This window comes from Oncorhynchus masou, chromosome 22 (genome assembly GCF_036934945.1).
Source record: "Oncorhynchus masou masou isolate Uvic2021 chromosome 22, UVic_Omas_1.1, whole genome shotgun sequence".
In the NCBI taxonomy this organism is placed as follows: domain Eukaryota; kingdom Metazoa; phylum Chordata; class Actinopteri; order Salmoniformes; family Salmonidae; genus Oncorhynchus; species Oncorhynchus masou.
The window spans coordinates 27,184,143-27,328,321 of NC_088233.1; the positions used below are offsets into that span (position 1 = coordinate 27,184,143).

General features: G+C 43.1%; 2 protein-coding genes and 1 long non-coding RNA gene across 3 annotated transcripts in view; 2 read left to right on the top strand and 1 right to left on the bottom strand.

The window, feature by feature from the left end:
- Nucleotides 1–17,211: 17,211 nt before the first annotated feature.
- Nucleotides 17,212–91,327, top strand: LOC135509260 (serine/threonine-protein kinase WNK1-like). Its single transcript, XM_064929764.1, is given in 29 exon segments — nucleotides 17,212–17,453; nucleotides 20,150–21,391; nucleotides 65,530–65,702; nucleotides 65,842–66,062; nucleotides 67,699–67,856; nucleotides 69,667–69,755; nucleotides 73,269–73,488; nucleotides 73,689–73,790; nucleotides 73,899–74,033; nucleotides 74,036–74,318; nucleotides 74,445–74,605; nucleotides 74,752–74,829; nucleotides 75,164–75,199; nucleotides 75,594–75,731; nucleotides 76,019–76,117; nucleotides 80,181–80,260; nucleotides 81,385–81,544; nucleotides 83,247–83,363; nucleotides 83,548–83,673; nucleotides 83,780–83,831; nucleotides 83,933–84,076; nucleotides 84,305–84,753; nucleotides 84,789–85,349; nucleotides 85,503–85,577; nucleotides 85,781–86,418; nucleotides 86,898–87,085; nucleotides 87,250–87,345; nucleotides 87,517–87,725; nucleotides 87,909–91,327. Coding segments are annotated over 28 exon segments (5,922 nt in total). The 5' UTR covers nucleotides 17,212–17,453; nucleotides 20,150–20,611; the 3' UTR covers nucleotides 88,263–91,327.
- A 1,360-nt stretch (nucleotides 91,328–92,687) lies between these two features.
- On the bottom strand, nucleotides 92,688–93,757 carry LOC135508686 (uncharacterized). The gene is made up of 2 exons (XR_010450843.1): nucleotides 93,098–93,757; nucleotides 92,688–92,866 (listed from the first exon to the last, which is right to left on the bottom strand). It is a non-coding gene; the product is annotated as an uncharacterized LOC135508686 (long non-coding RNA).
- A 45,708-nt stretch (nucleotides 93,758–139,465) lies between these two features.
- LOC135509261 (proline-rich protein 5-like) overlaps nucleotides 139,466–144,179 on the top strand; it is a 23,584-nt gene continuing 18,870 nt past the window's right edge. The window contains exons 1-2 of the mRNA XM_064929765.1: nucleotides 139,466–139,811; nucleotides 139,928–140,008. Coding sequence (XP_064785837.1) covers nucleotides 139,495–139,811; nucleotides 139,928–140,008 — 398 coding nt within the window. The 5' untranslated portion in view covers nucleotides 139,466–139,494. The remainder of the gene's footprint in view (nucleotides 139,812–139,927; nucleotides 140,009–144,179) is intronic.

Sequence of the window (144,179 nt, forward strand, 5' to 3'; positions counted from 1 at the left end):
AGGTTCATTCTATATAACTACTGCTGTACACACCTTGTCTATTCATACACTGCCCATAATGTCTATACACACCATCATCTACATATATATTTATAGTCTGGACTCTGACATTGCTCACTACACCCGAGACAACATCTGCAAAATCTGTCTACCTGACCAATACATTAAGATTTGTTTAAATGTGAAATTTTGATTTAAACATTTGATTTTAAATCTTCTCCACATTATAATATTCTTTATCTTATTGTAAGTAGTAATTCTCATTAGTTTTATAATTTCTTACATTATGCGCTATGACTATGCAAAGATGCAAAAAAATATTGATTGCAAATAAAATAATGTTATTTGTCACATGCGCCAAATACAACAGGTACCTTTCTGTGAAATGCTTACTTACAAGCCCTTAACCAACAACACAGTTCAAGAAATAGAGTTAAGAAAATATTTAAATCAAATCTAATTGTATTAGTCACATGCAGTTTAAAAAAAATACAGACAAGAAAAAGAGATACAAGTAACAAGTAATTAAAGAGCAGCAGTAAAACAACAATAATGAGGCTATATACATGGGGTACCAGTACCGAGCCAATGTGTGGGGGTACAGGTTAGTTGAGGTAATTTGAACATGTAGGTCGGGGTAAAGTGACTATGCATAGATAATAAACAGTGAGTAGGAGCAGTGTAAAGACAAAGAGGGTGCGGGGGGGGGGGGGTAAAGATGGCAGGAAGCTTGGCCCCAGTGTGATGTACCCAGTGATGCATTATACACATAGCGTTTATTCGCAGACTTTTATTTTGAAGGCAAAATCGTTAAACTGGAGGTTTTAAAGAAAGTTTTACCAATGTTGAATGTTATATTGTTTTTGTGCATCTCTGAGTGACGTTCTGTCGATTCTCTGGGTCATTTGATGTTTTCATGAGTTGTCTAGCACATTTTTCCTATTTGTCTGCCTCTTTAGTCCAGGGTGCATTGCATCAAATATGTATATAATTTACCCGCTGTGCAGTTGTCAGATATATTACAAAAAGGAGATAGGAATCCAATGAATTAAGAACGTCAAACACCCCACCAGCAGACTGTCGACTAATCGCGTTCAGGTTGTCCTGCAGTGTCACGCGGTTGCTAAACTAATCGTCACGTAATCCCGTCGAAAGTACGTAATATCACGATTCCAAAGCAATACAATAACACAGATAGCAAGTTAATTATCTCACATCTTGGAAAAGATTTGTAATGTTGTACTTTTTTGACGACATTCGTGCTAATGTTGGGGTTTTGAGCTAGCATTCAATAGACTAACCATTCACTCCTTGTCCCAGAATTGCCCAGAATGCACCCCGCAACCCAAAGACGTAAAATGCTACACTTTTTCAATCTCCCTCGAAAGTATATCTGCCGTTGCGAATGTTAAACTGTCGTCTGATTTTGAGTCACATTAATCTGCAGGGCCCTGTTTCAGAAAGTAGGCATAACAAACTCTTTAAACCTGAACTCTGGGTTGACTAACTCTGAGCTGTCAAACTCAAGAGTTTTCAGTTTCAGAACAGGTGATAACAATTAATTTAATCAACTCTGAGTTAAATGAATCCTGAGTAAAGCAGAGTATGACCACTGGTGGGGATAAAATGGCGGAGTGAGTGGTCGCATTAAACTGAGTTCCTGAACTTTAAATTGAATTCAAGCCCTAATTTGAGTTTGACGACGAACACAGTTAAAATTACGTTTTTTGCTGTTTAAAAAAAATATGTGTTTGATGGTTTACCGAAAATCACTTTGTTATACTGCATGCAAGTGTAACGGATGTGAAATAGCTAGCTAGTTAGCGGTGGTGCGCGCTAAATAGCGGTTCAATCGGTGACGTCACTTGCTCTGAGCCCTTGAAGTAGTGGTTCCCCTTGCTCTGCAAGGGCCGCGGCTTTTGTGGAGCGATGGGTAACGATGCTTCGTGGGTGACTGTTGTCGCCCGGGTATGGGCGAGGGGACGGTCTAAAGTTATACTGTAACACAAGTTCAGCCAAGACTAGCTAGCTAGTAACATTAGCTGAGTTGGAATCTAGCAAAAACGGAGCTGTCATAACCGAGGTAGATACTGCCAACCATATGGAAGATTCTGACACCTCCCCAGAAGTAACGGTACCGAAGTCGGAGGAATTCGTCTTCGGTACAGGTGTCCAAATAAACCCTTCGACCCCCCCCCCCCTACCTGAAGAGACTACGAGAAAGTGACGCCGGGCAGACTCAACCACCCCAGCCTTTCACCATGAGGCCAGCCAGGGTTTAAACAATACATTTGACGATTAGCTGAATGGCTTTGATGAGAGGATTCATGAAAATACCCTCTCGATTGCAAACGTTTCCAGAACTAGAGTTTCACTCATTAAGAATATTACCACTGATGTGACTGTTGAAAAGTCGATGCCCTGACAAAAGAGAACGAGGAGCTGGACAAGACCGATACAAGCGCCGATGGGGTTAGGATCTGAACGGGCTACCTGAAACTGATAGGGAGAATTATCAAAGGGATTGTGATTGACATTTCCCCCTGCTACCCTGAACATTGCTGAAGATGTTGTACACGGTATCGGAGATAAGAGAAAGGAGATGAACAGACAGGTCATCGTGATGTTTTCGTTGAGTTACGTGATAGATGAGGTGTGGAGAGCTGCCAAACTTGCGCCGATCTGCAGGGAGAAAGGCATTTGCTTTGCAGAAGATTTGAGCAAGCGCGACAAGGATGCCCGTGCGAAGCTGTGGCACTAGTCGAGGCAAGACGCAGGGGGGAAAGGCTTCTGCAAGACGCAGAGGGGTTTGCTGTCATTGACGGCCGCAGGGTGGAGCTACGTGACTGACTGATTTATGCTTTATGAGTTCGCCTGATTTAAGTAAATCTCCATTAAAAATGTGGCTTGATTAGCTTTCAGAGATTTATTTTACATTTTAGAGTTCAATTTAAGTAATAAACTTTTAATATAACGTGTTATTACACGGTCTATCCATTTATTTTCCTTTTTATGGTGGTTACTGTTTGTCAAGTACATTTTTGAAGGGCTTATGCTAACTTTATATTATTCAAGGTCCCTGTTTATTCTAGACAACTCTTTATCTCGTATACTCTAATCCAACATTAATCTTTCCTTTTATCCGTGAACACCAGGGGTTTAACATAAGTTAAAACGCAAGGAATTTTTAGTATTTGTAAAGATTCATTAAAGTCAAATTGTCTTTTCAAGAGACACATTCCTCAGATGCTGAAGTTGGACTTCACAATGGGGTGACCAGATCATGTTTAGCCATGGCTCATCTCATCCTGCTGGTGTGGCAATACTTTTCAGACGGTTTCCAGGCATTCAGCCCATTGTTTTAATAACTTAAGTCTACATTTCTGCTCTAACTTTTAACTTTGACATTTAGCATTCACAGAATCCAACTTTTTAAAGCACATTTCTTGGTTCAACTCTACAAATGGGGACAGACAATTAAAATCAAGAATTGATTATTGGTTGGTATCTTCAAATCTTATGAATCTTGTCAGTGAATGTAGTATTTCCTCAGCTCCTCTGACAGACCATGGTTCCATTGTTCTTTCCTTGTTGTTTTGATAATGATGAGATTTTCTAAAGCATACTGTAAATGTAACTCTTCTTTTAAATAATGAGTCATTTTGTTTACAGTCTAAAACTCTAATCAGAGAGACCTTTCTCGATTCTGCTCATCTACTAATAAATGGGAAATTATTAAATTCAGAATTCGATGTCTTGCCATCACTACTGGTAAAATGCTAGCTCAGAAAATATCCTCCAAGCAGATGGATATTATTGTTGATAGTAACAGGTTGAGCAATAAACTTGAGGTGGCAGGTAACAAGGTTAACCCACTGTTCCTAGACTGTCATTGAAAATACGAATTTGTTCTTAACTGACTTGCCTAGTTAAATAAAGATAAAATTTAAATGAAGATGAAAAAGCAGAGCTTGCAAAATGCCGATGTGATCTGGACTACATATACAACAATAAGGCACAGGGTGCCTTCGTCTGCCCAAAGGCCAAATGGATTGAAAAAGGTGGGTGGAAAAAAACCATTTCTTTAATTTGGAGAAGAGTAGGCAGACTATGAATAGGTAATTTACATAAATTAATGTAATACTATCTGATCTTGAAGTGATTTAACTGAGGAAATATACGAGTCTGCTGTTAATGATAATGCAGAGGATTATCACAAGGTTGCTGTTGACGTACAGTGGGGAGAACAAGTATTTGATAACCTGCAAAATCGGCAGTGTTTCCTACTTACAAAGCATGAAGAGTTCTGTAATTTTTAAATCAAAGATACACTTCAACTGTGAGAGATGGAATCTAAAACAAAAATCCAGAAAATCACATTGTATTATTTTTAAGTAATTCATTTGCATTTTATTGCATGACATAAGTATTTGATCACCTACCAACCAGTAAGAATTCCGGCTCTCACAGACCTGTTAGGTTTTCTTTAAGAAGCCCTCCTGTTCTCCACTCATTACCTCATTAACTGCACCTGTTTGAACTCGTTACCTGTATAAAAGACACCTGTCCACACACTCAATCAAACAGACTCCAACATCTCCACAATGGCCAAGACCATAGAGCTGTGTAAGGACATCAGGGATAAAATTGTAGACCTGCACAAGGCTGGGATGGGCTACAGGACAATAGGCAAGCAGCTTGGTGAGAAGGCAACAACTTTTGGCACAATTATTAGAAAATGGAAGAAGGTCAAGATGACGGTCAATCACCCTCGGTCTGGGGCTCCATGCAAGATCTCACCTCGTGGGGCATCAATGATCATGAGGAAGGTGAGGGGATCAGCCCAGAACTACACGGCAGGACCTGGTCAATGACCCGAAGAGGGCTGGGACCACAGTCTCAAAGAGAACTATTAGTAACACAGTACGCCTTCATGGATTAAAATCCTGCAACGCACGCAAGGTCCCCCTGCTCAAACCAGCGCATGTCCAGGCCCGTCTGAAGTTTGCCAATGACCATCTGGATGATCCAGAGGAGGAATGGGAGAAGGTTGTGTGGTCTGATGAGACAAAAATAGAGCTTTTTGGTCTAAACTCCACTCGCTGTGTTTGGAGGAAGAAAAAGGATGAGTTACAACTCCAAGAACACCATTCCAACCGTGAAGCATGGAGGTGGAAATATCATTCTTTGGGGATGCTTTTCTGCAAAGGGGACAGGACGACTGAACCGCTTTGAGGGGAGGATGGATGGGGCCATGTATCGCGAGATCTTGGCCAACAATCTCCTTCCCTCAGTAAGAGCATTGAAGATGGGTCATGGCTGGGTCTTACAGCATGACAACGACCCGAAACACACAGCCAGGCCAACTAAGGAGTGGCTCCGTAAGAAGCATCTCAAGGTCCTGGAGTGGCCTAGCCAGTCTCCAGACCTGAACCCAATAGAAAATCTTTGGAGGGAGCTAAAAGTCCATATTGCCCAGCGACAGCCCCGAAACCTGAAGGATCTGGAGAAGGTCTGTATGGAGGAGTGGGCCAAAATCCCTGCTGCAGTGTGTGCAAACCTGGTCAAGAACTACAGGAAACGTATGATTTCTGTAATTGCAAACAAAGGTTTCTGTATCAAATATTAAGTTCTGCTTTTCTGATGTATCAAATACTTGTGTCATACAATAAAATGCAAATTAATTACTTAAATCATACAATGTGATTTTCTGGATTTTTGTTTTAGATTCCTTTTCTCACAGTTGAAGTGTAGCTATGATAAAAATAACAGACCTCTCTCTACATGCTTTGTAAGTAGGAAACACTGCCGATTTTGCGGGTTATCAAATACTTGTTCTCCCCACGGTAGTTTTTGGGGTCAAATTTGTCTCCACTTTTGTGGATTGGAATTGCTCAGTCCTTGGTTCCAAATATTGGAGAAGATGCCAGAGCTGAGGATGATGTTTAAGTATACCCAATTGAAATTTGTGGTCTGTATATTTTATAATTTCATTTAGGATACCATCAACCCCACAAGCCTTTTTGGGTGGAAGGTTTGTATTTTGTCCTGTAGTTCATTCAATGTAGTTGGAGAATCCAGTGGGTTTTGGTAGTCTTTAATAGCTGATTCTAAAATTTCTAATTGATCATGTATATGTTTTTGCTGTTCTTTGTTATAGAGCCAACACGATTGGAGAAGTGGTTTATCCATACATCTCTGTTTTGGATAGATAACTGTTCATGTTTGTTTAGTGTGTTCCAATTTTCCCAGAAGTGGTTAGCCTCTGTGCCATCTTCAATTACATTGAGCTGATTTCTGCCGTGTTCCTTATTTTTCCATCGTGTATTTCTGTATTGTTTTAGTGATTCACCACAGTGAAGGCTCAGGTTTTCTGGGTCTCTATGTTTTTGGTTGGACAGGTTTCTCAATTTCTTTCTTAAGTTTTTGCATTCATCAAATCATTTTTTCATTTTCTTAGGTTGTCTGCTTGACATTTTTAGATTTGATAAGGAAGCTAAAAGGTCTTTCTACTGCCAAGTTTACACCTACTGCCAATTTTTGTCAAGGAAGTTGTCTTAAAAGGATTGAATTTGTTGTAGCCTAATTGTTTTTTTTGGTAGGTTTCTACACTACTTCCTTGCCATCTATACCATTTCTTAATATAATGCAGTTCCTTTGGATTTGATGCCCCATGACTGAGTATTGTTCTGTTCAAGTTGACTGTGATTTTGCTGTGATCTGATAGGGGTGACAGTGGGCTGACTGTGAACGCTCTGAGAGACTCTGGGTTGAGGTCAGTGATAAGTAGTCTACAGTACTACTTCCAAGAGATGACCTATAGGTGTACCTACCATAGGAGTCCCCTCGAAGCCTACCATTGACTATGTACATACCCAGCGTAGGACAGAACTGTAGGAGTTGAGGCCTGTTTTTGTTGGTTGTTTTTTCTTGCGGGGCATATTTGGGAGGGAATGCTGTCACCTCCAGGTAGGTGTTTTCCTCCCTGTGTGCTGAGTGTCAGGTTCTTGTCCAGTTCTGGTGTTTAGGTCACCACAGACTAAATGTCCCTGGGCCTTGAAATTATTGAACTCCCCCTCGAGGATGGAGAAGCTGTCGTCGATAAAGTATGGGGATTCTATTCGGGGGATATAGGTGGCACACATGAGGAATTGTTTCTCTGTTCATTTTTAAACAAGGAAGAAGAGTAGGCCGCCGGTATGTTGCAATAAACTTTAGTGAACTAATAACATAATATATTTACAAAATAAATATGGGAGGAGTCAGCCTAGTACATCAGGATGCACAACTGCAACTACTTATTTATTTTTCATATTTGTCATGTCTTTATACACTGTGATAATGTTGTTGTGTTTTGTATATAGTTATTTACCTTCATGTGACATTTACCTGTCCCCACCTCTATTTTTAGACACGTCAGCTTCCGTCAACAATGCTGCCTAAGGAAGACTCTAGTAGTCAAAACACGTTGCAGTTGTGAGGCCTTGATTTACTAGGCCAACTGCTCCCATATATGTATTCTTTTGTAAATATACAGTGCCTTCAGAAAGTATTCACACCCCTCATTTTTTTCCACGCTGTTGTGTTACAGCCTGAATTTAAAATGTATTAAATTGAGATTTTTGGTCACTCGCCTACAAACAATATCCCATAATGTCAAAGTGGAATTATGTTTTCCCCCAAACAAATTCAGATGAATTAAAAGCGAAAAGCTTGAATCTCTTTTGTCAATAAGTATTCAACCACTTTGTTATGGCAAGTCTAAAAAAGTTCAGGAGTAAAAATGTGCTTTACAAGTCACGCAAGTTGCATGGACTCCCTCTGTGTGCAATAATAGTGTTTAACACAACATTTTTATGATTACCTCATCTCTGTACACCACACATACAATTACAGTGCATTCGGAAAGTATTCAGATCCCTTGACTTTTTCCACATTTTGTTACGTTTACAGCCTTATTCTAAAATTGATTAAATTAATTTGTTCCCTCAATCTACACACAGTACCCCATAATGACAAAGCAAAAACAGGTTTTTAGACATTTTTGCAAATGTATTAAAAATAAAAAACACCTTATTTACTTAAGTATTCAGACCCTTTGCTATGAGACTCAACATTTAGATCAGGTGCATCCTGTTTCCATTCACAATACTTGAGATGTTTATACAACTTCATTTGAGTCCACATGTGGTAAATTCAATTGATTGGACATGATTTGGAAAGGCACAGACCTGTCTATAAGGTACCACAGTTGACAGTGCATGTCAGAACAAAAACCAAGCCATGAGGTTGAAGGAATTTTACGTTGAGCTCCGAGACAGGATTGTGTCGAGGCACAGATCTGGGGAAGGGTACAAAAACATTTCTGCAGCATTGAAGGTCCCCAAGAACACAGTGGCCTCCATCATTATTAAATGTAAGAATGGAAGTTTGGAACCACCAAGACTCTTCCTAGAGCTGGCCGCCTGGCCAAACTGAGCAATCGGGAGAGAAGGGCCTTGTTCAGTGAGATGACCAAGAACCCGATGGTCGCTCTGATAGGGCTCCAGAGATCCTATGTGTATATGGGAGAACCATCTCTGCAGCACTACACTGATCAGGCCTTTATGTTAGAGTGGCCAGATGGAAGTCACTTCTCAGTAAAAGGCACATGACAGCCCCGTAGGAGTTTGCCAAAGAGCACCTAAAGACTCTCAGACCAGGAGAAACAGGATTCTCTGGTCTGATGAAACCAAGATTGAACTCTTTGGCCTGAATGTCAAGCTTCACGTCTCAAGGAAACCTTGCGCCATCCCTACAGTGAAGCATGGTGGTGGAAGCATCATGCTGTGGGGATGTTTTTCAGCATCAGGGACTGGGAAACTAGTCAGGATCGAGAGAAAGATGAACGGAGGAAAGTACAGGGAGATCCTTGATGAAAACCTGTTCCAGAGTGCTCAGGACCTCAGACTGGGGCGAAGGTTCACCTTCCAACAGGGCAACGACCCTAAACACACAGCCAAGGCAACGCAGGAGTGGCTTTGTGACAAGTCTCTGAATGTCCTTGAGTGGGCCAGCCAGAGCCTGGACTTCAACCCGATCAAACATCTTGGGAGAGACCTGAAAAAAGCTGTGCAGCGATGCTCCCCATTCAACCTGACAGAGCTTGAGAGGATCGGCAGAGAAGAATGGGAGAAACTCCCCAAATACAAGTGTGCCAAGCTTGTAGTGTCATACCCAAGAAGACTTGAGGCTGTAAATTAGCAAACATTTAGAAAAACCTGTTTTTGCTTTGTCATTATGGGGTTGATGAGTGGAAAAAAACAATTTAATCAATTTAATTTTTATTTCACCTTTATTTAACCAGGTAGGCTAGTTGAGAACAAGTTCTCATTTGCAACTGCGACCTGGCCAAGATAAAGCGTAGCAATTCGACACATACAACAACACAGAGTTACACATGGAATAAACAAAACATACAGTCAATAATACAGTAGAACAAAAGAAAACAAAAAGTCTATATACAGTGAGTGCAAATGAGGTAAGTTAAGGAAATAAATAGGCCATGGTGGCGAAGTAACTACAATATAGCAATTAAACACTGGAATGGTAGATCGGCAGAAGATGAATATGCAGGTAGAGATACTGGGGTGCAAAGGAGCAAAATAAATAAATACCAGTATAGGGATAAGGTAGGTAGATAGATGGGCTGTTTACAGATAGGCTAAGTACAGGTGTAGTAATCTGTAAACTGCTCTGACAGCTGGTGCTTAAAGCTAGTGAGGGAGATGTGAGTCTCCAGCTTCAGAGATTTTTGCAATTTGTTCCAGTCATGGGCGAGCAGAGAACTGGAAGGAAAGACGACCAAAGGAGGAATTGGCTTTGGGGGTGACCAGTGAGATATACCTGCTAGAGCGTGTGCTACGGGTGGGTGCTGCTATGGTGACCAGTGAGCTGAGATAAGGCGGGGCTTTACCTTGCAATTTTAGAATAAGGCTGTAACCTAACGAAATGTGGAAAAAGTCAAAGGGTCTGAATACTTTCCGAATGCACTGTATCTGTAAGGTCCCTGAGTTGAGCATTGAATTTTACAGATTAAACCACAAACACATATTGGTAAAAAAACAAAACAGACATTGAATATTCCTTTGAGCACGGTAAAGTTATTAATTATACTTTGGATGGTGTATGAATACACCGAGTCACTACAAAATATATAGGCGTCCTTCCTAACCCTGTTTCCGGAGAGGAAGGAAACCGCTCAGGGATTTCACCATGAGGCCAATGGTGACTTTAAAACAGTTGCAGAGTTGAATGGCTGTGATATGAGAACATTAAGGATGGATCAACAACATTGTAGTTACTCCACAATACTGACCTAATTGACAAAGGGAAAAGAACAAAACTATTTTTTTATATCCATAACATGTATCTTGTGGGGCTTGGGCAGCTGTATTATTGGGGTGGGGGCCGAAGGGGCATGTCTGATCTAGGAGGGCCTATATAGGGTGTGGCCAAGGTTTGTTTGGGGGCGTCTCGGCTGGGCATGTGGGTTCGCTTGGTGCAAGTTCTTCGGGAGGGTGTCTCAGGTCTGGGTGGGGTGTCTTGCTCCAGTGTGAGGTGCTGGGGCTGCGGATGATATCCTTCAGGGTCCTGGCAAAAGTTGGGATTGCTGCCTTGTAGAGGTGGACCTGGTCGTAAAGGCTGTTCAAGTCCAGGGTGGAGTGGTGGGCCAGGTAGACATTAGGTTTTGAGGCACAGTCCTGGGAAATGCTTGCATTCACCAGTATGGTGGCAGGGTGAACATATTTTTGTGGTAGCAGGATGGAGATGACCACTTGTGTTTTTATTTTTAAATGTAACCTTAATTTAACTGTGTTAGAGGAAGAGGAATAGCTAGCTAGCTAGCTGCTATCCGTGTGACTATCGGCTTTCGACAATTCCGGAGCAAACATAAATTATTCCGGAGCTAGCCAGCTGAAGAGTTCCATCAATCACTCCTGGGCTGCAGTCACCTATCCGGACCCATTTTACTGCCTACGCGGAGACCCACCGGGCCTTCATAACGGGACTGCCGACGTTATCTACCCGAAGGAGTTATCCGGCTGGCTCCTCCGTCGCGACGTTACCTGAACGCCCATCTGCGGCCTGATAACCGTTAGCTGTCTTATCGGCTGCTGTCTGAATAGACAATCGGACAATTTATTTATTTATTTATATTATTATTATTATTATTTTTTCTTGGGCCTCTAACTATATCTATTGTTTTTATTTTTGCTGTTGTTGTGTGATTCGGATTAGATTAATCCCCTCTACCACACGGAACCCCACTAATCTACTGACGGAACGCAAGAGGTGGCTAATAACAGACGTCCATCCTATGCTAGCTTGCTACCGATGGCCTGGCTTGCTGTCTAAATCGCCGTGACCCCCAACCAACCTCTCCACTCACCGGACCCTTTTGATCACTCGACTAAGCATGCCTCTCCTTAATGTCAATATGCCTTGTCCATTGCTGTTTTGGTTAGTGTTTATTGGCTTATTTCACTGTAGAGCCTCTAGTCCTGCTCACTATACCTTATCCAACCTATTAGTTCCACCACCCACACATGCAATGCCATCTCCTGGTTTCAATAATGTTTCTAGAGACAATATCTCTCTCTTCATCACTCAATACCTAGGTTTACCTCCACTGTATTCACATCCTACCATACCTTTGTCTGTACATTATACCTTGATTCTATTTTATCGCCACCAGAAACCTTTTACTCTCTGTTCCAGACGTTCTAGACGACCAATTCTTATTGCTTTTAGCCGCACCCTTATTCTACTCCTCCTCTGTTCCTCTGGCGATGTAGAGGTGAATCCAGGCCCTGCAGTGCCTAGCTCCACTCCTATTCCCTAGGCGCTCTCTTTTGACGACTTCTGTAACCATAATAGCCTTGGTTTCATGCATGTTAACATTAGAAGCCTCCTCTCTAAGTTTGTTCTATTCACTGCCTTAGCACACTCTGCCAACCCGGATGTTCTAGCTGTGTCTGAATCCTGGCTTAGGAAGACTACCAAAAATTCTGAAATTTTAATTCCAAACTACAACATTTTCAGACAAGATAGAACTGCCAAAGGGGGCGGTGTTGCAATCTACTGCAAAGATAGCCTGCAGAGTTCTGTCCTACTATCCAGGTCTGTACCCAAACAATTTGAACTTCTACTTTTAAAAATCCACTTCTCTAAAAACAAGTCTCTCACCGTTGCCGCCTGCTATAGACCACCCTCTGCCCCCAGCTGTGCTCTGGACACCATATGTGAACTGATTGCCCCCCATCTATCTTCAGAGCTCGTGCTGCTAGGCGACCTAAACTGGAACATGCTTAACACCCCAGCTATCCTACAATCTAAACTTGATGCCCTCAATCTCACACAAATTATCAATGAACCTACCAGGTACCTCCCCAAAGCCTTAAACACGGGCACCCTCATAGATATCATCCTAACCAACTTGCCCTCTAAATACACCTCTGCTGTCTTCAAACAAGAACTCAGTGATCACTGTCTCATTGCCTGCATCCGTAATGGGTCAGCGGTCAAACGACCTCCACTCATCACTGTAAAATCCTCCCTGAAACACTTCAGCGAGCAGGCCTTTCTAATCAACCTGGCCGGGGTATCCTGGAAGGATATTGATCTCATTCCGTCAGTAGAGGATGCCTGGATATTTTTTTTAAATGCCTGCCTAACCATCTTAAATAAACATGCCCATTTCAAGAAATTAAGAACCAGGAACAGATATAGCCCTTGGTTCTCCCCAGACCTGACTGCCCTTAACCAACACAAAAACATCCTATGGCGTTCTGCATTAGCATCGAACAGCCCCTGTGATATGCAGCTGTTCAGGGAAGCTAGAAACCATTATACACAGGCAGTTAGAAAAGCCAAGGCTAGCTTTTTCAAGCAGAAATTTGCTTCCTGCAACACTAACTCAAAAAGGTTCTGGGACACTGTAAAGTCCATGGAGAATAAGAACACCTCCTCCCAGATGCCCACTGCACTGAAGATAGGAAACACTGTCACCACTGATAAATCCACCATAATTGAGAATTTCAATAAGCATTTTTCTACGGCTGGCCATGCTTTCCACCTGGCTACTCCTACCCCGGTCAACAGCACTGCACCCACCACAGCAACTCGCCCAAGCCCTCCCCATTTCTCCTTCTCCCAAATCCGTTCAGCTGATGTTCTGAAAGAGCTGCAAATTCTGGACCCCTACAAATCAGCCGGGCTAGACAATCTGGACCCTTTCTTTCTAAAATTATCTGCCAAAATTGTTGCCACCCCTATTACTAGCCTGTTCAACCTCTCTTTCGTGTCGTCTGAGATTCCCAAAGATTGGAAAGCAGCTGCGGTCATCCCCCTCTTCAAAGGGGGGGACACTCTTCACCCAAACTGCTACAGACCTATATCTATCCTACCATGCCTTTCTAAGGTCTTCGAAAGCCAAGTCAACAAACAGATTACCGACCATTTCGAATCTCACCATACCTTCTCTGCTATGCAATCTGGTTTCAGAGCTGGTCATGGGTGCACCTCAGCCACGCTCAAGGTCCTAAACGATATCTTAACTGCCATCGATAAGAAACATTACTGTGCAGCCGTGTTCATTGATCTGGCCAAGGCTTTTGACTCTGTCAATCACCACATCCTCATCTGCAGACTCGACAGCCTTGGTTTCTCAAATGATTGCCTCGCCTGGTTCACCAACTACTTCTCTGATAGAGTTCAGTGTGTCAAATTGGAGGGTCTGCTGTCCGGACCTCTGGCAGTCTCTATGGGGGTGCCACAAAAAGTTCAATTCTTGGACCGACTCTCTTCTCTGTATACATCAATGAGGTCGCTCTTGCTGCTGGTGAGTCTCTGATCCACCTCTACGCAGATGACACCATTCTGTATACTTCTGGCCCTTCTTTGGACACTGTGTTAACAACCCTCCAGGCAAGCTTCAATGCCATACAACTCTCCTTCCGTGGCCTCCAATTGCTCTTAAATACAAGTAAAACTAAATGCATGCTCTTCAACCGATCGCTACCCGCACCTGCCCGCCTGTCCAACATTACTACTCTGGACGGCTCTGACTTAGAATACGTGGACAACTACAAATACTTAGGTGTCTGGTTAGACTGTAAACTCTCCTTCCAGACCCATATCGAACATCTCCAATCCAAAGTTAAATCTAGAATTGGATTCCTATTTCGCAACAAAGCATCCTTCACTCATGCTGCCAAACATACCCTTGTAAAACTGACCATCCTACCAATCCTCGACTTTGGCGATGTCATTTACAAAATAGCCTCCAATACCCTACTCAACAAATTGGATACAGTGTATCACAGTGCAATCCGTTTTGTCACCAAAGCCCCATATACTACCCACCATTGCGACCTGTACGCTCTCGTTGGCTGGCCCTCGCTTCATACTCGTCGCCAAACCCACTGGCTCCATGTCATCTACAAGACCCTGTAGGGAAAGTCCCCCCTTATCTCAGCTCGCTGGTCACCATAGCATCTCCCACTCGTAGCACACACTCCAGCAGGTATATCTCTCTAGTCACCCCCAAAACCAATTCTTTCTTTGGCCGCCTCTCCTTCCGGTTCTCTGCTGCCAATGACTGGAACGAACTACAAAAATCTCTGAAACTGGAAACACTTATCTCCCTCACTAGCTTTAAGCACCAACTGTCAGAGCAGCTCACAGATTACTGCACCTGTACATAGCCCACCTATATTTTAGCCCAAACAACTACCTCTTTCCCTACTGTATTTAATTTTATTTATTTATTTTGCTTCTTTGCACCCCATTATTTTTATTTCTACTTTGCACATTCTTCCATTGCAAATCTACCATTCCAGTGTTTTACTTGCTATATTGTATTTACTTTGCCACCATGGCCTTTTTTTGCCTTTACCTCCCTTATCTCACCTCATTTGTTCACATCGTATATAGACTTGTTGATACTGTATTATTGACTGTATGTTTGTTTTACTCCATGTGCAACTCTGTGTCGTTGTATGTGTCGAACTGCTTTGCTTTATCTTGGCCAGGTCGCAATTGTAAATGAGAATTTGTTCTCAACTTGCCTACCTGGTTAAATAAAGGTGAAATAAAAAAAAATAAAAAAAGGAATAAGCTTTTTCAATCTCACTCACACATACAATCTGTATTCTTTGTCTAATCAACAGAGGGCAGTGTTCACCTCTGGCCTGGCTTTCTAACCTGTATTATGATAACGGTGAGGCCTCAAGCCCCCTATCCCTTGAACTGGAGTCAAATCAAATCAAAATCAAATCTTTCTGTCCAAAAATGAGGCAGAAAAATTAATCCATGCTTTTGTCACTTCTAGGTTAGACTACTGCAATGCTCTACTTTCCGGCTACCCGGATAAAGCACTAAATATACTTCAGTTAGTGCTAAACACGGCTGCTAGAATCCTGACTAGAACCAAACAATTTGATCATATTACTCCAGTGCGAGCCTCCCTATACTGGCTTCCTGTCAAAGCAAGGGCTGATTTCAAGGTTTTACTGCTAACCTACAAAGCATTACATGGGCTTGCTCCTACCTATCTCTCTGATTTGGTCCTGCCGTACATACCTACACGTACGCTACGGTCACAAGACGCAGGCCTCCTAATTGTCCCTAGAATTTCTAAGCAAACAGCTGGAGGCAGGGCTTTCTCCTATAGAGCTCCATTTTTATGGAACGGTCTGCCTACCCATGTCAGAGACGCAAACTCGGTCTCAACCTTTAAGTCTTTACTGAAGACTCATCTCTTCAGTGGGTCATATGATTGAGTGTAGTCTGGCCCAGGAGTGGGAAGGTGAACGGAAAGGCTCTGGAGCAACGAACCGCCCTTGCTGTCTCTGCCTGGCCGGTTCCCCTCTTTCCACTGGGATTATCTGCCTCTAACCCTATTACAGGGGCTGAGTCACTGGCTTACTGGGGCTCTCTCATGACGTCCCTGGAAGGGGTACGTCACCTGAGTGGGTTGATTCACTGATGTGGTCATCCTGTCTGGGTTGGCGCCCCCCCTTGGGTTGTGCCATGGCGGAGATCTTTGTGGGCTATACTCAGCTTTGTCTCAGGATGGTAAGTTGGTGGTTGAAGATATCCCTCTAGTGGTGTGGGGGCTGTGCTTTGGCAAAGTGGGTGGGGTTATATCCTTCCTGTTTGGCGCTGTCCGGGGGTGTCCTCGGATGGGGCCACAGTGTCTCCTGACCCCTCCTGTCTCAGCCTCCAGTATTTATACTGCAGTAGTTTATGTGTCGGGGGGCTGGGGTCAGTTTGTTATATCTGGAGTACTTCTCCTGTCCAATTCGGTGTCCTGTGTGAATCTAAGTGTGCGTTCTCTAATTCTCTCCTTCTCTCTCTCTTTCTCTCTCTCGGTGGACCTGAGCCCTAGGACCATGCCCCAGGACTACCTGACATGATGACTCCTTGCAGTCCCCAGTCCACCTGACCGTGCTGTTGCTCCAGTTTCAACTGTTCTGCCTTATTATTATTCGACCATGCTGGTCATTTATGAACATTTGAACATCTTGGCCATGTTGTTATAATCTCTACCTGGCACAGCCAGAAGAGGACTGGCCACCCCACATAGCCTGGTTCCTCTCTAGGTTTCTTCCTAGGTTTTGGCCTTTCTAGGGAGTTTTTCCTAACCACCGTGCTTCTACACCTGCATTGCATGCTGTTTGGGGTTTTAGGCTGGGTTTCTGTACAGCACTTTGAGATATCAGCTGATGTATGAAGGGCTATATAAATAAATTTGATTTGAGTCGATTTACGATACCTGTTCAATTGCAACAAACATGCATGGTATGTTTTGTCATTACTCTTCTTCTACATGATCTCGAACGAGTCATGATGCTATAGTTAATGGGAAATTATGCTTTCTAAAACTCGGCCTACATTTCATTTTTGAGTGCTCTTGTTTACATTTTCATAATCGGTTTACATGTTATTGTCTCCGAAGCTGCAGCACTTTTGCACAGCGCCATACAGATAGGATCCATCATAGAATACGATTCTATTTCTAAGGACAACACCAAAGATGTTATATTTGTGACAACACTGAGGTGAGTGTTCTTGTGAGGTCGCCATATTCAGTTACGCTTGCGGTGGGGTCTATTGACCACCCACAACGTAGCAGTAGCTATCTTGCCGCTAGTTGCCGAATGAATTTGGGGGAGTGCCTGGTTTGAAGCTTGCAAACTGCCGTCGTTAGTGGGAAGGAGGCGGTTCTAGTCCCCCGCTAGCACGAGAGAAAGACCCGCCTCATCTGTAGAATGAACGCTGCCAGTCTGGGAACGTTCCTACAGTAATTATTATATCTCAGTAATTCCAACCGGCTCCTTTGCTTTGGTAAACGTGTTAGTTCTCACAGCTTGAAGACTACTTATGGATGGAAACTTGACCACACGACGGTAAATGACACTACAAATCAACGTATTTATATGAGTTGTAGCCTACTATGGCGGGGAGTGAATCGCAGTTATGGCAACGCGGAACTTTCATGCGATGTTCTATGCTGAGATAACGTTAACAAAGAACCCTCGCTCCAGCTAGCCAAAGCTAACGTTTATGAGACAGATTTAAAACGGTCAAGGGGAAAATGTAATGTTCGTCTTTGTATTGATTTGTGTTATTGTTTCGATTTCTCGATTATGTATTTTGACAAACGACGTTATTCAATTGCTCTTTTACTAGTTACGCTGGGGTAGTTAGCTAGCTGCTAACTAGCCGCCATCAAGCAGGAGAGTGTAGCTATCACTAACGTTAGCTAGATCGCTACCAAACTGCTGGCTTGCCGCCATCATCAGGCATAAGAGTGTAGCTATCAGTAACGTTAGCTAGATCGCTAGCTAAATGCGCAATCCAACATGGAACGATGATGCCTGTGAGCAAGTTAACGCTAACGTTTGTCCAGGCAAAATATATATTCTTCAGCTTTAAATATATTAACTACGTTAGTGTGAAATGTTGTTTACTGTTTTCAATGTCAACTAGTTTACATTGATTGATTGACATAACTAGCTAACGGTATATACCAGCAATGGCTAGTTAACGTCAGCTTCGTGTTCTATAATATTGTTTCTCGTAGCTAAGGCCGTTGTGCTAAGCTAAAAGCCTTGTTATCTACAGTCAGTCGCCAGTCAAGTGTCGGCTATGGCTGTGCTCAAATGTAACACGTGATTTTTTTTCTGCAAAAACTTCGAAATTAATCCAAGCAGTGACGATGAATATGACCGGTCTCATCTCTCGCCCAGTTAGCTACCATTCGTTTTCCTTTCAACCGCTCTGCAAGCGTTATATTGTCAAAATACGTTAGTTACTCCCCACGCGTAGAGTTTTTGTGTAACATTAACTATTGTAATTTACTGCTGTCACGCACGGTAGATACTTCCGAAAAATGTCTGAATAAAAATTTGTCTGCGCCAAATCCACATATTCATTAATATAGGTGACGTTTTACAGTAATCTACTTAATCTGTTTACATGAAATATTATTGCATTTCGTGAAGCAACCGGTTGATAGGGCATTCATACTGTTGTAGGTGATAAAATCAATGATCTTTCGGGATACTGTACTGCTGCGGTAATTAGACACTAATTATTCAGATTATTAGTGATTTTATTGGAAGTACTGAAGAGGTGGAAGCAAGTGCACACTTGGTAAAAAAATATACATATTCTTTCTTGACAATACAATTTTTTTTATCTGCTTATGTTTTAAGACCATTCTGGAAGTACACACCGGGCGTGAAAACAGTAAATGACGATAGTTGCTCATCGAAACTCCATACTTGCTGACAAAGGAACGTATTTTGACTCAACACAGCGCAGCTGTCTAATAAGAAAATTAATGGTAGCTAACTGGGCTAGAGAGGAGACTCATCATATTAATCATCTCCTCTTTGCCCAGATACTGATTCAGACTACACCTAGCTAGCAGATTGTAATGGGCTAATGTGTTTCTCCGTCAGCAGTTACAGGGTAGGTACTGTTTGGCCGAACACAGCAACTTTTCAACCAACCTTAACTTGGCGTTGGGAAGACAGCCAAAGTCTAGTTGCAGAGGGTTTGTTTAAGCAATAAAGCACGAGGCTCTGTGGTATATGGCCAATATACCAAGGCTAAGGGATGTTCTTAGGCACAACGCAACGCGTCCTGGTTACAGTCCTGAGCCGTGGTATGTTGGCCATATACCACAAACCCCAATGTGCATTATTGCTATTATAAACTGGTTATCAACGTAATTAGAGCAGTAAAAATACATGTTTTGTCATACCTGTTGTACCACGGCTGTCAGGGATCGAGCCACCCAGTTTATAATTGAATTTAGAAGATGCCCTGTTATTAAATCAAATAAATGAAGTTCTGTCTTTTCTATTTGAAATCTTCTTTCATTTATTGAGACAGGTGAGTGTCACTTTGGGATGGCCACCCACTTGTTCCAATCAGTGAGAGATTTAAAATAGACAAGAAGGCAGCATACACATTGTTGGATTACTTAATGGTGCGAAAAATAGAAAAGTTTAATAACAGAGCATTTTCTAAATTCAAAAGAACCCCCTGCAACTCTAGACATGGACGTTCAGAAGACCGTCTGTCTTCCAAATCGGGAATTGAGGATGTATCGACAAGTTATGGTCGGTTGTAGGCACTTTGCCGTAGCACACAGAATTTATCAGCCAGCTGGAATAAATTGGCAATATTTTTAATAGCTTGACTGCACCACAAGCTAGTGAAGCTATTGTAGTATTATGTGTATGTTCTCTGTGTCATGATATTTAGTTTTTTAGTAGTACACTTGTTTTGCTGTGTATTGTAAAGCATGAGATAACTGTCTGCACCTGACCACCATAACAGGGACACATCTTGTTTATATATAAATACTGAAAATTCACTCTGTAGTTTGTACTGCTTCTTAAAAACGATTTTAATCAGACACTCTTCTCCAACCTCTCTTTGCAGTCAGTTATGTAATTTTATCTTTTAAGTCAGGAATTCCAGATTTGCGGACCCCCCCACACACTCACAGTTAAACCAGTTTGCCTCTTTCCCCCTAAATTTCATTGCTATACTGATCCCGTCTGTCCCTGTTTCCTTCCCCCTGCAGTGACATTGGATCTCTGCTGGGAGTGTGTGGCCTGTCCGTTGCCTGCACAGAGAGGCTTGGTGCCTGGAGCTGAGTCTTGCTCTTTCCCCCTACCTTCTGGTGGCTCCTTATGCTGGATTGCAGCTGTACCCTGTGTCTTGCAGGATGGATGGTGTGGATCTAAAGGGTCTCGTGTGTTGGCAGCGCTCCCTGTTCTGTGATAGTGTTCTCTTCTTTTCTATTTACAAAAGAACACCCCCCATCCTCCACCCAGACTCTGAGCCTTGTATACCTACTAACTGTATTTAAGCAGCAGTCACACAGGTAGGAATAGGAGAGGGAGGTTTGCAAAACAAGCTCCTGTTTTAATTGGTCAGTCTGACCACATAGATTTCCATTTCTTTCCAAAGCCTTTATGGAGGAAGTTTGAGTTTTCTTTTCTCTGTTGAATCATATCCGCTCACTATCGTTGGGGGTGGTGGGATGTCGGAAAAGCCCAACAACAAGATGGTTAAGTTCCTGACTCCCCTTCCCAAGAGTGGTAACGGAAACAACGGGTCCGGCTCAGACTCGCTTGTTGGTGAACGGATGGCAGCGGAGGTGAGGCGGCGCCACCACACCATGGAGCGCGACCGTTGCGCTGCAGAACATCGAACATTCTTCCGTCGCAGCGTCATCAGCGACTCCAACGCCACAGCCCTTGACCTCCCCTTACCGAGTAAAATCCCTGTCCTTGCACCTCTGGTACCCCGCGTGCGAGATGTCGCGCCCCGGCACTCTGGTGCACTGCCCACCCCAAGACCTGCACCCCGTGTGACTGTGAGGGAGGAGTTGGCTGAGTGTGAAGGTGGATTGAAGGTGGATGTGGTGTCTGTAGAGCAGAAGGCTTCTGTACTACAGGATATCTGTGATGGGGAAGCAGTGGTGGCTCAGCAAGCAAACAGTCTAGCTGCCCAACCTCTGAGCCAAACAACAGAACCTGAACCTGAGAGTGAGGTGAAGGAGAGTGGAGAGAGTGAAGAAGGAGAGGGGAGGGAAGCAGATAAGGAAGAGAAGGAGAAAGCCCGGGTAGAGGCTGAACTGAGAGAGGCGGAGAAGAAGGTGCAAGATGACATTGAGGAAGCCGAGACGAAAGCGGTGGGAACGTCGCCGGATGGGCGTTTCCTCAAGTTTGACATTGAGATTGGACGTGGTTCCTTCAAGACGGTCTACAAGGGCCTGGACACAGAGACCACAGTGGAGGTGGCATGGTGCGAGCTGCAGGTAAGACTGGGCTACATCTCAATACTATCTATGTAGCTTAAACTTGCATCCTCATTTCCCTCCATGAAAACTGATATGAAAGCACACCACTGATAAGCCCAGTGATTACAAAATTGGCTCTTTACAGGTTACCGGTTGATCCATAATCAGACCCATACAAAACCTGTTGAGTCACTCATAACCTACAAAATCTGTGAGAAGAATATGCTAGTCTCATCTCAACCTGGTCTCAGAGCATTTTGTATTATTTTGTACGTAAATCATTCGTATGATAATGTATGTTGAGTTTGGTATGGTATGTATTAATTTGTGGATGTTCCTCCATTTCATGTGATATGTTACAATTTGCAATTTGTGCAATATGTTCCGAATTTGAAAAAAGTACAGTATGTTATGAATTCCAATTTGTGACTATTGGTTAGGTGGCTACCGCTGATGTTAGCTAGCTGGTTAATGTTAGCTTGGAGTTAAGTCTAGGGGTAGGGTTAACTAAAATGGTTAGGGGAAGGGTTGGCTAACATCCTAAGTAGTTGCAAGGTAGCTAAACGGTAGTAACTAGTTGCTCCCAGGTTGCGCAGCGGTATAAGGCACTGCATCTTAGTGCAAGAGGCATCACAACAGTCCCTGGTTCAAATCCAGGCTGTATCACATCTGTCCGTGATTGGGACAATCACAATTGGCCCAGTGTCGGCCTTCCCCGGTCAAAAACGGACGTCATTGTAAAATAAGACTTTGTTCTTAATTGACTTGCCTAGTTAAATAAAGATTAAATTAAGTTTGAAGGTTGTCCTTGATGAGATTTGAATACGTGACCTTTGGGTTGCTAAACGTTCGCCTTATATGCCCACCCATCCATGCCGACCAACCACCCTACTTATGTTTTTCCTTAAGTAACCATCTGCCTTATGTAGCCATACCAAACATTTGACTTTCCCGATTTTCATTTACTATGTCATGTCTAGTCTATGAGACCAGGCTGCTCATATTGCCAAGTCAGGCTAGAGCCAAAAGTCTGCCTTTTCTTCTGCAGTGATTACGGACCTTTATGCTGTCTTTGAGTCACATTCGCGGCATTTGGACATTGTAACTGTCACCGGTTAAACACCTAAGGGTCTGTCAATCAGTCATAGTTATCCCTTCAGTTGTGGTGTTGCAAATCCATTTGAAGCCATTGGCTCAAAGTAGGGATGCACAATATATTGATGAACATATTGGATTTGGCCGATATTAGCTAAAAATGCCAACATCGGTATAATATTAGCTAAAAATGCCAACATCTGTATCGGCCCGATGTCTAGTTTAACGCCGATGTGCAAAACCGATGTCAAAGCTGACGTGCATACCTATATAACATAGCTACGTGACGTATTGAGCTACGCGTGCAACACAGCATTCCTAACCAAGCCCACAAGGTCTCCTGTGTGGATCGAGCAGCCATCTGAAAGAGTCCAATTTTTTTTGCTGGACATCTCAAAGGCGAAATCCATTAACGGCAAGATAATGGAATTCACTGCCCTTGACAATCAACCGTTCTCTCTCGTGGATGATGCTGGCTTTTGCGACTGGTTGAGCACCTGTACACACTACAAAGTGTGCAATTGTTCAGATGTTGCTCTACCGGAGTTACACAGTAATTGTGTCAAGTGTCACTGCTATTAGCTTCACGACATACTATGGAACGACGTTTGCGTCTTTTGCGTGTCAAAGATATATGTTAAATAATACTATTTGACAATGACACGTTAAATAAGCTTTTAATTTGATACGTCAAATAACAGTTCTATTATAGAATGTTGTGTGTTCTGAATTTGCACGTGCAAGCCAACTGCCACCACTACCATCAGTAGCACTGTCAAAGCTGTACAAAAAAGTCTGCAAACACCAGCCATTTGTTCGACCGCAACGTCTGGGGTAGCTAGCTGGGGTAGCTAGCATCAATAAAACCAACCTGAAAACAATGACCAGTAGAAACTGCAGTCATTTTCATTATTCTTAACAATGATTTAGGAATCCTTGTAAATATTAGCTAGATAGCCACTTGTTGTTTGCCTATTGAAATTGAACTTCGATTAATGAAAATAAATATCAAGCCAGCTACATAACCCTGTTGCCCAAAGCTAACGTTATAAGCAGCCAGCTAGCTTCATCTGGCTTGTGAGGCTCGACCTGTCCGGGTTATTTGTTGTGAAGCTAGCCACAAGAAGGATTAGGCACAGTAGTGGAATTTGAGGTTTGCCTTCAAAATAAAAGTACCTCTTTGAAAGTGACGCAGAAGGTTACAACTGGTGGAATCATACCATATTAGAGTTCATGCAAATATTAGCGTTGTAGCTCTTATTGCGGGACTGTGACTGTGAAATCACCTCCCCTGTCAGCCTATTGTGTTTTTTCCCCACCTTTTATTTTAACAGGTAGACTAGTTGAGAACAAGTTCTTATTTTCAACTGCAACCTGGCCAAGATAAAGCGATGCAGTGCGACACAAACAACAACACAGAGTTACACATGGAATAAACAAACGTAGAGTCAATAACGCAATAGAAAAGTCTATATACAGTGTGTACAAATGGTGTAAGGAGGTAAGGCAATAAATAGGCCATAGTAGCGAAGTAATGACAATTTAACAAATTAACACTGGAGTGATCGATGTGCAGATGATGATGAGTAAGTAGAAATACTGGTGTGCAAAAAGTAAATAAAAACAATGTGGGGTTGAGGTTGGTAGATTGGATGGGCTATTTACAGATGGGCTTTGTACAGCTGCAGCGAACGGTAAGCTGCTCAGGTATCTGATGTTTAAAGTTAGTGATGGCGATATAAGTCTCCAACTTCAGCGTTTTTTTTTTTTTTTTTACTTCATTTTTTCCCCTCAATTCGTACCAGTCATTGGCAGCAGTATTGACATTCATATTGCACTGTACAGCTTTACTTAAGGGTTGGGGATCAATGAAATGGGGTATCAGTCAAATCAAATCAAATTTTATTTGTCACATACACATGGTTAGCAGATGTTAATGCGAGTGTAGCGAAATGCTTGTGCTTCTAGTTCCGACAATGCAGTAATAACCAACAAGTAATCTAACTAACAATTCCAAAACTACTGTCTTATACACACAAGTGTAAGGGGATAAAGAATATGTACATAAAGATATATGAATGAGTGATGGTACAGAGCAGCATAGGCAAGATACAGTAGATGGTATCGAGTACAGTATATACATATGAGATGAGTATGTAAACAAAGTGGCATAGTTAAAGTGGCTAGTGATACATGTATTACATAAAGATGCAGTAGATGATATAGAGTACAGTATATACGTATACATATGAGATGAATAATGTAGGGTATGTAAACATTATATTAGGTAGCATTGTTTAAAGTGGCTAGTGATATATTCTCATTTCCCATCAAAAATGTAGGTGTCCTGGAGGGCAGGTAGTTTGCCCCCGGTGATGCGTTGTGCAGACCTCACTACCCTCTGGGTAGCCTTACGGTTGTGGGCAGAGCAGTTGCCGTACCAGGCGGTGATACAGCCCGCCAGGATGCTCTCGATTGTGCATCTGTAGAAGTTTATGAGTGCTTTTGGTGACAAGCCGAATTTCTTCAGCCTCCTGAGGTTGAAGAGGCACTGCTGTGCCTTCACGATGCTGTGCCTTCACGATGCTGTCTGTGTGGGTGGACCAATTCAGTTTGTCTGTGATGTGTATGCCGAGGAACTTAAAACTTACGACCTTCTCCACTACTGTTCTATCGATGTGGATAGGGGGGTGTTCCCTCTGCTGTTTCCTGAAGTCCACAATCATCTCCTTAGTTTTGTTGACGTTGAGTGTGAGGTTATTTTCCTGACACCACACTCCGAGGGCCCTCACCTCCTCCCTGTAGGCCGTCTCGTCGTTGTTGGTAATCAAGCCTACCACTGTTGTGTCGTCCGCAAACTTGATGATTGAGTTGGAGGCGTGCGTGGCCACGCAATCGTGGGTGAACAGGGAGTACAGGAGAGGGCTCAGAACGCACCCTTGTGAACAGCATTCTCACATAGGTATTCCTCTTGTCCAGATGGGTTAGGGCAGTGTGGTTGAGATTGCATCGTCTGTGGACCTATTTGGGTGTTAAGCAAATTGGAGTGGGTCTAGGGTGTCAGGTAGAGTAGAGGTGTTATGGTCCTTGACTAGTCTCTCAAAGCACTTCATGATGACGGAAGTGAGTGCTACGGGGCGGTAGTCGTTTAGCTCAGTTACCTTAGCTTTCTTGGGAACAGGAACAATGTTGGCCCTCTTGAAGCATGTGGGAACAGCAGACTGAGATAGGGATTGATTGAATATGTCCGTAAACACACCAGCCAGCTGGTCTGCGCATGCTTTGAGGGTGCGGCTGGGGATGCCGTCTGGGCCTGCAGCCTTGCGAGGGTTTACACGTTTAAATGTTTTACTCACCTCGGCTGCAGTGAAGGAGAGTCCGCATGTTTTCGTTGCAGGCCGTGTCAGTGGCACTGTATTGTCCTCAAAGCGGGCAAAACAGTTATTTAGTCTGCCTGGGAGCAAGACATCCTGGTCCGCGACTGGGCTGGTTTTCTTTTTGTAATCTGTGATTGACTGTAGACCCTGCCACATACCTCTTGTCTGAGCCGTTGAATTGAGATTCTACTTTGTCTCTATACTGACGCTTAGCTTGTTTGATTGCCTTGCGGAGGGAATAGCTGCACTGTTTGTATTCGGTCATGTTTCCAGTCACCTTGCCCTGATTAAAAGCAGTGGTTCGCTTTCAGTTTCACGCGAATGCTGCCATCAATCCACGGTTTCTGGTTTGGGAATGTTTTAATTGTTGCTATGGGAACGACATCTTCAACGCACGTTCTAATGAACTCGCACACCGAATCAGCGTATTCGTCAATGTTGTTGCCTGACGCAATACGAAACATGTCCCAGTCCATGTGATGGAAGCAGTCTTGGAGTGTGGAATCAGCTTGGTCGGACCAGCGTTGGACAGACCTCAGCGTGGGAGCTTCTTGTTTTAGTGTCTGTCTCTAGGCAGGGATCAACAAAATGGAGTCGTGGTCAGCTTTTCCGAAAGGAGGGCGGGGCAGGGCCTTATATGCGTCGCGGAAGTTAGAATAACAATGATCCAAGGTTTTGCCAGCCCTGGTTGCGCAATCGATATGCTGATACAATTTAGGGAGTCTTGTTTTCAGATTAGCCTTGTTAAAATCCCCAGCTACAATGAATGCAGCCTCAGGATGTATGGATTCCAGTTTGCAAAGAGTCAAATAAAGTTTGTTCAGAGCCATCGATGTGTCTTCTTGGGGGGGAATATATATGGCTGTGATTATAATCGAAGAGAATTCCCTTGGTAGATAATGCGGTCGACATTTGATTGTGAGGAATTCTAAATCAGGTGAACAGAAGGATTTGAGTTCCTGTATGTTTCTGTGATCACACCACGTCTCGTTAGCCATAAGGCATACCCCCCGCCCCTCTTCTTACCAGAAAGCTGTTTGTTTCTGTCGGCGCGATGTGTGGAGAAACCCGCTGGCTGCACCGACTCCGATAGCGTCTCTCCAGTGAGCCATGTTTCCGTGAAGCAAAGAACGTTACAGTCTCTGATGTCCCTCTGGAATGCTACCCTTGCTCGGATTTCATCAACCTTGTTGTCAAGAGACTGGACATTGGCGAGAAGAATGCTAGGGAGTGGTGCACGATGTACCCAAGCTATTTTTCCCCAACATCATCCACAGAGTTATCAGACTCCAAAACATCCACGCAGTAATGTTTTTCCTCCAGAATAGTGTTCAATACATACAAGTTGGCAATAAATATGGTTACATTTACAGTTGTTTCATGGTCCCGCAATAAGAGCTAAGACGCTAATGTTCTCTGGGTGTCACTGAGTAGACTGATACCTATGGATTGTGGATCAATGACATGGGGTAAGGCTGTACAGTGAAATAACTATGCCCCCAATGCAATTATAAAGTATATAACATCCAGTGTAATTTCAACAGATTTGTCAAATGAACAAATTGTCTTTTGATTTTATATAACATTCCAACCTCGTTTAGCATGATCTATTCAATTATGGCATAATTCTACTATTTGTATTCATTTGCATCACTGTCAATGACATGGACAGAATTATGGCCCCTGCTTAAGCCAGTACACGTCCAGGCCTGTCTGAAGTTTGCTAGAGAGCATTTGGATGATCCAGAAAAAGATTGGGAGAATGTCATATGGTCAGATGAAACCAAAATATAACTTTTTGGCAAAAACTCAACTCGTGTTTGGAGGACAAAGAATGCTTAGTTGCATCCAAAGAACACCATACATACTGTGAAGCATGGGGGTGGAAACATCATGCTTTGGGGCTGTTTTTCTGCAAAGGGACCGGGACAACTGATCCGTGTAAAGGAAAGAATGAATGGGGCCATGTATCATGAGATTTTGAGTGAAAACCTCCTTCCATCAACAAGGGCATTGAAGATGAAGCGTGGCTGGGTCTTTCAGCATGACAATGATCCCAAACACACCGCCCGGGCAACGAAGGAGTGGCTTCGTAAGAAGTATTTCAAGGTCCTGGAGTGGCCGACCCAGTCTCCAGATCTCAACCCCATAGAAAATCTTTGGAGGGAGTTGAAAGCCTGTGTTGCCCAGCAACAGCCCCAAAACATCACTGCTCTAGAGGAGATCTGCATGGAGGAATGGGCCAAAATACCAGCAACAGTGTGTGAAAACCTTGTGAAGACTTACAGAAAACTTTGGACCTCTGTCATTGCCAACAAAGGGTATATAACAAAGTATTGAGAGTTATTGAGAGTTGAAAGTTATTGACCAAATACTTATTTTCCACCATAATTTGCAAATAAATTCATAAAAAAATCCTACAATGTGATTTTATGGATTTTTTTTTTCCTTCTCATTTTGTCTGTCATAGTTGAAGTGTACTGATGATGAAAATTACAGGCCTCTCACCTTTTTAAGTGGGAGAACTTGCACAATTGGTGGCTGACTAAATACTTTTTTGCCCCACTGTAGCTAGCTAGCTAACTATATAGCTACTGAAACAGATTGTTTTGCTATGTTTTTGTGGAAGAGCATTGTTTGCATCCATGAACTCGTTAGGTTTTTTTTATGACCAGCACTATAGGTGCGCGAGACAACTTTACCAGCATCATAGCATACAGTTGAAGTCGGAAGTTCACATGCACCTTAGCCAAATACATTTAAACTCAGTTTTTCACAATTCCTGACATTTAATCCTCGTTATAATTCCCTGTCTTTGGTCAGTTAGGATCACCACTTTATTTTAAGAATGTGTAATGTCAGAATAATAGTTGTGATTTATTTCAGCTTTTATTTCTTTCATCACATTCCCAGTGGGTCAGACGTTTACATACACTAATTAGAATTTGCTAGCATTGTATATGAATTGTTTAACTTGGGTCAAATGTTTCGTGTTGCCTTCCACAAGCTTCCCACAATAAGTTGGGTGAATTTTGGCCCATTCCTCCTGACAGAGCTGGTGTAACTGAGTCAGGTTTGTAGGCCTCCTTGCTCGCACACGCTTTATAAGTTCTGCCTACTCATTTTCTATAGGATTGAAGTCAGGGCTTTGTGGTGGCCACTCCAATACCTTGCCTTTGTTGTCCTTACGCCATTTTGCCACAACTTTGGAAGTATGCTTGGGGTCATTGTCCATTTGGAAGACCCATTAACTTCCTGACTGATGTCTTGAAATGTTGTTTCAATATATCCACATCATTTTCCTGCCTCATGACGCCATCTATTTGTGAAGTGCACCAGTCTCTCCTGCAGCAAAGCACCCCCAAAACATGATGCTGCCACCCCGTGCTTCACGGTTGGGATGGTTTTCTTCAGCTTGCAAGCCTCCCCCTTTTTCCTCCAAACATAACGATGGTCATTATGGCCTAACAGTTCTATTTTTGTTTCATCAGACCAGAGGACATTTCTCCAAAAAGTACGATCTTTGTCCCCATGTGCAGTTGCAGACCATAGTCTGGCTTTTTTATGGCGGTTTTGGAGCAGTGGCTTCTTCCTTGCTGAGCGGCCTTTCAGGTTTTGTCAGTATCGGGCTTGTTTTACTGTGGGTATGGATACATTTGTACCTGTTTCCTCCAGCATCTTCACAAGGTCCTTTGCTGTTGTTCAGGGATTGATTTGCACTTTTCGCACCAAACTACGTTCATCTCTAGGAGACCGAACACGTCTCCTTCCTGATCGATATGATGGCTGCGTGGTCCCATTGTGTTTATACTTGCGTGCTATTGTTTGTACAGATGAACGTGGTACCTTCAGGCGTTTGGAAATTTCTCCCAAGGATAAGCCAGACTTGGGGATGTCTACAATTTGTTTTCTGAGGTCTTGGCTGATTTCTTTTGATTTTTCAATGATGTCACCTCCAATTGACTCAAATGATGTCAATTAGCCTATCAGAAGCTTCTAAAGCCACAACATCATTTTCTGGAATTTTCCAATCTGTTTTTAGGCACAGTCAACTTAGTGTATGTAAACTTCTGACCCACTGGAATTGTGATACAGTGAAATAATCTGTCTGTAAACAACTGTTGGAAAAATAACTTGTCATGCACAAAGTAGATGTCCTATCCGACTTGCCAAAACAATAGTTTAAATGAATAAGAAATGTGTGGTGTGGTTGAAAACGAGTTTTAATGACTCCAACCTAAGTGTATGCAAACTCCATCTTCAACTGTACGTATCAATGAATCGTTGTGACATATGAAATACGAGTGATACGATCTAATAACTACGTAAAAAATTAATGAATGTGTTAAATTATTTTGTGATGTGGAGTCCTGATTGGTCAACAAGCTTAGTTTACGTGTATCTTTTTTGATATGCAACGACCCAAACGGTGTTCCATAGAAATCGTGGTTGAGAATGAAACAACTGAACAACGAAACAGCAAGTAAGTGAAAGAAATAGGTTTTGATTATTTTACTGGTAATGGGGACATGCATAAATGCCAGCAATTTTTGGGGGGTTTCTGTGTGTGTGTGTAACCTTTTATTTAACTAGGCTAGTCATTTAACAACATATTCTTTTTTTTTATCTTGATGGTCTACCCCGGCCAAACCCAGATGACGCTGGGCCAGTTGTGTGCTGCCCTATGGGACTTCCAATCACTCCAGATGTGATACAGGCTGGATTTGAACCAGGGACAGTAGTGACGCCTCTTGCACTGAGATGCAGTGCCTTAGACCGCTGCGTCTATGTGTGTGTGTGTCAACTATTTAACTGTACTAGAATGCCTCTTAGAGATCGGGCTACTTTTTTCAACATTCTGTTAAAAATCGTGCAACATTTCAACGTCCTGCTACTCATGCCAGGAATATAGTATATGCATATGATTAGTATGTGTGCATAGAAAACACTCTGAAGTTTCTAGAACTGGTTCAATGGTGTCTGTGACTATAACAGAACGAGTTCCGTGGTCAAAATCGCCAGAAAACCTGGTCACTAAATCGACGGAGAAAAAATCAATCCGCCAGTCTATGTATTGTCTATTGGAAGGAAAAATACTTAAGGCTGAGAATACAGTTCCTATAGCTTCCACACGATGTCGCCAGTGTTGTGATTTCGATTCAACTAAATCCTTGGTCATCTGAGTAATAGCCACATCCGGTTGTCAGGTCCACAGCTGTAAACAATGGAACTGGAAAAGTTGGCTACGTTTCCCAAACTTGTGCCTATTGAATACAGATCGCTCCGTGATCAATTTCATTGTTTATTAACGTTTAGTAATACCTAAAGTTGGATTACAGAAGTAGTTTGAAGTGTTTTGTCAAAGTTTATAGGCAACTTTTTTAATTTTAAAAAATAACGTCGCGTTTAAAAAATGTGTTTTTCCTGGATCTGACGGTCTTCATAAATGGACATTTTGGGTACACAAGGACCGATTTTAATCGGGGGAAAAAAAGACCCAATTGTGATGTTTATGGGACATATAGGTGTGCCAACAAAGAATCTCGTCAAAGGTAATGAATTTTTTATATTTTATTTCTGCGTTTTGTGTAGCGCTGGCTACGCTAATTCCTTTGTTTACGTCCCCTTCTGGTATTTCGGGGGGTGTTGCCTGCTATCAGATAATAACTTCTCATGCTTTCGCCGAAAAGCATTTTACAAATCTGACTCGTTGGCTAGATTCACAACGAGTGTAGCTTGAATTGAGTACCCTGCATGTGAATTTTAATGAACGTTTGAGTTTTAACGAGTGCTATTAGCATTTGGCGTAGTGCATTTGCATTTATTGTTGGCAGGGGGTGCAGTTGCGTCCCGGGTGGGCCAGAGAGGTTAAGGCAGCTAAAATTTTACATATTTGTATCGCTTTTAATGCGAGCTGTAGACTCCATATAAATTACATCCATCAAAGTAAGGATCTGTTGATGGATAGAGTGGTCCATTGTAATCGTATAACTCATTCTTAAAAGGGAAATGGACAGTCCAATAACAATGTTTCCCTTATAAAAGAAAATCAGCAGCCTTTGCAAAATTAGCATGGGGTGTGGGCGTGGCCAATTGCATGCATGGTCTGACCAAAGATTTGAATGTCCTCATCTTGGTTACGGAGACACAATTTTGCGGGTTTAAAGCAGATTTCATGAAATTCTACACATTTTGCCATCATGCCATGTTCTTATGCTATCTGTAACTCAAACATTCTAACAAAATCAATGGGTCCCCCATACATGACACTTTTCTTAGGCTGTCTAGTTTTCATTGGTGATTGTTAGTTCTCAAAGACTCTTATTTAAAATATATAGCTCCTTTTATCTTTTCTTCATTCTTTACATCCAGATTAAGTTTACACTGACAATGTTTTACCATCTCAAATTATAAAAAATAAAAAAATGTATTCTAAAACATTTTTGCATCATATTTCTTGGAGTAGCGGCAACGATTTTGCAGCTGCGGCCTTCCACTGTTAAATGACAGGGGAAACAGAATAATTCTCCTGACATTTGCTGCTTACGCTATTGCAATCTCACTTTGTATTTATGATGGGCCTTATCTCCTTAGTCATGAGTTGCTGGCATTTCCTCTTTGAGATCTATCCCGTTGCCAATAGAATATAATGTTACAGAGCTGAAAATATATTTTCTTTCAGGATGGACCTACCCCTTCCTGAATTTTTTTTTTGTGTGTGTTTGTGTAACCTTTTATTTAACTAGGCTAGTCATTTAACAACATTATTTTTTTTAACTTGATGGCCTACCCCGGCCAAACCCGGATGACGCGGAGCCAGTTGTGCGCCGCCCTATGGGACTTCCAATCATTAGTGCAAAAGCAGCAAAGCTTTTTGAATTGGAATATGACAATCTTTGTTCTTGTTGATTTGTTTCTAAATCGTTTCATGTCTACTGGACCCAGTCCTGTTCCTTAGGTCCACGCGACCACACAACACCGGTGACTGGTTTGTCTTTGCATTCCAGTAGACTTTGTTCTCGTGGCCCACAGCCAGAGTGATTTCCTCGCTGATTCAGTCTCCTGAGTCACAGCCACGGATGTTTCCCCTTTAAGAGGCTGGGCTGCCATTAGCATTCATATATTGATTTCTTTTAAAAGTGTTATTTATTTATTAGGTGTTGACCTGGCTTCGGGCCTTAGTTAAATAGAACACCTGAATACAGTCAATAACACTTTTATTTCCCCCTAGATTTTGTTTTTTGACTCTGCATCTTCTTAGCAAAGGGTGATTCTGGCCAAGCCAAAGGCCCAGCGATGGCACAGGCTCAGATGGGCTGTCTGCTTTTCCAGGGAAAAGGACAAGACGCACAGCAGAGGTTAACCCCATTCAGTACATGTATATTTATGTTGACTCGCTTTCAGCCTGTCAGAACCAGCACAGACCCCACACATCACACACTGACAACACAGCCTGTGGAGATACTGCTGACACAGACCAGGCCCCTCCCCTGTCGCTCAGTGCAGAGAGACAATCATGCACATGCTCAGTGTGCTCCTGAACTCAATGCTTGTTTGAATGTAAAATGGGTCAGATTCTTGAGAGGCTTTTCTTATCTTCTGTGTGAAGTACAACCGGTTTCTACCCATCCAGTCCCCCTTCAGCCCTCTATGCACCCACCCTCTCACCCATTCCTCCTTCTCTCCTCAGCCCCCTCCATTCTTCAGAGATGATGTTGACAGTGGCATGTGACTGACTTAGGGAGGCATATCTCCACTATCTCCCCAGGATTCAGACCTAAAGCATATAACCAAATCAAACTGCTCGTAAATGTTTTTGTTGCTTTGACTTTCAATATATTCTTGCCATTTCGCTTTCATTTATGCTCCCTCTAACTTTCCATCTCAAACCTTTATTGTCGTTATTTTTTTATTTAACTAGGCAAGTCGGTTAATAAGAACACATTCTTATTTACCATAACGGTCTACCAAAAGCTCTGTAGAGAATGGATAAATGTTTGGTTTGGTGAAGAGCACGTTGTCATCTCATATGAACATTCCCCACGAGTTTACTCATATTAATGCAACTATCACTCAGTCATTGTTGCGCATATCAGTGTTGAATGTGCATTGTTTATCTGTATAACAGGGGTCGCTGTAATGCAGAATTCTGAATTTTCACGCATAAAAAGAAAATAACACAGAAAGCTCTTGCTGCGTTTTGTAAACTCAGATCTAAAATGCTTCTTATTGTAATTTCTGCTCGGCTTCTGACTAATTTTGTACTTCCACTCGGATGAGAGATCTTTGCTCTTGTCTGTAGACCAATTCAATTCCCACATTCACGAACAGGCATTCGATCAGCGATAGGGTTGCACATTTTGGGGAATATTCAGAGGTGGGAACTTACCGTGGGAATTGATGGGAATATATGCAAATTTAATATACCATTTTAAATGTAGATGTTTTTTTTGCATTGGATATTTTTACCATATCATATGGAGACATAAACATTTGACCTAATCATAGGTAGACATTATTGCAAATGATTAAATCCTTCAAATATAAAAAAAACACAATTTAGTTACGAATTGAACTTTTAATTAAAGGAGTAGACTCTTCACATGGGCTGATTTCACTGAACAACTAAAGGGAATATTGAATGATCCCCAATGATCTATCGCATTTCCCAAAAACGTTTTCAACATGCATCTGTAAAATGATAGTCTAGAAACTAAAGCTTTGGTTATCTTCCTCTCAGGCTTCCATGTCTTCTCCCTGGACCTCCTCAATGTCCACCTCTTGAACATCAGAGTCTGAGGCCTTATCTTCACTGTCACTTTTCAACCTAGTTGATGTCTCGTTGTCAGGCTCAAAAAGCCTCATTTGCCCAGATGGCCACCCATTTTTCAACCCTTGTATTGGTCAGCCTGTTGCGTGCTTTTTTTTGTGCGTAAGTTCCCCAACAAGGACCAGTTGCGCTCTGAGGTGGCTGATGTTGGTGGGATTTGGAGGATGATGGAGGCAATAGGGGAAAGAGCCTCAGATCCACAAAGTCCCTTGAACCCGGTGGCTGATGAGATATGTTGACACGACTGCCATATTGCATCTCCATCCCAAAGCTCTTGCTTGGAAGTGTATTTTGCCAGACTGCCAAGAACCTTGTCCTCATCCAGGCCAAGATAGCGAGACATGGCAGTGATGACACCACCTTGTTGATCTCTGCACCAGACAGGATGCTCTTGCCAGCATGCTTGGGGTCCAACATGTACGCTGCGGCGTGTATGGGCTTCAAGCAGAAGTCTTCATGCTTTTTGATGTATTTCAGAACTGCAGTTTCCTCCGCTTGGAGCAACGGTGAAGTGGGCAGGGCAGTACGGATTTCTTCTCTTACATCTGCAAGAAGAGTCTGAACATCAGACAGGATGACATTGTCTCCCACAATCCGTGCAATGACTACTGCTATAGGTTTTGGGCTGCTTACCACAAAATACATCATCCAGGAGGATCCTCTTGATGGGGCTGTCCATATCGGCAGACTGTGATTTGGCCATTTCTTGGAGATACTCCTTCCCCTCCAGGAGACTGTCAAACATGACAACACCACCCCAACAGGTGTTGCTGGGCAGCTTAAATGTGGTGCTCTTATTCTTCTCTCACTTTGCTTGGTGAGGTAGATTGCTGCTATAACTTGATGACCCTTCACATACCTAACCATTTCCTTGGCTCTCTTGTAAGAGTGTATCCATTGTTTTCAGTGCCATGATGTCATTGAGGAGCAGATTCAATTCATGAGCAGCACAGCCAATGGGTGTGATGTGAGGGTAGGACTCCTCCACTTTAGACCAAGCAGTCTTCATGTTCGCAGCATTGTCTGTCATCAGTGTAAACACATTCTGTGGTCCAAGGTCATTGATAACTGCCTTCAGCTCATCTGCAATGTAGAGACCGTTGTCTGTTGTCCCTTGTGCTTTTGTAGAATACTGGTTGAGGGGTAGATATGATTAAGTTAATTGTTCCTTGCCCACAAACATTTGACCACACATCAGAGATGATTGCAATACAGTCTGCTTTCTCTATGATTTGCTTGACTTTCACTTGAACTTTGTTGAACTCTGCATCCAGCAAATGATTAGATAAAGCATGTCTGGCTGGAGGGGTGTATGCTGGGCGAAGAACATTCAGAAATGTCTTCCAATACACATTGCCTGTGAGCATCAGAGGTGAACCGGTTGCATTCACCGCTCGAGCAAGACATTCATTAGCATTTCTCTGACTACGTTCCTCCATTGAGTCCAAAAAACTTCTGATTCCACGAGGACCATGAGCTGTTGCTATCGATAAGGTGTCTGATTCATCATTTTCACCTCAAATTGAAGTAGAGGGACTTTAGTCAGAGGTCGCTTGTTGTGAGCATTGGAGGGAACTTTATGCACTTGGCCAGATGATTCTGCATCTTTGTTGCATTCTTCACATATGATTTGGCACAGTATTTGCAAATGTACACAGCTTTTCCTTCATTAGCTGCAGTGAAATGTCTCCACATATCAGATGGTGCCCGTGACATTTTCCTGTAAAGATTAGGGGGAAATTAGTTTAAAAAAAAACAACAAATACAATTCCATGTACAGATAAATACTTAAGCAGTTAGATTAAACTCCTTTTGTAAGATAAATGTTTTAAAATTAAACATGTATGGAAACAGGTGAATTAACACCTCAGTTAGCAGGCTCAAGCAAGCTAAAACACACATGGGAGCAAAAACTAACTAGCAGAAATTGTTAAAAAGTTCACTTTGCTGTAGGCTACTATTTACTAGTTAACAAAACAATGTGTTTTATATAAAATATATTCACCCCACCCAGTATTGTAATCAAAACTTACCAGAAAGCATGTAGTCCTTGGCTCAGACAGTGTAGTAGAATGGGCTCATTAGTGTGCAAGATCTTGAGAATCAGCTGTACATGTGATGGAAGAATACACAGTGCATGCAGAGAGTTGAAATTTCATTGAATTTGGTTGAACTATCACCAATTATCACACAAGACCTAGAATTGCCTTGTGTATCCCACAAAAAAGGTTCACTGTTTATAAGAACTTTTTTTGTTGAATTTAAGCAGAATTCCAGTGCTTTACATTCGGACCCTTTGCAATCCTAATCGACAGACAGTGCTCTGATTGCAGAGAGGAAGAGGCAATAGTTACTTTTAGATGGTCGTTTTGGTAGATTCATGTCACGCCTATGGACTGAGAGAGATCATGAGCAGATGGGCTTCCACATTTTCAGCATGTTTTTTCCAAAAATATATATTTAGAGTTAGATAGGACACAAGTTCAAAACTCCAAACCTACAACCTGATTTTGGACAAAATTACCTGAAAGGATTCTTACCACCAAAGATTCTTATACAGCAAATGCTCTGACAAACCAAGGACTAGCAAAAGAAGCACAAGAAACCTGAAAACAACATCCAACCTGGAACTGAGTGAGTAATGTTTAGTCTGCAGCTACTTTTTAAAGCCAAGAAGAAAAATACATTTTAATGTTATATTTTACTTTATACGGACTTAATGTTAAGTTAAGGACAGATCAGATCAATTAGCACTAAGGTGTGAAGTGAGGGGTGTCACTTCACACCTTGAGCCCAACAATGTCAGGAGAGTTTCACAGCCTCCCCCACACAAATGCAAAGGCCTTTAAAGCCCCCTCCATCTGTGCAGAGGTTATTACAAAACAGTACCCCTAGATTCATCTATATTTTGAACTGATATGCAGCCAGGACACTTCAATTGTAAATTACCTCAATAAGAAACAATATTGTTGCTTTGATCACATCAGATGATATCCTCACAATCTCCAAAATACAACAGGCACAGGACAACTTTATTTGGATGTCGTAAAGGACCATTTGCCAAAACTGAAGAGAGAGCTAGCTAACGATCTCCTTTTCCACCAGGAATAAAAATCGGTAGACATAGGTTTGCTAAGTTAGCTAGCTCGCTGGGATTTTCTACAAGGAATCTGCCTCCTGAAAAAAGCTTCTCCCAAGTGGGTGTGACACCTACTCCTGTTGCCTGCTGCACTTCTGCTTGGATTCTATCTGGAGATCTGTATACCATCTGCCCTGGCCTGTCTCCCCCTGTCTGGTACAGGCACCCCCACCACACTCCCATCTCTCTCCCGAGTGTTTGCTTGCCTCCAGCACACAAGCACTGTTGGGGTGAGTGACTCTGAACTTAAAATAGCTAGCCCCAAGTCAGATTTTTTTTCTTTTACTTTATTTGCCTCATGACTCCTGCATAGCTAGCAGAAGTACTATGAACTTGCTTGTTTAACCAACCGTGGGACAGACTGTTTGCTCGCACACTTGGGACTCTGACTCTCTTTTGGTTACACGGACTCTTGACCTCACATCCTAACTTTGGCAATCCGGATAACCGGAGTGCACTTATTTCTCATTTGCCTGAACTAGAGCCAGTCAGCCTGAGTATGCGTCGCCAAATGCAATTTTTTAGATGGAGTAACTCTGCAATATCATGGTCGAACCAGCAGCTGAACCTGTTTTTAAATTCTCATTTTTGGAAAAATAACGTTCCCAAAGTAAACGGAATATTTTGTCAGGACAAGATGCTAGAATATGCACATAATTGACAGCTTAGGATAGAAAACACTCTAAAGTTTCCAAAACTGTAAAAATATTGTTTGAGTATAACAGAACTGATATTGCAGGTGAAAGCCTGAGAAAAATCCACTCCGGAAGTGACTCATGTTTTGAATGCTCTGCGTTCCGATTGCGTCCCTATTGAGCAGTGAATGGGCGATCAACCAGATTACTTTTTCTACGTATTCCCCAAGGTGTCTACAGCATTGTGACGTAGTTTTACGCCTTTATGTTGAAGAATACCCGTAAGTGGCTACATTGCGCAAGTGGTCACCTGATGTCTCTGTGATTCTTGCATAAAATACAGAGGTAGCATTTTTCCTCTCGCTCCTACTGAAAAACCAATTGTCCCGGTGGATATATTATCGAATAGATATTTGAAAAACACCTTGAGGATGGATTATAAACGTCTGCCATGTTTCTGTCGATATTATGGAGTTAATTTTGAATATTTTTCTGTGTTGTCGTGACCGCGATTTCCGGTCGATTTCTCAGCCAAACGTGAAGAACAAACGGAGCTATTTCGCCTACAAAAATAATATTTTTGGGAAAAAAGGAACATTTGCTATCTAACTGGGAGCCTAGTGAGTGAAAACATCCAAAGCTCATCAAAGGTAAACGATTTAATTTGATTGCTTTTCTGATTTTTGTGACCAAGTTACCTGCTGCTAGCTGGACATAATGCTATGCTAGGCTATCGATAAACTTACACATGCTTGTCTTGCTTTGGCTGTAAAGCATATTTTGAAAATCTGAGATGACCGGGTGATTAACAAAAGGCTAAGCTGTGTTTCAATATATTTCACTTGTGATTTTAATGAATAGTAATATTTGTCCGTTGTGTTATGCTAATTAGTGTCAGATGATGACAACGATCCCGTTCACGGGATGGGAGTTACAACAAGTTAACAATACCACTGAAAATATCAAAAAAGGTCCAACCACCCCTTCGACAGAGGAGTATCAAGCTGATTCTATACCAATCTACAGAGGCCAGGTCATGAAGGAAGGCTTGCTCATTAAAGTTTTTTTTTAGCAAGTGTATGACAAATCAGGACATGTCGTTTCTCTGAGCAGCCATTATGAACACGGGCTGTTAAACAGTGATCACTATGGTCATAACAGAAAACACCAGACTAACACCTATCTGGATTATTTGGGAGGATACCGTCGAAGAGTATCCTTTTCTGGGTGTTTGGAGTCATACCTTGTGGGATTGGTGATAATCTGAGAGATTTAGGTAGTCCCATTGCTTTAGGACTCGGTCAGGTGGTTTAAGCATGTCCCAGTTTAGGTCACCTAGCAGGACAAATTCAGACTTAGTGTAAGGGGCCAGGAGAGAGCTTAGGGCAGGTAAGGTACAGGTCGGTGCTGATGGAGAACAATAGCACCCAGCAACAGTCAACAAAGTGTTATTTGAAAGTTTAATACTTAAAACCTGCAAATAAAATTGTTTGGGGATAGACTTGGTTGAGACAACCAAGCACTGAAGGTGTCCTTGGTAAAGAATGGCACTCCTGCACCTTTGGAAGATCTGTCTTGACGAAAAAGGTTATAACCAATTTCATCAGGTAACATGAATACAAAGCCAGCCAGAGGTGGTTAGCCTCTACAGGATCGGTGCCCCCTCCTCCAGGACATAGACATATCTGATATGGGCAGAAAGCTTACATTCTTGTAAATCTAAGTGCACTGTCCAATTTACAGTAGCTATTAGTGAAAGAATACCATGCTACTGTTTGAAGAGATTGCACAATTATGCATTTGAAAATGTATTAATAAACCAATTAGCCACATTTAGACAGTCTTGATTACAATATTTTGAACAGATATGCAATGGTTCATTGGATCAGTCTAAAACGGTGCACATACACTGCCATCTAGTGGCTAAAATCTAAATTGCGCCTGGGCTAGAATAATACATTGTGGCCTTACTCTTGCATTTCAAAGATGATGGTACAAAAAACATGTTTTTTTCCTTTTGTATTATCTTTTTTTAATGTAATTTTTAGATGTAAATTTTAAAAAAAGGGGGCACATCCCTAAAGAGCAGTTCTCTCTCTCTGTGGGTCTAACCCCAACAAGTTCTGGAGTATGGTTAAAGACCAGGAGAATAAAACCTCCTCACAGCTGCCCATGTCCCTTAACGTTGATGTGGTTGTTACTCACAAGAAGCACATGGCTGAGCTCTTGAATCACCACTTCATTAAGTCAGGATTCCTATTTGACTCAGCCATGCCTCCTTGTCCATCCAACATTTCCTCACCTCCCACTATTTCTAATGTGACTAGCCCCAATGCTCCTCCCTCTTTTTCACCTGCCCCGTTACAAAGTTTCTCCATGCAGGCAGTCACTGAGTCTGAGGTGTTAGAGGAGTTCCTTAAACTTGACCCCAAAAAAACATCTGGGTCAGATGGTTTAGACCCCTGTTTTTATTTGTTCTGGTGGTCGGTGATCCTCACATTGGGTCAGATAGTTTAGACTGTTTCTTCTTTAAGGTTGCTGCCCCTCTGACCTTTTTTAACCTGTCTCTCCTCTCCGGGGAGGTTCCCATTGCTTGGAAGGCAGACACAGTACAGCCTTTATTTAAAACCTCTTACATTTACATTTACATTTAAGTCATTTAGCAGACGCTCTTATCCAGAGCGACTTACAAATTGGTGAATTCACCTTCTGACATCCAGTGGAACAGCCACTTTACAATAGTGCATCTAAATCATTTAAGGGGGGGGGGGGGTGAGAAGGATTTGAAGCTATGAGGGCGCAATTTCATTATTGGATAAAAAAACGTGCCCGTTTTAAGCGTAATATTTTGTCACTTGAAAATGTGCTAGCTCTCAAGCTTAGCCTTTACTTAACAACACTGTCATCTCAGATTTTCAAAATATGCTTTTGAACCATAGCAAATCACTAATTTGTGTAAGAGTATTGCAAGCTAGCTTAGCATTTTGAGTAGCATTTAGCACGCAACATTTTCACAAAAACCAGATAACCAAATAAATAAAATCATTTACCTTTGAAGAGCTTCGGATGTTTTCAATGAGGAGACTCTCAGTTACATAGCAAATGTTCAGTTTTTCCTGAAAGAATCTTTGTGTAGGAGAAATTGCTCCGTTTTGTACATCACATTTGGCTACCGAAACAAACCGAAAATTCAGTCACCAAAACGTCAAACTTTTTCCGAATTAACTCCATAATATCGACCGAAACATGGCAAACGTTGTTTAGAATCAATCCTCAAGGTGTTTTTTCACATATCTCTTCATTGATATGCAGTTCGTGGAAGCCTGCTTTCCCCTCAGAATCGCATGGAAAACTACCAGCAGCTGAAAAAGACGCACCAATTTCGACGGAGGACACCGGGCGGACACCTGGAAAATGTAGTCTCTTATGGTCAATCTTCCAATGATATGCCTACAAATACGTCACAATGCTGCAGACACCTTGGGGAAACGACAGAAATGGCAGGCTCATTCCTCTCGCATTCACAGCCATATAAGGAGACAATGGAAAACGGAGCCTCAAAAATCCTGCTGGTTTCCTGGTTGCCGTTTCATCTTGGTTTTGCCTGTAGCTCCCGTTCTAGGGCACCCACAGACAATATCTTTGCAGTTCTGGAAAATTCAGAGTGTTTTCTTTCCAAAGCTATCAATTATATGCATAGTCGAGCATCTTTTTGTGACAAAATATCTTGTTTAAAACGGGAACGTTTTTCATCCAAAAATGAAATAGCGCCCCCAGAGTTTCAAGAGGTTAAAGGTCCCCAAAGCACACACATCCCTGGGTCGCTCGTCGTTTCAGTTCGCAGGAGCTAACGACTGGAACGAGCTGCAACGAACACTCAAACTGGATGGTTTTATCTCAATCTCTTCATTCAAAGACTCAATCATGGACACTCTTACTGACAGTTGTGGTTTCTTTGTGTAATGTATTGTGGTCTAACTTCTTGTGCTTTGCTTTTGTCTGTGCCCAATAATGTTTACCCTGTTTCTTGCTGCTGCCATTCTGTTGTTTTAGGTCTTCCTTTATGTAGTGCTGTGGTGTGTGTGTTGTCCTATATTTTTAATCCCTGTCCCCGCAGGAGGCCTTTTGGTAGGCCATCACAGTAAATAAGATGTTCTTAACCAACTTACTAGTTAAATAAAAAAATTAAATAAACATCATTGGGAAATGTAGCTTGTTACTTTCTTTCTATGGTAAACATCATGGCCATGCATAGTCTTTGCAAAAAATACTTTTGTCTTTCATGATATAGTCTAGTAATGAAACGCTGCTCATTTACTCCTGTGTTGCTGCTAGCCAAATAGCCTTGCGGTAACTTGCGCTTCTGTTGTCATCTAATGAAAACAAAGCTATTGTTTTGCATTCATTTATTTTGTGTGATAAATTAGTTATACATGTCCCTCTTGAAGCGCAAAACCATTGTTGCCGTACAATATGGAACCCAGGTCAAATGGTTTAAAATGCAGATTTTTGATTGACTGTTTTTGAAAATGCATTTGTATTTTTTGTAATACCTAAAGCTTTTCAAGTGTTCTTTTGGCCTTTCAGATTAACAAACCATTGCCGAGTTCAATCGTTCATGACCAGGTAATGATTGGCCACAGTCCACCGCCTGGCCCACCGCTGGGCAAACACTATCATAAGAAAGCAGAACGTTGGCTTTCATTCAAGCCTTCAGGTGTGTGGGACCTCTCGCCAACCCTGATTTAGTCAATTTGTCAAGTCTGATGGGGACACAAGCTGACTTCCATAAACAAAGTTGTGTGTGTAACCTGATCTGGGCTCCCCATGGCTGTATGCCTGCAGGCTAATATGCGTTTATAGGGATGGAATGCCTCAATGAATCTTTCATCTGTCTAGCAGCTTTTCATTACTTGACTCAGCTGTAGGCACTACGCTGGGAGGACCTGAAATCCCCTCACCCATTTATTAAAGCTGTCCCATGATCAGGTAAACTGAAGCACTCTGCTTTATTCCTCAGACATAACCTAAGAAGGCTACACACCAACCACCCTAACCCCATGTACACTGAGGCCCATCTCCTCCCTTCTAGACTAGACCTTTCCAGCCTCCCAGCCCCAGACAGAGCCTATGTGTGAAGACAGGTCATAGAGAGGCCAATCAGTTGTTTAACATGTCTTTACGAGCCATCTTAAAAGGGCTTCATGAAAGACTAAAGTGGTGGTAATTGAGTGGACACGTAACAATTACCATCTACAGTGACTATATACTATGTCTGTCATAGTTGAAGTGTACCTATGATGAAAATTACAGGCCTCATCTTTTTAAGTGGGAGAATATGCACAATTGGTGGCTGACTAAATACTTTTTTGCCCCACTGTACTTTTAGAACTGCTTTCTTTGTAAAACCATACGGTTAACTTGTAGCCTACTCTCATAACTGCCCTCTCATAAACCTCCGTGCAGACTTTAACCCATAAGTCTAAGACCTTTCTAAGCAGGAGGGGGGGGGGGTTCTACTAAGCAAAATGTAATTGTTTTAAAAGGTCATACCAAGGATCGTTTTGCTATTTGATTTAGAATTTTAAGACCACAACATGACCAAAAGTATGTGGACATTTGGTCGTTGAGCATCTTGTTCCAAAATCATGGACATTAATATGGTTGCTCCCCCCTTTGCTGCAAAAACAAGGTGATTGTGCATGGTGAGGTTAGGCTTGATCCCTTTCATGAAGCTCCTGACAACCAGTTCTTGTGCTGACGTTGCATCCATAGGCAGTTTGGAATTTGGTTGTGAGTGTTAAAACTAGAGGTCGACCGATTAATCGGAATGGCCAATTAATTAGGGCCGATTTCAAGTTTTCATAACAATCGGAAATTGGTATTTTTGGACAACGATTTAATCTTTATTTAACTAGGCAAGTCAGTTAAGAACACATTCTTATTTTCAATGACGGCCTAGGAACTAACTGCCTCGTTCAGGGGCAGAACGACAGATTTTCACTTTGTCAGCTCAGGGGATCCAATCTTACAGTTAACTAGTCCAATGCAATAGCGACCTGCCTCTCTCTCGTTGCACTCCACGAGGAGACTGCCTGTTACGCGAATGCAGTTAGTCAAGGTAAGTTGCTAGCTAGCATTAAACGTATCTTTATAAAACACAATCATAATCACTAGTTAACTACACATGGTTGATGATATTACTAGATATTATCTAGCGTGTCCTGCATTGCATAGAATCTGACTGAGCATACAAGTATCTGACTGAGCGGTGGTTGGCAGAAGCAGGCGCGTAACATTAATTCAAACAGCACTTTCGGGTGTTTTTGCCAGCAGCACTTCGTTGTGCGTCAAGTATTGCGCTGTTTATGACTTCAGGCATATCAATCCCCGAGATGAGGCTGGTGTAACCAAAGTGAAATGGCTAGCTAGTTAGCACTCGCTAATAGCGTTTCAAACGTCACTCTCTCTGAGCCTGTGGTTATTTCCCTTGCTCTGCATGGGTATTGCTGCTTTGAGGGTTGCTGTTGTCGTTGTGTTCCTGGTTCGAGCCCAGGAAGGGTCGTGGAGAGGGACGGAAGCTATACTGTTACACTGGCAATACTAAAGTGCCTATAAGAACATTCAATAGTCAAAGCTTTATGAAATACAAATGGTATAGAGGGAAATAGTTCTATAATTCCAATAATAACTACAACTTAACTTCTTACCTGGGAATATTGAAGACTCGTTAAAAGGAACCACCAGCTTTCTCATGTTCTGAGCAAGGAACCGAAACGTTAGCTTTCTTACATAGCACATATTGCACTTTTACGTTCTTCTCCAACACTTTGTTTTTGCAATATTTAAAACAAATTGAATATGTTTCCTTATTTATTTGAGGTTAAATTGATTTTATTGATGTATTATATTAACTTAAAATAAGTGTTCATTCAGTATTGTTGTAATTGTCATTATTACAAATTTAAAAAAATATATTTAATCGGTATCTGCTTTTTTGGTTCTCCAATAATCGGTATCGGTGTTGAAAAATCATAATCGGTCGACCTCTAGTTCAAACCGAGGACAGATGATTTAACGTGCTTCGGCATTCGGTGTCTGTTAGTGTCTTAGCGGTCGTTCCACAGGCGGATGTTCATCAATTGTTTATGGTTCATTGAACAAGCATGGGAAACACTGTTTAAACCCTTTACAATGATCTGTGAAGTTCTTGGATTTATCTTATTTATATTTATAGTTATTTATATATATTTACATACATACAGTTGAAGTCGGAAGTTTATATGCACCTTAACCAAGTACATTTATCAGTTTTTCACAATTCCTGACATTTAATCTAGTAATAATTCCCTGTCTTATGTCAGCTAGGATCAAAACTTCATTTTAAGAATGTCAAATGTCAGAATACTAGTTGAGAGTGATTTATTTCAGATTTTATTTCTTTCATCACATTCCCAGTGGGTCAGAAGTTTACATACACTAGTATTTGGTAGCATTGCCTTTTACATTGTTTAACTTGGGTCATACATTTTGGGTAGCATTCCACAAGCTTCCCACAATAAGTGGGGTGAATTTTGGCCCATTCCTCATGACAGCAAGTGTAACTGAGTCCGGTTTGTAGGCCTCCTTGCTCGCACACGCTTTTTTCAGTTTTGCCCGCAAATTGTCTGTAGGATTGAGGTCAGGGCTTTGTGATGGCCACTCCAATACCTTGACTTTGTTGTCCTTACGCCAATTTGCCACAACTTCGGAAGTATGCTTGGGGTCATTGTCCATTTGGAAGACCCATTTGCGACCAAGCTTTAACTTCCTAACTGTCTTGAGATGTTGCTTCAATATATCCACATAATTTTTCTGCCTCATGATGCCATCTCTTTTGTGAAGTGCACCAGTCTCTCCTGCAGCAAAGCACCCCCAAAACATGACGCTGCCACCCCTGTGCTTCACGGTTGGGATGGTGTTCTTCGGCTTGCAAGCCTCCCCCTTATTCCTCCAAACATAACGATGGTCATTATGGCCAAACAGTTCTAATTTTGTTTCATCAGACCAGAGGACATTTCTCCAAAAAGTACGATCTTTGTCCCCATGTGCAGTTGCAAATCGTAGTGTCTTAATGGCGGTTTTTGAGCAGTGGCTTCTGCCTTGCTGGGCGATATAGAACTTGTTTTACTGTGGATATAGATACTTTTGTTCCTGTTTCTTCCATTTTCACAATGTCATTCTGTTCTGGGATTGATTTGCACTTTTCGCCACAAAGTACTTTCATCTAAAGGAGACTGAACGCGTCTCCTTCCTCAATATGATGGCTGCGTGGTCCCGTGGTGTTTATACTTGCATACTATTGTTTGTACAGACCAATGTGGTACCTTCAGGCGTTTGGAAATTGCTCCCAAGAATGAACCAGACTTGTGGAGGTCTACAATTTTTTTTCTGAGGTCTTGGCTGATTTCTTTTGATTTTTCCCATTATGTCAAGCAAAGAGGCACTGAGTTTGTACTTGTGTCATGCACAAAGTAGATGTCCGAACCAACTTGCCAAAACTCTAGTTTGTTAACAAGAAATTTGTGGAGTGGCTGAAAAACTTAGGTTGGAGTCATTAAAACTAGTTTATGTGAACTTGCTACTTCAAATGTGTATATATAGCTTATTTTCAGATCTGCTTTCCATTTATCAACCCACAGGCTTTCGAGTGTGTAGTCATCCAATGTTTGCAACAACAACAAAAAATTCATCTGCGCGGCAATTTGAAAGTTTTGAAAATTCTGTTCAACCTCTGGTGCGCGTTTACTGTGAACACGGAGGCTGTACCCGCTTAAAGTTAGTTTTAACAGTGGCCCAGTAGGCTACTGTGGCTGTTTGATCATAATGTAGGCCTACCAGAGTCGCCTATAATCAAAAACAATGGAGGAAAATGCATCCCATGACATTTTAACATGGAAATAGCTGTTCTGTCATTCAGCCTACAGTAGCAGCCAATGTGTGGTGTTCAATATCTACATTCCATGAGACTTGCAGGCCTTGACAAACCTGTTTATCCACTTGTCTTTCAGACAAGGTGACTGAAAATGTTGATTGATGCTAGAAACCACTTCACGTAATAAGTCGTTGTTCTCATACCATTGTGACAGAGAATGAGACAAATTATGCTACTCTCTGTCTATTGGGTACTTAGCTTTTTCAAAGCTTTCTCAAAATGCAACACTACCCCTTTAAGACACCAAAAATCCCTTATACCTGATTCGCTTTTCAAAGATCGCTAGAAATGCTCACATCTTGTGCTCCTGTTGGAAGCAACCATTCCCCCATTGACTACAAATTAGCTGTAATTGGGCCGATAACTCACTAACTCGGAAAGAATATGAATAAATGTGCACAGGTGGCTACATGGAGCTCTCACTTTATCAAACCGTGCGGATCTACTCGCGACCGCACATACTGTCGCCTCAACACAGTCCAGTTCAAACTGAATTGCACAGATCCGTGTATGACACTGGCTATTTGCATATAGGCCTACTGCAGCTCTGATTGGTTATGGTGGACCGGTCTGTGTAGAGTGAGTCGTGCCTGTCAATGCAATAGAATCCTATTCCAAGAACATTTCTAGCTCGGTTTTACATATTAAATCTTGCATAGCTTGTTTTGTTTCAGTATATTACATTGGATGTGGCTAATGTGTTGATTTGATCACAATTTCCATGGTAGAGCGAACCATTGATAATGTTAACTAAATGGGAAAACTGTAGAAAGTTGAGAAGTTGAATCTCGCACTTCTCTGCCCGGGCTTATATTTCTTCTTTGTGGAAGTCCGAGGGGAGCATTGTGGTCAACCACAATCATTCTAATTCCATGATACCCTAGACCCACTCTAATTTGCTTACCGCCCCAATAAGTCCACTGACGATGCAATCGTCATCACACTGGCCTAACCCATCTGAACAAGAGGAATATCTTTGAAAGAATGCTGTCCATTGACTACAGCTCAGCATTTAACACCATGGTACCCTCCAAACTTGTCATTAAGCTTGAGACCCTGGGTCTCGACCCCGCCCTGTGTAACTGGGTCCTGGACTTTCTGACGGATCACCCCCAGGTGGTGAGGGTAGGAAACATCTCCACCCTGCTGATACTCAACACTGGGGCCCCACAAGGGTGCGTCTCAGCCCCCTCCTGTACTCCCTGTTCACCCACGACTGCGTGGCCATGCACACTTCCAACTCAATCAAGTTTGCAGACAACACTATAGTAGTAGGCTTGATTACCAACAACGACAAGACAGGCTACAGGGAGGAGGTGAGGGCTCTGGGAGTTTAGTGCCAGGAAAATAACCTCACACTCAATGTCAACTCAATAAAGGAGATGATCGTGGACTTCAGGAAACAGCAGAGGTAGCACCCCCCTATCCACATCGACGGGACAGTAGTGGAGAAGGTGGGAAGTTTTAAGTTCCTCGGCATACACATCACAGACAAACTGAAATGGTCCACCCACACAGACAGCGTGGTGAAGAAGGCGCAACAGCGCCTCTTCAACCTCAGAAGGCTGAAGGATTTTGGCTTGTCACTTAAAACCCTGACAGACTTTTACAGATGAACAATCAAGAGCATCCTGTCGGGCTGTATCACCGTCTGGTACGGCAACTGCACCGCCCTCAACCGCAAGGCTCTCCACATGGTAGTGAGGTCAGCATAACGCGTCACCGGGGGCAAACTACCTGCCCTCCATGACACCTACAGCACCCAATGTCACAGGAAGGCCACCTGAGCCACTGCCTGTTCACACCGCTACCACCCAATAGGTGAGGTCAGTACAGGTGCATCAAAGCTGGGACAGGGGGACTGAAAATCCACTTCCTATCTCAAGGCCATCAAACTGCTAAACAGCAACCACTAACAGAGAGGCTGCTGCCAACATAGACTCAAATCTCTGGCCACTTAAATAAATGGACTTAATAAAGGTATCACTAGTCACTTTAAATAACGCCACTTTAATGTTTACATATCTCATATGTATATACTGTATACTACACCATCTGCATCTTTCCTATGCCGCACGGCCATTGATCATCCATATATTTGTGTACATATTCTTATTCATTCCTTTACATTTGTGTATATTACGTAGTTGTTGTGAATTTGTTAGATTACTTGTTAGATATTACTGCATTGTCGGAACTAGAAGCACAAGCACTAAGCTACACTCGCGTTATCTGCTAACCATGTGTATGTGACCAATAAAATTTGATATGATTTGAATGTAAAATCCCAAGAAAGGTGTCTACGAAACATTCCATTGACCCATGCAAAACTACGTGCTGCTTTTCTCTCCCTCCCTCCCTACCTGTAACCCAGTCCACCCATGTCTCTGTGGACCAAAGTCATTACAGTATTAAATACACAGCTCTTCACTGGCATGGGACCAGTCAGGTTTCAACTGATTGTTTTACTGCATGTTAGTGCCAAGAGCCTCTTGAGGCCTATCTGATCTGGCTGGGCCACGGTACCTTGGGTATTGAAGCAAAGTTGTTGCTACTCCATGTGTATTGATTTCTCTGTTGTCTATCTTAAGCATGTGTGGCCAGACAGACATGAAAGGGACAGTGCGTTTTAGTATTTGACTGACAGCACAATTCTTGTGGATTTAACTATTGTACACACACACACACACAAACACAACAGTGTAATGCTGATTAAAAAAGCCATGGCAAAAAATTGTGCCCAACTGTTATTGTAGTAAATGTACATTGTGTACAAGTTATGTCTCGGGTTGTCAGGATACCAGTATCCCGATACTACGAAACTTGATTTTCATTGGCAAAAAGGAAAATGCAAAGCAGACTGAACCTACTGGATGTAAAATATGTGTGCTATAGCTTGGAGAATAAATGTGATTCTGGGTGACAACATAAGGCTGCTAGTTTCCAACATTAGGGCTGTTTTCCTCAGGAAATTCAGTCTGCTTCATGTTTTGTTACCATGGCACAATACCTCTGAGTATTGCGATACTGGTACCGTGACAACCCTAGTTATGAAAGTGATCATGTTGAAATGCGTTCCCTGATCTATCTGTAGGTTGTTTAGGATATTGATAAATTAATCAGACTCAGGCAGGAACCTGTCTTAGTGGGAAGAGCCTGTTGATCTGTGTTCATCAGCACATATGTTAATCAGACTTGCTATTGCTTGCTCTATGGAAGTGTGAGATGAAGCTGGAAGCATTTGAATGCAACAGCACAACTCCAGCCACAACACATTTGACAAGTTTCTACACATAAAGCTCTTAAATCTTGTTTTAGTGTTAAAACAACAAACAATGTTAATGGAATGGCCCCTTGATACTTTCAATCTGGAAGCCATATGTCCATACTGGTCTGGTAAAAACGTTGAATCTTCCACCCACCCGTGCGCACACACCCTCTGTCTCATTCGGATCTCACATTGCAGGCATGTTTGAACAATAAGTAGGTCACCGCACAGGAGGGGGGAGGAAGAGACGAATACATTTAAGAGACTCCTCTCTCACCCGGCCTCAATGAAGCATGTCATTCCCCCCCTCCCGTCCTCATTTGGCTGAGCCCCAGCATAGAAAGCTGAGCAGGAGAACTGTGAGGCAGGCATCCTTCAGAAGGCCTGGTGCAGAAGGTTGCCAGCCTGGCTCAGAGCTGGTATAATCTAGGGACTGCCACGATGCCAGCTGGTCAGGCTATGTTCCACATATAATTCTAGTGGTCTCTCCTTGTCTCTCCTCCTGACTGCTCTTCAATGGCATTCCAGAGCTATGTTGGAGCAACTGTTCTGCCATTCTGGACCATATGGGTTCGATGGCCTGTAATATGATCCTCTGAAATTCCCTTCAGTCAATCACTATGTGGAGATGAGTGACCCCCTCCCATAGACTTGTGCATCCATAGCTGTTAACCCATATATGGGTTTAAAACGTTATGGAGGGGTCATCTTTCATTGGATGACTATATTCGATTTTGGTTTGGCCAATGAAGGCTTCACATCCCATCCATTCACGTGGCAAAACCAATGTGTTTCTTCCATTGCGGCCAGTGACACACAAAGTAGCCATTTTGTGCCAGAACACTCGTTAGATGCCAACTAGTTATTGTATTAGTAAGCTGACCACTGTGGAATTAGGAAACCATTCTGTGCCAGAATTTAATGGTTATTTTCCAACCCGCAATGTTGTTGTAACGAGATTAGCCATTTCCGAGGTTCGTACAAGCAGGATTTCTGGCTGGCTTCTGGCTAACTCTGTTAGTGTGATCTGATGTGATTTAGACTAGAGATTTCTAGAGGCTTCTCTGTACAAAGACAGTCCTTGTTTTTTAAATCTTACTCTAATGGATAACAAGGGGAAGACTGAAGCTTTGCTGTAGCTCTCTTATGTTTTGTGTGAACCAAAGAAAACTCTCAATCTAATGTGATCAGGAGGATAAACCGATCTGTATGAGCTTGTTGCTCCTCACCTAGCTGGTTAGCTGGCTTGTACTGTTGCTCTGAGCTCAAACCGCCTCACCAAGCTGGCTTGTACTGTTGCGCTGAGCTCAAACAGTCTCACCTAGCTGGTTAGCTGGCCTGTACTGTTGCGCTGAGCTCAAACAGCCTCACCTAGCTGGTAAGCTGGCCTGTACTGTTGCGCTGAGCTCAGCCTCACCTAGCTGGTTAGCTGGCCTGTACTGTTGCGCTGAGCTCAGCCTCTCCCAGCTGGTTAGCTGGCTTGTACTTCATTCATTCAATACATTTTCTAGGGAATATTTTTTTCTCCTTATGTCAGCAAAAAATCTTCAGTGTCAATCATTAGCTTTGCTCCTGGGCCTTGACAAGCAAAAACAGTCATTCATTTGCCAACCTCACGTGTGTCAGTACCATTAAGGCACTATATAGCCAGAACGCCCCCCCTCCCCCCATATAGCCTACTGCCGTACACCAGCTCTCCACACATACAATCTCGCTAGTTGCTACACACAGTTACAGTCAGTTGAGAACAAATTCTTATTTACAATGACGTCCTAACCCGCACGACGCTGGGCACACACCCGCATGCATGCATGCATGCATGCATGCATGCACTCACTAACCCACATGTTATGGGGTTAACGTGTATGTGTGAGTTTTCTACCAGCCTACACTGACCTGTGGAACTCAGCTAGTCAATTTGTTAGTCCAGCTGTAGTTCAGCCTGGCTGACTGCTCGTCTCTGTATATGCTGAACCACTGACCTCTACTGTCATGCCCTGTGGCCACCGGGGGGCTCCACACATGCATGTAAAATGTATAGAGGACACCACAATTGGAAGTAACAGTTGATGGATTGTAGCCAAACAACATCAGCCAAGTATGCAATCAATGTATCACCAAATCTATGTGAGGGCTAATTGATTAAACGTGTAACTGTCTTATCGATGGAAAATAGGTGCCCTGCCTCTGTTGCCAGTATGGCCTGAGTCAGACCAGTGAAACTGCTTCCCTTTTAAGTGTATTTTCCCCCAATGTCATCCTCAGCAGAGACCTGATAGAGACAGGCCTCAGAGTGGGCACAGACCCTTCTATTTTTCCTTGCTCTATTTATAGACTACATAGGTTATTTATGACAGCCTTTCCCTGGTAGCAGTGTGTGCTCTTCCATGGAAGCCTGGGCTTGACTGGCTTTAGAGTGGATCCATAATGCTCTGTGTGAAAGCGGCCTCACAGCACCTGGGCCATTTGACAGCCCAGTGCTGACTGTTGTGCCAGGAATCTCCCCTCGTTAAGAAGTAAAAAAGGCATACACCTGCTAGCTATTTCTTATCCATGCTAGGGTATCGGCTTGAAATACAGTAGTGGCAACATTGCTATTTATTGAGCTGACTCATTCCCAGTCTGAGACACACACTGAGAGCTGCTGCTGTGACTCATGACTGCAGTCTAGTCATTCATTACTGCTGTTGCCTGCCACCCGGGGATTTATTACTGCTTTATTCCTGTATTTTATAGGTCCCTTCCTTTGGCTGGCACACCTTTCAAATGACATTTGAAGGATGTTGGCTGTGTCTCAAGTCTCTACTAGCTTCCTTGCATTTTCTCTCTTCCTTCACCGCCACTGTTGTGAGAGAAGGTGGTCATATATTTTCACCTGCTAGTTTTAGAAGGAAATTAGCAGAAGAAAGGAGGAAAGTAGGGCTGGAAGGGAGCCATTGCACCTGTGTTAATGTTGTGGTGGTCTTGGCCATCTCCCCTGGTGGTGACCGCTATAACCTGCGTTTATGAGTCACCTTAGCTACAGTCTGTGCTGTGATTGACAGAGATGCATCCGTCTGCAGATTATGCAGGCTGAAGCCCCTGGTCTGCGAATCTCAAAGCGTGTGTGTCTAACAATTTTGGAATTAGATGGTGTTTTTGGTCTCAGATGTTTTTGGTCTCAGATGCTATGTGCGCATGCAACCTGAACTTCCACGGTGTCAGTCGGTGCCCGTGCTCTGGTCCAGGGCATTATGTTAGTATTGTAGTGGTTGAAGTTGGGATGTTTGGCTAGCCAATCTGTGTGTGCAGGATTAATTTCGTTTTGATAAAAAATTTTAATACAATGTTAATGCCAAAAATCATTACAACCAAGCAACCATCTCTTGTGTTATCGCCTTGATAAATTGGCTACACTGACTAGCTAGCTAATACTACTAATAGAAAAGATACTGATTGGCTCCGAGACAAGAACGATACTTTAGTTTGAAATGATTTGGTGTGATTCGGTTTGATTAGGGAAATTAATTGATGCAATACGGTTTGATGCAGTGAATTTTTTTGCATGAACACGTTCATTTTCCATTTTAAATCCATATCTGCTGCTGATAGGAGCTCAGGAGCTGGATAAAACAGTTTCCTACTTTTCTCATTTCTTTAACGTTGTCAGTTGCATAAAACATTTTGTAAGGCGACTTTCCCCCTTAAATTTAAGTGAAGATGTTCATGTTGCCCATGAGGTCCCTTAAGTGCTTAATTCAGTACATAAACTCAGCAAAAAAGAAAAGTCCTCTCACTGTCAACTGCGTTTATTTTCAGCAAACTTAACACGTGTAAATAGATTTGCCAGTTCTTGCTGTGAGATGTTGCCAGTTCTTGCTGTGAGATGTTACCCCCACTCTTACACCAGGGCGCCTGCAAATTCCCAGACATTTCTTGGGGGAATGGCCCTAGCCCTCACCCTCCGATCCAACAGGTCCCAGACGTGCTCAATGGGATTGAGATCCGGGCTCTTCACTGGTCATGGCAGAACATTCGCGTTTATCGTCAAAGGAATGAGTGGTACGCCGAGGGCTGTACTCTGGAACGGGATCCTGCAAGACAGGAAATCACGCACAGAACGAGCAGTATGGCTGGTGGCATTGTCATGCTGGAGGGTCATGTCTGGATGAGCCTATAGGAAGGGTACCACATGAGGGAGGAGGATGTCTTCCCTGTAACGTACAGCGTTGAGATTGCCGCCCCAGACCATGACGGACCCTCTCCTCCAAATCGATCCCGCTCCAGAGTACAGGCCTCGGTGTACCACTCATTCCTTTGACGATAAACGCGAATCCGACCATCACCCCTGGTGAGACACAACCGCGACTCGTCAGTGAAGAGCTCTTTTTGCCAGTCCGGTCTGGTCCAGCGATGGTGAGTTTGTGCCCATAGGCGACGTTGTTGCCGGTGATGTCTGGTGAGGACCTGCCTTACAACAGGCCAACAAGCCCTCAGTCCAGCCTCTATCAGCCTATTTCGAACAGTCTGAGCACTAATGGAGGGATTGTGCATTCCTGTTGTAACTCGGGCAGTTGTTGTTGTCATCCTGTACCTGTCCCGCAGGTGTGACGTTCGGATATACCGATCCTGTGCAGATGTTACACGTGGTCTGCCACTGGGAGGACAATCAGCTGTCCGTCCTGTCTCCCAGTAGCGCCTTATTTGGCGTCTCACAGTACGGACATAGCAATTTATTGCCCTGGCCACATCTGCAGTTCTCATGATTCCTTGCAGCATGCCGAAGGCACGTTTACGCAGTTGAGCAGGGGCCCTGGGCATCTTTCTTTTGGTGTATTTCAGAGTCAGTTGAAAGGCCTCTTTAGTGTCCTAAGTTTTCATAACTGTGACCTTAATTCCCTACCGTCTGTAAGCTGTTAGTGTCTTAACGATCAGTCCACAGGTGGATGTTCATGAATTGTTTAATGTTCATTGAACAAGCATGGGAAACGGTGTTTAAACCCTTTACAGTGAAGATCTGTGAAGTTGAATTATTTATTTTTTTGAAAGACAGGGTCCTGGAGAAGGGAGATCTCTTTTTTTGCTGAGTTTATATAGCGAGAGAAGTTTATCAATTTTAACAGCATTTGTGGAGGCTAATGTTGCTTGCCTCTGCCTTGGTTTCAAAAGTAAAACATCCATCACCCAGCTAGTTAGGTACTTAGCTAAACAATGGAAGGTGCCCATTCAATGGCTACAAAGCTAGCTAGCTAGTCAATTAGCTTGACGCGCTCAAAAGTAATAAGTTCTAAAAAAGTTACTAAAATAAAAGTTTTCTTATCTAATGAATAAATGCACATCTTTGACATGTTCAGCCAGTGAATCAAGTCATCTCTATTGTCACCCGAGACTCCTTCTGCCATACAGGCCTTCAAACTACCGTAAAACCCTTAAATTATGCCCTCACCTAAAGAACTGTTTGAGGGGCTCTATGCAACACCTTTAAACAATTCCCTTAGGTAAGGGAACATTTTCCTTAAAGGTGCAATGTGCAGAAATCACTCCGCCACAAATAGTTTGCCCAATTTCAGTTTGTGACAAAACAAGCAATGTTTACATGGAACCCAAACCGGCTGCGCAGGTGCGCGTCAATTTATTTTGTCCCCCCCACACCAAACGTGATCACGAAACGCAGGTTAAAATATCAAAACAAACTCTGTACCAATTTATATTAATTTGGGGACAGGTCGAAAAGCATTAAACATTTATGGCTAGTTAGCTTGCACTTGCTAGCTAATTTGTCCTATTTAGCTAGCTTGCTGTTGCTAGCTAATTTGTCCAGGGATAGAAACATTGAGTTGCACAAGGTCCTCTACGCCGCCAATTAATCCACACATAAAACGGTCAACTGAATCGTTTCTAGTCATCTCTCTTCCTTCTAGGCCTTTTCTTCTCTTGACTTTATATTGCGATTGGCAACTTTCATAAATTAGGTGCATTGCAGCCACTGACCTCGTTCGTCTTTCAGTCACCCACGTGGGTATAACCAATGATGAGATGGCATGTGGGTACCTGCTTGTATAAATCAATGAGGAGATGGGAGAGGGCGGACTTGCAGCGCGATCTGCGTCAGAAATAGAACTGATTTCTATTGTAGCCCTTGGCATCGCAGACGCTCGTTGGCGTGCGTGAGCAGTGGGTGCAATAATTGAATAACAGATTTCTACATTTATTTTGGAATGCTCGAACACGCGAGTGTTGTCAGCCTGTTAGTGTAGAGAGAAATTGTACAATGTAAACCACTGAAATATCTTTTCAATAACCAATAATATAGTATTTTCAGCTGTTTGAAGTTGGTGTACAAAACCGAAGGTGAAAGACACAAAAATATAACTTAAGAACAGGAAGGATCTGAATTGCACTCATAGAAAAGATCTACTGCTTTCAATGAGAATCACAGATCTATAACTGAGATTTGTATGTGAATTTGATTGGGTTGCCCAAAAAGTTGCATAGTGCAGCTTTAAGGTAAACAATTAAGATGTTTTATGCAACCAGGCCCTGGGCCTCAGCTGGATCTGTCTGAGATGACTTCTCTAAGCTGAGTGGCTCTCTGTGTGTGTGTGGCAATTTTTTTTTTTTTGTCTCCCACGTTTTTATTTGAAATCACAATCGCCTACTGATTAACTTCTCATTTTGCAGATAGTACTACCTCAAATGTATTATGTCAATATTTATATTTAGACATTAACATGGCATTTAGCCAATTCATATAATACAGTTTTGGATTTTACCTTATCAAAAGCGAACCGTTTAAACTGTGGAGAGCTTCTCCCGCTCTGACCAATAAATGTGACCATGCGCAGCTCACAAAGAAATATTGCTGTCCTTTTAAATTACCCCGTTCAAGTTAAAATGGCCAAATACACTGACGGTTTTTAAAGCAAAACTACTTCTTATGGTGGTGAACCTGAACAATCTAAATAAAACCTGAATGATTGACAACCCCAATCAGCAGTTGGATGTGAGTTACGTTCACTCCGGTAAAACACAATTTTCTACGGGGTATTTGGTAACAATGGCCCATAAAATGACATTGGTTGTCAAAGTAATAAAGCCTATTATTTGACATAGTGAAAGCCTCTGCCATCTGAATGCAAATGTGTGAATAGCCTATTTGAACAGGGACGGGCCTACCTCCCGTTGGCGCGAGCTGTCTCCCGCACACTACTATGTATACTAGGGTATTTTGAAAAAACCACAGGATGGTTTTTCAATATCGTTTGTCTTTGAAGTTTTTTACATTAAGTTTAATATTTGTAGCTACTTTTTTAAAATAAATACCTGCAGTCAACTTATGCAATACTTTAGGAGATAAAGAACATTGCGTTCTTCATTTCATCTGTCACATTATGTAGTTTATGGTAGTCCCCAGTCATGTGGTGTGTTTTTTTTACACAAGCACACGTTGACAAGAGCTTTGAGTCACTTACTGTAGCAACATGCGCCAGCAGAAATTCCCCTCTTGTTTAAAGAGACTTGCTGGCACGTTTTTGTTTTGTGCGTGCAGCAACTGTGAGTAGCGTTTTTGACTGACTTGTATAGTTTAGGTCAAACTCAAAGTTCTCAATGCGCTTGTTAGAATTTAGTTAGCATTGTCTATGAAGATTCCTTAGTATGTGTTAACATTTTTTAAATTCTAAAAAGTAACTTTTTCGGGACTTTGAATATTAGAGCTTTTTAAATAGATACAGTGCCTTGCGAAAGTATTCGGCCCCCTTGAACTTTGCGACCTTTTGCCACATTTCAGGCTTCAAACATAAAGATATAAAACTGTATTTTTTTGTGAAGAATCAACAACAAGTGGGACACAATCATGAAGTGGAACGACATTTATTGGAAATTTCAAACTTTTTTAACAAATCAAAAACTGAAAAATTGGGCGTGCAAAATTATTCAGCCCCTTTACTTTCAATGTTGACCTAAATGACTACTGATGATAAATACAATCCACCTGTGTGTAATCAAGTCTCCGTGTAAATGCACCTGCACTGTGATAGTCTCAAATACACTGTGATAGGTCCGTTAAAAGCGCAGAGAGCATCATGAAGAACAAGGAACACACCAGGCAGGTCCGAGATACTGTTGTGAAGAAGTTTAAAGCCGGATTTGGATACAAAATGATTTCCCAAGCTTTAAACATCCCAAGGAGCACTGTGCAAGCGATAATATTGAAATGGAAGGAGTATCAGACCACTGCAAATCTACCAAGACCTGGCCGTCCCTCTAAACTTTCAGCTCATACAAGGAGAAGACTGATCAGAGATGCAGCCAAGAGGCCCATGATCACTCTGGATGAACTGCAGAGATCTACAGCTGAGGTGGGAGACTCTGTCCATAGGACAACAATCAGTCGTATATTGCACAAATCTGGACTTTATGGAAGAGTGGCAAGAAGAAAGCCATTTCTTAAAGATATCCATAAAAAGTGTCGTTTAAAGTTTGCCACAAGCCACCTGGGAGACACACCAAACATGTGGAAGAAGGTGCTCTGGTCAGATGAAACCAAAATGGAACTTTTCGGCAACAATGCAAAATGTTATGTTTGGCGTAAAAGCAACACAGCTCATCACCCTGACCACACCATCCCCACTGTCAAACATGGTGGTGGCAGCATCATGGTTTGGGCCTGCTTTTCTTCAGCAGGGACAGGGAAGATGGTTAAAATTGATGGGAAGATGAATGGAGCCAAATACAGGACCATTCTGGAAGAGAACCTGATGGAGTCTGCAAAAGACCTGAGACTGGGACGGAGATTTGTCTTCCAACAAGACAATGATCCAAAACATAAAGCAAAATCTACAATGGAATGGTTCAAAAATAAACATATCCAGGTGTTAGAATGGCCAAGTCAAAGTCCAGACCTGAATCCAATCGAGAATCTGTGGAAAGAACTGAAAACTGCTGTTCACAAATGCTCTCCATCCAACCTCACTGAGCTCAAGCTGTTTTGCAAGGAGGAATGGGAAAAAATTTCACTCTCGATGTGCAAAACTGATAGAGACATACCCCAAGCGACTTACAGCGGTAATCGCAGCAAAAGGTGGCGTTACAAAGTATTAACTTAAGGGGGCTGAATAATTTTGCACGCCCAATTTTTCAGTTTTTGATTTGTTAAAAAAGTTTGAAATATCCAATAAATGTCGTTCCACTTCATGATTGTGTCCCACTTGTTGTTGATTCTTCACAAAAAAATAGTTTTATATCTTTGTTTGAAGCCTGAAATGTGGCAAAAGGTCGCAAAGTTCAAGGGGGGCGAATACTTTCGCAAGGCACTGTACCTGTAGTCAGCTTGTGTACTAGCAAATGGTTCATTGTAACGATTTTTCATTTTGAAACTTTCTGGTACTAGTTTCCCAAAACAGAGGTTTAAGCCAGTCACGTGTGTTTGTTTACAAAGCGTCTCCCTAAGCAAAATGGGAGCTTTGTGAGGTGAGTCACTCCTGCAGAGCGACTTAAGTCAGGTGATCATGTTACACTTGTATGAAATTCACCACCAATGTTTGCCAGCTATATTTCTTAACAATTAAGTTAACTATCTAATGTTTGTGTTGTGTGTGGCAAACTGCGTTTTGACATATTTGCATAACTTTAAGCGCTGGGTTGCCTGTCCTAGTAGTAAAGGTTTGCATGTGCTCGTTAGCATTTTCCTAGCATCCGCTATGAGAGTTCCTTAGTACTTTTTAGCACTGTTAGCATTCTGGTAAGTGGTGGGGTTTTTTCTTTTGGAAAAGCAAATGCGCCCCTTGTGTGCACTACTGGTAATATGGTATATCCTGGGAATGCACAGACACTATGGATACCGCCCAACCCTAATATGCCGTAACATGCTTTTTATTGTTTGATGTGCTACTGAACTGAAGGAGAGGACGCATCAATTCCATCACTACAGATATGAGGGGAAACAATATGAATAAAAGACATTAGTGAACCGACAATTCTTAACATTTGAATTGTTTTTCTGGCCAATGCATGCTATATTTGGATCGGTTTGGGCTCCCGCAGACTGATGTTCTTTTATCTTGCGCATCAGTCCCCAGTTCAAGTGTTTATCGGTGAATCATTACATCCCTAATACTGATAACTAACCCCTTTTATCTCTGCTGCAAGCTAGCACTACTAGCTAGCCTCTAGCTAGTAGGCTAGCTTCTCATTCTAAATGTAATTTCTCCATCCGTGCTGTTGGTGGTGGTAATGCACCATTTTCTGTCACAACTCGACATCCTGTCTCAGCTCGTATGTCTCACTATTTATGCCATAAGATGGTATCTGATGCAGCCAGAAACCTTTGAGATACTGGGCCAATTTCGGCTCTGGATTTTTGGCTGTGTGTGGTTGGACTGCCATCGTAATGTTAAAATTTTGCAGTGGTGGACATTCTAATTTGCATATTTACTAGAGATTGACCGATTTTTATTTTTTTTTGATTTTTCAACACTGATACCGATTATTGGAAATCCAAAATATATATTTTTTATTTTTTTTAAATATATATTTTTAAATTTGTAATAATGACAATTACAACAATACTGAATGAACACTTTTATTTTAACTTAATATAATACATCAATAAAAATCAATTTAGCCTCAAATAATGAAACATGTTCAATTTGGTTTAAATAATGCAAAAACAAAATGTTGGAGAAGAAAGCAAAAGTGCAATATGTGCCATGTAAGAAAGCTAACGTTTAAGTTCCTTGCTCAGAACAGGAGAACAAATGAAAGTTGGTGGTTCCTTTTAACATGAGACTTCAATATTCCAAGGTAAGAGGTTTTTAGGTTGTAGTTAATATAGTATTTATAGGACTATTTCTCTCTCTACCATTTGTATTTCATATACTTTAGACTATTGGATGTTCTTATAGGCCCTTTAGTAATGCCAGTGAACCCTATAGCTTCCGTCCCTCTCCTCGTCCCTACCTGGGCTCGAACCAGGAACACATCGACAACAGCCTCCCTCGAAGCAGCGTTACCCATCGCACCACAAAAGCCGTGGCCCTTGCAGAGCAAGGGGAACAACGACTCCAAGTCTCAGAGCGAGTGATGTTTGAAATGCTATTAGTGCGTACCCCGCTAACTAGCTAGCCATTTCACATCGATTACACCAGCCTAATCTCGGGAGCTGATATGCTTGAAGTCATAAACAGCTTAATGCTTAAAGCATTGAGAAGAGCTGCTGGCAAAATGCACGAAAGTGCTGTTTGAATGAATGCTTACTAGCCTGCTGCTGCCTACCATCGCTCAGTCAGACTGCTCTATCAAATCATATACTTAATTATAACATAATAACACACAGAAATATGAGCCTTTGGTCATTAATATGGTCGAATCCGGAAACTATCATTTTGAAAACAAAACGTTTGTTATTTAAGTGTAATACGGAGCCTTTATCTAATGGGTGGCATCCCTAAGTCTAAATATTACTGTTACATTGTACAACCTTCAATGTTATGTTATAATTACGTAAAATTCTGGCAAATTAGTTCGCAATGAGCCAGGCTGCCCAAACTGTTGCATATACCCTGACTCTGTGCAATGAACGCAAGAGAAGTAACACAATTTCACCTGGTTAATATTGCCTGCTAACCTGAATCTCTTTTAGCTAAATATGCAGGTTTAAAAATATATACTTCTGTGTATTGATTTTAAGAAAGGCATTGGTGTTTATGGTTAGGTACAGTCGTGCAACGATTGTGCTTTTTTCGCAAATGCGCTTTTGTTAAATCATCCCCCTGCGTTGCATCGACTATATGCAACGCAGAACATGCTAAATAAACTAGTAATATCATCAACCATGTGTAGTTAACTAGTGATTATTATTGATTGTTTTTTTATGAGATAAGTTTAATGCTAGCTAGCAACTTACCTTGGCTTCTACTGCATTCGTGTAACAGGCAGGCTCCTCGTGGAGTGCAATGAGATTAGTGTGTTGGACTAGTTAACTGAAGGGTTGCAAGATTGGATCCCCTGAGCTGACAAGGTGAAAATCTGTCTTTCTGCCCCTGAACAAGGCAGTTAACCCACCGTTCCTAGGCCGTCATTGAAAATAAGGTGTAAAAATACCAAAAATACCGATTTCCAAATTGTTATGAAAACTTGAAATCGGTCTTAATTAATCGTCCATTCCGATTAATCGGTCGACCTCTAATATTTATCCAACCCACTACCCAAAACATTCTGTGCCAGCATGGTGCCCATTTCCAAATAAAAACAATAGTGTTTTCAGAGAAAGGCTGTGTATGCAGTGTAGGCCTAACATGCTGCCTAATTAATATGTGCCATCGCTCGCATTTTGATTTTTTTCCACCCACACCAGATGTGATCAGAACACATAGGCTGAAATATCAAAACAAACTCTGAACCAACTATATTAATTTGGGGTGCAGGTCGAAAAGCATTAAGCGCATTTACGGCAATTTAGCTAGCATGCTGTTGCTAGATACCTCGCTTGTTGCAAGCGAGCAACAATCACCCAACGTCAACCCAATTCAGTTGGTTTGGGATAAGTTGGACCGCAAAGTAAAGGAAAAGCAGCCAACAAGTGCTCAGAATATATGTGAACTCTTTCAAGACTGCTGGAAAAAATTCTAGTTGAAGCTGGTTGAGAGAATTCCAGGTGTGTGCAAAGAGTGGCTACTTTGAAGAACCTGAAATGTAAAATAACACTCTCCCCCCCCACATGTGTTATTTTGTAGTTTTGATTTCTTCATTATTGTTCTACATTTTAGAAAATGGTAAAAAAAAAAAAAAAAAAATGTTTGTATAAGTAGGTGTCCAAACCTTTGACTGGTTCTATATATAAATGGATGGATACATGGTGTATCACATTTAACAAACCAAACATTCACATACTGTTATAGAAGGTCAAGTTAAAACCCAGCCCTAATGTGTAGGGGCGAGGGGTCTGTTTGGGATTAGGAAAAAAGGGCAACAGGGGGGGGGGGGGGGGGGGGTAAAGAATGAAGCTATTGAATTCTGCCGTGGATGTTTTGTTTGACTGTTTTCACATGCACTGAAGAAAGAGCAAAGAAATTGGAAGGGGAACCACTGGCCCACACCACGGGCCCAGCAGATACTGAAACTAGGTCAGTTGGTCAGGGGGCACAGCCAGCACCCCCTCATCCAGGCTCAGGGTCACTCCTCCGACTAAAATATACTCTGGTTCCCTGTCCCCCCCTCAACCCTGTACCCCTCCCCCCTACAACAAATGCTGCCTTGTTTCCAAAGAATCCTCATCCCTCTGTCTCCTGTCTGCCAAAACTCCCTCCCTAGTAACGGCCCCCAACTCTCATCAGTCAGACCTAAGCCCCAGAGTTGGAACAGCTCAGTTCCTCTTTAACTGCAGAGCAGTGTGCTGTTTCATTGTTCTTTTGTTGAGAAAGTTCTCTCTCTCCCTCTGTGCTCTCCTCAAACAATGGGGAGTGTTTCCTGGACAACCTGGCAGGGTGCCAGGTCTTTAACTGGGGGGGGGGTTCTATTCTGGGCTTGGTTGACTGGTGGTGGGTTGCCAGATCTTGCACTGAGGTTTTATATTGTGGTCTGGTCTCAGTGCAAATGTAGGTCAGTCCAGCAGTATATCTGGCAACTTGTGGCAACCCTGGGACGGAGGCTTATTGGCCTAACGAGTCTGGCCGTTTTTAATCTCGTTTTAGTATTTACAAAAGCCTTTTGTAAAATGTGACTTTATTTGCGGGCTCTTTTAGTGAAGAAAATGTTGGTTCTTATATTTGTCCAAAATTGTTGGCTATCATAAAGAGTAAAGAGTAAAGAGTTTTAGCCTACACATGCATGAAGGTATTTGACTTGTAATTGATATTCTGTCAGTGCTTTAGGCTGGCCACCTGTTGAACGTTGCCAGACAGAATTCTGTGTTTGTATTAGAGTGCACTTGGAGTAGTAGTAGTCTGCTTAGTTTGTATTAGAGTGCACTAGGAGTAGTAGTAGTCTGCTTAATCTGTATGTTGACTTGAACTCTTTATCAGCAATCACTTGTTTCAAATAGATGCATGAAGCTGTATTCTGTGTTTTGTGGGCTGGTCTTGTCTGCTCAGGAAATGTAGCTGTTTTTCCTGACCACATGACCCGACCAAGAAAAACTGCCGTCCCTACTGAAGACATTTTGTGTGCTTTGCGATGTTAGACTGAGGGGAGTTGGTTAGGAGACAGGGGAAATTAGGTTTTTCACATGTATCCACTTCACATTCATCTCACACTGGCTCTTTTGTTTTCGTTTGGTGGAAAAGTAGGCCAAAGCTGCACACATTCCTCTCATGTCAGTGCCCCACGCCAGAGAAAACATTGACAATTGCCCTACACCCCAGACTATGTGTGTGGTGTGAGCTGGCGTGCACACGATTGTTTGATCTTGTGTGTGAGATGTTTGAAAGCTGTTTCATCTGATGTGATAACCTGGATGGGTTTACATACTAGTGTTCTTTATATTCCAAAGCACTTTCATCCAACTCAATGCCAGCTTTGAAAGATACAAGTGCGGAAGCATTTTGGCCCAAGCATGCTAAAGACTTTCTAATTGTAGGGTAACTGACGGAAATGTTTGCAGACTTGTCCTCTTGTCAAATGCTTAGCTCACTAAACTCTCTTATTGTAAGAACAACTCTAGGCATAACTGCCAAAATGTAGACTAGCTGCTTCCACTTTGGCATACTAGTAATAGGCTACTGTTCCCATTGTTATTTGACTCTCCTGCATGTAAAAAGTATTTGTCATATAAGCATGTAAGCTAAATCCACTCTTTTCAACTGTATTGACCATCTCCTGTATGTAACATTAACGTTCCTATGATTCCCCCCCCCCCCGTAGGACCGTAAGCTGTCCAAGTCGGAGCGCCAGCGGTTCAAGGAGGAGGCGGGCATGCTGAAGGGGCTGCAGCACCCCAACATTGTCCGCTTCTACGACTCTTGGGAGGCCCCTGTTAAAGGCAGGAAGTGTATTGTGCTGGTCACAGAGCTCATGACCTCTGGAACACTCAAAACGTGAGTCTCACTTTCACACACAGACATCAACACCAGTCTATCATCATGATTCAATTGTTGGTCCTAGTTACCCAAATCAGTGTAATGTGATGAGGATGGTTGTGTGATGTTCATCTTTACCCCTATGTCCGTTCTGTAGGTATCTGAAGCGCTTCAAGGTCATGAAGATCAAAGTTCTGAGGAGCTGGTGTAGGCAGATCCTGAAGGGCCTTCACTTCCTCCACACCAGGGCCCCGCCTATCATCCACAGGGACCTGAAGTGTGACAACATCTTCATTACGGGGCCCACAGGCTCCGTCAAGATAGGAGACCTGGGATTAGCAACACTCAAGAGGTCCTCTTTTGCCAAGAGTGTCATAGGTAAGACCCCAACATCACCAGCTACCTTTTACTGTGCTCTGCTTTCTTCCTCACTAAACTCCAATGGTGATGTCTTGTGTAAGGTCATTATACTGTAGTTAACATTGAGGTTGTGAATGGTTAGATTATTTTATTTATTCTCTTCTTTTTTTTTACTGACAATGTGGTTGGAAAGCAGACCACAATGTTTCAGCTCTTTTCAAACCACAGCTCAAGTGGAGGCCAGGCCATGGGGAGACCCACTAACCCTCTCTTTACACACACTGTGTTATGTCAGCGAGTCCACCAGGGCTGATTACCCGTGACAGAATTGATTTGATTCTCTTTTTCTTCCACAAAGTGGAAGTTCACTTTCAGGCTCCTACTGAGAGTAAGTAGTGGCAATTTCTGTGAAAAATGAATCTCAATCCACTTGTCATGCCGTAACTGTCAGGCTCGCCAGGCCAGGGTTACAGGTATGGCCTCTGGTTATGTGTTCTGTCTCAGACTGGTCTTTGCTCTGTGGTTTGGAAATATGTGGTCTGTTTGCCAGTGATGCCAATAACGTTTGCCGTTTCTGTTTTTTGAAGGGTTTGGCCCTACAGGTTTTTGTCCGTGTTTGTCTCTGTCCTTTAAATAATGTCAGGAGCACAGAGAATAATGTCTGCTTCTTTTTCTGTCTGGAAAGCCCCCCCTCCCCACTTTCCTCTTCTCCTTTATCAGCCTTTTTGTTGTTGTTCTTTCACACTCTCGGGTATGTTTTGAGCCTGTAGGCTGTAGCCTCAGCTGTGCTCCGTTCTGCAGTAAAGGAATAAGTAGGGTACTGCTGGTCAGTGAGTATTGTAATGGCCTGGTAAGTGTGCGAGTGCACTGTGACACACACCTTACAAAAAACTAATCATTTCAAATAACCATTAGAGTTTTTCTGTGTAAGACCATTAGAAGATTGAGAGCAGAGTATCTGCTATTTGAATAAGGCTGGTGTCCAGAAATGCACTGTTTCACTAACTAGCTATGGGATCTGCTTCTCTCGGCCATCACCATAATACCTTACTCCCCAGGTCAAGGAGGACAGGTGAGTCAGACTACTCAAAGGTATGTTTGTTTGAAACAGGTTATGTTTGAGGGTTTAGTTGTGAAATGTAAGGTCTTGACACAAGTTATTTCCATAGCTAGTTTTACTATTTGTGCCCCTTCTATGCCATTTTGAGGCCCCTGATCATTGACGTTCAACTCACTAACCAGGTTCTGATTGGTAAACCGGGCCATTCTACAGCTTGTCAGTAGTTAAACTGGCAAAGTGTGTGTCTAACACCAGTTTGGCCCCCCCTACAGTGTTTTCTGTACACCAGCCATCTTCTGTAGACTCCCTATACAAGGTGTCACCCCACAGATAACCAGGTCTTACACAGAGAAACTTGTGCCTCTTTCTCTACAGTCTAACTGAACCCGCCCCCCCCCCTTTTTTGTTCTCTCCTTCCTCTCTCTCTTTCTCTACTCTCCTTCGCAGCTTCTGCTCACCTGGAGGCAGCGGTGGACCGGTCACTCTTCCTCCTCTTGGTTAGAGGAGAAGAGGGGCGTTTGGGGTGTGACACTCGGAGATGGAGACGAACAAACAGAGAGACACAGAGTTCTGAATGGTTGTATTTGATTTAAGGTACCCCTGAGTTCATGGCGCCTGAGATGTATGAGGAGAAGTACGACGAGTCAGTGGATGTGTATGCCTTTGGGATGTGCATGCTGGAGATGGCCACCTCAGAGTACCCATACTCCGAGTGCCAGAACGCTGCACAGATCTACCGCAGAGTCACCAGCGTAAGTCTCCGCTGCCTCAACCTCAATTGCCTGTTGTCCTCGATCTGCCACCCGCTCTCCTCTTTCCAGTTCCCTCTTATCTGCCCCTTCTCCCTCACTGCTTGGCTGTCCCTTTTGAGCTAAATTCTTTTTAATTTGCATCATTAGCCATTCTTTGCCACTTGTCTTTTTCTCCCCACTCTATCTGTCTTCCCCGCGAGCCTTCTTCCTCTCTGTCCGTTACCTCTTTTCCCACCTCCTTCAGTCCTGCAGCCTACATTATTTTTCTCTATCTTTTGCGCTTTTTCTCATTCTGTCTCTTGAGGCGTGTTGAGTCTGTCATTTGTGTTGGGTGTAACTGGGCCTCGACTTGGATCCAAAGGAAGAAAACACACACCTCAGCATAGATACTTCATGATTATGGTTAGAAATGGGCCTTGAAGGTGAGCCTATTTTCTCACCAATCAGCATTGCCATTCTAGGAATCGAATGTCTGCTGCCAGTGTCAGTGAGCACAGTTGATCAACAACTACGTTGGGAGGTAGTAGGTATACCTTCTTGCACGTGCCTGTTTCTTCCATGAGCGCCACATGACACAGGTTACTTTTTACCTTAGCTAAACATTTGTTAAACTCTCTTGATAAGTAACATGCATTCCTGGAATCAGTATATACGCCACAGACTTATCGCATTGAGACCATCAGAAGTGTGCAACCTTATGACTATCAGAGCTTCAGATATCATATATGACAGTCTGCTGCTGTCTCTGTAGACCTATCCATCACTTGACAACGTCACACATACACCCTCTGCTCCCCCCTCCATTCCTCCTTCTCACTCTTTACCTCCTTCACTCCTTTCCCCGCATCACTCCTTCACTTCTCCTTCCGCTCCCCTCATCAACCCTGTTTTCTGGAATCCATGCTCTCCCCCACCATTCTTCTCCCCAACTCCCAGCAACAACAGCAGCAGGCCCTAATCTTCAAAGAGTGGGAGTGTCACCATAACTCCAGAGTTTACATGTAGATTTCTAGGTTAGTGGTCCTCAGCAGCACAGGCCCTGGACACAGTGGGTTGCTGCTGAACCTTGCTCTGAGACAAGACTGCTGTACCTGGTGACTATGGAGCTCGCCAGCTTGTAGTCTTATAACCCGGAAATAAGTTACCTCTGGTTTGTGCAGACATCCCTATGGGAATGCCATTCCTCAGGTCTGAGGTTAGCACAGGCTTAGGACATCTTCTACGTTTTGTTCTGAGATTACTCAGTTAACATGACCTTTATGAATTATGAAGCCTTTGTTCACTGAACATGATGTTAGCTGATGAAGATTATCTCATAGAACAGAATGTATAATATCTCCTAAACCTGTGTTTACCACAGACCTTATTTTCTGTGTTTATCCAAAACCCCTACACAAATGCCATTCATTTTCCTCATACACTTTCTCCAACGAACCATCACTGAGTTAGTGCCTGTAAAGACTATATTCCTATTTGGCTCTTTTTCCCCTGAACAACTTTGTTTTCCCACAAGGAACACTCAAGTAGATCATATTACAATTACACAAGTTTGAACATATAGCGTGCACTGCAGTCCAATACAGTGTTATACACTGTTCTCTGATATGAGGCGACAGAGCAACGCCACAGAAGGCGCAGATGGAAATATATTACATAGAACAGACATACTTCCGTCATGTAAAATATGTCATAATTTCAGCTCTGTACAAGACCTTTCTATCTGCAACCCTGGATAGACCCGGAGGTTAGTATCACGGAAACAGTGTGTTGACAATGTGTGGGTTGTGACTGGGAGGTCTGTGTCTTATAGGGGGTGAAGCCGGCCAGCTTCGACAAGGTGGCGATCCCCGAGGTGAAGGAGATCATCGAGGGATGCATCCGACAAAACAAGGACGAGAGGTCAGCTCACATTCTCATTTTGATCATTTGGCAGACACTCTTATCCAGTGTGATTTGAGCTTCATAACCACTAATGAGATACAGATACAGAGAGTGTATTCGTACTCAACCACTAATGAGACATGGATACAGGGAGAGTATTCATACTCGACCACTAATGAGACACGGATACAGGGAGAGTATTCATACTCAACCACTAATGAGACCCAGATACAGGGAGAGTATTCATACTCAACCACTAATGAGACACGGATACAGGGAGAGTATTCATACTCAACCACTAATGAGACACAGATACAGGGAGAGTATTCATACTCGACCACTAATGAGAGACAGATACAGGGAGAGTATTCATACTTAACCACTAATGAGAGACCGATACAGGAAGAGTATTCATACTCAAATCAAATTTATTTATATAGCCCTTCGTACATCAGCTGATATCTCAAAGTGCTGTACAGAAACCCAGCCTAAAACCCCAAACAGCAAGCAATGCAGGTGTAGAAGCACGGTGGCAAGGAAAAACTCCCCAGAAAGGCCAAAACTTAGAGAGGAACCAGGCTATGTGGGGCGGCCAGTCCTCTTCTGGCTGTGCCGGGTGGAGATAATAACAGAACATGGCCAAGATGTTCAAATGTTCATAAATGACCAGCATGGTCGAATAATAGTAAGGCAGAACAGTTGAAACTGGAGCAGCAGCACGGTCAGGTGGACTGGGGACAGCAAGGAGTCATCATGTCAGGTAGTCCTGGGGCATGGTCCTAGGGCTCAGGTCCTCAGAGAAAGAGAGAGAGAAGGAGAGAATTAGAGAATGCACACTTAGATTCACACAGGACACCGAATAGGACAGGAGAAGTACTCCAGATATAACAAACTGATCCTAGCCCCCCGACACAAACTACTGCAGCATAAATACTGGAGGCTGAGACAGGAGGGGTCAGGAGACACTGTGGCCCCATCCGAGGACACCCCCGGACAGGGCCAAACAGGAAGGATATAACCCCACCCACTTTGCCAAAGCACAGCCCCCACACCACTAGAGGGATATCTTCAACCACCAACTTACCATCCTGAGACAAGGCTGAGTACAGCCCACAAAGATCTCCGCCATGGCACAACCCAAGGGGGGGGGCGCCAACCCAGACAGGATAACCACATCAGTGAATCAACCCACCTAGGTGACGCACTCCTTCCAGGGACGGCATGAGAGAGCCCAGTAAGCCAGTGACTCAGCCCCTGTAATAGGGTTAGAGGCAGAGAATCTCAGTGGAAAGAGGGGAACCGGCCAGGCAGAGACAGCCAGGGCGGTTCGTTGCTCCAGAGCCTTTCCGTTCACCTTCCCACTCCTGGGCCAGACTACACGCAATCATATGACCCACTGAAGAGATGAGTCTTCAGTAAAGACTTAAAGGTTGAGACCGAGTTTGCGTCTCTGACATGGGTCGGCAGACCGTTCCATAAAAATGGAGCTCTATAGGAGAAAGCCCTGCCTCCAGCTGTTTGCTTAGAAATTCTAGGGACAATTAGGAGGCCTGCGTCTTGTGACCGTAGCATACGTGTAGGTATGTACGGCAGGACCAAATCAGAGAGATAGGTAGGATCAAGCCCATGTAATGCTTTTTAGGTTAGCAGTAAAACCTTGAAATCAGCCCTTGCTTTGACAGGAAGCCAGTGTAGAGAGGCTAGCACTGGAGTAATATGATCAAATTTTTTGGTTCTAGTCAGGATTCTAGCAGCCGTATTTAGCACTAACTGAAGTTTATTTAGTGCTTTATCCGGGTAGCCGAAAAGAAGAGCATTGCAGTAGTCTAACCAAGAAGTGACAAAAGCATGGATTAATTTTTCTGCATCATTTTTGGACAGAAGGTTTCTGATTTTTGCAATGTTACGTAGATGGAAAAAAGCTGTCCTTGAAATGGTCTTGATATGTTCTTCAAAAGAGAGATCAGGGTCCAGAGTAACGCCGAGGCCCTTCACAGTTTTATTTGAGACGACTGTACAACCATTAAGATGAATTGTCAGATTCAACAGAAGATATCTTTGTTTCTTGGGACCTAGAACAAGCATCTCTGTTTTGTCCGAGTTTAAAAGTAGAAAGTTTGCAGCCATCCACTTCCTTATGTCTGAAACACATGCTTCGAGCAAGGGCAATTTTGGGGCTTCACCATGTTTCATTGAAATGTACAGCTGTGTGTCATCCGCATAGCAGTGAATGTTAACATTATGTTTTCGAATAACATCCCCAAGAGGTAAAATATATAGTGAAAACAATAGTGGTCCTAAAACGGAACCTTGAGGAACACCGACATTTACAGTTGATTTGTCAGAGGACAAACCATTCACAGAGACAAACTGATATCTTTCCGACAGATAAGATCTAAACCAGGCCAGAACTTGTCCGTGAAGACCAATTTGGGTTTCCAATCTCTCCAAAAGAATGTGATCGATGGTATCGAAAGCAGCACTAAGGTCTAGGAGCACGAGGACAGATGCAGAGCCTCGGTCCTATGCCATTAAAATGTCATTTACCACCTTCACAAGTGCCGTCACAGTGCTATGATGGTGTCTAAAACCAGACTGAAGCATTTCATATACATTGTTTTGTCTTCAGGAAGGCAGTGAGTTGCTGCGCAACAGCCTTTTCTAAAATTTTTGAGAGGAATGGAAGATTCGATATTGGCCTATAGTTTTTATATTTTCTGGGTCAAGGTTTGGCTTTTTCAAGAGAGGCTTTATTACTGCCACTTTTAGTGGGTTTGGTACACATTCGGTGGATAGAGAGCCGTTTATTATGTTCAACATAGGAGGGCCAAGCACAGGAAGCAGCTCTTTCAGTAGTTTAGTTGGAATAGGGTCCAGTATGCAGCTTGAAGATTTAGAGGCTATGATTATTTTCATCATTGTGTCAAGAGATATAGTACTAAAACACTTGAGCGTCTCTCTTGATCCTAGGTCCTGGCAGAGTTGTGCAGACTCAGGACAACTGTGCTTTGAAGGAATACACAGATTTAAAGAGAAGTCTGTAATTTGCTTTCTAATAATCATAATTTTTTCCTCAAAGAAGTTCATGAGTGTATCACTGCTTAATACTCAACCACTAATGAGACTAATGAGACACGGATACAGGGAGGGTATTCATACTCAACCACTAATGGGACACGGATACAGGGAGAGTATTCATACTCAACCACTAATGAGACACGGATACAGGGAGGGTATTCATACTCAACCACTAATGGGACACGGATACAGGGAGAGTATTCATACTCAACCACTAATGAGACACGGATACAGGGAGAGTATTCATACTCAACCACTAATGGGACACGGATACAGGGAGAGTATTCATACTCAACCACTAATGAGACACGGATACAGGGAGAGTATTCATACTCAACCACCCAGGACTTTCTCAAAATATGACCCGTTTCAAAGTGTGTTAAAGATGTCTGTTGATTTGACTCATCCTCTCTCCGTCTTCTGTTCTCTCACCCCCCTCCCACGTTCTCCCAGGTACTCGATAAAGGACCTGCTGAACCATGCCTTCTTCCAGGAGGAGACAGGGGTGCGTGTTGAGCTGGCCGAAGAAGACGACGGAGAAATGGAGGCCATCAAGCTTTGGCTGAGGATAGAGGATGTCAAGAAGCTGAAGGGGAAATACAAGGACAACGAGGCCATTGAGTTCTCCTTCGACCTCAGCAAGGACGTCCCTGAGGACGTGGCCCAGGAGATGGTGGGTGGCAACACAATGTCCACTTTAGAGAGAGATTGACTGTGTCCCAAATAGGCTGCCATTTGAGACACAATCTTTATTCTTCCTGATTATTTATTATGAATCCTTGACTTACAAATCATCTAGACTAAATAACATTAAATGTGAGTCAAGTCCTAACACTGCCCTATTGTGTGTGTGTGTGTGTATTTCTTTGTCAGGTGGAGTCTGGCTACGTGTGTGAAGGGGACCATAAGACCATGGCTAAGGCCATCAAGGACAGAGTTTCCCTCATCAGCAGGAAGCGAGAGCAGAGGCAACAGGTCTGTACCGGCTCAATGGAATCTTTGGCTTGAATCCTGGATAAATGTGATGTATGGTATTGCATTCATGAATTAAACTAAGCTAAACTAGATGGGATTAAATTGAAGGTGCGAGAGGAACAAGAGAAGAGGAGGCTGGAGGAGGAGCAGGGCCAGCAACAACAACAACAACTACTGCAGCAGCAGCAGGGCCAACCTCAACCAGGGCTCCAGCCCGGCACAGAGGCCCCCCAACCAGCCCAGCCCGTCCCTCAGGCAGCCCCCAGCCAGGCCAACAGGCTGCCCCCTACATACCCCCACAGCCCACCCAGCAGCCAACCCAGCCCATGGCCCCCTACATCCCCCCTCAGACAGCACAGCTGGGGCCACAGGGGATTCCCTATATACCCCAGTCTACAGGGCAGCTCCCAGTCTCTGTCTCAGTCCCAGTATCGTCCCAGGTTCCAGTCCAGGTTCCAGTCCAGGTTCCAGTCCAGACAGAATCAGAGAGGCCAGAGGTGGACCAGTACCCACAGCAGACTGAGACTGGTCTGTACCTTCTGCCTTTTTGCTCTCATGGCTCTGTATTATTGACCTACATTATAGTCTTAATCTAGTGTTTATGAACTATCAAAAACAAACCATCTCCCCATTCTCTACCCCTCCCTCTTTCAGCCAATCAAATGACAGATAGTGCTCAGGTTTCCTCCATCCTTCATGAGACGCACCCGGTTCAGCCGGTGATGTCATACACCTCTCTTCCCAGTCAGCAGCCTCAGCCACAGGCCCCTCCTCCTGTCCAAACAGACCCATCACGTCAGCCGCAGCAGACCATGGTGAGTCATTAATGTGGCACACACAACGCATTTAATATGTGCTCACAGTAACAGTACCCAACTCTTGTCTCTGCATGTATCATAAAGTCCCATGTAGTTTCGATCTCATTCTCTCTTCTTGCTTCTCCCTCTGTCCTGTTTGTCAGGTGGTTCCTGCTGCTCAGCATACCACTGTTGCCCCTGGGGCTCCAAGCTCCCAGCCTGCCCCTGGGGCCCCACAACAGGTACACGTCACCATCACAATACAACTTCACCACCACAACACTGCTGTTCCTCAGCTGATCACACCTAGATCATCGATCACTATGAATAGATCTGGATCAGAGGCTTCCGTGGGCTCTTACCAAAAGGCCAATATTAGCTTGTTGTTGAAAACATTGGTGGACCATCTCACTTCTTTCTGTTTCTTTCTGCGTTCCTTTTGGTTCTGTTTTTCTTTCTTCCTATGCTTTCTCTCCTTATATTTTCCTCCATCTCTTTCTCGTTTTCTTTTTTTCTGCTCACCTCTTCTTTTTCCTCTCCCTCTTACCCTTTGTTGTATTTTGTTTCTTATTATAGTATGGAGGTTACTACCACCCACCACTCCCCCCTCAGGTACTTAAAAACTGTCCCTTGCAAACGCACACCTCTTCCCTCTACTGTCACACCCATCCTTTCTCTTAACATACACTATTTATATGCTATCCTTCTGCAATTTTAGTAGTGTGTGTGTACTGTAGAATCCATGCTATAAAACCTGTACTGAGGCTATATGAGACTGATTTATAGTAATCCTATGTGATTCAGTAGGTAAGTGCCTGGGGGAGTTGCATGTTGGATGAGAGCCAGTGTGAAACTGAGGTGGTTTGGCCTCTGGGGGAGGGATGGTGCGGTGCGTGTGTTTGAAGAGCAGTGTGTTGGGGAATAGATAATGGAGAGTCTTGTCTGAGATATGGCCATTTGATTTGTGCAGATCTCTTATCTCTGTCACTCCCCCTACCCCTTGTAGGTGCCCCCCCAGCAGGTGACATTGCCCCCCTCTCAGCCCATCCCTCCTCTGCACCTCCAGCAGCCACAGCCAGAGGGCAGCGATGCACCTCAGAGCTCAGTACTACCACCTCTCCAGCCTGGAGTCCGGCAAATACAGGTGACACCCACACCAACACATTGGTCAAGTGCACAACAACCCCAGCTTGCCCTCATACCAACGCTAAAACACTCAGACAATCTACAAACAAGGACACAGAATGTATTTCATCTAGTAAATGTTTTATCACGCATGTACGGTCTCGTCATTCTTTTCTATTCTTTCCCTCTTTTTAAAATTATTTTCTGCTTTTTGACTAACGGCTCTGTGTCGGTCTCCACTCTTTCATCCACTTTCTTTCATGAGTTTCTCTTGCATGCTGCTGCTTTTTCTTGCATGGCTGTCAGTCATGGGCCAATGAACCAAGCCCTCCTGTCCTGTCTCCTCCAATCAATGCAGAGCACCTCTACTTCCTCTATCAGGCCACAAACGTCTCTGTGATGCAGGTACCCACAGGACAGGGGCAACGTGTGTGATTAGTGTTAGTAGTTAGGCTTTACGTGTTAGTAGTTTAAGGAGCCTACAAACAGACACGCGTCCTATGAGAAGTAAAACCCTGTACTTCCTGTTTACCCCGCTACCATCTAGAAGGTGAAGACAGTACAGGTACATCAAAGCTGGGATTGAGAGACTGAGAAACAGCTTGTATCTCCAGGCCATCAGACTGTTAAACAGTCTCCACTAGCCGGCCTCCGCCCAGTACCCTCCCCTGAACCATAGTCACGGTTTCTACCCGGTTACCACCCGGTACTCTACCCTGCACTTTAGAGACTGCTGCCCTATGTACATAGTCATTGAACGCTCATCACATTTAATGTTTACACTGTTTCACCAACATTTTCTTAGTCAAGATCACTTTGAGTCAAAATGCAAGCCGATATCTACCGCTCAGATTTTTTTTAAACACGACTTAAACGTAAACCTATGAGGTTTGTGCAGTAGGCTATAGGCCCAATACATTAACACTGCATATCGGCTATGCTTGAATTGCCCTGCCAATGTTCATCTCAGAACATTTTAGAAATTATATTTTAAACCATTTGTATATGATCACACTGGTAATATTACAGCTGAGTCAGCATACATTTATTTTAGAATTGTTTTGATTTTACTGGACTGATGGCCTGCATGTGATGGTCAGCCTGAGGGGAGGGAGAGTGCAGCGGTGAGGCTGCCTCTCACCTCACTCACTGTTCAGCCGCTCTCTCTCCCTCAGCTGAGAAAAGGGTCTTCCAGCTGATGGCAAAACTCAAGTCACACTGCATTATTTCTGCCTCATGCACCAATTCATGTTGTTACTGCTATGACCAGAGAAAGTTGAAATATTCCTGGATATTAATAACCTTTTGTGACTCCCAAACCCGCATGCGGGAGCGTAATCATTGCCTGAAACTAATTAGCATAACGCAACGGACATAAATATCCCTAGAAAATATTCCTATTCATGAAAATCACAAATGAAATATATTGAGACACAGCTTAGCCTTTTGTTAATCACCCTGTCATCTCAGATTTTCAAAATATGCTTCACAGCCAAATCTAGACAAGCATTTGTGTATGTTTATCAATAACCTAGCATAGCATTATGCCTTGCTAGCAGCAGGCAACCTTGTCACAAATCAGTAAAGCAATCAAATTAAATCGTATACCTTTGATGAACTTTGTATGTTTTCACTCACGAGACTCCCAGGTAGAAAGCCAAAGTTAATTTTTTCCCAAAAGATTATTTTTGTAGGCGAAATAGCTCCGTTTGCTCTTCACATTTGGCTGAGAAATCGCCCGGAAATGGCAGTCACGAAAACGGCTAAAAATATTCCAAATTAGCTCCATAATATCGACAGAAACATGGCAAATGTTGTTTATAATCAATCCTCAAGGTGTTTTTCTAATATCTATTCGATAATATATCCGTCGGGACAATTAGTTTTTCAGTAGGACCAATTGGAGTAATGGCTACCTCTGTATTTTACGCAAGAATCTCTCGGAGCCACCATGTGACCACTTACGCAATGTAGCCGCCTACAGCTATTCTTCAACATAAATGTGTAAAACTACGTCACAATGCTGTAGACACCTTGGGGAATACGTAGAAAGCGTAAGCTCGTTGATGACACATTCACAGCTCAATAGGGACTCATTGGAACGCAGTGCTTTCAAAACCTGAGGCACTTCAGGATTGGAATATTCTCAGGCTTTCGCCTGCAACATCAGTTCTGTTATACTCACAGACTATCTTTACAGTTTTGGAAACGTTGGTGTTTTCTATCCAAAGCTGTCAATTATATGCATATTCTAGCATCTTGTCCTGACAAAATATCCCGTTTAAAACGGGAACGTTTTTTTTTCTTCAAAAATGAAAATACTGCCCCCCTAGTACCAACAGGTTTAAAAAAGACAGAAGCTGCTAATAATAAGGCAAGCGTATGGGAACACTTTGCTATAGTAATTCATTGCAGCTGCAGTCATGGTTGTAGTGTGAGTGGAAGTAGGGAGAACGCACCTTTTATGACTAATAACGGTGTTGAACAAGTTATTAAATCTCACAGTATAAACTTTGCTGTAGGTTCAAGATTTGTTTTTACAGTCTATGGCTCGAGGAAACTGTGCAGACAGCTACCCTGCCTCCCCAGCAGGAGCGTTGGGCTAGTAACCGGAAGGTTGCAAGTTCAAATCCCCGAGCTGACAAGGTACAAATCTGTCGTTCTGCCCCTGAACAGGCAGTTAACCCACTGTTCCTAGGCCGTCATTGAAAATAAGAATTTGTTCTTAACTGACTTGCCTAGTAAAGAAAGGTAAAATAAAAAATCTGAGCTATCTGATTGGCCAGTGGTAGGCCTATAGGTGCATTTGATTTGTTCTCTGGGCCTGCCGGCAAGATGGAGTACGACCTTAAAACTTGAAAATGGTTCAAAATGGGAACAGTAGGACTGCTGAATCAAGTGCACCTATTGCCAACAGCGCAACAAATACAATAAAAATAGGAACGCAAGGCTTTGTTTTTTTTACAGAAATGTTTGGTGATCAACTAGGAATGCCTATTGCATTCGACCGGTTGGTGACCAGTGTTATATACTGCATTCTAGTCATGGCTATATAACTACTGCTGTACATACCTGTTCTATTTATATACTGTCCAAACGGTTCATTATATGTGTATACATTTATATTCCGGTCTATGAGAGTGCTCGGTGTGATATATTAAAACATCTGGATATGTATATTGTGTTTTTCTAAATGATTGATAGGTATTACTGCACTGTTTGAGCCAGAAACACAAGCATTTCACTGCACCTGCAATAAGATCTGCAAATCTGTGCACGCGAACAATAAACTGAGTTGATTTTAGTGTGTTTGCTCAAAGCACTGCAAATTCCTTTTAGTGCTTAAGGTGAAGCCAGATCCAGCCCTTGCTTTCATGCCTGACATGACATGGTTGGAAAGCTCCTTTAACTTCTTGCGTCGAGCAATCCCGGATCCGGGATCCTATTTATAGCCTCAAGCTCATTAGCATAACGCAACGTTAACTATTCATGAAAATCGCAAATGAAATGAAATATTTGCTCTCAAGCTTAGACTTTTGTTAACAACACTGTCATCTCAGATTTTCAAAATATGCTTTTCAACCATAGCTAAACAAGCATTTGTGTAAGAGTATTGATAGCTAGCATAGCTATAAGCGTAGAATTCAGCCAGCAACATTTTCACAAAAACAAGAAAAGCATTCAAATAAAATCATTTACCTTTGAAGCACTTCAGATGTTTTCAATGAGGAGACTCTCAGTTAGATAGCAAATGTTCAGTTTTTCCTGAAAGATTCTTTGTGTAGGAGAAAAATGCTCTGTTTTGTACATCACTTTTGGCTACCAAAAAACCCAAAATTCAGTCACCAAAACGCCGAAGTTTTTTCCAAATTAACTCCATAATATCGACTGAAACATAGCAAACGTTGTTTAGAATCAATCCTCAAGGTGTTTTTCACATATCTCTTCATTGATATATCATTCGTGGAAGTCTGCTTTCTTCTCTGAATTAAATGGAAAAATACTTGCAGCTGAGCTTTACGCACCAATTTCGACACAGGACACCGGGCGGACACCTGGTAAATGTGGTCTCTTGTGGTCAATCTTCCAATGATATGCCTACAAATTCGTCACAATGCTGCAGACACCTTGGTGAAACGACAGAAATTGTGGGCGCTCTCCTTGCGCATTCACAGCCATATAAGGAGACATTGGAAAACAGCTCTTCAAAAATGTTGCTCATTTCCTGTTTGAAGTTTCATCTTGGTTTCGCCTGTAGCATCAGTTCTGTGGTACTCACAGATAATATCTTTGCAGTTTTGGAAACGTCAGTGTTTTCTTTCCAAAGCTGTCAATTATATGCATAGTCGAGCATCTTTTCGTGACAAAATATCTTGTTTAAAACGGGAACGTTTTTTTATGCAAAAATGAAATACTGCCCCTAGAGTTCAGAGGTTAAAGAACAGTGTGTGTGTGTGTGATGTTTCAGGCCTCTGTGAGTGTATCCCAGCCGGCGCCAGCCGAGCAGGCAGCAGGTCCGACAACACTTGTCCCTCAGTCTGTGGAGAGGTAAAGCATCACATCATCTCTCCACAACAGCCCAAGACCGAGCTCATACCAGAACGCCTTTTCTGCTACTCAATATGTTTGATTAAAAATACATATTTATATGGAACGGCCCTATGTTCATTGTGATGTCCTCCTAGTAATTGCAAAATGTCTCTGTCCCTCCTCTCTCTCCCCCTTCCTCTCTCTCTCTCCCCCCTCCTCTCTCTCCCCCCCTTCCTCTCTCTCTCTCCCCCCTCCTCTCTCTCCCCCTTCCTCTCTCTCTCTCCCCCTTCCTCTCTCTCTCCCCCCTTCCTCTCTCTCTCCCCCCCCTCTCTCTCTCCCCCCCTCTCTCTCTCCCCCTCCTCCTCTCTCTCCCCCTCCTCTCTCTCTCTCTCTCTCTCCCCCTCCTCTCTCTCTCCCCCCCCCTCTCTCCCTCTCCCCCCCTCTCTCTCTCCCCCTCCTCTCTCTCTCCCCCCTCCTCTCTCTCTCTCTCTCCCTCCTCTCTCTCTCTCCCCCTCCTCTCTCTCTCTCTCCCCCTCCTCTCTCTCTCTCTCCCCCCCTCCTCTCTCTCTCTCTCTCCCCCTCCTCTCTCTCTCTCCCCCCCTCCTCTCTCTCCCCCCTCCTCTCTCTCCCCCTCCTCTCTCTCCCCCTCCTCTCTCTCTCCCCCCCCCTCTCTCCCCCCCCTCCCTCTCCCCTCCTCTCTCTCTCCCTCCTCCCCTCTCTCTCTCCCCCTCCTCTCTCTCTCTCCCCCTCCTCTCTCTCCCCTCCTCCCCTCTCTCTCCCACCTACCTCTCTCTCTCCCACCTACCTCTCTCTCTCCCACCTACCTCTCTCTCTCTCCCACCTACCTCTCTCTCTCTCCCACCTACCTCTCTCTCTCCCACCTACCTCTCTCTCTCCCCCTCCTCTCTCTCCCCCTCCCTCTCTCCCCCTCTCCCCTCTCTCTCCCCCTCTCTCTCTCTCTCTCTCCTCTCTCTCTCTCTCTCCCCCCCTCCTCCTCTCTCCCCCCTCCCCCCCCTCCCCACACACCTCTCTCTCTCTCTCTCTCTCTCTCTCCCCCCCACCTCTCTCTCTCTCTCTCTCTCTCCCCACACACCTCTCTCTCCCTACACACCTCTCTCTCCCCACACACCTCTCTCTCCCAGTTGCCTGTCAGACGCAGCGTCAGGTCTGAGTGACGGTTATGAAGGGGCGTCGGGTGGTAGACACGAGGGGCGCTCCATGATCAAGCGGCACCAGCGGCGTTCCGTACGCAGCCGCTCTCGGCATGATAAGACCGCCAAGGCCAAGCTCAACGTCCTCAATGTAAGAGTCACTTTCACCTCAACTCACTGTCTGTATTCTCTCATATGGCATCTCTATCTTCTCGGCCTCCCTTTGTTGGCCAAATGTCCATTAACTTTCTCAACATACCCAGGTTTTCCCAAAATACTGTTTGGAGGATTCCAACATTTCTGTTATAATCCCCTACTGACAACTGGGAATCTTACAACCAGGATTCCAGGAAAACCAGTGAATTCTGGGAAAATTGCAGGATTTCTACAACCTTATGTTGACCTTTCATCTTCTCTCTGTCTATACAGATGTCCAGTTGTACACTGAACAAAAATATAATATTAATAAAAGATCCCTGAAATGTTCCATACGCACAAAAGCTTGTTTCTCTCAAATGTTGTGTACAAATTTGTTTACATCCCTGTTAGTGAGCATTTCTCCTTTGTCAAGATAATCCATCCACCTGACAGGTGTGGCATATCAAGAAGCTGATTAAACAGCATGATCATTACACAGGTGCACCTTGTGCTGGAGACAATGTGCAGTTTTGTCACACAACACAATGCCACAGATGTCTCAAGTACACCCAATCGGCCTCACAACTGCACACTATGTGCATGGAGTCGTGTGGGCGAGCGGTGTGCTGATGTCAACGCTGTGAACAGTGTGCCCTGTAGTGGTGGGGTTATGGTATGGACAGACACAAGCTACGGACAACGAGCACAGTTGCATTTTATCGATGGCAATTTGAATGCACAGAGATACCGTGACGAGACCACGAGACCCATTGTCATGCCACTCATCTGCTGCCATCACCTCATGTTTCAGCATGATAATGCACGGCCCAGTTCCGCTAATATCCAGCGACTTCGCACAGCCATTGAAGAGGAGTGGGACAGCATTCCACAGGCCACAATCAACAGCTTGCTCAACTCTAAGCGAAGGAGATGTTGTGCTGCATGAGGCAAATGGTGGTCACATCAGATACTGACTGGTTTTCTGATTCACTCCCCTACTTAAAAAAGTTTACTAAAGGATGCATATCTGTATTCCCTGTCATGTGAAAGCCATATGTTAGGGCCTAATGCATTTATTTAAATTGACTGATTTCCTTATATGAACTAACTCAGTAAAATATTTGAGATGTTGTGTGTCAGTCATCTTTGACACACCAAATAAAATAATTTTTCACATGCCCCCGAATACAACTGGTGTAGACATTACCATGAAATGCTTACTTATAAGCCCTTAACCAACCATGCCATTACAAAAATACAAATAAATTAAAGTAGCAAAATAACGAGGCTATATACAGGGTGTACATATACTTAGTCAATGTGCGGGGTACAGGTTAGTCGAGGTAATATGTATGTAGGTAGGGGTAAAGTGACTATGAATAGATAATAAACATTGAGTAGCAGCAGTGTAAAAAGCTGTTACGAAGCCTTTTTGGACCTAGACTTGGCGCTCTGGTACCTCTTGCCGTGCAGTAGCAGAGAGATGACTTGGGAGGCTGGAAGCTTGTCCCATGTAGCTCAGTTTGTAGAGCATGGTGCTTGCAGCGCCAGGGTTGTGGGTTCCATTCAAATATATGCACTCACTACTTACTGTAAGTCGCTCTGGATAAGAGCGTCTGCTAAATGACTCATGTAAAATGTGGCTGGAGTCTAGAGGTCTAGTATAGAGGTCCTGGATGGCAGGAAGAATGAACTAATCGTTGTGTCGGTTTCAGATCTCCAACATGGGAGACCGGGTGGCAGAGTGCCAGCTGGAGACTCACAACAGGAAGATGGTGACCTTTAAGTTTGACCTGGACGGAGATAACCCAGAGGAGATTGCACAGATCATGGTAATGATAGTAAACACATAAGCACCGATCTGGATTGTATTGAATCTCCATCAAATATTCCCTAAGGCTCTGTAGTCAAAAGTAAAGGAATTTGATATTTTATTTTGGTAGCTCCACAGATCTATGTGGATTGAAATGGGCACGATTTGTGGGTATTGTAGTTCAATATCTGTCCTTTTCTAAGGTGCTGAGTGAATTTATCTTGGAGAGCGAACGTGAGTCGTTCATCGAGCAGGTTCGTGAAGTCATCGAAATGGCGGACGATAGAGAGGGCATGAAGGAAGGCTACGCTCAACCACCCTTTACACAGGTAACATACTCGAACAACACACAGCAACACGTCATCCTTCACGTACCCACCCACTAACTCCTGGGCAGCCTTTAGTTGACATGGTGTTGTCCTTCTCTCTCCACAGATTGTAGTGGATGACCCCTCACAGCAGCCTGACATGCCCACTCATCTGCCTGGTAAACTTGCACCTACACATTACTATCTCTACTGAAAGATGATTGTCTGAGCTCCACCTCCTCACCCCTTGACCCCTCACCTCTAACCCATTGCCCCTCAGGTGTTCCTCCCAGCGTTGCAGCTCAGGTAGTCCACTCTGCAGGCCGGAGGTTCATTGTCAGCCCTGTCCCAGAGTCCCGTCTGAGGGAGCAATTCTTCGGCCCTCCATCTGCTAACACCTCGTTTGGGGATGAGCCCCCTCAAGGTGAGAGGGACTGGAATCTGTGGGCCATAGAGTGCAACTAGAACTCTCATAAGATGTTAGAACGCTGTGTTCCAAACATGTGCCCCTCTTCCATCTCTGGAATATTTGAGAACTCTAAAACATGTTCCTTGATGCATATACCAGTATGTTTGAAGTCATGATGATAACCTATACACTTACAACAAGTAATTTATGTAAGTGACTCTGTGTTCCTCCCTTCAACCCCAGTGAGTCTGGGCTTGTCCCTGTCTGCCCCCTCAGGCCACCTCCAGCAAGCCTTAACTGAGATGAGGCAGCCGCATGGGGAGAGACGAGCCACCATGGGCCACCCAGCCGAGCCAGACATCAGCATAGTCCCCTCCTCCCTGCGCCCAGCCTCCCCTCTCTCCCACCCTCACCAAACCTTGGCTCCCCCAGAGGCTACAGTCCCCACCAACACTAGCCTCTCCACCCTGCCTCCTGTCTCAGTCATCCCCTCTGGGTCTTCCACTCTTCCCCCCTCCACATGCCAAGTTGCAACCGGGAGGGTGTCTCCAACCCCAGTTCCAGCCCCTGCATCTGCTACCACTGATCCCACCCCACACCCCCAGCCTGACTACCAAGCTGCCCCCTCTCAGCCTACCCCTGCCCAAATCACATCCCCTCCTCCAGCTGCTCCCCAGGCCACCTCGGCCCCTGTCCCCCCAGCTGCAACCCCCCAGCTGGGAAGCAGCTCTGCCCCTTTCCCCCTGTCTCTGGAGCTCCACCCAGTAACTCTGGGACTGTGACCAGCTCAGAGCAGCACCCTGCAGCTGACCTTGTTCCTATTCCATCCTCTCAGCCTATCCCTGAGTCCATACCTGTCACTCAGCCCACCTCCTCCCAGTCCCAGCCTATCCCTGCCTCTGTCCCTGTGGCACAGTCTGCAATGGCACCCACCCAACTTCCACCCTCTACCCTGCCCTCCCAACTGTCCCAGCCAGGGGACCCAGATGGGGTAGAGTCCCAGTCCAAGGTCCCTGGTATAGATGACATACATGCCCTGGATAAGAAGCTGCGCTCCCTCTTTAAGGACACATCCTCTGCAGACACTGGCAACACTGAGACCACCTCCCCCTCCACAGGGACCATCTCCCCTCCCCCCGGGGTGGCCCCGGTGCCCCCCTCCAACCTGTCTCTCACCACCGGGGGACAAGGAGCCCAGGGCCCCACCGCAACCCCAGGACAGGGCCTCACACCAGGGGGACATGCACAGACACCGCCAGTCAAGCCTGGTCAAGCCACCAGTGCACAGGTACAATGGAGGGAACTGTCTTTGTCTAGTGACTGAGAAGATACAGTATTTGTACTAAATGCTTTTCCCCCTCTACTCTTTCCTCAGTTGTAACTTGGGTATGATTTTCTCCCACCTGGATGATAATGAAATCTTCCTGTGTGTCTGTGTCAGGTGCATCCTGTTGGCTCCGAGCAGGCAGGCACCCCTACCTCCGAGCAACTGCCTCCATTCCCAGGACCAAACCAGGTTAGTTCTTTTCACAACTTGTTCCTTTGAGAAGTTGTAAATTGTGTGATGTTGTGAGTTTTGTAGGTGTGTGGAATAGGTGATTATTTACTGTTGTTGTTAGGTATGAGTTGTGGTAGTAGTGGTGAGTTATTTTGAGTGGTACTTTTTGAGTGAGTTTAGTTGGTTTGTTTGTTACTGACATGTCTTGTTTGTGTGTCTAGTCCAAGCAGCCTGTGGGTAGTCTGGACGGCCAGCTAAGGAGAGCTCTGAGCCCAGAGACCATCCCAGGGAGCAGTGAGGCAGCCTTGCGCTCCACAAGGGTTGTTGAACTGGGACGCTTCCAAGTCTCCGTTGCAGCAGACGCTAGCACCGGCAGCACTCCTGACCCCTCCAACATCGCCTCCTCTTCCTCTCTCACCCCATCCTCCTCATCCTCCTCTTCCTCTTCCTCCTCTTCCTCCCTCTCCAGCCCGGAAAACACCCTCCACCGCTCCTCCTCCCTCCTTTCCAAAGGGGTCCGGAGAGGAGACTCCGTAGATGCGCTCTCTTCTGTCCCAACACAGCCCACTACCATCGGACGCTTCCAGGTGTCTACTAGTGCCAGCATTGGCCCCAGCCCTAATTCTGTCTCGAAGGTGGGCCGTTTCTCAGTGATGCCAGCCGCAGTCAATCCCACAGCACCTCCGGGGTCTAGCCCCTCCCATCAGAACGGCCCTTCCTCTTCGACCTCTGACCTCCGTAGCTCCACCCCTGGCGTGAACAGTGGTTCATTTAACCATTACATGACCAGCGACAACGAGGACGACTCAGGGCCTGAGGACGAGGCCTTCCAGAGCGAAGTCAGCTGCCTCCGAGAGAAGTATGTAACCTTCACTCCTCCAATATTTAACCTGTTTGCTGTTATGGGCTATATTTCTCTTATTTGTTTATCTCAATGGGATCACTTGCATAAGTAAAGGATAAAATGAGAGGGGTGACTGTTGTACTGGATTTTATGTTATAATTAGGGATGTGATGGTCATGGAGTTTTGGATGACGATAATTGGCCAGCCAAATGACCGAGGCCTCTGTAATAACCGTTAGAATAGCAAATAAATATGCAGTTGTTTGCTCCAACAACTTGCTTGTTTCAGCAAGGAGCGACAAAGTTTAATCACATTAAGAGTCCACTGACTCAACTGCATGAATGCCCCCGTCTTAAGTCAGCTGTTCCTTGCAACAACAACAAAAAATAAACGGTTATGAGTCATTTTTATGATGCTCTTCATCCATAACCTTCAGTTACACAGTAATTGTGCCAGCACTAGTTACAACCCTGTCCTCTCCTCCCCTCCACAGACATATGATAGAGATCCAGACCCTCCACTCACGGCAGAAGGAGGAAATAGATGCTCTGTTCACCAGGCTGGGTAAACCTCCTCCTTCAGCTGTCCTCTCCCCCGCTATGGCTGGGGGCAGACGTAGACCCAAGACCAAGGCCAGCAAATCAGCCCGCAGCAGCGCCCAGGCCAGCCCCCAGCACTCGGGTAACCAGAGTTATGATTGGTCTGTCTGTGCACTGCTGAATGGAAATTTACACGACTGCAAGCAACAACTAATTTGTTGATATTGGTAGAGGCTGCTAGATTAGGATGTGTAAATGTAATGTGATCTGTTTTTCTCCTCTCAACTCTCTGGTTGGTGTGTTTAGGAGCCCCAGTCACAGGCCAGATCCCCCCAGCGTCCCCACCTAAGCAGACGTCTCCCCCCACTACAGTGCTCTCAGACAGCCAGACTTCCACCATGGGTAAGCACACAGCTGTTTTCCTTTTGTCTATGCTCCATCACTACATGTTTTAAAAAGGAAAACCTAAGCAATATTCCTCAAACCAAGAGATAACTCTCCAGAAGTGAAGCCAAACTTGATTGAGAAATTAGTTGGCTTCCCAGGTTGAACTCGTCCCTGTGTTCCTTCCAGGAGTGAGTGGGACCAGTTCAGACAGTGGAGTGAACACCAGCCAGTCTCAGCCATCAGGCCCTAACATAGCGCCGGCCCTAACACAGAACCGAAAGGGCACGTTCACAGACGACCTGCACCAGCTTGTTGACAACTGGGCCCGAGACGCCATCAGCCTCTCCCAGGGCAAGAAAGGACCCAAGGGAACAGCCCAGGGACCCGGACATGACGTAAGACCACACTTCTCATTCTAAAGAAAAGTGTATCTCAATAAATAGTTTTTTGGCTCTATTTTACATAATGTTTGCCCTTTTTTCTCAATTGTAGTTTTGAACGTGTTATGTGCTAATGTAACTAAACTGAGCTGCAACTTCCCCTTGTCTTTCCCTCTTATGGCCCCTCCCTAACTACAGATCCCTCTACATATCCCTCCACAAGCAAACATGAGCCGAAAGTTTTCTGCCCCCGGCCACCTGTGCCCTACCCTCCCGTCTACCACCCTGGCAGGTGCCCACCTCCCCATTACCACTAACCCCTCCAACCCACTCTGCCAGCGTCAGGGCTCTCTAGGCCCCCCTCCCCAGGGATTTGGCTATGGCACAGCCCCCTACAGCGCCCCCCAGTGGGCAGGACCCTGTCAGGTGGGTCTCCTGGCCCAGTACCAGGCCCCTTCCGTGGCCTCAGCCCCCCTTCAGCAGGCCTTCCACATGGGAGCCACCCAGAAACCTGTTAGCAACCCTGGAGGTCCCAACCTGAGGCCCACATAGCCCAGTCTGCAGCCCTGGACCTGGGTTAGTAAGGCTGGGCTGATAGGAACAGAGGACTGAGAGGAAGAGCCATAGGAGGACAACTACTATCTGATGTTCTATTTCACTAATTGGTGAGGTGAAATAAAGAGAATGAAGTGAAAATGGAGGAGAGGAGGCTGTGGTTCAGTCCTGTCAGACAGAGAGCGATGTCTGTCAGTTGGAGGGAGAGTGCAATACATACCCACAGCACACAATCACACCTTCACCCTTACCAGGGCCCAGTCTTTTCTGCCAATGGCTGTGGAAGCAGGCTGTGATTGACATTTGGGTTTGTCCAATGAAAGCTATGGACCCAAGGGCACAACTGGCAATGGCCAAAGACATCTGTTGAAAGCACCATTGTCATCTCATCATTCCCTTAAACAGGAGGGTAGGGTGGGGGAAGTCTTAAATCACTTATTGACTGTAACTGGCCTTAAGAGAGAGCGAGAGAACCCCCACAAACACATACACATGCGCCTCCTAGCACTACTGTCATTGGCTGAGATTGAGGCGTTGAATGGTATGAGAAACTGATTAATTGTGGGTAACAAGTTTGTAAAATGAAAGGTGAGAGATATGTAGAGAAGCAAAGAGGTAGAATGAGAGAAAGATAGTGAATGGAAGTTGGTTAGGTAGGGTTATAGTGGATAGTGTTTGGCTAGTGTTACTCATTTGATCACCATACAGTAAGATGCAGTAATAGCAATGTGAGGAAAGGAGTGAGCCCCCTGTGTAAGAGTGGCCTTAAACCCCCAAACACATACACATTGTCTTTGTATATAGAGATATTTCTTGTCCTAAGTTATGGTTATATTTGATTATCTGTCCCTTTGAGCTGGTCTGATGTGATGTTCTGCCTGACTGGGTTTGTTAGTTTCTTATGAGACCATCACTTAATGTTAGTGTGAGCTAAGTAACAGACCTGTCTGTAGATAGTTTATTAATACCTACTTCACCTGTCTTGTCCAGGCTTTGGATTTACCCTGAAGTGACTGTATCCATGAGTGTTTTAGGTTTACGCCTTAGCGACTGGTTAGGCTCAGTGGTTTGAGTTGTTGGCTTCAGCTACTGTGATCATTTGGTTTTCGACCTTAGCTACTGTGTCAGTCAGTTGTCTCACACCTCACCACCTGGTGTACTGTAGTCAGACTCTGGTAAGCAAGGCTATGGTCCTTGGTACAGTTCTGTTAGAAAGGCATTACATTCTTGAGGCATAGGGTTATCTTGCGAGTGAACGGTGCATGGTGTTCACACACAGACCTCTAAGCAATGTCAACAAAAATGTCTTTAACCTTATTTCCAGTTGTCATCTTTCAGAATCATGACAAATTGTCTGGGGTTTCTGTGGCTTGTTTTATGTGTATATTTTAATTAAAAATACAAAAGATGTTCTTTATCGACCTGTTCAGCGATCAGATTTTGATGTTTCACAGTAATTATTAAAGGTTGTTAAACAACATGTAGTTAAAGGAATATAAAAGTGCAATTGCAGGGTTATTATTAGTATTATAATCTGTCACACAGGGGAGTAGTTATGTGCTTCTTCTGCTCTTATCATACACCACCCTGTAATTTTATCTTGTTTTACTGTGCATATGTGTGTGTGTGTGTGTATGTATATATATATATATATATATATATGTATATGTATATGTATATGTATATATATGTATATGTATATATATGTATATATATGTGTGTATGTATATATGTATGTGCGTGTATATATATAGACATGTATATGTGCATATATGGGTTTGTACACACACACACACACAGTAAATGTTTTGTATTAAATTATTCTTTCACATAATGCTCATCATAGAGTACTCTATGTCTTGCTGTAACCCACCCCCACACAGTAACAGTAAAAACTTGCAGAACTCTTTAGTGCCTTGCATTCTGACTACTGAGAGAAATTCCACAGTAATCACCTCGCCCTGCGGTTCTGATGGCTTAAAGTCCAGTGACTGAAAGACCTGTTTTTATTACCAACCAATGACATCCATCAGAAACGTTCTCAGACATCGGTAAATGTCTAATGTGGAGGTTAAGAGGAAGTTTTACATACCTTAACAAGTCAGTGTCAGAGGCAGGTGACAGTCGTATACCAACACAAGACTGTCTAATTGAATGCAGAGCACACAGGGTTGTATGAAGACAAGTTATTTTCTGTCGTCACCAATAGCATTTGTGTTTGTGTGTTAGCTGCGTATCTTATATTGTTTGTCAAAGGTAGATTTGGGTAAGATTAGTCTGTTAGTAGGTTTTCTGAATGAATGTAATCAGTACAGTATTGCATAGCATCACTTATTTTAAGAAAAGGAGAACTAAACCGTTGTCTTGTTTTTTTCCCTCATTGGTACCATTCTCTTGCTGCTTTGTAACCTCGCATGAATGGTACCATTCCCCTCACTACAGTGCCCTTCTTACCTACCCAGTCCTTGGTTGAATAACTACTTTCACTTCTCTAGAGAATATTAAGTTACTGCATTGCAGAATATGCTATGTTTGAAGTTCTATAGGAACCGAGGGGGAATGGAGTTGTTTGCATGCTGAGGATGGTTGTTACTGACTTTAGAAAAACAGTGTTTTTGATATTTGGAAAACCGAGATCCTGCTTTTTTTTTTGTTAATCTTTGCCTTGCTGTAAGTGAGTCCACACAAAGTGCCGATCTTTAATTGCCATTCACTGCTGTCACAGGCACATCTTTTAGTTGTCAATGTATCCATATGTGTTTCCTGAATTCTGCATGCTAACTGGTTTTAGACCTTGGGCTTACTTACAACACAACCCACTGTACAGCACATGCTCACACATAAGCTACTAGTCATCCTATTAACAGTAAATATGTTATTTATCCTCAAGTGGTTAAAAGATTATCCTGACAAAATGACATATCACTAAGTTATTTAACGTTGTACCCTTGGATTCCTGTCCTCTCTGGCTCTTGTGACCAGTCTACTCTTATGGTTTTGTGTATGTTTTTTCACATTGTACAAAATGTAAAAAAGATAAATAAAAATAGAACTGATCATTATGAGTGTGTCGTCTTATACATGCACCAAGTAGACCTAGTGTATGCTTTTTTTATGCTTATTTCTGCCGGGGAAGACCATCCTCAGGGATTTTATTTTTTATGTTTAAAAAGTTATCCTTGGATAAGACTATACTAAATATAATCACATGTCCCCAAATATTTTATTAAAACACCATTTTGCAATGGTCTACAGTAGCCTCAACAGCACTTTGTAGGGTAGCACCATGATGTAGCTGGAGAACAGCTAACTCCTTCTGGGTACATTGACTTCAATACAAAACCTAGGAGGCTCATGGTGCTCACCCACTTCCATAGACTTATGCAGTAATTATGACAACTTACAGAGGATGTCCTCCAACCTATCAGAGCTCTTGCAGCATTAACTGACATGTCCACTTAATCAAAGGATCAGAAAATGAATACTGCTACAGCTAGCTAGCACTATAAAATGCAGCTCGCTAGTTTAGCCTACACAAACACCCTGCTCAAACAGACGGATACTGATTTAGCTAGCTTAGGTAAGCTTTTGGTTTTACTAATTTATTGCCACCGAGGCCCACTGGTGTAAACGCTAAACTGCTTATTGACTGTACTCTAACGTTACATGATTGTAGCGGGTTTATTATTGCGTTCTATTTGCCATGTTGACTATGACGTTACTTTAGCTAATATGGTGACAACAATGTGGGCTGTGTGTAGCGGTTATATGGTTTGGCATGTAAAGATTTTTTTTCACATACAGCCGATGTGTTATGCATTGAAGTCCACAAGCGAAGGGACAGCACATAAACGCAATGTGGCTGCTATGAAAGTGGACTGTGTTTACACATAGCGGTATATTCATTCTGCTGAAAAACTTTTCTTCAACGGGAACAAAAATGGGATAAACATACCTGCATTTGTCCAATAGAAACTCATTTGCAACTGTTGGACTAATGATTACACTCTATCAGCTAGACGCAGGCAAGAGTGTGCAAGGTTATATTGAATGTGTCCATGTCTGTTCAAAAATGTATCTCGACCTGTGTGCACCTAAGTAAACTTTCATTCATAGGCTAGGTTGTAGCAACCTCAAAAAAATACTCAGAAATGTGAGTATCATGTAGTAGCCTAACCCTATTGCTGTTACATTGAACTGGTTGAATGGAATATGAATGAGTCATCCAATATGCTGTAATAGAAATACAGCCATGCTCATTAAAAAAATATAATCTTCCCTCATCTTAAACAGCACAGACCTGCCAATGAGGTTGGTGTGTGGCCAGGGTACTGAACCTGTATGTAACATTGAGAAGGAATGTAATGTTCTTAGAATTCAGATATGTGATGAAAACATGTAAAATCAGAACAGAGGGTTACAGGTAGATACACATGCAAATATTTATTTGCATTTAGCAGCAACAAGAGATTCCTATATACTCAACATATGAGTTAAAAAAACAAAATTCAAATGATTTGTTCAAATGGATTTTAGGTGACAGTGAAACAGCTCTTTCTCATGTGTAGACCTTGTGTTTCTTCATGGACTGAAGGGCTCACCTGTGACAGGAGAATGGAATTAATAACAATCTAGAAAATAGTGTACCATTAACAATGTTCCTCAAATTCATTAAATGGAAGCTCCTTTACATTGCTAGAATACCTGATTCAGGTAATCAAGGTGTTAATGAATCAGATCTATTAGCGCTGGTCAGGAACAGAAGCCTGCACACCCAGTAGTTTTCCAGGAGCAGGGTTAACACTTTCATTCATTACCCAGTCCAGTCTCACCTGCCCTGTCTGATGTCCTGGTGCTGGTTGTGATTTGGGGGGCTGAACTGGGGTTGGTGCCACCCAAGCTCTCAACTGTGTGGTGGGGGTTCGTGGGTCGTGCTCCCCTTATGGTCATTCCATACCCTAAATTCTATTCTCTCATTCCCTTCTCTTTTTTGACCTGCACTGTTGTAGCACGGATCATTAGAATTGCACTGTACTCGTATCTTGCGATTACATCTGTGACAAATAAACGAATCTAGTTTAGCTAGCTAACAGTAACTATAGTGTACTGGCTAGCAGATGGAAAACGAGCTGACTATGAGGTGAAGCTTTACTACTCGACACAAAGGTTGAAAAGTTCATAAATGTTCCGTAAATTACCTTTGACTTTAGCTAACGAGTGAATTCTAGCTACAAAAATTATTTGCATTTCCTGCTTACCCCTGGTTCGTAGTTTGAGTGACGTATCTCCTCGAAATTTACCCTGGTCACGCCCTTCGCTTTGTTCATTGGTCGTAAGCGGGTTCAGTGGGTTTGTATTTTCAAGAATATTAGATTTGCGCATTTATTGCGCAGTGATGAACTAAATGAATCAGCATCATAAATCCAGATGTCATTTCGTCTATCACATACCATAGCCGTGTATGTGAAAAACAAATAATATCCTCGAAAAAATATTTGCAATCACCGTTTCTCTACCTCAATTGTGCCAGGACGTGCCCTGATTGACTGCACTGACGCTCGCCACGATCATGTCATGATGTTCGTGTCATGATGATGTGACAGATGGCAGAGAGCATAGACCCCACCCCCACTGTGTTGAAACTGGGTGATGTTGGGGTCAATGCTGGATATAGAGCAACATGTTTCTAAACTCCATTAGACAAGGGTTTATGGGGAAATAGTGGTAATATTGAAAATGTTAATTTCCTCATCACATCTAGGCTACATCTGTCCAAAAGATGTAGCCTTGTAGCCCAGTGCCCCACAAAAGCTATTTCATGGAGAAAATTGTGTAATGCCTCTTTATTTCAAAAATATAATCTTAGGCCTGAGCTGTGTGTGTGTGTGCGGCATGAGAGAGCAAGAGAGAGAGAGAGAGAGAAATAATGTGAGTGCATGTGATGATAATGTTCAAGTTTAACAGTTCAAACACCCGGCCCCTGCTGCCCTCTCTAATGCCACTGCTGTAAAACCAAAGAACTCACTGGATCTGACTGTTCAGTTCTGTTCTACACTGTTATAATAATTTTGTTCACAAACATTGTTATGGAGATAGACCAACACCTGAACATCCTAAACACCAATCATGACCCTGCAGAAAAAAAAACATATTTTACTTAAATTTACAAAGTACCCTCACTGTAGAAATAAAGTAGTAGCCTAGGCTAGTACTATAATTTATGCTAGGCTAATTATCCTAATAGTAATAGTAGGCCTATAAAACAGCCATTCCATGGTCCTATAGTGTGCACAAATAAGTTTATTTTAGTCCCAGTTCGCCACGTTCTCTTTGGTTCATTTACTTACTTTAATCTTTTAAATAATCACTCCCTCAACACTATTGCCTGTAACTGTGTAAGTTACACATTCCAACTAGACAAAATTATGTTAGTAGTCTAATTCCAAACTAGTCAGCTCTCCAAACATTGAAGTGCATTTGGAAAGTATTCAGAAGCCTTGACTTTTTCCACATTTGTTACGTTACGCCATATTCTAAAATGGATTACATCGTTTTTCCCCTCATCAATTTACACACAATACCCCATAATGACAAAGCAAAAACATTTTTGCAGATGTATATAAACATTTTTTTAAATATCACATTTACATAAGTATTCAGACAATTTACTCAGTACTTTGTTGAAGCACCTTTGTCAGTGATTACAACCTTGAGTCTTCTTGGGTACAAGCTTGGCACACATGCATTTGGGGAGTTTCTCCCATTCTTCTCTGCAGATCCTCTCAAAATCTGTCAGGTTGGATGGGGAGAGTCATTGCACATCTATCTTAAGGTCTCTTCAGAGTTGTTCGATCGGGTTCAAGTCCAAGCTCTGGCTGGGCCACTCAAAGACATTCAGAGACTTGTCCCGAAGCCTCTCCTGAATTGTCTTGGCTGTGTGCTTAGGGTCGTTGTTCTGTTGGAAGGTGAACCCCAGTCTAAGGTCCTGAGTAGCCAGTTTTCATCATGTATCTCTCTGTACTTTGCTCAGTTCATCTTTCCCTTGATTCTGACTAGTCTCCCAGTCCCTGTCACTGAAAAACATCCCCACAGTATGCTGCTGCCGCCACCATGCTTCACCGTAGGGATGGTGCCAGGTTTCCACCAGATGTGATGCTTGGCATTCAGACCAAAGAGTTCGATCTTGGTTTCAACAGACCAAAGAATCTTGTTTCTCCTGGTCTGAGAGTCTTTAGGGGCCTTTCGGCAAACTTCGATTGGGCTGTCATATGCCTTTTACTGAGGAATGGCTTCCATCTGGCCACTCCACCGTAAAGGCCTGATTGGTTGAGTGCTGCAGAGATGGGTGTCATTCTGGAAGATTCTCCCATCTCCACAGAAGAACTCTGAAGCTCTGTCAGAGTGACCATCGGGTTCTTGGTCACCTCCCTGACTAAGGCTCTTCCCCCTCGATTGCTCAGTTTGGCCGGGTGGCTAGCTCTAGGAAGAGTCTTGGTGGTTCCAAACTTCTTCCATTTAAGAATGATGGACGCCACTGTGTTTTTTGGAAATTTAATGCTGAAGAAATGTTTTGGAACCCTTCCCCAGATCTGTACCTCGACACAAACCTGTCTCGTAGCTCTACGGACAATTCCTTCAACCTCAGGGCTTGGTTTTTGCTCTGACATGCACTGTCAACTGTGAGACATTGTATAGACAGATGTGTGCCTTTCCAAATCATGTCCAATCAATTGAAATTACCACAGGTGGAATCCAATCAAGTTGTTAAAACATCTCAAGGATGATCATTGGAAACAGGATTCATCTGAGCTCAATTTCGAGTCTCATAGCAAAGGGTCTGAATACTTATGTAAATAAGGTATTTATGTTTTTTGACTTTTTATAAATTTGCTAACATTTCTAAAACCTTTTGTTGCTTTGTCATATTGGGCTATTTTGTGTAGATTGCTGAGGAAAAGTTTTTATTTAATCCATTTTAAAATAAGGCTGTATCGGTACAAAATGTGGAAAAAGTCAATTCAAATCAAATGTTATTGGTCACATACACGTGATTAGCAGATGTTATTGCGGGTGTAGCGAAATGCTTGTGTGTCTATCTCCGACAGTGCTGTAATATCAAACAATTAATATCTAAGAATTTACACAACATATACCAAATACACAAATCTAAGGGGTCTGTACGTAAGCTATGAGATGACAAAGTGTGTAGTTTAACAATAAATTATAGAATTGTGCTTAAAATTGAAGGGGAAATGCAGTCAAAAACTACATTTTTCCTGTGTTTTATATATATTTCCACAATTAAAATTGATAATGCATATTTAGTGTAAGAGCTGTTTGAAAAGACCACCCGATATGTCAGCTTGATCGGCTGGGTTGGGTTAATAAACCGATAACAAAGAGACTTTGCCCTTCTCTCTGCCAAAACAGCTCGTTTTCAGTTTACGTATCCCCCCCATTAGGCTCCTCCAATTAGGTCCCTCTCTCAGACCACTCCCAGACAGTCATAGTAAAATTATTGCTTGATATATTGTATTTGCTAAGTTATTTTAGTTTATTTCTGATAATTTTAATTGAAAACAATCACAGTAAGGCACTTTATTGTTACCCAGAAATGATTTGATATTGAGATAAAAAACGGCTGCATTGGACCTTTAAATATAAACATATCGGTCTAAACTCGCCGTGCTTGAATGAGAACGTTTATCTCATCCACCCTACAACACCAGACACCAATACGGGCGTACACGCTCACAGACGCAAAACACGCACGGCGTCTGGTACAGTGGATTGCACCTCGTCAAAACAACACGGGGGCGAGCATGCATGCTCCTGGAATGACTCCCGCAGGATAGGTCGCTGGCGCATCGCACAACTGCACCAAAATGCCTGTTTGGTCAGTGCAGACTGAAAAATCAACAATGATATAGACTATGGGTTTTATTGCAGATAGGCTATACAGTTGATCAATGCTATATCCACCTTATTCTATTATAAGCAACACGATCAGGAGAAGGAACGGTGAGTAAGTGTGCGATGGATGTGTGTGTACAGTCAGTGAACTTTACTGTATGGGTAGGATATTTATGGTCGATTTTTTAAAGGTGTGTGTGTCTGTTGATTGAGCACGGTAAAATGGCCTACATTCGCATTGTTTACATGGGTTTGTTTGTTTGCATATTCTGTAGCGCACATGTTCAAATTGCCTACTTCACGTGTAATCTAGGCTACGTCCCTCCCTATGACATGGACATCGTGTTCTATGGGGATACATTTCCTTTGTGTAGGCAAGCCTGTAGCCTGCGCATCAACAATTGTATAACACACATGTATAGAGCAAGGATATGATTATGTAGCCTAAGGGGTTCTCATAAATGAATGAAGTGAATGCCTTCGTTTGCAAATGAAAGATATCGATCTGTGGATTATGGAAGGGAAGGGACCTCAGCCGCTCCGCAAGAACAAAAGCAGAATACCCAGACTGGCGTGGTTTGCCGGGCAGACAGACCGAATGGAGTGTGTGTGTGGATTCTCTCGGCCTGCTATTATTACTATTTCTTAGATGTCATCCAAACACTGTAATCTCCAGTCACAATAAGCATATGCAAAAAGGGCATATATGTTTTGTTAGTTGAATTAAATTGGGTTGTAGGTTCCTATTCAATTGTAACACCAGGAACTACTTTAGAGTTACTATGTATGATGTGCATACAGTCTATTTAGGTTTGAAATTAGACTGGTTTCTAAAGCGATGTTATCTAGTAAGGCAAAGGATAACATTCAATATCTACTGAAGGAAGAATACTGCAAGGACACTGGGGTATGCATTTTCAATTGAAGTTTATCTATAATTGAAAACATTTGTTTTTTCATTATCTTTTTTAATGTTCAAGATCAATACACAACACCAGAGTATCACAACTGCAATGACCATTCATTCACAACAATACAGTTTTATCCAATAAGTTCATCAAAAATAATAAACTGGGTACCCAATAAAAATGTAAGTCAGTGCCCTCTATTGTCTCAGTTCTGTTCCTACCACAATGTACCAGTCAAATGTCTCTAGAGAGAGGAGGCGACGATGATGATGATTATAAAAGCTATTGACGACAAGCCTCTTTAGATGGCAAAGTAGATTGTAGAAGATGGCAGGTGGTGCTGGTGATGTAGAATCAAGGGGGGGGGTACAAAACTATACAGTTAGGATCCTCTGTTCACAAACATCAATGGAAAATACATCCCAATTCCCTTCTGGTTCAGCACACTGATTACCTGAGCACTTGATTCTTCTTTAGTTGAAAATACACTAAGAATACCAAATATTTCGACCATATTCCTAATATTGAGTTGCACTCTCCTTTTTGCCTCAGGACAGCTTTAATTGGACTCTACAAGGTGTCCAAAGCATTCCACAGGGATGCTGGCATATGTTGACTCCAATGCTTCAATGTGTCAAGTTGACTGGATGTCCTTTTGGTGGTGGACCATTCTTAATACACACTGTTGAGCGTGAAAAACCTAGCAGTGTTGCAGTTCTTGACTCAAACTGGTGTGCCTGGCACATACTACCATACCCTGTTCAAAGGCACTTACATTTTTTGTCTTGCCCAGTCACCATCTGAATGGCACACATACACAATCCATGTCTCAATTGTCTCAAGGCTTAAAAAGCCTTCTTTAATCTGGCTCCTCCCCTTCATCTACACAGATTTAAGGGATCATGGCTTTCACCTGGTCAGTCTATGTCATGGAAAGAGCAGGTGTTCTTAATGTTTTGTATACTCAGTGTATATTTTACAACTTTTTCCTATGTTTAAGTTCAGTTATCAACTTTCAATATTTCTAGTTTTCTTCTAAGTTTCTTTCTGCTTCACAGTTCGTCGGCACTCACTACAAAGTAAGGTGGAAAGAGAGCGAGATCAACAAACTCTCAACCCATAAAATTAGTGTAAAGAAGTTAGTGACTATCAGAATTAGCACAATCATTACTAAATTACTGTGTTTTTTTTAGAAACCCTATGACACCAGCATTACAAATTGTGACAGCCCTATGTCCCAATATCCTTCGTATAGAGTAGACATTGAAGCTTTGTTATTGTGGAGCATTAGACTTGTTTAAAAGAGGGACATTCATCTATAATTCATCTCTAGTCTCAGATACATCCACTGTATTAGATGTTTTATATTCCAGACAACTCTTTATTGATAGCCTACTCTTAGTTTAATTAACAGTGTGCCTAGATTGTAGTTTTCCCTATGACCAGCTGTTGGCACCCTATTATTGCAACCTGGACTCAGTAGTAGATGTCACATAGTAAACATATATGCAGGAAGCTCCAATTAGTATGATATCAAATAAAATTTTATTTGTCACATACGCCGAATACAACAGGTATAGACTTTACCGTGAAATACTTACTTACGAGCCCTTTCCTAACAATCCAGAGTTAAAAAGTGAGAAAAATTCCCAAAAATAAAAAAGGAAATATTAACACAATAAAGTAACAATAACACGACTATATACAAGGAGCACCGATATCGAATCAATGTGCAGGGGTGTGAGGTAGTTGAGGTAATTGCAGCAATATGTACATGTAGGTAGGGGTAAAAGTGACTAGGCCATCAGGATAGATAATAAACACAGTAGCAGCAGCGTATGTGAAGAGTGTTACAGTGTGTCTATGTGTGAGTGTGTGTGTGGTGTCAATATGTGTGTGATATGTGTGAGTGTGTGTGTGTGGTGTCAATATGTGTGTGTGTGTGTGTGTGATATGTGTGAGTGTGTGTGTGGTGTCAATATGTGTGTGTGTGTGTGATATGTGTGAGTGTGTGAGTCCAGTGAGTGTGCATAGAGCCAGCCAAGCAGTTGCCGTACCAAGCAGTGATGCAGCCAGTCACCATTCTCTCAATGGTGCTGCTGTAGAACATTTTGAGGATCTAAATCTTTTTAGCCTCCTGAGGGGGAAGAGCCATTGTCATGCAATCTTTACGACTCTTGGTGTGTTTGGACCATTATAGGTCCTTAGTGATTTTTATTTATTTTATTTATCCGATATTTTACCAGGTAAGTTGAGAACACTTTCTCATTTACAGCAACGACCTGGGGAATAGTTACAGGGGAGAGGAGGGGGATGAATGAGCCAATTGTAAACTGGGGATTATTAGGTGACCTGGACACAGGAGCTCTCGACCCACTCCACTGCAGCCCCATTGATGTGAATGGGGACATGCTCTGCCCTTCATTTCCGGTAGTCTATGATCAGCTCCTTTGTCTAGTTGATTTTTATTTATTTTTTCACCTTTATTAAAGGTCAGCACATGACAGGAATAAACAAGCATACAGTCAATAACACAATAGAAAAAAGAGAGAGCCTATATACAGTGTGTGCAAATGGCGTGAGGAGGTAGGCAATAAATAGGCCATAGTAGCGAAGTAATTACAGTTAAGCAGATTAACACTGGAGTGATAGATGAGCAGATGATGATGTGCAAGTAGAAATACTGGTGTGCAAAAGAGCAGTAAAGTAAATAAAAAACAACATGGGGATGAGGTAGATAGATTGGGTGGGCTATTTACAGATGGGCTATGTACAGCTGCAGCGATCGGTTAGCTGCTCAGATAGGTGATGTTTAAAGTTAGTGAGGGAAATATAAGTCTCCAGCTTCAGCGATTTTTGCAATTCGTTCCAGTCATTGGCAACAGAGAACTGTAAGAAAAGGCTGCTGAAGGAGATGTTGGGTTTGGGGACGACCAGTGAGATAGATATACAGTGGGGCAAAAAAGTATTTAGTCAGCCACCAATTGTGCAAGTTCTCCCACTTAAAAAGATGAGAGAGGCCTGTAATTGTCATCATAGGTACACTTCAACTATGATAGACAAAATGAGGGGGAAAAATCCAGAAAATCACATTGTAGGATTTTTTATGAATTTATTTGCAAATTATGGTGGAAAATAAGTATTTGGTCAAAAACAAAAGTTTATCTCAATACTTTGTTATATACCCTTTGTTGGCAATGACAGAGGTCCAACATTTTCTGTAAGTCTTCACAATGTTTTCACACACTGTTGCTGGTATTTTGGCCCATTCCTCCATGCAGATCTCCTCTAGAGCATTGATGTTTTGGGGCTGTTGCTGGGCAACACGGACTTTCAACTCCCTCCAAAGATTTTCTATGGGGTTGAGATCTGGAGACTGGCTAGGCCACTCCAGGACCGTGAAATGCTTCTTACGAAGCCACTCCTTCGTTGCCCGGGCGGTGTGTTTGGGATCATTGTCATGCTGAAAGACCCAGCCACGTTTCATCTTCAATGCCCTTGTTGATGGAAGGAGGTTTTCACTCAAAATCTCATGATACATGGCCCCATTCTTTCCTTTACACGGATCAGTCGTCCTGGTCCCTTTGCAGAAAAACAGCCCCAAAGCATGATGTTTCCACCCCCATGCTTCACAGTAGGTATGGTGTTCTTTGGATGCAACTCAGCATTCTTTGTCCTCCAAACTCGATGAGATGAGTTTTTACCAAAAAGTTATATTTTGGTTTCATCTGACCATATGACATTCTCTCAATCTTCTTCTGGATCATCCAAATGCTCTCTAGAAAACTTAAGCAGGGGAACACGTCTGACACTGCAGGATTTGAGTCCCTGGCGGCGTTGTGTGTTACTGATGGTAGGCTTTGTTACTTTGGTCCCAGCTCTCTGCAGGTCATTCACTAGGTCCCCCCGTGTGGTTCTGGGATTTTTGCTCACCCTTTTTTGCTCACCACGGGGTGAGATCTTGCGTGGAGCCCCAGATCGAGGGAGATTATCAGTGGTCTTGTATGTCTTCCATTTCCTAATAATTGCTTCCACAGTTGAATTCTTCAAACCAAGCTGCTTACCTATTGCATATTCAGTCTTCCCAGCCTGGTGCAGGTCTACAATTTTGTTTCTGGTGTCCTTTGACAGCTCTTTGGTCTTGGCCATAGTGGAGTTTGGAGTGTGACTGTTTGAGGTTGTGGACAGGTGTCCTTTATACTGATAACAAGTTCAAACAGGTGCCATTAATACAGGTAACAAGTGGAGGACAGAGGAGCCTCTTAAAGAAGAATTTATAGGTTTGTGAGAGACCAAGAAATCTTGCTTGTTTGGAGGTGACAAAATACTTGTTTTCCACCATAATTTGCAAATAAATTCATTAAAAATCTTACAATGTGATTTTCTGGAATTTTTTTCTAATTTTGTCTGTCATACCTATGATGAAAATTACAGGCCTCTCTCATCTTCTTAAGTGGGAGAACTTGCACAATTGATGGCTGACTAAATACTTTTTTGCCCCACTGTACCTGCTGGAGCGTGTGCTACGGGTGGGTGTTGTTATCGTGACCAGTGAGCTGAGATAAGGTGGAGCTTTACCTAGCATAGACTTATAGATGACCTGGAGCCAGTGGGTCTGGCGACGAATATGTAGCAAGGGCCAGCCGACTAGAGCATACAGGTCGGAGTGGTGGGTGGTACAAGGAGCTTTTGGTGGCAAAACGGATGGCACTGTGATAGACTGCATCCAGTTTGCTGAGTAGAGTATTGGAAGCTATTTTGTAAATGACATTGCCAAAGTCAAGGATCGGTAGGATAGTCAGTTTTACGAGGGTATGTTTGGTGGCGTGAGTGAAGGAGGCTTTGTTGGGAAATAGGAAGCCGATTCTAGATTTAGTTTTGGATTGGAGATGTTTAATATGAGTCTGAAAGGAGAGTTTACAGTCTAGCCAGACATCTAGGTATTTGTAGTTGTCCACATATTCTAAGTCAGATCCATCCAGAGTAGTGATGCTAGTCGGGCGGGATGCGGGCAGCGAACGGTTGAAGAGCATGCATTTGGTTTTACTGGCGTTTAAGAGCAGTTGGAGACCACGGAAGGAGTGTTGTATGACATTGAAGCTCATTTGGAGGTTTGTTAGCACAGTGTCCAAAGAAGGGCCAGATGTATACAGAATGGTGTTTTCTGCGTAGAGGTGGGTCAGAGAATCACCAGCAGCAAAAGCGACATCATTGATATATACAGAGGATAGAGTCGGCCCAAGAATGTAACCCTGTGGCACCCCCATAGAGACTGCCAGAGGTCCGGACAACAGGCCCTCTGATTTGACACACTGAACTCTATCTGAAAAGTAGTTGGTGAACCAGGCGAGGCAGTCATTTGAGAAACGAAGGCTGTTGAGTCTGCCGATAAGAATGCATTGATTGACAGAATCGAAAGCCTTGGCCAGGTCGATGAAGAGGGCTGCACAGTGCTGTCTTTTATCGATGGCGGTTATGATATCGTTTAGTACCTTGAGCGTGGCTGAGGTGCACCCGTGAGCAGCTCGGAAACCGGATTGCACAGCGGCGAAGGTACGGTGGGTTTCGAAATGGTCAGTGATCTGTTTATTAACTTGGCTTTCGAAGACTTTAGAAAGGCAGGGCAGGATGGATATAGGTCTATAACAGTTTGGGTCTAGAGGGAGAGGTTGTTGTCCTGGCACCACACTGCCAGGTCTCTGACATCCTCCCTATAGGCTGTCTCATCGTTGGAGTCATTTGGAGTCGTGCGTGGCCACGCAGTCGTGTGTCAACAGGGAGTACAGGAGGGGACTTAGCATGCATCCCTGAGGATCCCCTGTGTTGAGGGTCAGCGTGGCAGATGTGTTGTTGCCTACTCTCACTACCTGGGTGCAGCCATCAGGAAGTCCAGGATCCAGTTGAAGAGGGAGGTGTTCAGTCCCAGGGTCCTTAGCTTAGTGATGAGCTTGGAGGGTACTATGGTGTTGAACACTGAGCTGTGGTCAATGAACAGCATTCTCACAGGTGTTCCTTTTGTCCAGGTGGGAAAGGGCGGCGTGGAGTGCAATAGAGATCCATCTGTGGATCTGTTGGGGCGGTATGTGAATTGGAGTTGGTCCAGGGTGTCTGGGATGATGGTGTTGATGTGAGGCATGACCAGCCTTTCATGGCTACAGATGTGAGTACCCCGATAGTCCCTGATAGTGCCCGATAGTCATTTAGACCGGTTACTATGGGAGTCTGCTTGAAACGTGTAGGTATTATACACTGGGTCAAGGAGAGGTTGAAAATGTCAGTGAAGACACTTGCCATCTGGTCAGCACATGCTCAGAGTAAACATCCTGGTAATAAGTATTGCCCTTGTGAATGTTAACCTGTTTAATGGTCTCACTCATATAGGCTATGGAGGGTGTGATCACACAATTGTCTGGAACAGCTGGGGCTCTCATACATGGTTCAGTGTTGCTAGCCTTGAAGCGAGCGTAGAAGGCATTTAGCTCGTCTGGTAGGCTCACACCACTGGGAAGCTGGGTTTCCTTTTTGCTTTTGCCTTAAAAGCGTACTTCGGGATTTTGGCATTTAAGCCCTTTAACTACTTCCCCACAGTCAGATGAACTCATGAATACCATTGTTATGTCTCAACGTGCAGTTTGAAGGAAATTGCCAACGAGCGCTAGCGTAATTGCTAACTGGCGTTAGCTAAATTATTGGAAGTCTATGGGTATCTGCTAGCATGCTACTGCCGTCACAAGAAAAAAGGCAGTAACTGCTCATTTGGTTGAAAATGTGTTAATGTAATTTTTGTTACATTAAATGCATGCTTAATCATGTGGACAAGTATCCTGCCTCTATTGTATTGTGTTTGGGAGAAAATGGTGTTCGTATTAGCAGTAACTGCAAAAAGTTACTGTGAAAAGGGAGGTAAATGGCAGTAACTGAACTTACTGCCTTTTAGCTTGGTTTCAACCTGCCCTTGGCTGCAGTTACTGCATTTGACCATGGTTTCATATAATTTTATTCTGATAGTGATGCAATCGAACCTGTATGACACTGACTGACAGCTACACACATATACATAGCTAATCTAGGGATACAACACCATGGCACAGCATTCCCGGGGGAAATGATGGTTGAACTTGCTCTGAAACGCCGACATCCAGACACTGGTAAGAACTAGCTAGCTAAGTAGATCTGAGATCAAAATTAATTAGCTAACTAACTAGCTAGCGTGCATAGACTAACAATGCTACCTGCTCTCATAAGAGGAGATCTGAAATTGATACTAACTTCAATCTATTAGCCATATAATGAAGTATATTCTGAAATATCATCTGATGGTTTCTCTGAATCAGTACACCATACACATGATTTCTAGCCAGTGACAGCCAGTTAGCTACAACTAACGCGACCCTACCAAAACGTCAAAACCTACCTAGCTAGCATTAGCAAAAAGTAATAGATTTGTGCTTCATGTTCCCATAAGAGATGATCAGCAGTTTATACTTGCTTCAATCTATTATACCTAGAATTAATATAATCCCTATAGTTGTATTCTGACATTCCATGAGTTATTTGAATCCGTAATGTTACACCACACACACAACCAGCTGACGGTCAGTTGGACATGTACCCCATACTGAATTGTCAAAAGCCACGCACACTCGTTTTCCGGATGAGCACACACACAGCATTGCTAGCTCATTAATAATATATCCACTCACATGTTCAGGGATTCTGGTTTTCTTTTATATTCCAGTATTGCGTGACTGTCCTGGTCAGGAAAGTTAAAATCCCAAATTGTATCCATCACCTTTGTTGGTGGCATATGTAATTAGTACAACAAGCTTTGACATGCCAAATGTGTGCTCAATGTGTCTGCTACAGTGCCATCATTACATAAATGCAGAAAAAATAGTTTTCCATGTCTTCCACCAAACCTTGTGGTCTAGATGGTTAGTATCTATGCAGGTAAAAATTACCATGTGAGGGTGTATTAGGACAGTACAACCACGTCAATATTAGGTTTCATTCCTATCAATGTCCATCCATGCAATTTGTTTGTATTTGTATTTATAAATAACTGAGTTTTATGACAGTGAAAATTATTTTGATAATGTTTGCACTAGATAAAATAAACATTGATTATATCCTATATTATAGAATAACCGAAAAGGATTATGATCATATGTTTGCACACCACAAAATGTCAGTATTAACTATTATCATCCATGACAGAATAGAATAATTAGGATGCATAACCCTGATAATTTGCTCTGTTTATTTCAGTTGAGTTTGAGGGCCACATTCCAACAAAGATTCCTGATCTACCCCCTTTAACTGAAGTCACAGTGGCAACACTATTTGAGGTAATAGAGAACCAGTGGGTGGTCTCTGACTCTTTAGACATCAGTCTATCAGATGACAAATCAATTGCCAATGATGATGATGGAGATTATCATCCACCTTCAGAGTTGGATGTTCCAGCACAAGTGGCAGCTCGGCCCGTGGACACAACTCTAGACAACCTATCAAACAAGAAATCCAAGATTCCACCAATGGGTAAGCCATGTGGTCCCAAATGCAAGAGGCAATGTCGTCAGAATATTTCAGAGGGTAGGCAAAAGGTAATATGGGAAAAGTATTGGGAGATGAAGTATAAGGAGAAGAGGACATGGATCTTTCACATGGTGGCACAGCAATCTAAGAAAAATATCACTGTTGGCGCTGACAGTCGGTTTGGAAGATGGTTCCTGTACCATCTTCCAAACCAGAGCAGTTCTGCACAACAGGTGTGCAAAGTGTTTTTTCTGACAACATTGGCCTACCACCCCAAAAATGACAGGCTGATTGTCACAATGATGGGCAAGTCAATCACCACCAAACTGATTCCACCAAAGGATCAGAGGGGAAAGAAAGCTTCAGGGAGCAAATTGAACATGAATCCAATCCTGCACACATTGAGTCCTTCCATCCCCAAATCAGCCACTACAGACGAGTGCATGCCCCACATCGCCTCTACCTCCCTAGTGACGTCAATATACGGTTCATGCATAATGACTACAAGGAAAAGAACAAAGATGCCAGCTGTGGTTACACAACTTATTGCAAGGCGGTAAAGGGAAGGAACATCAGCTTTGTGAAGCTTGGAGAGGAGGAGTGAGAGCTCTGTTTGGTGCAGGGTCATCATCCTTACGATGGAGCACAGGGAGAATGAGGCCATGGAAACCCAAGCCTGCCAAGACAACAGCCATGCAGCACCTGCATTCACCATCCCCAACCCCGACTGCATGCAATGTAGGAAATATGAGGAGTATAAGAAATCAAATCAAATCAAATTTATATAGCCCTTCGTACATCAGCTGATATCTCAAAGTGTTGTACAGAAACCCAGCCTAAAATCCCCAACAGCAAGCAATGCAGGTGTAGAAGCACGGTGGCTAGGAAAAACTCCCTAGAAAGGCCAAAACCTAGGAAGAAACCTAGAGAGGAACCAGGCTATGTGGGGTGGCCAGTCCTCTTCTGGCTGTGCCGGGTGGAGATTATAACAGAACATGGCCAAGATGTTCAAATGTTCATAAATGACCAGCATGGTCGAATAATAATAAGGCAGAACAGTTGAAATTGGAGCAGCAGCGCGGTCAGGTGGACTGGGGACAGCAAGGAGTCATCATGTCAGGTAGTCCTGGGGCATGGTCCTAGGGCTCAGGTCCTCTGAGAGAGAGAGAGAAAGAAAGAGGGAATTAGAGAGAGCATATGTGGGGTGGCCAGTCCTCTTCTGGCTGTGCCAGGTGGAGATTATAACAGAACATGGCCAAGATGTTCAAATGTTCATAAATGACCAGCATGGTCGAATAATAATAAGGCAGAACAGTTGAAACTGGAGCAGCAGCACGGCCAGGTGGACTGGGGACAGCAAGGAGTCATCATGTCAGGTAGTCCTGGGGCATGGACCTGGGCTCAGGTCCTCCGAGAGAGAGAAAGAAAGAGAGAAGGAGAGATTTAGAGAACGCACACTTAGATTCTTCACAGTTTTATTTGAGACGACTGTACAACCATTAAGGTTAATTGTCAGATTCAACAGAAGATCTCTTTGTTTCTTGGGACCTAGAACAAGCATCTCAGTTTTTTCCGAGTTTAAAAGTAGAAAGTTTGCAGCCATCCACTTCCTTATGTCTGAAACACATGCTTCTAGCAAGGGCAATTTTGGGGCTTCACCATGTTTCATTGAAATGTACAGCTGTGTGTCATCCGCATAGCAGTGAAAGTTAACATTATGTTTTCGAATAACATCCCCAAGAGGTAAAATATATAGTGAAAACAATAGTGGTCCTAAAACGGAACCTTGAGGAACACCGGAATTTACAGTTGATTTGTCAGAGGACAAACCATTCACAGAGACAAACTGATATCTTTCCGACGGATAAGATCTAAACCAGGCCAGAACTTGTCCATGTAGACCAATTTGGGTTTCCAATCTCTACAAAAGAATGTGGTGATCGATGGTATCAAAAGCAGCACTAAGGTCTAGGAGCACGAGGACAGATGCCTTTAAAAAGTCATTTACCACCTTCACAAGTGCCGTCTCAGTGCTATGATGGGGTCTAAAACCAGACTGAAGCATTACCAGAGCAGAAGCCATTACCAGGCTGATGCACAGAAAGATTGGCCTGAGGACTGGTCTGTGAGGAGCGTTGATATGCAAAAAGTCATCATGCTCCCTCGCATGAGAGGTGTGAAAACAGCATTGTTCACAAGAATCGTTGCCTATCACGAGACATTCGCTATCATTGGAAAGAAGTCTCAAAGGAAGAAGAAAACCATCTCAGTGGTATAGCATGAAGGAACAGCTGGTTGGGAGGCAGAGGAGATTAATTCATCTTATCTTATCTTCCTCCATGTGGCTGCAACTTCCAATGCAGGTAAGAGCACTGAAGAGCACTGAAGAAGTTTTACTTAAAAATGAAATGTTACATAAAAATGAAATGTAACTATTCAGCATTTTATCAATTGTAGATAAATGTAATTTGCATCCTCTTATGAATATGAACATGTAAATATGTTTAAAATGTATTCTTAAAGCTGTAATTTATTTATTCATTCAAAAGTGTCATTTGAAAAAATACAAATAAAATGTTTTTATTAACAACCTCATGGTAATTTTTTAAAATCATTTGTACTACCCTACGTCATACATCTATCATGTTCCATCATTATATATTACAAGACAGGTTATCATTTCATGTAATTCAAATAATTGCAGTGCTGCTTTTAACATGTATTCTCATAACAAGACATGGGCTACTTGTGAAACACAGTATGTAATGTGACTGACACAGGACATACATCTCTATGTAAATGCAACTGATATCTTAGTGGAAGACACACAAAGGATGCAGTTTAAACTCTTTTACACTGTCAGTAATTACACTGCTCTTGTATTAATAGCATAAATGTATAGTAAACTAACAAATTAAAATTGCAGATACTGCTCTTTGTTTTGGTATTACCCTGCAATTTATAACATACCATGCCAAGGAAGAAGGCAGTAACTGCCGTTTAAGGGTCAAAGGTCATGTCAGAGGTCAGGGTCAACATGAATAAAAAAAATGTACTCATTGTAAGGCAACAGATCATTACATCTCCAATGATCTCCCTAGAATTCATTTGGCTGGACAATTAAAAACTTTCAAGACATTTTTCTCAGTTCCACTCCATGAGCAGTTACCGCCTTTTTGCTTGGGAGGGCAGCAAAGACTTCACATTGATTGGAAACTGCGTTCTCGAAGCTTTCCTCAGCATGACTTGATCCCTGTCTTTCTGCTTCACTGTTCTCAGGCGAACTGCAAGGTTAACACTACCGAACGTGGGACCTAAACTTCTAGTCAACAGTGTTGAGTACTAACCGAAAGGATTCGCTTAGTAGGTACAATAGACATCCAGTCATTGCGCTAACGCTAGTTAACATTGGGGAAACAGTCTCTAACTTCCTTCATACTGGACACTCATACATAGAGATATGGTGAAAACAATGTGTGGGGAGGCCCATTTACAATGTGTGGGGAGGCCCATTTGAAACAGTCTCTAACTTCCTTCATACTGGACACTCATACATAGAGATATGGTGAAAACAATGTGTGGGGAGGCCCATTTGCCCATTTCCCCAATGCCAAAAGGGCAAGATGCTGGTCTCTCCCCTTAGTCTGCCCTGATCTGTTAAGTCTGTGCTTCCAAACTGCATAACAATTGACACCAATTATTAGTCATATGTCAGCTAAATCTATTGTCAGGGTAGATATTTGATCATAATATGAGCTGTCGTAAATGTTCATTGCATACACAGACAAAATAGAAATGTTACTTCCGCTTATAATCTATTTAAAAAGTACTTTTGTAATTGATTATAAAAGTTTTTTAAAAGTTACTCATTAAAAGTAATTCTCCCCTCTCCAAGGGATCCTCCACCTAAGTTAGTGTACTGAAAATTACACATGGCAACAATTAGTATCCCCTTTACCTTTTGTAGTAAAACATGATGACGCAATGACATGTTAATATATTTGTTGGAAAAACGAGATGCAGTGGGGTCCATCATTATTGGCTCCCAAGTGACGCAGCGGTCTAAGGCACTGCATCTCAGTGCTAGAGGTGTCACTACAGACACCCTGGTTCGTTCTAGGCTGTTTCACAACCGGCCGTAACCGGGAGTTCCAAAGGACGGTGCACAATTGGTCCAGCATCGTCTGGGTTTGGCCAGTGTATTCCGTCATTGTAAATAAGAAAGTGTTCTTAACTGACTTGCCTAGTAAAATAAAGATGAGCAAAAAATATGTTATAAAATAAATTATACAAATACTGAGCTACTGTATACTGTATGCAAAACAAATGGGGAAATTATATATTTTTTATACTAATACAATTGCTCAGAGAAAGATTGTATTTAACAAGCAATAAAAAAAAACAATCTAAAAAAAGATAGGGGTCAAAACTATTGGTACTCCTGTTTTCAGTACTCCAGCACCCTACCGAGGATAACGACACTGAGCTTTTTTATAAAATGTTTTATGAGACTGGAGAACACGTTGAGATGGATCTTAGACCATTCCATCATTCTATATAGAATCATTCCAGATTATTGATATCCTTCGTTTGCGCTTATGGCGAGCCCTCTTCAATTGAAACCACATGTTTTCAATGGGGTTTCAAGTCCGGAGACTGAACAAAATGTTGATTTTGTGGTCAATTAACCATTTCTTAGTGAATTCTGATGTGGAATAAGTTAGTCCTAAATATTTCAAACACGAAAAGCATTGTATTTGGTGTATTTGGTACATCATTCACTAAACCCTAAGCCTCAACTAAATGTTGTAATAAATCATGTGTAAATTGAGCAAGTTGAGGTGACGAAACTGCTTGGAGTAACCCTGGAATGTACACCGTCAAGGTCAAAACATGTTGATAAAACAGTAGCTGAGATCGGGAGAAGTCTGTCCATATTAAAGTGCTGCTCTGCCTTCTTAACAACACTATCAACAAGGCAGGTCCTACAGGCTCTAGTTTTGTTGCACCTGGGCTACTGTTCTGTCGTGTGGTCAGGTGCCACAAAGAGGGACCTTGAAAAATTACAGTTGGATCAGAACAGGGCAGCACAGCTGGCCCTTAAATGTACATGGAAAGCTAACGTTAATAATATGCATGTCAATCTCTCCTGGCTCAACGTGGAGGAGAGATTGACTTCATCACTGCTTGTTTTTGTAAGACGTGTTGACATGCTGAATGCATCGAGTTGTCTGTTTAAACTTCTAGCACACAGCTCGGACACCCGAGCTGTACCCATACATAACCCAAAATACCCCAAAATACATGCCTCCAAAGCGTTCTTCACAATCCCCAAGTCAAGAACAGACTATGGGAGGCACACAGTATTACTTAGAGCCATGGCTACATGGAACTCTATTACACATCAGGTAACTGATGCAAGCAGTACAATCAGATTTTCTTTAAACTGATAAAAATTACCTTGTGAAACAGCATGGACTATGAAGAGACACATACACAGGCACAGACACACATACACATTTGTATTTGTATTTACTATGGATCCCCATTAGCAGCTACTCTTCCTGGGGTCCAGCAAAATTAAGGCAGTTTATACAATTTTAAAAACCTTACAATACATTCACAGATTTCACAAAACACTGTGTGTCCTCAGGCCCCTACTCCACCACTACCACATATCTACAATACTAAATCTATGTGTGTGTATAGTGCGTATTTTATCGTGTGTGTGTGTGTGTATGTGTCTGTGCCAATATTTGTTTTGCTTCACAGTCCCCGCTGTTCCATAAGGTGTTTTTTTTTTATCTGTTTTTTTTTAATCTAATTTTACTGCTGACATGAGTTACTTGATGTGGAATAAAGATCCATGTAGTCATGGCTCTATGTAGTACTGTGTGCCTCCCATAGTCTGTTCGGGACTTGGGGACTGTGAAGAGACCTCTTGTGGCATGTCTTGTGGGGTATGCATGGGTGTTCGAGCTGTGTGCCAGTAGTTTAGACAGAGCTTGGTGCATTCAACATGTCAATAACTGTCATAAATAAAAGTAGTGATGAAATCAATCTCTCCTCCACTTCAACCAGGAGAGATTGACATGCATATTATTAATATTAGCTCTCTGTGTACATCCAAGGGCCAGCCGTGCTGCCCTGTTCTGAGCCAATTGCAATTTTCCTAAGTCCTTTCTTGTGGTACCTGACCACACGACTGAACAGTAGTCAAGGTGCGACATAACTAGGGCCTGTAGGATCTGCCTTGTAGATAGTGTTGTTAAGAAGGCAGAGCATCGCTTTATTATAGACAGACTTCTCCCCATCTTAGCTACTACTGCATCAATATGTTTTGACCATGACAGTTTACAATCTAGGGTTACTCCAAGCAGTTTAGTCATCTCAACTTGCTCAATTTCCACATTATTTATTACAATATTTAGTTGAGGGTTAGGGTTTGGTGAGTGTTTTGTTCCAAATACAATGCTTTTAGTATTTGAAATATTTGGATCTAACTTATTCCTTGCCACCCACTCTGAAACTAACTGCATCTCTTTGTTGAGTGTTGCAGTCATTTCAGTCGCTGTAGTAGCTGATGTGTATAGTGTTGAGTCATCCGCATACATAGAAACTCTGGCTTTCCTCAAAGTCAGTGGCATGTCATTAGTAAAATTGGAAAAAGCTAGGGGCCTAAACAGCTACCCTGGGGAATTCCTGATTCTAACTGGATTATATTTGAGAGGCTTCCATTAAAGAACACCCTTCTGTTAGACAAGTAACTATTTTTGTTACGAGGGGTGGAACAGGGAAACCCAAGAGACTCAAACGAGGAGACTGGGAGGAAGTAACCAAGGTTATTATTAAAACACAGGGGGGGAGATGGATTGCAGGCCAGGGGAAGCTCGGGTGGGTTGCAGCAAACCAGGTGCAGAGGCTGAGGCTGGAGCGAGAGGGGTTGGGACAGGGTAAGTAGGTCTGGAGGGGAATCCAAGGGAGCAGTAGAGTGGGGAATCCAGGACAGAGTTGCAGGATGACAAGATGTGGGACTGGAGATATGGACCAGAGTTAGAGCGGGCAAAACTGTAGTGGAGAGTAAAATCTTGTCAGGCAAGGAAAACAGGCACAACATAATAACAAGATATAAACAGTAACAAATGGCTAGAAACTATATACTGACTGAGCAGAGATTGCGATCTGGCAGCGTGGAAGAGGCAGGACTGAGTATATGTAGAGGTCTTGATTATGGACAGGTTGCAGCTGGTGGGGATCTGCTCTGACTCCAGCACACCTGTCTCCGCCCCCAAAATTACACACACACACAGAGAGAGAGGGAGAGAGCACTGGGGGAGTGGCGGCAGGTCAAGGAGACACAGGATGAGCACTAGAGGGCGTGGCAGGTGCAGATGTGACACTTTATCCCTATTATAGCAGGGAGTGTAAAGTTATAACACATGTTTTTCCAGCAGTAGACTATGATCGATAATGTCAAAAGCTGCACTGAAGTCGAACAAGACAGCCCCCACAATAATTGTATCATCAATTTCTCTCAGCCAATCATCAGTCATTTGTGTAAGTGCTGTGCTTGTTGAGTGTCCTTCGCTATACGCATGCTGAAATTCTGTTGTCAATTTGTTTACTGTGAAATAGCATTGTATCTGGTCAAATACCATTTTTTCCAGAAGTTTACTAAGGGTTGGTAACAGGCTGATTGTTCGGCTATTTGAGCCAGTAAAGGGGGCTTTACTATTCTTGGGTAGCGGAATGACTTGAGCTTCTCACCAGGCCTGAGGGCACACGCTCTCTAGTAGGCTTAAATTGAAGATGTGGCAAATAGGAGTGGCAATATCATCCGCTATTATCCTGTTGTTTTCCATCCAAATTGTCAGACCCCGACGGCTTGTCATTGTTGTTAGACAACAATAATTCTTCACCTCGTCCACACTGACACTGACAGAATTCAAAAGTACAATTCTTGTCTTTCATAATTTGGTCAGATATACTTGGATGTGTAGTGTCAGCGTTTGTTGCTGGCATGTCATCCCTAAGTTTGCTTATCTTGCCAATGAAAAAGTAATTCAAGTAGTTTGCAATATCAGTGGGCTTTGTGATGAATGAGACATCTGATTCAATGAATGAAGGAGCCAAGTTGGCTTTTTTCCCCAACATTTCATTTAAGGTGCCCCATAGCTTTTTACTATCATTCTTTATATATTTTATCATTGTTTCATAGTGTATTTTATTTTTATTTTGTTTAGTCACATGATTTCTTAATTTGCAGTGCCAATAAGTTGGGCTGCCAGACTTTTGCCTCATCCCACTCAACCATACAATTTTTCAATTCCTCATCAATACAAGGGGATTTAACAGTTTTTCCATATTCTTAATGGGTGCATGCTAATTAGTAACAGGAATAAGTAGTTCCATAAATGCGTCAAGTGCAGCGTCTGGTTGCTCCTCATTACACACCACAGACCAAATCAAATTAAAACAAATTAATTTATATAGCCCTTCGTACATCAGCTGATATCTCAAAGTGCTGTACAGAAGCCCAGCCTAAAAACCTAGGAAGAAACCTAGAGAGGAACCAGGCTATGTGGGGTGGCCAGTCCTCTTCTGGCAGTGCCGGGTGGAGATTATAACAGAACATGGTCAAGATGTTCAAATGTTCATAGATGACCAGCATGGTCAAATAATAATAATCACAGGCAGAACAGTTGAAACTGGAGCAGCAGCACGACCAGGTGGACTGTGGACAGCAAGGAGTCACCATGCCAGGTTGTCCTGAGGCATGGTCCTAGGGCTCAGGTCTTCCGAGAGAGAGAGAAAGAAAGAGAGAATTAGAGAGAGCATACTTAAATTCACACAGGACACCGGATAGGACAGGAGAAGTACTCCAGATATAACAAACTGACCCTAGCCCCCGGCACATAAACTACTGCAGCATAAATACTGGCAGCTGAGACAGGAGGGGTCAGGAGACACCCCCGGACAGGGCCAAACAGGAAGGATATAACCCCACCCAGTTTTCCAAAGCACAGCCCCCACACCACTAGAGGGATATCTTCAACCACCAACTTACCATCCTGAGACAAGGCCAAGTATAGCCCACAAAGATCTCCGCCACGGCACAACCCAAGGGGGGGCGCCAACCCAGACAGAAAGATCACATCAGTGACTCAACCCACTCAAGTGACGCACCCCTCCCAGGAACGGCATGAAAGAGCACCAGCAAGCCAGTGACTCAGCCCCTGTAATAGGGTTAGAGGCAGAGCATCCCAGTGGAAAGAGGGGAACCGGCCAGGCAGAGACAGCAAGGGCGGTTTGTTGCTCCAGAGCCTTTCCGTTCACCTTCACACTCCTGGGCCAGACTATACTCAATCATATGACCCACTGAAGAGAGGCCTGCGTCTTGTGACCGTAGCGTACGTGTAGGTATGTACGGCAGGACCAAATCAGAGAGATAGGTACGAGCAAGCTCATGTAATGCTTTGCAGGTTAGCAGGAAAACCTTGAAATAAGCCATTGCCTTGCCAGGAAGCCAGTGTAGGGAGGCTAGCACTGGAGTAATATGATCAAATGTTTTGGTTCTAGTCAGGATTCTAGCAGCTGTATTTAGCACTAACTGAAGTTTATTTAGTGCTTTATCCGGAAAGTAGAGCATTGCAGTAGTCTAACCTAGAAGTAACAAAAGCATGGATTAAGTTTTCTGCATCATTTTTGGACAGAAAGTTTCGGATTTTTGCAATGTTACGTAGATGGAAAAAAGCTGTCCTTGAAACAGTCTTGATATGTTCGTCAAAAGAGAGATCAGGGTCCAGAGTAACGGCGAGTTCCTTCACAGTTTTATTTGAGACGACTGTACAACCATTAAGATTAATTGTCAGATTCAACAGAAAATCTCTTTGTTTCTTGGTACCTAGAACAAGCATCTCTGTTTTGTCCGAGTTTAAAAGTAGAACGTTTGCAGCCATCCACTTCCTTATGTCTGAAACACAGGCTTTGAGCGAGGCAATTTTGGGGCTTCACCATGTTTCATTGAAATGTACAGCTGTGTGTCATCCGCATAGCAGTGAAAGTTAACATTATGTTTTCGAATGACATCCCCAAGAGGTAAAATATATAATGAAAACAATAGTGGTCCTAAAACGGAACCTTGAGGAACACCAAAATTTACAGTTGATTTGTCAGAGGACAAACCATTCACAGAGACAAACTGATATCTTTCCGACAGATAAGATCTAAACCAGGCCAGAACTTGTCCGTGTAGACCAATTTGGGTTTACAATCTCTCCAAAAGAATGTGGTGATCGATGCTATCAAAAGCAGCACTAAGGTCTAGGAGCACAAGGACAGATGCAGAGCCTCGGTCCGATGCCATTAAAATGTAATTTACCACCTTCACAAGTGCCGTCACAGTGCTATGATGGGGTCTAAAACCAGACTGAAGCATTTCGTATACATTGTTTGTCTTCAGGAAGGCAGTGAGTTGCTGCGCAACAGCCTTTTCTAATTTTTTTGAGAGGAATGGAAGATTCGATATAGACCAGAAAATATTCTTTACATCATCAACATATGAATCACTATAACATGTATTGTATGACCTCTTATGCACTATATTGGAACTTTGATTTTCCTAGATATGGCTATAATATTGTGAACACTACATCCTATGGATTTGGATACTGCTTTAAAGCAAATATTTGCAGCATTAGTAAAGATGTGATCAATACATGTTGATGATTTAATTCCTGTGCTGTTTGTAGCTACCCTGGTAGGTTGACTGACAACCTGATCCAGGTTTCAGGCACTGGTTACAGTTTGAAGTTTTTTCCTGAGTGGGCAGCTTCATGATAGCCAGTCAATATTTAAATCACCCAGAAAATAAACTTCTCTGTTGATATCACATACATTGTCAAGCATTTCACACATATTATCCAGATACTGAGTGTTGGCACTTGGTTGTCTATAGCAGCTTCCCACATGAATGGGCTTTAGGTGAGGCAGATGAACCTGTAGCCATATTACTTCAACACTATTTAACATTAGATCATCTCTAAGCTTTACAGGAATGTGGATCTGAACATAGACCGCAACACCGCCCTCTTTTTGGTAGAAGTTATAACCATGTATTGCTACCACCTTTGGTATTATCTAAGTGAGTTTCAGAGATAGTCAGAATATGAATGTCATCTGTTACAAGCAAGTTATTGACTTCATGGACCTTGTTTCTTAGGCTACATATGTTAATATGGGCTATTTTTAGCACTTTTATGGGTTGCTTGATTGTTTTTAATTGTAACGGTTTCCTGTAGGCAAACGAGAGTCAGACCAAAATGTGGCGTAGCTATAGCGATCCATGTTTAATGAAACAAAGTAAACAAGAATCAAATACAAAAACGTAACATGAAACCCGAAACAGCCTAATCCTGGTGCAAAGTAACATAAGGACAATCACCCACGAAACACTCAAAGAATATGGCTGCCTAAATATGGTTCCCAATCAGAGACAACGCTAAACACCTGCCTCTGATTGAGAACCACTTCAGAGAGCCATAGACTAACCTAGAACACCCCACTAAGCTACAATCCCAATACCTGTGAAAAAAACCCAAGACAAGACACACCACATACAAAAACCCATGTCACACCCTGACCTGACCAAATAGATAAAGAAAACACAAAATACTAAGACCAGGGCGTGACATTAATGCTTTACTGGGAAGCTTTTCAGAGGTAGACTTACTCATGTTATTTACATTGGAGCTGAAAGTGCAGGGTGAGCTGCATAATGTAGTCTTCCTACTATTGCACACCGCCTTAGTGCTAACAGTGTAACTCTGGTTTATAGGCTCATGATTTCTGCCTACAATAGCTGTAGGATAAACAGATGCAATTAGGGGTACATAAATTAAATGACTTACTGTACATTGTGTTTACCAATGCCCCTAAGATCATTTACATTTGATGCAGCATTATATTGACTCATTGTCACAATGGTAGTGATTAACTGAGCTGGTCTTGGATCATTTACCAGTCATTGTTTCAACGCAGCCTTGAAATATGTGGACAGAGTCTAAGAGCCAAGATGATTTGGATGGACTCCATCATTCCTGTAGAGTATCTTCTGTTTCCAGAAGGTGTCAAAGTTATCAATAAAAGTGGCTCCAGCAGAGCTACAGTAGTCTTTTAGCCAGATGTGTAATGCCAGCAGTCTGCTGAATCTTTCACACCCGCAGCCCAAAGATGGTACTGGACATGAAATTATTGGCTGTTTTTTTGTCTTTTAATGCTAAAATCAGTTCTTTAAAATCTATTTTCAAATGTTCCGAGCTAGCCCTCCTGATGTTGTTTGACCACACATGGACTACGACAGTGTAAGCTCCCGGCATCTGTGGTAGAACAGTCTGAAGCAGCCTTGTTATGTCCTGTACTCATGCTCCTGGGTAGAACAGTCAGAAACAGCCTTGTGATGTCCTGTACTCATGCTCCTGGGTAGAACAGTCAGAAACAGCCTTGTTATGTCCTGTACTCATGCTCCTGGGTAGAACAGTCAGAAACAGCCTTGTGATGTCCTGTACTCATGCTCCTGGGTAGAACAGTCAGAAACAGCCTTGTTATGTCCTGTACTCATGCTCCTGGGTAGAACAGTCAGAAACAGCCTTGTTATGTCCTGTACTCATGCTCCTGGGTAGAACAGTCTGAAGCAGCCTTGTTATGTCCTGTACTCATGCTCCTGGGTAGAACAGTCTGAAGCAGCCTTGTTATGTCCTGTACTCATGCTCCTGGGTAGAACAGTCAGAAACAGCCTTGTTATGTCCTGTACTTATGCTCCTTGGTAGAACAGTCAGAAACAGCCTTGTTATGTCCTGTACTCATGCTCCTGGGTAGAACAGTCAGAAACAGCCTTGTTATGTCCTGTACTCATGCTCCTGGGTAGAACAGTCAGAAACAGCCTTGTTATGTCCTGTACTCATGCTCCTGGGTAGAACAGTCAGAAACAGCCTTGTTATGTCCTGTACTCATGCTCCTGGGTAGAACAGTCAGAAACAGCCTTGTTATGTCCTGTACTCATGCTCCTGGGTAGAACAGTCTGAAGCAGCCTTGTTATGTCCTGTACTCATGCTCCTGGGTAGAACAGTCTGAAGCAGCCTTGTTATGTCCTGTACTCATGCTCCTGGGTAGAACAGTCAGAAACAGCCTTGTTATGTCCTGTACTTATGCTCCTTGGTAGAACAGTCAGAAACAGCCTTGTTATGTCCTGTACTCATGCTCCTGGGTAGAACAGTCAGAAACAGCCTTGTTATGTCCTGTACTCATGCTCCTGGGTAGAACAGGGTTTTTGCATTGGGGACCGAGCTGTTTCTCACCATAGAGCTGCCTATGATGACAGCTGGGGATGTTGAATGGGCCGGTCTCTCAGGCAGCATCATGGTCTGGTGAGGCTTGGAGCTCCAAGGATCTGAACCCGAGGTATAAGCCACTGGAATGGGAGACAGAACCGAAGACGAAGAAGCAGGAACCTCTGGATCCAGGGCGACAAAGCTGTTTCTGGTCTGTGTCGGTTCCGGGTTCAACATCTCCATGGAGACCCCCGTTGCCAGAGGACGCCTTCTTCGACTTCCACGGCAAGTGACGTACCTCCATGGACGGTTTGGTTGGGTTGAGAACAGCTTCGTTCTCCAGGGAAGGGGAAAACCCATTCGGGGATGGAACCCTGCCAAGCACCGGCCAGTCGGCTGTGGAGAGCCAACGCGGCGGCAAAACCTCCAGCAGACCAGAGCGACGTCCAAATACTGGGGTGGAAGAAAAATAAAAAGTAGTTGGGTGTGGGTTCCCCAGTGGCTTATGTAGGTTTGCTACTTGCGTGCTAAGAGTAGCTACTTCACTCATGTAGTCTTCCGCAAGCAAGCAGTTGCTACATTAAAGTCAGAGCGGTCCACATTGTCCCGGAACAAAGCAAAGTAAACACAGCTCCTGCAACACTGGAAACGTTCAATAGCGGCCTCCCTTTAAGACCGCCGAGCCAGCTAGGCTAGCTGGGTTTTCGCGTCTCTCCCCCTATATGGAATCTGGCAGGATCCCGGGACAGATAGCAGCGCTCACAGAAATTTAGATCAACAGAGCCGCAGAATTCCAAGTAAAATAAAAGTATATAAAAACACTGTCAGCTTTTAAACCAAGGTATTTAGTTCATGTTTTGGTGTTTGATAGCGTTCAACAATAACAAACATACGTTGTGCTCTGATGACGTCGAAGGTCAAGACACACACTGCACACATGTACACATGGATGTTTTTTTGTAAATATGTGATAGTGGAGTAGTAGCCTGAGGGAACACACTAAATGTATTGGATAAAGTGTAATGAAATGTAATATCATGTAATATTTTTAATTGTACATGACTACCTTAATGTTGCTGGACCTTGGCAGCAGCTAATGGGGATCCTTAATGAATATAAATACAAAATACAAGTTTAGTGCAAGAGATGTACGTGCTTGTGCCTGTCATGTAGTGAACGCACACTATGAAGCAAGTAGGATGAGTGGCTGTATGCGCTTACCATTAGTTATTTTGATAACAGCGAAAATACATTGATGAAATCCATGCATCAGAAATGAGAAAGCATCCGAAATTAGGTTATTAGATGTCGTTCTAGTTTAATTTCTCTCTTTCAATAAATTTCTCTGCAATCCAGAAAATGTTGTGTACTAAAGATGACATTGTAACCACACAAAAACATTTAGAATATAATTGTTAACCCGAATTAGAAACACTGTGCTGACAACCTTTAGCTCCTAAATTGAATAAATTACACAGTACGCTACAGTGCATTCGGAAGGTATTCAAACCCATTGACATATTGTTACGTTACAGCCTTATTTGAAAATGTATTAAATAGTGTTACACACAATACCCCATATGACAAAGCAACGTTAGCAAATATATCTTCTTGGGTATGATGATCCTGACTAGTCTCCCAGTACCTGCCGCAGAAAAACATTCCCAGAGCATGATGCTGCCACCACCATGCTTCACCGTAGGGATGGTGCCAGGTTTCTTCCAGATGTGACGCTTGGCATTTAGGCGAAAGAGTTTGATCTTGGTTTCATCAGACCAGAGAATCTTGTTTGTTCTGAGCCTTTTGGCAAACTCTAAGCGGGCTGTCATGTGCCTTTTACTGAGAAGTGGCTTCCATCTGGCCACTCCACCATAAAGGCCTGATTGTTGGAGTGCTGCAGAGATGGTTGTCCTTCTGGAAGGTTTTCCCATCTCCACAGAGGAACTCTGGAGGTATGTCAGAGTGACGATCGGGTTCTTGGTCACCTCCCTGACCAAGGCCTTTCTCCCCTGATTGCTCAAATTGGCCAGTCAGCCAGCTCTAGGAAGAGTCTTGGTGGTTCCAAACTTCTTCCATTTAAGAATGATGGACGCCACTGTGTTCTTGGAGACTTCAATGCTGCAGACATTTTTTGGTACCTTTCCCCAGATCTGTGCCTCGACACAATCCTCTACAGGACAATTCCTTTGACCTCATGGCTTGGTTTTTGCTTTGACATGCACTGTCAACTGTGGAACCTTATATAGACAGGTGTGTGCCTTTCCAAACCATGTCCAATCAATTGAATTTACCACAGGTGGACTCCAATCAAATAGAAATATCTCAAGGATGATCAATGGAAACAGGATGCACCTGAACTCAATTTCAAGTCTCATATGAAAGGGTCTGAATACTTAAGTAAATAAGGTATTTCAGATTTTTATTTTCGGTTTGTCATTATTGGGTATTTTGTGTAGATTGATGGTGATGATTTAAAAAATAATAATTTTGGAATAAAATGTAACTTAACAAAATGTGGAAAAATGGAAAGGGTCTGAATACTTTCAAATGCACTGTATAAGTTTTTTTTCACGCACCATCATTTGTCTCGTTCGCCAAGCACAACACACCACACATATTGATGCGCTAGAGAAATGCATACAGTAGCAAACTTTCAACCACTTTTGAGACAAGAAAGCATGGTACTTTCAAAGTGACCTTTCCGCCCCAGACAGAGGCCCGAAGCAAGTGTTAACTGCAAGCTAATGCCTAAACTTTCCCGGCTGCATCCCCTTTGTGAGTCCGTAATCCCCCTAAAACAATCCATGCCTTTTGCGGACAGTGGCCATTATGTACTTAGGCTGAATATAATAATTATAATTCCCTTCTTCACGTTGTGTGCCAGTGCACCTCTCACTCATATGGCTCTCAGTCACGTGATCGGGTCTTTGTCACAGGCTACAAGTGAAGACAGGCACATCGGGGACACAACTGTGTGCGTCCTTATCCACTTCAGAGGCGCATATTGAAGATATTGGAAGAACTGTTCATATTTACTTTTCTTCAGCAAAAGCACTAGCCTATGTCAATCTACTATCCCCCATAGTACAAAAGTTGACCTATTCTATTCTGTGCGAGAAATAAATATTCCAAACATAGTCCGGGACAGTTGCGGGATGCGATAGTTCCCAAATTAATACAACCACTAGCATCAAAAAACCTGTTATTAAGAAATGAGCCTGATGCAACAGATGAGAACATTTACCTTAAAATGTTGATGAACCATTAGGCTGTTTCTTCACATTCTAAGCCTACTGCGCACATGGCAGTAGGCTATAAACACCAATGTTCCATTAGCAAAAAATACCATTATCAAAAGTGATCACAAATGAGATTATGCATGTAATTATTTTATTATAAAGGTGCATTTTTATGTTTAAAATGTTCTTCCCTGTCGTGTCTTTGGCATTATTAAACTGAAGACTTATTTTGATAAAAAATTCTCTAATTACTATTACGTGATTAAACTAACTTAATCATGTAACTGTAATTAACTAGGAAGTCGGGCACCAAGGAAGATATTCAGATTACAAAGTTATAATTTTCCTAATATAACTTTCAGATATTTTAATATCTGATCAATTAGTCTTCCAACTAATGAATTATTCTTCACCTCACGTTAGTCTCATTCCAAACGTCGTAAATTGTTGGTTATCTGCACGAACCCAGTCTTCACTATGAGTCATCCATACATCAATTGTCTTAAATAATTTATTTACTAACTAAATAAATCACAGAAATGCATAAACAAACAGTAGATATAGTTACAAGGAAATGATAGCGGATGTGCCCTAGTGGGCTAAACCGGCATCGCGGCTTGGACGACAAAAGGGAAGTGGGGGTCGACTGAGATAAAAGACACTACAAAGTTGATAATTATAACAATTGAAATGCTAATCCTTTGCACATGAACGCTCACTCATTGTAACGGTCTTCTTCCTCCTCTGACGAGGAGTAGTAGGAAGGATCGGAGGACCAAATGCAGCGTGGTATGTATCCATAATGTAATTTAATGAGAATGAATACAGAGTTGCAATGTGCTTAATATTAGGAAGGTTGAGAAATAAATATAGTAGGCCTAGCCTATAGAAAGCTCTTGGGAACCTCCTCTTTTTAATAGAGGCCGTCACACAGTTTTCTCATGCAATTACATAGCCTATAGAAATGTTGCGCAACATGAGCTCTTGGGCTCTCATGAAGTGTTTGATTAGATTTTCGATTACACTTGCATTGATGTCAGAGTGATTAGAGGGACAATAGAGTTCGGAGTACCAGGCAGCTAGCAAGTTTGGTAAGCTACTAATGACCATCAGCAGCATCAGAGCTTGGAGAAGCCTAATTACCATGACTAAACGGTCACATGGAATGTGACTGCCATCATGACTCGTGACTGCCGGTGTGGCGGTAATACGGTCACTGTAACAGCCCCATACCAGACTAAACGGCAAGCTAAAATAGGTGATGGATAAAGTAATGCTGCATAATCAACTTTATCAGGGTTTTTATTTATTTTACCTTTATTTAACTAGGCAGGTCAGTTTAGAATAAATTCTTATTTTCAATGACGGCCTAGGAACAGTGGGTTAACTGCCTTGTTCAGGGGCAGAACGACAGATTTTTACCTTGTCAGCTCAGGGATTCAACCTTGTAACCTTTCAGTTACTAGTCCAATGCTCTAACCACTAGGCTACTGGTGACATCAAGCACCCAACACCGTCTTTTCCACAAGCTTGTGACAGAATCAGAGGAGGCCAGCCACGATGATCTCCTGGCTCACAGCAATGTGCGCTGTCTGAGTAAAGGAAAAGAGCTGGAGCAGTTCTGTGAGCTGCATGACCAGGTTGTGGATTTTCTCCAAAAAATCTAAATCAGGGCAGCAGCTGACCACCTTCGTATTCTGGAAATATAGGAATTCCTCTCCAGTGTTGCTTTTTTTGGTGATATTCTGTCACTTAGATAGGCTAAATCTGCAGGTAGAAGGAAGAGGGAAAACAGTTGTGGACGTGGTGGAAAAACTTGAGGCCTTTACTAGGAAGCTTGAGTTGTTCGATTTGGACTGGCAGGCTACTGCACTTCAGCACACTGAAGAAACAACAGGCAGAGGGACCAGGCCGCAGTATTGTCACAGAGGTGGTGTAAGATTTCATCAAGAAGCTGAGGGATAACTGTCAGTATTAAATCTGCCAGAGGCTCACTTTCAGTTCACACAGACACAATAGAGTTCTAAGAACCTTCTATTCTGTTGCATAAAACAATCATTTGATGCAAATACAGTATTATAACATAATCTTGTAATTTCTCCACCAATAAAAATGATTGTTTAAATGAATTACTCAGCTGGTGTAGTTTCTTTCCATCTGTTGCTGTGCGCCACTTGCATAACAAGGTAGCTATATTTTCAGCACCAGACCACCAGACCTATTGTTTGTGCTACGGTTGCAGCTTTACATTTCAGCACCACCAAATGGTCCACTGTCTGCTTTATTAGTTGACTGTTTCCTGCATTCTCTCTCGACTGCTTTTTCTTCTTCTAAAGTGTTACAGTTTTGTTTAATATTTGTCTTTGGAAATCTTTTGTGTTTAATTAATTTGTCTCTGCTTTAATCTTTTTTTAGGTATACATGTCTTTAGTAGCCTACTTCCCCAATCTTGCGAATATGAACTTGATATTTCCATGGGAAAATGACGAACATAACCTACCTAAGACTGATTGGGCTATCTCAGGGCTCCCCAACTAGCGGCCCGCGGGCCAAATCTGGGCCGCCAGCAATATTATTCGGCACCCCAAAGCCTCCAAAATGTATTATGAATATTCAAAATAATAGTAATAATAATTTAAAATGCAATATGTCCCAAAATAAATATCTTAAGAAGGAAGTTACCACCCTAAATAATGCAGAAGTTACATTTTTACTTAATTCACGAGGAGAGAGAATGCAGGAGACAGTCAACAATAAAGCAGGCAGTTTCACAGTAGGAACCACAAAGACACGGAGGTTGGAACCAGAAATCTCAAATTTGGACTCATCAGCCCAAAGGATACATTTCCACCATTCTAGTGTCCATTGCTTGTGTTTCTTGGCCCAAGCAAGTCTCTTCTTATTATTGGTGTCCTTTAATAGTGGTTTCTTTGCAGCAATTCAACCATGAAGGCTTGATTCACACAGTCTCCTCTGAACAGTTGATGTTGAGATGTGTCTGTTACTTGAACTCTGTGAAGCATTTATTTAGGCTGCAATTTTTGAGGCTGGTAACTCTAATGAACTTATCCTCTGCAGCAGAAGTAACTGGGTCTTCCTTTCCTATGGCGGTCCTCATGAGAGCCAGTTTCATTGAGATAAAACTGTCCAGTTTGAGTGTTTGTTGCAGCTCGTTCCAGTTGCTAGCTGCAGCGAATTGAAAAGACAAGAAACCCAGGGATGTGTGTGCTTTGGGGACCTTTAACAGAATGTGACTGGCAGAATGGGTGTTGTATGTGGAGGATGAGGGCTGCAGTAGATATCTCAGATAGGGGGAGCGAGGCCTAAGAGGGTTTTATAATTAAGCATCAACCAGCAGGTCTTGTGACAGGTATACAGAGATGACCAGTACAGAAGAGTATAGAGTGCTGTGATGTGATGTGTTCAATAAGGAGCATTGGTGGCAAATCTGATGGGCGAATGGTAAAGAATATCTAGCCGCTCGAGAGCACCCTTACCTGCCGATCTATAAATTATGTCTCCATAATCTAGCATGGGTAGGATGGTCATCTGAATCAGGGTTAGTTTGGTAGCTGGGGTGAAAGAGGAGCAATTACGATAGAGGAAACCAAGTCTAGATTTAATTTTAGCCTGCAGCTTTGATATGTGCTGAGAGAAGGACAGTGTACCATCTAGCCATACTCTCAAGTACGTATATGAGGTGACTACCTCAAGCTCTAAACCCTCAGAGATAGTAATCACACCTGTGGGGAGAAGGGCATTCTTTTTACCAAGCCACATGACCTTTGTTTTGGAGGTGTTCAGAACAAGGTTAAGGGCAGAGAAGGCTTGTTGGACATTAAGAAAGTTTTGTTGTAGAGCGTTTAACACAAAATCTGGGGAGGGGCCAGCTTAGTACAAGAATGTATCATCTGCATATAAATAGATGAGAGTTTCCTACTGCCTGAACAATGTTGTTGATGTACATTGAGAAGAGCGTGGGGCCTAAGATCGAGCCTTGGGGTACTCCCTTGGTGACAGGCAGTGGCTGAGACAGCAGATGTTCTAAATTTATACACTGCACTCTTTGAGAGAGGTAGTTACCAAACCAGGACAAAGACCCCTCAGAGACACCAATACTCCTTAGCCGGCCCACAGGAAAGTATGCATTGAAAGTATAGGGAGCATTACTTTTTTCACCACAACCAGCAATCAGCGTTTAACCACCATCTCATATGTATACGTATATACTGTACTCTATATCATCTACTGCATCTTTATGTAATACATGTATCACTAGCCACTTTAACTATGCCACTTTGTTTACATACTCATCTCATATGCATATACTGTACTCGATACCATCTACTGTATCTTGCCTATGCTGCTCTGTACCATCACTCATTCATATATCTTTATGTACATATTCTTTATCCCCTTACACTTGTGTATAAGACAGTAGTTTTGGAATTGTTAGATCGATTACTTGTTGGTTATTACTACATTGTCGGAACTAGAAGCACAAGCATTTCACTACACTCGCATTAACATCTGCTAACCATGTGTATGTGACAAATAAAATTTGATTTGATTTGATATTTTTTCACCACTACATCACTGGCTACCGGTAGGCCTGTTTGAAGTTCCTGGTAATACACATTGTAGCCTAGTCTAGTAAGTTGACCATGTGTGCTAGGGTGACCATCCTGTTTTTCCCAGGACATTTTCAGCCCCATTTCAGGTGTCCCGACTTTCAGATTACAAAAAGGGTATATTTGTCAGCAAGACGCAACAGTTTATGTATGCCTAATCAATGACAAACATTGAATGTCATTAGGAACACTTTTTGGTGTTAACAGATGTCTATTTCCATTGATCAAATGGCAAGTATACATGCAGTTTGGGTGATGGTATTATTTTGGAGTGGATGAACATGCACTACCTGAGCTACTTTTGAAGTAGGTGCCAGGTAGCCTACTTTTGAAGTGATTTGTTTGACAATCAGATGAAAATATCTTGAGTGTTTGTGTTCATACCACAATTAAAGCTATTTCATTTTTACCATTTTAATCATGTCTTTATTATTAGGCCCATAAAATGTGTTCAAGCAGTGCACTCAATAGAGACTCCCTGAATGTCATGGTGTAATTTGCACTCTGTGAGAGATTTACCGGACCCATATGCATTGGGTACATGACCGATTAGGGCCTCCATCCACAGTGCTTAGAATGACAGAAATCACATTTAGATTATGGTAATTCATCTTAACAGAATATGCAATTCCTGTAATGAAGCAGCCAATAAAACGTAATTTTCAAACATTTGCCAAAATGAGAGCGGTTCTGTATTTGACAGAGATGAAAATCTCCATTAGAAACTTAGACAGAAGTGGAATCTAAAGATACAATCGCAAGAATGAGTTGCTGATATGACTAGGATACACCTACAAGGTAAAACATTATAAAACAATGTGTCTATCTGGCATAGGCTGGTGGTCTCGCATTTGTTAAATTTAGATGATTTTTATCACTTTAATGTAGATTTGTATGATTAACTAAGTGACAGGGATTTGTAGAATTGAAATTGAAAACATTATCATTGAAATGAAACTGTTCCAAGAAAATGTGCATATTCAATCATAACTAGTACGCAGATAGGTCAAATTGTAGGATCAATTGTAAGCTTCCACAAACTTGAAACACAGATGCTGCCTATGAAGTAGGCTATTTATAAAATAATTGCCTCCATCGTCGGATTTTGCCTATAGGCTACTTTGAAGCAAGGTAAGAGGACATGCCTCATAATGTGAAGTAAAACTTGCCGGTTTCAAACAATTAAGTATGCCTCCAGCTCACATGTTAATGCGCTGATAGTCTGTTGCCTGCACTTAAATGGTGAATCGGAGGCGAGCATTAAATTATCAGTTGAGAAATGATTTACTCCAGCTGCAGTAGAAATACTAATCAAAATATACTTTGTATGCTGTGTGTGTAATAGTTGTGTTGGATAAGTAACATACATGAAGGCTAATTAAAATACATATGCCAAATGGACTACCGACGTAATTCCGCCCGAGGATTTTTTTTCAACTGGCTCCTCCTTCACGATGTCCCCTGAATGCCCACCCGCTAGCCTGCTAGCCGCAGCCCGCTAGCTGTCTAGAGCACTGTTAGCTTCAGAGGCTCATCGGACAAATTTCCACTATACCTATTTTGCCAATTGGCCTGGTTTACCACAAGGAGCCCTGCTGATCCATCCTCTGAACCGGAATCCCCAACAGAAGTCAGCTTGCCAATGCTAGCAGTCATCAGCTACCTTTAGCCCAGAAAACTCTCGCCAGTCTTCACAGCGCGACTCAAACCAGAGCAAATCGTACTTATTTTTCTCCATATCCCTGGATTCCTACCGCAAGTTCTGCACCTTTTTTTCACCTGGATCATCGCAACTAGCTAGCTGCCATCCAGTGGCCACTCCTGGCTCACATCTCTGTCCCGAAGCAACAAGCAATTAGTCTGGAGCTAGCCTTGCTAGGCCCATCTGATATGCCCATCTCCCAGCTAGCCGAAGAGGTCCATCAGCCACTCCTTGGGCTTAAATACCTAGTTTGCCGATTGGCCTGGACCCCATGACTGTACTACTGACTTGATTCGCCCGAGGGGGTTTCTCAACTGGCTCCTCCATTGTGACGTCCCCTGAATGCACATCCGCTAGCCTGCTTCCTGTGGCCAGCTAGCTGTCTAGAGCGCATCGTCGGACTGTTAGCTTAAGAGGCCCATCGGACAAATTCTTTGCCCACTATACCTATTTTGCCAATTGGCCTGGTTTACCACACGGAGCCATGCTGATCCGTCTGCCGACGTAACAGCACGAGGGGGCCACAACAGACTTTCTTCCGTTGCGACGTCCCTCAAAGGCCCTTCTGTTAGCTTGCTGGCCCCGGCCCGCTAGCTGCCTGAAGCCATTCACTGGACTAATATGATCAATCGGCTACACATGCCTCTCCCTAACATCAATATGCCTTGTCCATTGCTGTTTTGGTTAGTAATTATTGCCTTATTTCACTGTAGAACCTCTAGCCCTGCTCAATACGCATTAGTTAACACTTTAGTTCCACCTCCCACACATGCGGTGACATCAACTGGTTTAAATTATATTTCTAGAGACAATATCTCTTTCATCGTCACTCTATGCACAGCTTTACCCCCACTGTATTCACATCCTATCATACCTTTGTCTGTACATTATGCCTTGAATCTATTCTACCATGCCCAGAAATCTGCTCCTTTTACTCTCTGTTCTGAACGTACTAGATTACCTGTTCTTTTAGCCTTTAGCCGTACCCTTATCCTACACCTCCTCTGTTCCTCTGGTGATGTGGAGGTTAATCCAGGCCCTGCAGTGCCTAGCTCCACTCCCATTCCCCGGGCGCTCTCATTTGTTGACTGCTGCAACCGTAAAAGCCTTGGTTTCATGCATGTTAACATTAGAAGCCTCCTCGCTAAGTTTGTTTTATTCACTGCCCTAGCACACTCTGCCAACCCTGATGTCCTAGCCGTGTCTGAATCCTGGTTTAGGAAGACCACCAAAAACCCTGAAATTTCAATCCCTAACTATAACATTTTCTGACAATAAATTTGCAGGGATAGCCTGCAGAGTTCTGTCTTACTATCCAGGTCTGTGCCCAAACAATTTGAGCTTCTACATTTAAAAATCCACTTCTCCGGAAACAAGTCTCTTACCGTAGCCGCTTGCTTTAGACCACCTTATGCACCCAGCTAGGCCCTGGACAATGAATTGATTGCCCCCCATCTATCCTCTGAGCTCATGCTGTTGGGTGACCTAATCTGCGACATGCTTAACACCCCGGCCATCCTACAATCTAAGCTCGATGCTCTCAATCTCACACAAATTATCAATGAACCCACCAGGTACAACCCCAAATCCGTATACACGGGCACCCTCATAGATATCATCCTAACCAACATGGCCTCCAAATACACCTCTGCTGTCTTCAACTAGGATCTCAGCGATCACTGCCTCATTGCCTGTGTCCGTAATGGGTCTGCGGTCAAGCAACCACCCCTCATCACTGTCAAACGCTCCCTAAGACACTTCAGCAAGCAGGCCTTTCTAATCGACCAGGCCCAGGTATCCTGGAAGGATATTGACCTCATCCCGTCAGTAGAGGATGCCTGGTTGTTCTTTAAAAGTGTCTTCCTCGCCATCTTAAATAAGCATGCCCCGTTCAAAAAATTTTGAACCAGGAACAGATATAGCCCTTGGTTTACTCCAGACCTGACTGCCCTTGACCAGCACAAAAACATCCTGTGGCGTACTGCATTAGCATCGAATAGCCCCCGCGATATGCAACTTTTCAGGGAAGTTAGGAACCAATACAAAGGCAGGAAAGCAAAGGCTAGCTTTTTCAAACAGAAATTTGCATCCTGTAGCACAAACTCCAAAAAGTTCTGGGACACTGTAAAGTCCATAGAGAATAAGAGCACCTCCTCCCAGCTGCCCACTGCACTGAGGCTAGGAAACACTGTCACCATCGATAAATCTACGATAATTGAGAATTTCAAAAAGCATTTTTCTATGGCTGGCCATGCTTTCCACCTGGCTACCACACTGGCTCCAGGTCATCTATAAATTGTTGCTAGGTAAAGCCCCGTCTTATCTCAGCTCACTGGTCACCATAGCAGCACCCACCCGCAGCACGCGCTCCAGCAGGTATATTTCACTTGTCACCCCCAAAGCCAATTCCTCCTTCGGCCACCTTTATTTCCAATTCTCTGCTGCAAATGACTGGAACAAACTGCAAAAATCACTGAAGCTGGAGACTCATATCTCCCTCACTAGCTCGCAGATCATAGCACATGTACAGTGCCTTGCGAAAGTATTCGGCCCCCTTGAACTTTGCGAACTTTTGCCACATTTCAGGCTTCAAACATAAAGATATAAAACTGTATTTTTTTTGTGAAGAATCAACAACAAGTGGGACACAATCATGAAGTGGAACGACATTTATTGGATATTTCAAACTTTTTTAACAAATCAAAAACTGAAAAATTGGGCGTGCAAAATTATTCAGCCCCCTTAAGTTAATACTTTGTAGCGCCACCTTTTGCTGCGATTACAGCTGTAAGTCGCTTAGGGTAATGTCTCTATCAGTTTTGCACATCGAGAGACTGACATTTTTTCCCATTCCTCCTTGCAAAACAGCTCGAGCTCAGTGAGGTTGGATGGAGAGCATTTGTGAACAGCACTTTTCATTTCTTTCCACAGATTCTCGATTGGATTCAGGTCTGGACTTTGACTTGGCCATTCTAACACCTGGATATGTTTATTTTTGAACCATTCCATTGTAGATTTTGCTTTATGTTTTGGATCATTGTCTTGTTGGAAGACAATTCTCCGTCCCAGTCCCAGACTCCATCAGGTTTTCTTCCAGAATGGTCCTTTATGGGGCAACAGTGTAGCCTACTGGTTAGAGCATTGGACTAGTAACCGAAAGGTTGCAAGTTCAAATCCCCGAGCTGACAAGGTACAAAATCTGTCGTTCTGCCCCTGAACAGGCAGTTAACCCACTGTTCCTAGGCCGTCATTGAAAATAAGAATTTGTTCTTAACTGACTTGCCGAGTAAAATAAAAATTTGTCTCTTCCCATCAATTTTAACCATCTTCCCTGTCCCTGCTGAAGAAAAGCAGGCCCAAACCATGATGCTGCCACCACCATGTTTGACAGTGGGTATGGTGTGTTCAGGGTGATTTGCTGTGTTGCTTTTACGCCAAACATAACGTTTTGCATTGTTGCTTCATCTGACCAGAGCACCTTCGTCCACATATTTGGTGTGTCTCCCAGGTGGCTTGTGGCAAACTTTAAACAACACTTTTTATGGATATCTTTAAGAAATTGCTTTCTTCTTGCCACTCTTCCATAAAGGCCAGATTTGTGCAACATACGACTGATTGTTGTCCTATGGACAGAGTCTCCCACCTCAGCTGTAGATCTCTGCAGTTCATCCAGAGTGATCATGGGCCTCTTGGCTGCATCTCTGATCAGTCTTCTCCTTGTATGAGCTGAAGGTTTAGAGGGGCGGCCAGGTCTTGGTAGATTTGCAGTGGTCTGATACTCCTTCCATTTCAATATTATCGCTTGCACAGTGCTCCTTGGGATGTTTAAAGCTTGGGAAATATTTTTGTATCCAAATCCGGCTTTAAACTTCTTCACAACAGTATCTCGGACCTGCCTTGTGTGTTCCTTGTTCTTCATGATGCTCTCTGCGCTTTTAACGGACCTCTGAGACTATCACAGTGCAGGTGCATTTATACGGAGACTTGATTACACACAGGTGGATTGTATTTATCATCATTAGTCATTTAGGTCAACATTGGATCATTCAGAGATCCTCACTGAACTTCTGGAGAGAGTTTGCTGCACTGAAAGTAAAGGGGCTGAATAATTTTGCACGCCCAATTTTTCAGTTTTTGATTTGTTAAAAAAGTTTGAAATATCCAATAAATGTCGTTCCACTTCATGATTGTGTCCCACTTGTTGTTGATTCTTCACAAAAAAATACAGTTTTATATCTTTATGTTTGAAGCCTGAAATGTGGCAAAAGGTCGCAAAGTTCAAGGGGGCCGAATACTTTCGCAAGGCACTGTACATAGCCAATCTGTAAATAGCCCATCCAGATACCTCATCACCATATTGTTATTTATTTGATTTTATTTGCTCCTTTGCACCCCAGCACCACTACTTGCACACTCATCTTCTGCACATCTATCACTCCAGTGTTTAATTTGCCATACTGTAATAATTTCACCCCTATGGCCTATTTATTGCCTCACCCCCCCTTATCCTACCTCATTTGCACACACTGTATATAGACTTTCTCTATTGTATTATTGACTGTATGTTTGTTTATTCCATGTGTAACTCTGTGTTGTTGTTTGTGTCACACTGCTTTGCTTTATCTTGGCCAGGTCGCAGTTGTAAATGAGAACTTGTTCTCAACTAGCCTACCTGGTTAAATAAAGGTTAAAAAAATAATAAATGACTTCCACAAAATTATGCAAATTAACCTATAGACCAATAAGCATGAGGTCAAATGTATTTACATCTACAAGTATTTACATAAATTATTTAGCAATGGTATTTATTTTGTATATTTTTACAGCCAAATTGTGTCCCCCTCTTGATGATGGAGAGGACTTTTTTCTTTATCTTGCAATTCTACACGTTCTGCCATGGGTGGAGAGAAGTATTGTGAAATGTTACAGCTAATTTCCTGCAAACCTACCCATTTTGCGACCGCTTATGCCTGGAACTGGCCTTGTGTGTATGTGTGTGTGTTTGTGCCTGAATGCATCTCTGTGTGTGTAGACTGAATGAGTTTGTATGAGTATTGAGTAAGCCTTACACACCCTTTTGATTTCAAAATTCCACTGTTGATACACGTCTCAAATGATAGGCTGCTACTTCAACAGTATCAAGAGGCCGTTCAGAGTTCATTGTGGTTTTGACTACTCTCTCTCTTTCCGTGTGTTGAATGTTTCTTGGTTGGCTAGCTGCTGTGACAATAATAATAATAATAATCTATAGAATATTAAGTTGACAGACACAATCAATTCCTTATTCTATATGATGAAGAGGAATGCCTGTTCTGTATAATATGGTTCTTTCTGAGCATGCTTTGTCACTTTGAACCCTGACCCCACCCTGAATAGAAAGACCCTGGTGAGTCAAGGGTTTCTTGAAGTTTCTTGTTGGTTCATTTTTATGTTGTTGTTTTCTCAATGTTTCCTTTGACAGATGTTGGATGGACTCCGTCGGCGGCACGGCTCTCGCCCCTCCCCCCGGCCCCTGTCACTCAACTTCACCACCTTCTCAGCCCCGCCCCCAAGCCATGATGTGGACAATAGCGATCATCCAATCAGGAGGTGAGGATCAACTCCAAGGATTAACATTCAGGGTGGTCATAAAACTATAGCCAGTCTGAAATCAACCCCAAGCCCGATTCCTTATGTAGTGGATGGCAGATGATACTACGGAGAGTTGCCCTGCCATCTCAAGAGACACCTAACTGGTGTACTACTGAATACACCTAACTGGTGTACTATTGAGTACACCTAACTGGTGTACTACTGAGTACACCTAACTGGTGTACTACTGAGTACACCTAACTGGTGTACTACTGAGTACACCTAACTGGTGTACTACTGAATACACCTAACTGGTGTACTATTGAGTACACCGAACTGGTGTACTATTGAGTACACCTAACTGGTGTACTACTGAGTACACCGAACTGGTGTACTATTGAGTACACCGAACTGGTGTACTACTGAGTACACCGAACTGGTGTACTACTGAGTACACCGAACTGGTGTACTATTGAGTACACCTAACTGGTGTACTATTGAGTACACCTAACTGGTGTACTACTGAGTACACCTAACTGGTGTACTACTGAGTACACCTAACTGGTGTACTATTGAGTACACCGAACTGGTGTACTATTGAGTACACCGAACTGGTGTACTATTGAGTACACCTAACTGGTGTACTATTGAGTACACCTAACTGGTGTACTACTGAGTACACCTAACTGGTGTACTACTGAGTACACCTAACTGGTGTACTACTGAGTACACCGAACTGGTGTACTACTGAGTACACCGAACTGGTGTACTATTGAGTACACCTAACTGGTGTACTACTGAGTACACCTAACTGGTGTACTATTGAGTACACCTAACCGGTGTACTATTGAGTACACCTAACCGGTGTACTACTGAGTACACCTAACCGGTGTACTACTGAGTACACCTAACCGGTGTACTATTGAGTACACCGAACCGGTGTACTATTGAGTACACCTAACTGGTGTACTACTGAGTACACCGAACTGGTGTACTATTGAGTACACCGAACTGGTGTACTACTGAGTACACCGAACTGGTGTACTATTGAGTACACCTAACTGGTGTACTACTGAGTACACCTAACTGGTGTACTATTGAGTACACCTAACTGGTGTACTACTGAGTACACCTAACTGGTGTACTACTGAGTACACCTAACTGGTGTACTACTGAGTACACCTAACTGGTGTACTATTGAGTACACCGAACTGGTGTACTATTGAGTACACCTAACTGGTGTACTACTGAGTACACCGAACTGGTGTACTACTGAGTACACCTAACTGGTGTACTACTGAGTACACCTAACTGGTGTACTATTGAGTACACCTAACTGGTGTACTATTGAGTACACCTAACTGGTGTACTACTGAGTACACCTAACTGGTGTACTACTGAGTACACCTAACTGGTGTACTATTGAGTACACCTAACTGGTGTACTACTGAGTACACCGAACTGGTGTACTATTGAGTACACCGAACTGGTGTACTACTGAGTACACCGAACTGGTGTACTATTGAGTACACCTAACTGGTGTACTACTGAGTACACCGAACTGGTGTACTATTGAGTACACCTAACTGGTGTACTACTGAGTACACCTAACTGGTGTACTATTGAGTACACCTAACTGGTGTACTATTGAGTACACCTAACTGGTGTACTACTGAGTACACCTAACTGGTGTACTACTGAGTACACCTAACTGGTGTACTACTGAGTACACCTAACTGGTGTACTACTGAGTACACCGAACTGGTGTACTACTGAGTACACCGAACTGGTGTACTATTGAGTACACCTAACTGGTGTACTACTGAGTACACCTAACTGGTGTACTATTGAGTACACCTAACCGGTGTACTATTGAGTACACCTAACCGGTGTACTACTGAGTACACCTAACCGGTGTACTACTGAGTACACCTAACCGGTGTACTATTGAGTACACCAACCGGTGTACTATTGAGTACACCTAACTGGTGTACTACTGAGTACACCGAACTGGTGTACTATTGAGTACACCGAACTGGTGTACTACTGAGTACACCGAACTGGTGTACTATTGAGTACACCTAACTGGTGTACTACTGAGTACACCTAACTGGTGTACTATTGAGTACACCTAACTGGTGTACTACTGAGTACACCTAACTGGTGTACTACTGAGTACACCTAACTGGTGTACTATTGAGTACACCGAACTGGTGTACTATTGAGTACACCTAACTGGTGTACTACTGAGTACACCTAACTGGTGTACTACTGAGTACACCTAACTGGTGTACTATTGAGTACACCGAACTGGTGTACTATTGAGTACACCTAACTGGTGTACTACTGAGTACACCGAACTGGTGTACTACTGAGTACACCTAACTGGTGTACTACTGAGTACACCTAACTGGTGTACTATTGAGTACACCTAACTGGTGTACTATTGAGTACACCTAACTGGTGTACTACTGAGTACACCTAACTGGTGTACTACTGAGTACACCTAACTGGTGTACTATTGAGTACACCTAACTGGTGTACTACTGAGTACACCTAACTGGTGTACTATTGAGTACACCGAACTGGTGTACTACTGAGTACACCTAACTGGTGTACTATTGAGTACACCTAACTGGTGTACTACTGAGTACACCGAACTGGTGTACTATTGAGTACACCTAACTGGTGTACTACTGAGTACACCTAACTGGTGTACTATTGAGTACACCTAACTGGTGTACTATTGAGTACACCTAACTGGTGTACTACTGAGTACACCTAACTGGTGTACTACTGAGTACACCTAACTGGTGTACTACTGAGTACACCTAACTGGTGTACTATTGAGTACACCGAACTGGTGTACTACTGAGTACACCTAACTGGTGTATTGAGTACACCGAACTGTAAATAAAAAAAGATGGGTGTAAGCGATAGGGCAGAAACTCCAGTTTGCATGTCAACGGGTAAGATTTAAGCATATTGCTTATAGTTATCCAATCCTTACCCACCTGTCCCTACTCCCTCTAAGGATTGTATAAGTGTGCAACACATCTGGCCTATTGGCTAATGGGTATTTGAACTTTGACTCATTGACTGTGTGTAACATTTTGCTGGCCTTACGCAACATTGAGTTGTTTCATCAGTTATTACTGAAAAGTTCTGCAGGAATGGCTAAAGGGAGTAATCAAAAGAAGAGACTGAGTGTGGGGTTTTGTGAGTGAGGTATAGTGAAACACACAGAGAGAGAGATCAGAACAGCATAGAAAATGTGGTTACACCCTGTGTGTTTGAGTGTGTGTGTGCATGCTGGTGTGTATGAGCTTGTTTCTATATGTCTATCCAAATGCCTATGTGTACTCCATGCCTGTGTGTGTTCCTGTGTCTGTGAGAGTGGGAGTGGGGTGTTGAAAAGGTCTATTGTTCAGTGGTCTGGTGTCAGCAGACTTCTCCTGGACTGTGTGGGTTTGATCAGAAACACAAGCATTTATTCACACTGTACTTTTAACCCCTCCACCGATCAGAATACACATTTTCAATCCGTTTCACCAATCAGACAACCTCTAACCAACCAGACTTCAACCCTTTAACTGCCCTCACTAATCATATCACTGTATTTTATCTCTTTTCTGTGCGGTAATTTCCACCTCTGTCTTTTTAGTCTTTCTCCCATCAGAGCATTGCTTTCTCGTCTCATTCCCGACCGTATTGCTCATAACCAATGATACAGGGTCAGATCGTTTTCATCCTACGACCGCTTAAGGTTACGATTGGGGGTTGGGCAATCTGATCCAAGATCTGTTGTTAACCTCAAACTGTCAGGTGTTTCTAACAGGAGAGCCTAGAAGCCTAGCGAGGCTACTTCCTTTATCCTAGCTTGTCTCGTTGCATCTTTTGACCCGCAATACATCCCCTACCATGCAGGAAACCGTCTCTCATTGTGCCTTATTGTGTCACTGTTTCCGGTCCCTGTTTTTGTTGTCAAAGAGCTAGACTTCTTCCTGTTAAGCTCATGGTGTCGCTATCAGGTAAACAGCAAAAAATAATTGTATTAGTTCCCTTTCTCTGCGGTCCCATATACATTTGATTTTGTGCTGTGAATGAATTTATTATATTTGTATGTCTGCATGTATGTGTGTATCAGTGGAGGCTGCTGAGGGGAGGATGGCTCATAATAAACCATGTGTTTGATGTATTTGATACCATTCCACTAATTCCGCTCCAGCCAGGGGAGGGGTAGAGCAAGGAAATGGTATTGTTTTTTTTCTCCTGAGACCTCAGACAATAAGCAATAGTCACAGACCATGGCCCCTCCTTCTTCCTCCTCCCCTCACCCCTCTCTCTCTTCTCCTCAGTGTCACATTGAGTCTTCTGCTCTGGTCTCTGCCTCGGCCAGATGCACAGTCTCTCTTCCGTCTTTCACTTTACACTCTTGGTTCATACTCTTCGCTTCTCTTCACACCCCCACCCCCTCTCTCTATTCCCCTATTTGAATGATCTCCTTCTTGTTCAGTTTCTAGTCTTTGGTGTAGCTCAATGCTTAGTCTGCTGTCTTTCTCTCTCTCCCTCCCTCTCTTCCGTCATGAGAACTCTACACAGGCTGAAGTTGATGAGCTCTCCCAGTCTTAGTGAGCTAGGAAAGAGTGAGAAGGGATCACCGGAGGAGAGAGGAGAGAAACAGAAGAGGGCTGGGGCCAACTCTACCTGGAACAGGTATGCTGCAGCCTGACCATGCATGTGGTCTGTGCTTGAGATGAATATTAAATATAATTTAATGGGTAAATGGAATCTGAGTGGTACGTGTTGATGTTTGTGTGTGTGTCCACTAGCATCCACAATGCTGTCATTGCCGTCTTCCAGAAGAAAGGTCTGGCTGACAATGAACTCTATGTCCTCAACGAAGGTGTCAGGTGAGTTACAAACACAAGCAAACACACACCTGTTTGCTAGCATGGCGTTTATCTGCTAAGTGTGTGTGTGTGTGTGTGTGTGTGTGTGTGTGTGTGTGTGTGTGTGTGTGTGTGTGTGTGTGTGTGTGTGTGTGTGTGTGTGTGCGTGTGTGTGCGTGTGTGTGTGTGTGTGTGTTTGTGGGAGGCCATGTGGTCTTGCCAGATATCTCATTATCTTTCAAGACCAGACCAGAGCTGTCAGTTCTGTCATGTCAGCCTCGATTACAGCCCAGTAAACAACTGAAGTCACGCATATCACACACAATAGAAGAAAACCAACAGGCCAGAGAGCTGAGTCAATCATACACAGCAAATTCTTCAGTGTTAAACACTGGGCCCGTGTCTATATGGGTCCACACTTGAAGGTGTGATCTTTAGTCTGAACCAGGTCTATGTTTGATAATTTCATTGCAGAGGTGGGTGAGGGGTCTCCGCCGGGTCGTTTGTGTTGTTGGGTGGTTCTTGGCTGTTCACAGGTCTTGGCGTGCCTCCCCACTGATTACCTCGTGGCCCCCTGTACTGACTTGGTGATAGAATTGGGGGTGCTGGGAGGGGTGAAGACGGTTTGGAGGGTTCGAGGGGTCTGGGCTGAGGCTAGCTTGCTGCTGTGCAGGATTATGGGTAGGGTGGGCTAAGGAGGATGGATCTGGGCCACTAAGAAGCAGGGGGAGGAGTTATCATTTGGTAATTTTTGACCTGGGGTTTAATGGGGGTGGAGGTGGCTAGGAAGGGATTTGTTGGGATGGGGCAGAGATAGAGGGGCCGGGAGAGGTAGGGGCTGTTTCTGGAAGGTCTTGGGTGGAGTGGGACATATTGGAAAGTGGGTTGGGCATTACCTGTGGAAAGGTCTGGTTCTGGATCTTCGTTGTCTGGCGGAGTGGGTTGGTGGGGTTGGGATTTGGGTTAGGGTCGGTGGCGCTGTCTCTTGCTCTGCCGGCATAGGAACTGGGGCAGGTTCTGAAGTAGGTGGCCGCCTATCCCGCACAGGTTGCAAGGGCGTGTGGAGGTACAGTCTGAGTTGGGATGCTTGTCTTTACAGATCTTGCAGATGATGGCTGTGCAGGCCTCGGCTAGATGGTCCAGTTCCTGCACAGTTTGGTCATGCCGTAGTAGTGGACGGAGACTCTGTTGTTCCCCAGCGTGATGGTGCTTGGGAGGAATTGGACTCTGCCCACTCAGGTTGGGTGTTGTCTTAACTGGACCAGCCATTTTTGTGCCCCAGTCCAGGACCCTCCTTGCCACTGACTTGAGGGTGGCGAACCTGCTTAACCAAACATGCGTGTCATAGGCCTGGATGCATTCATTGTTAACCGTACTGTAACTATCTTGGATTCTGTGTCGGAAAGGAGGTATGCTCTGATTCTGTTAAATGAGGCTGAATCTTTACAATTTCTGAATTTTTACCAAAACTGTTCTAGTGATTGGGGGGTCTTGAAACTGGCTTCAAATGATTCTTGTGGCCCCTGGGGTTTCACCAGGCAGTTCCTGCTGAATTCCAGGCAGGCCATGGTTTCTGGTCTGGCGGTTATGGTTGCTGTTGCTGCTCCTTGGCGATTGGTGGCTCCGTCCTCAGCAGCCTCCTTGTTGGGGATCAGCTTTAGCCTCACCGTGTTGTAGCAGCGCATCGCTCCTAGGTTCATCCCGGCCATCTCGCTCAGGTGCGTGCTGTTTTGGGTCTTGATGATGCCTGGTCTGGTTGTTGGTCTGCTCCAATCCTACTACACAGTAATATACACAGAGGTGAAAGTAGATTTAATTTCTTCCCTGTACGGGATCTCCTATCATCGAATGATCTCATGTCAGCATTTATAAAGACTTCAGAACTGGCAACAGACATGCTCAACTTGAATTAACATAACCGTACACCACTTCAACTGGTACAACACTTATACTCACTGGTGGCCAAAAATAACTAATTGAAAGCCATGCCCCCACTAAGCCACGCCTCCAATATAATTTCCCAAGGTGCCTTGCCTTTTGGGTGAATCGCAGATATACCACCCATGACTGTATTTGTTAGTGAAAAAGACATGGTTGTTGAATTTGTTAATTTATTGTCCTGTGGACTTCACCAAGTCAGGTCCTACTGCAGGCGAATATTGTTATTCAAATTAAATTGTTTATGACAATACATACAGTACATTCGGAAAGCACACAGACCCCTTAACTTTTTCCACATTTTGTTACGTTACAGCCTTATTCTAAAATGGATTCCATTGTTTTTTTCCCTCAGCAATCTGCACACAATCATACCCCATAACAAGAAAGCGAAAAAACAGGTTTTTAGAAATGTTTGCAAATGTAACAAAATATATGCATTTACATAAGTATTCAGACCCTTTCCTATTAGACTCGAAATTGAGCTCAGGTGCATCCTGTTTCCATTGATTATCCTTGAGATGTTTCTATAACTTGATTGGAGTCCACCTATGGTGAATTCAATTGATTGGACATAATTTGGAAAGGCACCCACCTAAGGTCCCACAGTTGACAGCATGTCAGAGCAAAAACCAAGCCATGGGGTCGAAGGAATTGTTTGTTGAGCTCCGAGACAGGATTTTGTCGAGGCACAGATCTGGGGAAGGGTTCCAAAAATGTCTTCAGTTTTGAAGGGCTCAAGAACACAGGGCCTCCATCCTTCTTAAATGGAAGAACTTTGGAACCACCAAGACTCTTCCTAGAGCTGGCCGCCTGGCCAAACTGAGCAATTGGGGGAGATGGGCATTGGTCAGGGAAGTGACCAAGAACCCTATGGCCACTCTGACAGAGCTCCAGAGTTCCTCTGTAGCACTCCACCAATCAGGTCTTTATGGTTGAGTAGCCAGACGGAGCCACTCCTCAGTAAAAGGCACATGAAAGCCCGCTTGGAGTTTGCTCAAAAGACACCCAAAGGACTCAGATCATGAGAAACAAGATTCTCTGGTCTGATGAAACCAAGATCGAACTTTTTGACCTGAGTGCCATGCGTCACGTCTGGAGGAAGCCAGACACCATCCTTATTGTGAAGCATGGTGTTGGTAGCATCATGCTGTGGGATTTTTCTTTCTGCGGCAGTGACTGGGAGACTAGTCAGGATCGAGGGAAAGATGAACGGAGCAAAGTACAGAGAAATTCTTGATGAAAACCTGCTCCAGAGCGCTCAGGACTTCAGACTGGGTGAAAGTTCACCCTCTAACAGGACAATGACCATAAGCACACAGCCAAGACAACGCAGGAGTGGCTTCTGGGACAAGTCTCTAAATGTCCTTGAGTGGCCCAGCCAGAGCACAGACTTGAACCCGATCGAACATCTCTGGAGAAACCTGAAAATAGCTGTGCAGCTACGCTCCCCATCCAACCTGACAGATTTTGAGAGGATCTGCAGAGAAGAATGGGAGAAACTCCCCAAATACAGGTGTGCCAAGCTTGTAGCATCATATCCAAGAAGACTCAAGGCTGTAATAGCTGCCAAAAGTGCTTCAACAAAGTACTGAGTAAAGGGTCTGAATATTTATGGAAATGTGGTGTTGTGGAAATTCTTACACAAGGACATTCAAAGTCAATCTTAAATTAATCATTATTTATTGTCAGTGCACTGCAGAGGTTCCAACCAACTCAATGTACCATAGTACACATGTCAATCAGAAACTCTGCCTGGGCAGATCCAGCAGATGTCTTATATACGGCTATACACAGACATGTTATATTTGCATGATTTAGCATAATTAATTAATCATTACCGTTTTGTTTCATTCATGTGACAGATCAGTACTGGTTCATAACATGTGACAGACCAATACCTTCTTCTCTGTAAGCTGAGACCTTGAAACTGAGATATCTTTTGTTCGTTCTCAAAACAAGGTCTGGGTGTACTGCCAAATTGCAGCTACTGATAGTGAGGATTTGTACAGTCAGCCACTTGCATGAACACAGCAATTGGTTATTAGAACAGCACATGAATAGATAATCTTAGGAACTCATGGCAGGTTGAATTACAGGTTCAGATATCAGAGGAGAGCTGGGGGAACATATGGAAAACAGTATATAAAGCCACTCTACTCTCTGTAACCGAACAAGGGAGTTTCAATTCAAAGTACTACATCGTTTTTCTATGAGCCCTGATAAACTTAATAAAATTAAAAAAGGAATATCA